The sequence below is a fragment of the Pituophis catenifer genome, unplaced genomic scaffold, assembly GCF_029215685.1.
Source record: "Pituophis catenifer annectens isolate HBS135680 unplaced genomic scaffold, rPitCat1.0.hap2 SCAF_1, whole genome shotgun sequence".
Taxonomy (NCBI): Eukaryota; Metazoa; Chordata; class Lepidosauria; order Squamata; family Colubridae; genus Pituophis; species Pituophis catenifer.
Window position 1 is genome coordinate 314,123,353 of NW_027256881.1, and position 142,220 is coordinate 314,265,572.

General features: G+C 40.0%; 1 protein-coding gene across 1 annotated transcript; it reads left to right on the top strand.

Annotated features, from left to right (window-relative positions):
* Nucleotides 1–10,165: 10,165 nt before the first annotated feature.
* AMN (amnion associated transmembrane protein) lies at nucleotides 10,166–120,295 on the top strand. The gene is made up of 13 exons (XM_070936180.1): nucleotides 10,166–10,311; nucleotides 11,037–11,101; nucleotides 31,952–32,070; nucleotides 32,155–32,199; nucleotides 87,818–87,905; nucleotides 90,739–90,971; nucleotides 92,184–92,321; nucleotides 93,573–93,681; nucleotides 101,546–101,628; nucleotides 103,142–103,328; nucleotides 104,962–105,136; nucleotides 113,468–113,588; nucleotides 120,185–120,295. The coding sequence occupies exons 1-13, from the start codon at nucleotides 10,166–10,168 to the stop codon at nucleotides 120,293–120,295; spliced, it is 1,620 nt and encodes a 539-aa protein (XP_070792281.1).
* The last annotated feature ends 21,925 nt before the right edge of the window (nucleotides 120,296–142,220 follow it).

The following is a 142,220-nucleotide window of genomic DNA, read 5'->3' on the forward strand; positions in this document are numbered from 1 at the left end:
AAGAAGGCCAAAAAGTTGGGAAATTGCTTTTCATAAAGTCTTTGAATGTAGGTGGGGCAAGGATGGTGCCACTATTAAAACCCACCCACTCCATTTCATGCAATATATTGATGAAATAATAGGAAAATATGTGGTTGGAAGGACTGAAATTTACATTACTTAAAACAGATTTTTTTATAACATGAATGCACTGTTGGTTTCTGAATTCAGAAAAATTATCTAAAATGTATAAAGGTTCTTCAAATTTAAAATGGAAATATAAACAACATGAAAGTTCATTTTATCATGCTTGGTGGATTTGTAAAAAAGCCAGGAAATGTTAGGTTCAGTATAACAATTTTTTTTTAAAAAAAATCAACATTATGGATTAAACTGAAACCAGATTTTTCTTTCGCTGGGACTAAGGGAGAGACAATTAGAAGATATGGGACATTGTTTCTGTATATGATAATTTTTGTATGTGATAAAAATGGAAAGACCCTGAAATACCCTTAGAAGGATGGCTGGTAAAAATTACAGAATTAGCAGAGATGGCAAAATTGACTTGTTTGGTTAGAAAAAGAACAATAACTCCTTAGTTTTAAAGTACAAACCCAGGAACTGTGGTGTGGTATATGGATTTTCAAACATATATTTATTAACACTGCATGTTATCTATGTATGTGAAGGTGTATGTTTGCACTTTTTCAAATCATGTATTGCATCAAAAAAAATATCAAGAAGATAATTTAAAATGAAACATATATACAAAGAGCAGGCGGAAAAGAAGATATAATATTCAGTTAACTTAATGGAACCCCTTAAAATATATGACCCAGATAACAGGGTTAATGAAATGTTAAATCTTGGTGCAAACAGATTCATTGGTAAAAGCAGGAGTTAGAAAGGAACTGTGATACTGTGATAATGTAATCAATGCTTAAGAGGATTTCCAAGAAATTGTCACTTTGGTATTTACTGGCTTCCATTTTGAGAGAGAGAGAGAGGGGAGGGGGGAGACTCCAGCCAACAAAGTCATATAATTAATGGATAAAGCTACAAGAGTCTCTCTCTCTCTCTCTCTCTCCCTCCCTCCCTCCCTCTCACTTTCTCATTTGTAAATAAAAACTTGGGGAAAAGGTTTCTGCTTACATTCCTGAACACATCACCTTATGCCCAAACTTAAGTAAATAAAAATAGCTATGAAATACTTATTTTATATATTGTGTAGTTCCACCCTCAATTAATCAACCACACTGACATTGAGCTGCCTATAAGGGTAGTTTTCTACCTGCTCAAAAGATGTTGTTCAGCTCATAATAAAAACATAATGATGAAATTAATTCTCAGGAACATTTTACATATTACAAAAAACCCTACAGTATCTCCCATTTATATTCTGATCCAGTTAGAAGTGTTTGTTTTCATCTTTAATACTTGATTTTGTTTATGACCAAGGTCTCTGGCAAATTGCCTTCTCTCAGGTGAGGGGTTTACTATCTTGTATACATTGTGTTGCATAGGTGGGGCTCCCAACCCTGGCCTGCAACCACATTCGCATTGTGTGTGTAGAACAGCAAACAGCTTAATTGCTTTCTCTCCAATCTCTCTGCTTTGCAAGGGGGAAAAAAACAACAAAAAGCCAGCGGTCAGGCACAGGGCAACACATACTGACTGTAATGACAATCATAGGATTGAGGGATACTACAAAGGTTGTAGTTATTTTTGGGCCACAGTTATTTTTCAGGACCATTATAATTTCTAACCATCACTAAACAAATAGCTAGTAAGTGAGGACTATCTTGTTATAAACAACAAGAGCTCTGAGATTACTTAGTTTGTTTGACCTCCATCTTTGTCGAAGGATATTCTCAATCACCCAGGTCATAGTTCACATTCTGGGCAGAGAGGATCACTGGTTTGAAAAAGGAGTGAAAGAAGCTTTCTACCCTGTTTTCCCCAAAATAAGACACCCCCTGATAATAAGCCCAATCGGCCTTTTGAGCACATGGCAATAAGGCCAAGTGCTTATTTCAGGGTTCAAAAAAATATAAGACAGGGTCTTATTTTCAGGGAAACATGGTATGTTAAAACTGAACAGCCCTCCCTCAACATAGAGTGGGTGGGATATGACACCATCTGTCTCTTGCTTATAACATATCCTTTCAGCGGTTCCAAGAAGGTTCCACACCCATTTGCATTCTGATTCAGGTGACTTTGAGGATTCAAATAAACCCCCAAGTAGCCTCAATGACTCTCAGAGAGCTAACAACCAATCCTCAGAGTGCTAACAAGCAGATGACTGCAAAAAATATAAATCTTTCCAGTCCTTCCAGGAAGGAAGGAAGGAAAAGAAAGAAAGAAAGAAAGAAAGAAAGAAAGAAAGAAAGAAAGAAAGAAAGAAAGAAAGAAAGAAAGTCCAGTTTACTTTTGGAAAAAACATCTTTGGGACATCCACCCACCACATTTATTTTTTATCAGTGGTGTTTATTATTATTATTATTATTATTATTATTATTATTATTATTATTATTATTAATTAAATTTCTTAGAAATTTCTTCTCCACAAGTCTCAAAAAATATCATTCAGTCATCAATAATGGAACTATATCACTAATGGAAATAATGCTTTATCTCATCAGAACAACTGCTAATGAGGAAATACACTAAATCACCTTATAGTAAAATTATATTTTAGAAGTGATTGTATATCTATCTATCTATCTATCTATCTATCTATCTATCTATCTATCTATCTATCTATCTATCTATCTATTTCTGGCTAGCTGACTGGCTGGCTGGCTTGTATTTATATCCCATCTTTCCTTCAAAAGTTCAAAGGTGGTTTCATTTTATCCCCCATGACAATATATGACTTTTGTCATGGAGACTGCTGGGAGAAAGTGAATCGCCCAAAGTCCCCCCCACCATGACTTTTCGTGACTGAAATTGGCTTTTCCCTAATTTCACATTTTAACCATGCAGATGTTCTACAAATAGGATCAGCAAGATGATCAATAAGACAAAAGAATGTGAAAAATCACAAAGAAATGAAGACCTTTGTCATTTCTGTTTAATTTTTATGATAAATTGGATTTAGTACTTTTTTTCTAATAAAGGTAATTTGGCTGAAGTATACTTTGCGTGAATAGTTCTGACTTTACTCCTTAATTTAGGGGTAAATACTTATCCAAATGATAACATCAAGCTGTTTCACTAACTTAATCAGTCATTTCTACCTAGTTAAATTCCCTGACAAACCATGCAATTTATTAGACATATTACACTAGTGAAAATGCAGCTTTGCAATATAATATTTGACATACATCAACTCAGCAAATGGCCTAGTTGGGGTGGAGAGCGTAGGAATTTGTTAAGTTACAATCCCTCTTTGCCTTCCGGTGATTTGAATACATGAGATGATTTGGCAATGTTTCTCATGGATAAACTACATGCATTTTCAAAGGCACAGCCTCTCTTTCTTCAGCAAAAGCATCCAAGTTAGGACTGTGATATACATTCTGTCATTACTCATTGATCCTCCCAGCTCCTGCTGGCCTAATTCCATTTGTTAAAGGACTATGTAAATGTAAAAGGAGGATGGAATTTAATCCTTGTGCAGGATTACATTTTAATATATGATCAATCTGCCAATATAATCCCGATATATTCAAGTGAATAAACTACGGTTTGAAAAAATACCCCACAAATATCTTTAGGGTAAGTCTCTATTTCATTCCATTCCATGGGGGCCCTTCTGCTGTCTATCTGGAAAATGATGGTATGTTTAAACAATTAATGCCCAATTTTGTCTTAATATTAGGGACTACAGGGTTGTAAAAAGGTGGAAATGGAGTATGTATTATCTCATGTATTTGGTTTTATTTCTGTATTTAGAAACCAGAATATTATGATAAAGTGAAATATTTACCTCAACTTCAAGGCAGTCAAGAGACTCCGAAGTTGTCATTTCTGTGTTCTCTAATAGGTTGTAATGAATGAAAATACTCATTTGCTCTTAATGAAATTCTCACAGTGTTCTTCAAGCGAGCATTCATTCCCTTTCATTGGATCCTGAAGCATGATGTGGCTATGCTGAACATTTATCCTGGATCAATTTGGGCCTGAGAATTGCATGTTGGGGTTCTAAATTCCAAATGTAGGAAAGTTGCATTTACACTCTCCAGTAAATGCAACTATGCTCAGGGCTATGGAAATACCTGAGGACTAAGGGAAACTACACTGAACCCCATAGTTCTCTTATATTTTGGTCTTGTATCTGTCACCAAGACTAAAAATGGATGCTGATATTGGGAGTGGCACATCTGGAACTAACATTTGGCTGCTGTGAAGGTCATTTCCCTGAAGTAATGATCCTCTGAGATATGGTGAGGGTCAGAGATTTAGAAGTAGATTGTGATGCAGATTTTTTAAAAAGGGGGGCAGGGCTTCAATTGCATGGTTATGGAAACCATCTTGACTTTTATGCAGTGGTGAAATCCATTTTTTTTTACTACTGGTTCTGTGGGCATGGCTTGGTGGGCATGGCTTGGTGGGCATGGCTTGGTGGGTCTGGCAGGGGAAGGATACTGCAAAATCCCCATTCCCTCCCCACTCCTGGGGGAAGGATATTGCAAAATAAAATTCCCCAAATCTTTAACCTTAAACTGTCTACTGTTGACCTCACCCCATTCCTAAGAGGTCTGTAAAGGGCGTGCATATGTGCACCAGCGTACCTACCGTCCCTGTCCTAATATTCCTTCATACTTACTCTTTTCATGTATTCAAATTATGTTTAAACTTTTACCTGTTATCTTATATATGCTTGACAAAATAAATAAATAAATAAATAAAAATAAATAAATAAAATCTCCATTCCCACTCCACTCTGGGGCCAGCCAGAGGTGGTATTTGCCGGTTCTCCGAACTGCTCAAAATTTCTGCTACTAATTCTCCAGAACCTGTCAGAACCTGCTGGATTTCACCCCTGCTTTTATGCTCCCCTCTGTTGCAAAGAACATGTCTTGTGGCAGCTGGAAGCTTAAAGACAAATATGTATCTTTGTTCTATCAAAAGTCCTTGGCAGTCAAAATTACGAAATATATTAGTAGTTACTGCTTAGGCAAGGAGACCTGGTCCTCTCAGAGTCTACAGTGGTGGCAGCAGCAGCAACTGCCATTTTCTTTAAAAGCCCCTGTACTCTAGTGATTAAGAATAGACATCGCAGAGTATGATATCTGTTGGAAAACTATGCCTTTTTGCCCCGGCTAATAATTTTTGTTGCAGAAGTATTGTTAGTAGGAGAGATACATAAATTATTATATTTATTTTATATTTGTAACATTAACATATGTTAAGAAAACTATACAGCTGTGCTTGGGGACAATTAGTCCAGTAATTGTTTTTGCCTTCTGTATTTGGTTTGACTTTCATCTTTTCTCTATGTCCGCACAACCAGATTGTGAGAGAATTGTCTTTCTCTTTTAATTACTGTATTGGTGTTGCCTGTTGCCAAATTCCAGGCAAGATCTTCAGGTGAACTTTCCTCAGCTTTTTCTCTCACAAAGATTTACTGTTCAGTTCAAAATGCCACTTACTTCTATTGTAGTTCTTGTGGTCACAGAGGAGATCCCCATTTCTATTTGGCAAACATGATCTTTAAACTTAGCCTTATGCTTGTTTGGCTTTTCAATTGCAGTGAGAAATGGGGACACACAAGAGGGCTGGTTCTCTATTGTAGTATATATATCTGCTGAATTCCTATTTCATTCTTTCACTCTCACTATATTTAGCACATTTCTGCTTGTCACTATATAGGTGCAAATAACAGCTTTTATGTGCTCAAGAGTTTGACTGATAAAATATATTTTGCTTTCTAAAACTGTACCATGATGGGTGCTCTCTCCCCCAGGTGAATAAATTAAATAAATTAAAATAAATAAAATTGTTTTTTGAACATAAGGCAGAAAAAACATAAAATTCTCTGCTTGGGAATGACTAATTAAAATAACTAAAAATGTGTGACTCTTTCAATCATTTGCCTGAGGAAACTTCTTCACGATGTTTCTGCCTCAGAGCAAAGCCTGGCAGATATGGGAAGACTGTAATTCTCAAAATTCTCAAGTTATTAAATCAGAATTTCGGTATGCATCTGGGGCTTCATGCAAAGTGAGAATAAGTGCACAATTATTTTATTCATTACTAGAATTTTATTACTGAGGGGAAAGGATTTGGAGTTTCTGCTTTTTGAATCAAACCTACTTTGCCATTCTTCTCAAGCAGAGGTATCTTTAGGATGTAGTAAAAAAAAAAGTCAAGACGGTGACTACAACTAGGATCAAAGCTCTGCCTATTTGTTATGTGACACACATAAGAAAACAGATTGAGCTTCAATTGCACTTCTATTGCCACCATCTTAATTTTTTCAACCATATCCTACAGATAACCCCATCTCACTTGATACCTGAGGACTTCAAATGAGAACCAAGAAAAGCAGCCTGCTGCATTAGACAGCCTTAATGATTTTACTGTGGAGATTGCTACATTAATAAAAATGCTGCTATTTATTTCTCAAATGGCTATTCATAGCATACAATCCATCAGCTGAAGCCATCTTTTGGGTTTGCATTTGATTTTTCACTCACAACCCTCTGCTGGATCAAAGTCTTGTCACTGGCTTTTATTTATTAAGATGTATTGAGATTTTGTAGGTTTCTGACTAATGCTCAACTGCATACCAGCTGTTTAACTGAATGATAAAATTTGCTATAAACTCAAACGCCAGTGCTGTACAGTTATTATTGCTTTATATTATAGTGTGTCATTCTTCTTTCCTGAAGTTTTTATGAATAAGCCTTGTTTTCAGTTTCAGTTATAACCCTCAATTTATTAAGGCCCAGGAGAAGATGTTACTATTATGTACAATCACTGATTTATTCCCTTACAAATTTTTTTTTCTATCAATGTCATCTTTCACATCCTGTTTCCCAGTTTGTGCACAAGAAATGTTTTTTTGGAATTATCTACCATTTATATGCTAATGAACTAAAGCTTGATCTAGCCTAGAAAGAGTTTTGTACAGTTTTATAAGCCTGAAGATTATGGTTCAATCCCTTCTGGAGCCTATGAAATAAAATCCAAAGTTTCTGGGTTTTCCACCGGCAACTGTTGGGAAGTGTAGGAAAAGATATATAACTGGGTTATACTGTATTAACCTGTGACATCATCTGCTATGGTTCTCATCAGACACTCAGAAACTACAATTGGTACAAAGTACAGCAACATAATTGGTGATATATCAATCCCGTCAATATAGGGTGATACCAAATGTGAAGTTCTAACATTGTCTATTAGTAGATTTCAAGGATCAATTCAAGCTGTTGGTCATCACCTTTAAAACTTTATATGATGCAACACTGGGATACTTCAGATAAAACCTCATCAAAATAAAATCTACCATTTAATTTAATTTAATAATTTAATTTAATTTAATTTAATTTAATTTAATTTAATTTAATTTAATTTAATTTAATTTAATTTAATTTAATTTAATTTAATTTAATTTAATTTAATTTAATTATTTAATTTAATTTAATTTAATTTAATTATTTAATTTAATTTAATTTAATTTAATTTAATTTAATTTAATTTAATTTAATTTAATTTAATATTTAAATTTATATACCGCCCTTCTCCTGGAGGACTCAGGGCGGTGAACAGCCAGAAGTAAAAAACATCAAATACAAATTTAAAAACAATCTAAAAATAAATTAAACATTTTGGCCCGACAGTTAAAATCCCCCATTAAAAATCCAATTAAAATACACAATTGGAGAGATTAGGCCAGCCCGACTTGATGAAATAAAAAGGTTTTGAGGGCCCAACAGAAAGTACGTAAGTCCGGAATTGTCCGTATCTCCGGGGGGAGCTCGTTCCAGAGGGCAGGTGCTCCCAAGGAGAAAGCTCTCCCCCTGGGGGCCACCAGTCGGCATTGTTTGGCCGATGGCACCCGGAGGAGCCCCTCTCTGTGGGAGCGTACTGGTCGGTGGGAGGCTCTCGGTGGCAGAAGGCGGTCCCGTAAATATCTAGGCCCTAAGCCATGGAGCGCTCTAAAGGTGGTCACCAACACCTTGAATCGCACCTGGAGGACCACCAGGAGCCAGTGCAGCTCACGCAGGAGAGGTGTTACATAGGAGCGCCATGACGCTCCCATAATCACCCACGCAGCCGCATTCTGGACCAGTTGGAACCTCCGGGTGTTCTTCAAGGGGAGCCCCATGTAGAGAGCATTGCAGTAGTCCAGGCGGGAAGTGACGAGGGCATGAGTGACTGTGTGTAAGGAGTCCCGGTCCAGAAAGGAACGCAACTGGCGAATCAGGTGAATCTGATAAAAAGCCCCCCTGGCCACAGCTGTCACATGCTCTTCTAAAGACAGCCGTGCATCCAGGAGGACACCCAAGTTGCGAGCCCTCTCTGTGGGGGCCAACGACTCGCCCCCAATAGTCAGAGATGGCACCAACTGACTATATCGGGACGCCGGAAGCCACAGCCACTCGGTCTTGGATGGGTTGAGCTTGAGCCTGTTTCTCCCCATCCAGATCTGTACGGCCTCCAGACACGGGGACATCACATCAAGGGCATCATTGGGATGGTCTGGGGTGGAGATGTACAGCTGAGTGTCATCAGCGTACTGATGGTACTTCACCCCGAAACCACGGATGATCTCACCCAGCGGCTTCACATCAATGTTGAACAGAAGGGGCAAGAGGACCGACCCCTGTGGCACCCCACATACAAGGCACCTCGGGGTCGACCTCTGGCCCCCCGTCAACACAAACTGCGACTGGTCAGAGAGGAAGGAGGAGAACCACTGCAACACAGTGCCCCCCTCCCCTAACCCCTCCAACCGGTGCAGCATGATACCATGGTCAATGGTATCAAAAGCCGCTGAGAGATCTAACAGGACCAGGACAGAGGAACAGCCCCTGTCCCAAGCCCTCCAGAGATCATCAACCAATGCGACCAATGCTGTTTCTGTGCTGTGCCTAGGCCTGAAGCCCGCCTGGAATGGATCAAGATAGACCCCTTCATCCAGGTACTGGGGAAACTGTCGTGCCACCACACTCTCAGCAACCTTCACCAGAAAGCGAAGGTTGGAGACTGGACAATAATTTACTAAAACAGCTGGGTCCAGGGAGGGCTTCTTGAGGAGGGGCCTCACCACTGCCTCTTTCAAGGTGGCGGGAAAGTAGCCATCTCTCAAAGAAGCGTTAACAACCCCCTGGAGCCAGCCTCGTGTAACCTCCCAGGAAGCCAGTACCAACCAGGAGGACACGGGTCCAATAAACAAGTGGCCGCGCTAAGTCTACCCAGAATCCCTGTCCATGTCTTCAGGGGTCACTGGGTCAAACTCCTCCCAGATAACGCTCTCAAGACCTGTTTCCGTCACCCCGCCTGTATCTACCCAATCAGAGTCCAGGCCTTCCTGAATTTGAGCAACTTTGTCATGCAGATACTGCACAAAATCCTCAGCCCTGCCCTCCAAGGGGTCCTCCCGCACTCCCGGATGGAGCAGGGAGTGGGTCACCTTGAACAGGGCGGCTGGGCGGTTATCTGCAGATGCAATAAGAACGGAAAAATAATTAAACTTTGCTGTTTTTATCGCCACTAGGTAGGTCTTAATATGAGACCTTACCAGTGTTCCGTCGGATTTGGAAAGGCTAGCCCTCCAACTGCTCTCTAGGCATCTTTTCCGGCACTTCATCTCCCTCAGCTCCTTGGAGAACCAGGGAGCTAAGTGAGATCGGTGGCGGGTCAGAGGCCGCAAAGGCACGACACGGTCCAAAGCTCCAGCGGCTGCCCTATCCCAGGCGGCCACTAGGTCTTCAGTCGGGTCGTGAGCCAGAGCCTCAGGGAAAGGCCCAAGCTCCGACTGGAACTTATCAGGATCCATCAGGTGCCTGGGGTGGAACCACCTAGTCAGTTCCCCCTCCCTGCAGCGGGGTGTAGTGGTTTGAAGGTCAAGTTGAAGGAGAGAATAGTCAGACCATGACAAGGGTTTAATCACTACATCCCCTATATCTAAACCATTCACCACTGGCCAGAGATGAAAACCAAGTCCAGAGTGTGTCCCCTTATGTGTGTAGGGCCATGAACTAACTGGGTCAGGTCCATGGCCTTGGAAGCCATGAACTCCCAAGCCACCTCAGACGTTTCACAGACGGATGGCAGGTTGAAATCCCCCATAACCATAAGTCTGGGAGTATCAACCGCCATCCTGGCTATCACGCTGAGGAGTTCAGGCAGGACTGCCACCACGTGGCAGGGAGCCAGGTACGTGATCAGCAGGCCCACCTGCACCCCATGACACCACTTCACAAAGAGGGACTCACATCCGGTTATCTGAGGCACAGTGGCCTCCTTCGGACCAAGACCTTCCTTTATAACAACCGCTACCCCCCCTCCCCTCCCCTGAACCCTCGGCTTTAGAGCGGTCCTATTGAAGGTCTCCCCTCCTTGTGAGTACACTGGGGATAGACCAGGAAACAAATCTTCTCACTGGTTGCCTGCATCTTATGGAATATTGTTTCCTTGGAAATAGAGTGATTCTTAATTCTCTATGCATTTTGTAAGCAAGCTAAAGCGATATTATTTTGCTATACTCTTGGCCTCTAGCTGATTCTGGGCATCACTTACAGTACGTATTTTGTTTACTGCCATGTTTTTTAAAATTGTTTTGAACTAAGTTATTCACTGCCCAAAGTCTATGTGAATTGGGACAAGCTATAAATATTAATGAATGAATGAATAATGAATAAAGTTGCCTAGCCCTAAATTAGCCACTGGGGTGTAACCTCTGACTCATCTCCTTGGCATTAATTAGCCAACATTCCCACTTTTCAAATAATAATGAAATTATTTATAACTAATTTGCTGCAATGTATGTGTATGAGCTTGAGACAATTTCTTTCTGCGTTTGTCTCTTTATGTTTTATGGTGAAATAAAACACCATTTATATGTTATTTTTTTAATTATGTACATTTGCTTTTTGCTTAAGGAAAGAAGCTAAAAAACTATGGCTGAAGGGATTTTGCATTGCTGTTATTCGTAAATCAGCTTCAGGTATATGTTTATCTTCTTAGCATTCAGGTCAGAAAGGGCACCCATAAGGAACTTGATTCTATTCTGGGTGTTGGCTTAGACAATTTTTGATATAGTCCCTGAACTTGGAAATAGGAATGCTATACAAACAACCTCTTACCTCTAATGGCACCCATTGAGTGACTTTCCCTGGGAAGCATAACTTGCCAGCCATTAACCAAAATATGTTTATCAAAAATACATCTATATTTCAATGGATAAGAGATTTTTTTAAAGTGCTGCTGTCTGATTGTAGCAAATTATGCATGTCAATCAGTGCTTAAAGAGCGGTATCAGTAGTTGTTACTAGATATAATTCAAAGTGTTTCTTCTTTAAAACGATGGGCTTTACATTTACTGAACATTGTTCTGTGCGATCCGTAGTCAAAAATACTAACTATCTGGTGATGCCTGTTTTTGTGAATTGCCCAGAGTTATTCACTTAAGATAGGCAACCAAGCAAAATTTATAAATAAATAATCAAAAAGAAAAGAAGATCAGCAGTATACAAGGGCTGTAATTCCTATCCCTCTGAAGGAGTTCCCCTGAAGGAGTTCCCCTTCTGTGCATTCACTGAGAGCGGAACTCCTTCAGCTGGCAGCTCTTTCAGCCAACCCCTGGAGGTGACAGGGAGCTAAAATCCAAACAGAGAGTCAGTAAAATAAGGTAAGGGGTGTGGGATGCCTCAGGTAGATGGGGGTGGTTCTGGGAGGCCCGGTGCAGGCCACACACAAGCTTTTCTTTGTTCAGGAGTTGAAAATCCTGCTTGGGTATTGGCACAGAAGATTGTCAGTTCCTGAGCAGAGCTTCCCAAGGTCTCCCACTTGCTTAATGATCTCAGTTGGAGTGCTGGGATTGTGAACATTGAGTGAAGCAGTCAGATGACATCCCACTTAACAACTGGTTTGCTCAATGATCAATAATCCAATCTCAATTGTGGTCCTAACTTGAGGATTACCGGTACCAGGGGTGGGTTCTACTTAACTTTACTACCGGTTCGCAACGGGAGCGTGCGCATGCACAGATTATCCATTATGATGTCCGGGCGGGTGGGTGGAGCCTCCCGCCACTTTTACTACAAGTTCATAAGAACTGGACATAACCGGGAGCAACCCACCACTGACTGGTACCCTATTCCCACTGTACTCAATTCAGCTCACTTTCATATACAACAATTTACACATTATTTGACATTCTATAACAGACCATATACTATCCATTACCAGTATGCCCATGTGTTACCACTGCTACACAATCTGCTTTGTCTGTCAATTGTAATTCAACGTGCTGGTTGTTATCTATGAAATTCATTTGTAGCATAGGGCCTTCATAACTGAGAGTCTGCCTATTTCCAACTGTTTATGTTTACCCGGTACATTCCAAGCAGAGTTTGTATGCTTTAAGGCCCTTCTGCTAAATATTAGGGTTGCCAGGTGTCCACTATTTGAGGGGACGGTCTGCTTTTTTCACATTATGTTCACTATTTTTTTTCACAAAATAGTGGACATTTTTTTTATTCAAAAGCTTTATGATGAAATGGTACGTAAGTTTTACGAGTCAGAATTCCATGAAGTTTTGCGCCATGTTCCAACACGTTGGTTAAGTTTGTTTAAAGCGGTCAAAAGACTTCTTTTAAACTAGATACCTCTAAAATCATATTTTATTTCTCTTGGATCTGATGAGTGCCATAAGGTTATCTGGAACCTTATTTCAGATCAGGAAAATGAACTCGCAAAGGATGATGAACCAACAATTTCAGAATTGTATTTATATTTCACACACTTCTTCATGTCAATAATGCAAGACACCCTACTGAAGCTGGAAAACAAGAAAATTCTTGCATGCAAAAAAAAAAATACGATGAGCAGGTTTTTGGAATGAAAGTTTTATTTGCCTTACATAAAAAACATTTGCCTGAGAATGCAGCGCAAAAGTTCAAGAAAGAAGCCATCAACGTGTATCAAAGAGCCATTGCGTACCTAGAAAAGTGGTATAATTTCACCAATTCAGTATATGAGATGCTAAATTGTTTCAATCTAATTGATCGCAATAATCCTCCAACTTTAGAAGAAATGATGAACATCTGGTTATTATCACCATGGCGAGAAGAACTTCCACCCAACACTCTCTTCGATGAAATTTCTGCCTTAGAAGAAGTTTATGTTCATCTGCAGGGCGATTCATCCCTTGATAAGTGGACATACTTTTTCAAGAAAGAGCCAGCTCTGAGTTTACTGAAACTGTTCCAGTATTGTGCATCAATTCCGGTATCAAATGCAAAAGTTGAACGAATTTTCAGCGTCATGGGAAATTTGTGGACTGACGAACGTAACCGACTGCTTGTACCATCAGTTCGAAGTGAACTTTGTATATTTTTTAATATTTCTCAACGTTGTACTGAAATTAAAGAATTATTCCTTAAACACAAAGAATTGATCAAAGCTGCGCAGTCAAATAAAAAATACACATGACAGCAAAGTAAAATGTAATTTAATATTTTACATATTATTATAATATATTTGATGTTTTGAATTTTAAGTAAAGTTTTGAAGTGATTATTTTAATACGTGTTAAAATGTTTGTAAGAAAATATATAATTTAATTGTAAATTTTTTTTTATTTTTTTACTACTTAAACCCCCCCCCCGCTTGTCCGCTATTTTTTGGAAGCAGACCTGGCAACCCTAAATGTTATCATCTTATGGGATCAAGAAAGTGTGTCTTCTCTGTTGCATAATTAAATTCTATTCACTGTATCATCTTCCTTCCTTCCTTCCTTCCTTCCTTCCTTCCTTCCTTCCTTCCTTCCTTCCTTCCTTTCTTCTTTCCTTCCTAATTGCTGCCTATGTACTTCTGCATTCACAACACTGAACTTTCCCAATTTTTCTCACTGTCACTGTCTGAACATTTTCAGTCAGAATTTACCCAAAACCTTCTGAGGCACAGTTAATCAACACATACACCTTAGTGAATTTTTTATATTCCCTCTTACTATGTACATGGAAACAGCAACATCATTCGTCTAATCATCAGGCACCGATGCAATCTTCCCATACATATTAAATAAGTCAAACAGCCACTCCATAAACAAAATGTATCATTTCTGCCTGTCACATCATTATGTTTCTACCAGCCCTTTAACTCCTATCTGTCCAATTTCTTCAGTTCTATCATCCACACTTGCAACTTCACTATATTTAATATTCTCACAGCATTTATTACTTCTTTTTCGTCCATTTTACTTGGACTCTTACAAAACTCACTTCAATTCCACTTTTTTGACATCACCATTGTTTCCATATGAATCTCTAAAATATTCCTTTCCACAAATATTCCTCATTTCAAATCAGTCTGAAATTATTTCATCACTTTTATTTTTTACTAGCTGATAACCTGGCGTTGCCCAATATTTATTTATCCCAATCCTGTGTTAGACAAGAAAAGGAATGAAGAGGCGATGGCAAGAGCAACTTCTCCCTGAGCCCTGATTTCGGTGAGAATTAAATTAGTTGAAAATGTTTTCCTTGTGCCCCCAGAAGCATCAAGTAAAATGATACCACCTTGTTGTTTTGCTAGCTGATCCATGATCATTTGGTATGCTTTTTTTAAATCTTCTTGTCTGTGATATATACACTAAGCTGTTTGACATTGTATTTCTTTTCTCATATGTAATGTTTGTGAAGTACGTTGTATCAGTCTCATAGTGGTGCAGGCAGGCCGAGTTGCAGTAATGTTTTATTGATCATGGCCATACATTTGTCCTCAAGAATAATCAAAGCCTTGTTGAAAATGTCTGGACCAAACGTAATTTCTAATGTTGGATTTTCTCACTTACCAGAGGGAGCCCCCTTGTGGAGTACTGTGAAGCCATTACCATGGCAACTCCACTGTGCTGTACAGTAGAAGCCATTTTAAGGCAGTACAGTAGAAGCTATTTTAAGCCACAACAGGCTGTATCTTAACAGAACATACACCCCAAGGAGTGTTAAGGGTGTCTTGCCCCCACAGTATTTTTTTCTAGAGAGTAAGTCATCTGTGTATCAAGTTTGGTTGAAATTGCTCAAGGTGTCCAGAACACACACACACACACACACACACACACACACACACACACACACAGAGAGAGAGAGAGAGAGAGAGAGAGAGAGAGAGAGAGAGAGAGAGAGAGAGAGCCATTTATATATAGAGAGAGATAGATTCAGTTCCATCGAGTACAAGTTTCTTGTTTGCCTGTTTTACCTATATGCCAAACAGCTTTTTATTTCTATCAAAATTGCTCTACATATTTTATTAATCCTTGCCCTTTTAGACTGTTTTCTTTGTAGATGTCTCTTTCTCTATATGCGCGCTGTATGGTATTTTTATCATTCTCATTTTTGCATGAATTATTCTTCTACATGAATTTTTTCCCCCCACCTATAGCCTTTTTTACTTAATTTCACCACATTTTCCACACTTCTCAGCATATTCCAAGCAGCTTTAACATTCCAATAGGAGAGAACATCTGTACCTCAGAATTCAATTGCAGAGTTCTTGGGGCTCTCTGAGATTAGCTGTTTGTCTGCAGACATTTCATTACCCAACTAGGTGACATTATCAGTTCTACCTGTTCTCCAATTCCATATGTCCAGTCTGTTTTTGAACTCTAAGGAGCAATGCCAGATTCCAAGGGCTTCTCATACAATATCACCTCCTCCAATCCCAAACATCCAATACTCAGTTAACACTCAGTAGACTCCTAGACTCATTTGCCAACAAAGAGAGCTTTAAAAAATAATCATTTATATGCACACTTAAAGGTCAATTTCCATGTCTTTTCCACACTATGGCCCATTTTTATTTGGTCCACAGATGGCAAACTCCAAGGAGATAAGCCAGTGGTGAAATCCAAATTTTTTTACCACCAGTTCTGTGGGCGTGGCTTCGTGAGTGTGGCAGGGGAAGGATACTGGTGCCAGCCAGAGGTGGTATTTGCCGGATCTCCAAACTACTCAAGATTTCCACTACCGGTTCTCCGAACTGCTCAAAATTTCCACTACTGGTTCTCCAGAACCTGTCAGAACCTGCTGGATTTCACCCCTGAGATAAGCCTATGCTGTCTCTTCCCTAGAGAGGAAACAGTCATTCTCCTGCCATCCAGGCCAGAAACAAATTGTTTTGAATGTCATAATCCACATACAATAGTTTGGGATCCATCCAGCAAACAAATTTTGTAGATGTCATAAAATCTAGGTTCTTCCACAACAAGTAATCCAATTGGCTAGAAATAATCTTCTCTCCATTTGACTGTGAGTATGGATGTTTTACTTCTTCCATCAGTACAGTTGCAGGGCTCAGGTCAGAATTTGGCTTGTTGTCTAGTCTGATTTTGTTCCTGCTACCCATACTCCACAAAATCAGAGCACTACAGCTCTCCCCTTTCAGCCCTCCCAATATGCCAGATCAGCTGTCACTTCTATTTAGATTAAGCCATAGAATTGTCACCAGTTCCACACATACCACAGACCATGATTTCTACTTCTGATAGGTGCTTGCCAAAGCTTCTTGCCAGCACCACTATCCAAGCCACAGGCTCTTCATAGTCAGCAATCACTGATGGTTATCATCCAGCAATAGGCTACCAAACTAGCTCTAGAACATAAAAACATAAAAGCATAAGCAGTGCCTCCTAGATCAGATCCCTGGTCCATCTAGTTCAGCTGTTCTCATACTAGCCAACCAAGTGCACAAGGAAGCTCACTAGACTCCCAGCAGATGGTCTTCAGAGGCAGTCACATGCCCATCAAGGCTAATTGCCATTGATCCCCAGGATTTTCATGACTCACTCCAACCCATTTTGAAGCCAACCAAGCTGATAGAGAATGCTGATAGCTGAGATTTCAGTTTCTCCACTATATACTGTGGCAGTAAATTCCAAAGTTCAATTATGCATTGTATAAAAATGCTTTAGTCTGCCTTGACTCTTCCTAGATTCCATTTCATTGGGTGATCTCTGATTCTAGTATCTAGGGGAGAGAAAATAGCTTCCCCTTGTTTACTTTATCAACACCATGTATCTCAATCATGCCCCCTCTTATTTGCCTTCTCTCTAGACTAAAAAGCACCAAATATCATAGTTTCCACTTAGAGAAGCTGTTCCAGTGCTTGATCATCTTAGTTATCCTCTCTGAACCTTCTCTAACTCCACTATATTCTTTTTGGACAATGGCTTATTCCAGTTTCACACTTAATTAATTGACACTTTGCTTTGGGAATACTACTCAGGATTCCATCTATTACTTTAGTCACATTTTGGCTCTCACACCTATTGTAGTCAACAAACCTGACTTAACTCCTTTCTCTGTCCCCACAAAATCAACCTTTTTCTAAAGCCATATTAGGAGGGGGGAAAGCCAAATGCCAAAATCTTTCATTATGATGACGTATATATGACGTATACCACCAATTACTATGACATATATATACTATGTCATTTTTTCCATATCAACAATTAATCATGCTTTCAGAATGATTCCTTTGCCATGAATACACCTGAATAGACCTACCTCTATTAGTCTCTCTTAACCCAAATATTTGAAATAGATCTTTATCTATTTCTTTATCTAAGCATATCAGTTTTGTTCTTTTGAGTTGCCCATGGCAAAACCATTTTCCTTGCTCTCTTGCCTCATTTTCACTCACTTATCCATGTCACTTAACAGAATAACATGATCTTTGGATCATATGTATAAATTTTGCAACATTTTCCAAAACTCGCCCTTGGTTCTTTCATTATAAGCATATTGGAGTACCCCGTTTTCCCCAAAATAAGACATCCCCTGTTAATAAGCCCAGTCGGGCTTTTGAACGCATGGCAATAAGCTTAAGTGCTTATTTCAGGGTTCAAAAAAATATAAGACAGGGTCTTACTTTCGAGGAAACATGGTATTAACACAAAAGTATTACCAAACTACCAATTTGTGTTTTCATACAAATCCTAACAATCTCGATGAATCCCATTCATGCTTTCTAACATACATTGCAGCCCTTTAATTTATAATTGCATCAAGACTTTACTTCCATATTCATTGTCTATATTCCAGAAGAGAACACATTCATTTAGATGCTATTAAATTCTTCTCTTTTAGTTTCAGGAGTACACAATGTATCTATTTTTCTTCATTTTTTCCCCTCTTCCATTAATTAATGACCTTTACTGAATCTTTCTTGTGAGCTCCAACTCTTTTTGCTTTTAGCAAGAAAAATGCTATTATGTAAATATGTTTCACTTTCTTCTCAGTTCCTTCTTCTGCACTGTCTTCCCTTCTCTGATGATCATCATCACCGTCATCCAATTTCCAAATTTTAATAAAATTATTTTTATTCACTGATGTCTTCAGGAAGTTTAATTGCAAAAGCTACCAATTTGACACTATTATTAGTAATTATTAGATAATGGATCTTTTAGAGTGGGAATGAGCATAATAGCATAATGAATAGTAGCTCTATAAAATGTTAACATTTTACAAACAGTGAATGAAATTCAATTAATGAAAGCTAATGATAATTCCTAAACCAATGTCAGAGAAGGAAACTGATAGCTCTAATCTACAACTCCACTTGCTTTGGAAAAGTTCTATTAGCTTTAACAGGACTACTTTGGAATTAATAAATTAAATTTACAGCGCAACATTCTATTTTTCTGCCTGCCTTCATAAGCAAATAGTTTCCCTGAGATGAGACATTTTGATAATTGCACCTCTCCAATTGTATGCATTTATTCATATTTTTTCTTCATTCCCCTTTTATATTTGGTGGTACGATATGCTGCAATTACTTATGGCTTTGCTTCATGTTTGGACATAGTACCAGTGTAATATAATAGCCTGGGTATTAAATGTTGTCATCAAAAGCAGGGATCTCCAACCTTGGCATCTTTACGACTTGTGGACTTCAACTCCGAGAATTCCTCAGTCAGCATGCGCTAAAGTTGCCAACGTTGGAGACCCCTGCTCAAAAGCGACTTTTGAAGTATGCCTTCTCTGTTCTCTGTGACCCCCACTCTGTAATAGCATCTCCCCAGAGATAAGGACAGCACCTGTTTCCTAGAGTTCCAGAAAATTGTTAAAACCTGGCTTTGTTTCCAAGTCAGGAGTTGATGTATTACTGTGTAGTTGTAATTGTAACTATGAAGGGAAAGTTTTGTTTGATTTGCCTTGTTTGATCATTTTCAACTGGATTGTTTGGTTTGATGTTTTATCTGCTTTTATGCATTTTCAACTTTTGTATGCCACTCAGAGTTGGACAGCTAATAAATTTGAATAAATAAATGACAGAAAATATAAAGGGATACCCCTGGCTGAACGACTCTGTCCCTGTGATTCTGGAGAGGTGGAAACCTCTGGACACATCCTTCTTTGCTGCTCTTTTTACAGACACATTCAAACAAAATTTACTTTCACGACAGTTAATAGATTTCCTGACCATTCCAATGTTCAGCGGTTGCTTAAAGCCAAATGGATCATAGTCATAGCGCAGGTAGCTAGATTCTGTGCAGCAGCACTAAAAATTCCCCAGACCTTGATGAATAATCCATTATAACCATTTTATATAATTCATGCTCCAAATCTTATGATATTATCACCCTGTTGTATTTTAGTATCTAATAACTATAGGCCATCACAATAGTACATCATAGCTTAGGCCATGCTCTTGTTTACGTACAACCAATAGATAGACTGCCAAATTATGATTTCAATATTGATTTTATTTGTTATTATTTTATTCTAGAACTTTTAACTAGATACTCTTTGAACATTTTAAATTGTGCTGGTCCTTGATTGTAATAAAATATTAAATTTGATTTGATATGAATAAATGAATATTAGACTAAGAATGAGGTTGTTTCAGCCATGTCCACCAAGTCAGCCATGGAAACACTTTGGACAAGTTGCTTGTTCTCACCCAAACATTATTCATAGGGTTAGTTTTCTGAGGATAAAACAAAGGCAGATCCCCAGTAAGGTAGCCTGAGCACCTAGGAAAGAGAGGATAAAGGGGGAGGAACAATCCTCTGTAAATAATGCTGTGTTTAATGGAGACTTCCAAAATTTATTGGAACTCTACTTACTGCTGGTTGAGGATGGTGGCATTTGAACAAAGAATTCTTGTGAGAATGAAGTCAGGGTAGGTTGATAATAGTTAATAACAGTAACTGTGAGAGGGATCTTGGAATCTTAGTGGCCAACCAATTAAATATGAGTCAACAGTGCAAAAAAGCCAACACGAGTTGCATTAACAGAGGGATAAAATCAAAATCAAGTGAGGTACTAATACCATTCTATAAAGCCTTAGTAAGACCACACCTAGAATATTGCATCCAGTTTTGTTCACCACACTATAAAAAAAGATGTTGAGACTCTAGAAAGAGTGCAGAGAAGAGCAACCAAGATGATTAAGGGACTGGAGGCTAAAATATACGATGGTTGGAGGAACTGGGCAGGGCTAGTCTAGTGAAGAGAAGAACAAGGGGAGACATGATAGCAGTGCTTCAATGTTTGAGGGGCTGCCACAGAGAGGAGGGGGTCAAGCTATTTTCTAAAGCACCTGAAGGCCAGACAAGGAATAATGGATGGAAACTGAGCAAGGATAGATTCAACCTGGAAATAAGGAGATATTTTCTGACAGTGAGAGCAATCAACCAATGGAACAACTTGTCTTCAGAAGTTGTGAGAGCTTCATCACTGGAAGTTTTCAAGAAGAGACTGGACTGCCATCTATGAGAAATGATGTAGGGTCTGCTTGGGCAGAGGGTTGGACTAGATGACACACAAGGTCCCTTCCAACTCTATTAATCTGTAATCTGATTTTAAAGGGTCACATATTGTAGACTTGAAGTTATACTGAGATTACTTTTTCATATGCCCTACTCTTTTTGCATAGCATTAAAAAAAAAAAATGAGATACTGCTTTGGGGGAAGGGCTATGGTTCAGATCATGCTCCAGCAGCAATATACAAAAGACAGGTATTGTGCCTAAACCAAAAGGGAAGAACTCTCTTAACCCCACAATCATCTCACAGTCCTGCGGAGTTTCCTTAAATTACAAAGTGTCGTATGATAAGAAGTGTCCAAAGTTCATAAGGAGACTGAGGAGACAAAGTAGAACCAAGAGGCTGCAAAATGAAGACGTTCCTTTCCTCCTTTGTTTTGCTAGAGGTTTTTGGTAAGTAAAGAAAGTACGATCTAAGATTGGGGGGATGCAGATCAAATCATTTTCTATGTAGCATAAGTGTTGTGCAAAAGAATCAAGAATTTGATCATTTGTGATTTATTTGTAATTCAGCCAGAAAAAGGTAATTTCCATGTAGGTAAGTTTTGGGGTGATTTGCAGAGCCAGCATACTCATAGAAATTCTGCAGCTTGGATTTTTCCATTCCTTTCCTTCTATCTAAGCTTCTCCCTCCATCCTGCAGCCCCCCTATGTATAAAGCCTGAAGCTACTACTGTGAGATAACTTCTGTTAAATATGCATTGCTATTTAAGATTCAAAGACCAAGCTCCCTTAATGCAAGAACTGATTAAAGCAGAAGTCACAATTTATTTATAGAAATTAAACACAGCAACAGTACCATAACTGTTGAGAACTGAAAATATTTTACTGCAATTTGCAACATTTTATTATATAAAATACCACAGTAATTACATTAGAAAATAGAGATTGAATGTTTCTCTGGCAGTGTAATGAAAAGAATACTTAGGACTATGCAGTTGATTTCAAAACTATGATCTAATGTTTAATATAATCCTATCAAGTTTTACAACAACATTGTAAAGTAGGCTGGTATTATAATCTTTAAATTACAAATAACTGAGATGAAAAGAAAATATGGTCTACATAAACTGAGATTTCATTTTCCTCACTGTATATTTCCATGATCATATCTGTGATGTTTTACAAATTTGTATTTTGCTTGCATATTAATTGTAAAATCTTAGAAAGAAACAAAATTATTGATAGACACTTTTCTAAGAGTTGTTTAGACATATGTGTAAAATTTTAATTCATGATAATGATTGTCATGGTGTTTTATTTTGTTTTATTCAGTGAGCATTGCTGTACTATCGGTCTTACTGTAACTTTTCTGTTTGACAAGGAAATTAATACTTTTAATTGCAGATAGGAGTTTGCCCGGCTGAATTTCTTTCAAATAAAAAAACCAAACACTATCTCCACAAGAAGTATAGACAACATCTGCTTTATGCAGCCATTTTTTTAACACATTGGAAATCTTTCAATCCCATGATTCTTTCACCTGCATTTAGAAGTGACATAATCCAGTGACATCATTTAAAAGTGACATAATCCAGTGACATTGTAGCGTCCTCTGCCTGTTGCCGTCAGCAACCAGGAGTAGCCTCTGATTGACCACCAATTGACAGCTCTTTTGGCGGGAGGTGTAAGCGTTAACCATTGGCTACATCTCTGACAGCTGATGGTATAAATAGCAGTTCTGTCGCAAGTTGCTCTTGTTGCGTTCTGGTTACTTGTTGTTAAGCAATTGGATATTTCTATGATTTAAAGAGGCAGAAGATTTTATAATGGCTCTTGGGTTTTTTTATTATCCAATGTCTTATACAGAATTAGTGTTGAATGAAGTGGAAGCTGCTACTAAGTTTTCCAATACTGAGGCCATGCATCATTGAAGATTTGTTTCTATTTGAAATCCCATCTAGTTCAAAGATTCTGAGTGAACAGAAGTCATCATCACCAAAGAGATGTTGCACACAAATCACCAATATTTATGTATTTATTTAAAATATTTATATAGCTGCCCACCTTATAATAAACTTCAGACAGCTCCCAGGCAAAAAGTAAAACAATATAAAAACCATATTAAAATTACAAAAAATAAACACATTAAAAACAAAGTATGTTCCTGCTTTGGCTGATTGTCTCTGATAACAGTAGCAAGTTAACTGACATTCTGTCAATGAACTAACCAGTTCAAGCCCTAGGCAGATTGTGAGGCGGTTGGAAAGGGTCTGCTCATTTTCTCTGCAGGACATGAATACAAGCAAGCAAATGATTGAGTTGAGGTGTTGCTGTTGTTGTTTTGAGCTCGGTGATGTTAGTTAATTATCCCTTTCTGAGATCTAAGAGATGCAGGAAGCAGCTTCTGTTTCTGTTATGTTTTACTCTGAGTCTGCCTTGTTTTCATGCAACTATTTCTCTCTTATGATTCATTGCCAAGGATCAGAGCTTTCTGGATCCCTTTGTTGCCATCATTGGCTCATCTGGACATTTGCAATCCGGATCTTGCTCTCATCCTCACCCAGACTGTTTGTTACTCTGTGTGAACAGAAATTGAAGAAAAAGCCATTGATGGTTGCCTAGCAACTAGCAGACATATTTACAGTTTAAGAGTTGATGAGAAAAACATAGGCAGGGAATATCAAATATTTACTTCCTTTCTTGTAATACCACCCACGAAAGTAGAAAATCCATGCTGGCTTTAAGCATACCAGCATTGGAATTTAACCTCAAAGCTTCCTCACAGCTCAGGAATGATGTGAGATGAAGGATCTGTGACTGCTTGTTTGCTGAGGGCCTTTGTTGAAAGTGTGAGAGGTGAAGTCAGGTTGCCCAACATGCCCCGAAGCTGAAGTGCACTTTGGCCATGTATGATAGCGATCATGCATTAAATGATAGGCTGAAAAGAGAGCTAAGTGTGAAGTGATATATGCTGGCTGTGTTTCTTTGTGCAAGTGGTTAATTGGAATATCTACATTTGTCACATCATCCTGGTTGTGAAGGGATTGGAACAACAATTATGTTGACATTGGGGATGCCACAGGGAAGAACAATTCCACTGAAGGGGCTTGTGGTATATTTGTTATGTTTATCATAAAGCAGGGTTGGGATTAATTTTTGTTAATTTTTGTTAAAAGTTGTAGTGGGGACAAACTTCATCTGTGCATATAAATACTGCCAAAGCTACTGGCTTACAATTGACTCAACACTGGGAAGAAATGTACAATATCAAGCTAAACACATTTTGTCACTAAATCACATAGTATTAATAGAAACTTCAAGAACAAATTAGATAAGGAAAGTGTATGTGTGTGTGTAATGTGTAATGTGTGTGTGATGGAGAAGTGTTAAATATATTTTCAAGTATTGCCATTTGAACCAATATTAGAATTTGACTGATATTTTTAATTACCTAAAGCTAAAAAAAAAGCCCAAGAATTTTGGCCATCAGTAGATTCAAACATAAGCATATTATATTATATCCACTCCAGCCTAGACAATTCTTAATTTTTCTTACTTTTACATTCAGAAATAGAATCAGAGAGATGAAACAAGCTATTTAGGTCATCAAATCCAACCTGTTGTTCAATCCAGTAATCCAAAATGAAGCATATCCAATAGATAATTTTCCAGTTTCTGACTGAAAGTAAATTTTCCCCACTAGCAAGTCACAATGCTATTCTCCTATCCTAGAAATGGCACAAAACTGTTCCAGCATGAAATGTCACGTCTTCATTGCCAATTTGTACTTAACTTTTGTTGCTCCTGTTACATATCATTGCAGTGACCCGATTTCAAGATAATGAATGACAAACGCTAATACATTTTATAAAACTTAAATCTATCCTTAAATAATAGCTTGAATAAGGAGGAAAAATACCAGGGGTGAAATTCAGCAGGTTCTGACAGGTTCTGGAGAACTGGTAGTGGAAATTTTGAGCAGTTTGGAGAACCGGCAAATACCACCTCTGGCTGGCCCCACAGTGGGGTGGGAATGGATATTTTGCAATATCCTTCCCCCAGGAGTGGGGTAGGAATGGGGATTTTGCAGTATCCTTCCCCTGCCATGCCCACCAAGCCACACTATGCCCACCAAGCCACGCCCACAGAACCGGTAGTAAAAAAAATTTGGATTTCACTACTGAAAAATACTATTCTAACACTGATATCAAGTATGGTTAAGTTAAAAGGTAAAGGTAAAGTTTCCCCTCACACATACATGCTAGTCCTTCCCAACTCTAGCGGGTGGTGCTCATCTCCATTTCTAAGCTGAAGAGCCAGCACTGTTTGATGACGATTCAGTGGTCATGTGGCCGGCATGACTAAAATCGAAGGCACACGGAACGCTGTTACCTTTCCACCAACGCGGTCCCTATTTTTCTACTTGCATTTTTTACATGCTTTCGAACTGCTAGGTTGGCAGAAGCTGGGGCAAGTAATGGGAACTCACTCTGTTATGTGGCGCTAGGGATTCGAACCGCTGAATTGCCGACCTTTCTAATTGACAAGCTCAGCATCTTAGCCACTGAACCACCCTGTCCCCTTATGGTTAAGTTAAATTTGCATAAATCATGGACTAATGAAATGAAGACAATATCACAGAGTCTTGGGAGGAAAAGGATTGTGCCATGATATTGTTAGGTATAGGTGGGGCATGACTTTCATCCCAGGGAGGGATTTTACACTTTCCTCAGTATTAAATCGGTTTCACTATCCAAACACCTGGGGTTCCCCCCTCCTCTAATTTTCAACAACATCAAGTTTTCCTATAATTTAGGTCAATCCCTCTTCTGCAGTTAAAAAAAATGATATTGACCTTCTGTGTGATACTGATTTAGAGACTTGAAAACTTTTATCCATTCTGTCAGTTTTACCTTTTTTAATTGATCCAATTTCTCTGATTTTTTCTTAAGGTAATGCAGAGAACTGAAGGTAGGAAGGGTTCAAAATGGGACTGACTAATGCAGAATAAGGTGGACCTATTATTTCTTGTGATTTGGATGTTAACAGTTTTTTTTGATGCAACCTAAAATTGCATTTGCTTTTTTGGTGCTATGTCACACCACTGAGTAATGCAGTGGCTGATCAAATACAGTTCCAGTTCACACATACAATTACTATCTGCAGTCATGGCTTTTTATTTTCACTTCTGTTTTTAAGGCACCATCAATAAAAAAAAATACTTTTTATTTCTTCTCTTCCTCTCTGTCCACACTGTCATCTAAAAGGGATGATTTGTTACATTTTTGCTCCTTAAACACCACAAACTCCTGTTAAGTCTCCCTGATTGGATCTGCCAGGAAGTGAACAGATTTATTTTTAAGTTGTTAAGAATAATTTTAAACTGCCTATGATATTAAAAATGTATCTACCATTTTTTTCCTTCTAAATCAAATCACATGAGTTGGTGAGGAGAAATTAGGATTGAAATTGTAGCATCTGAGGGAGAGTTTTTCTAACCCCTTCCTCTATTCAACATAGAAACATCCACTCTGAAGTTGCTATTACTTTGGGGAGAAGTTTCCATTGATGCTATAATATATCAATAAAGGAGGATATTTGTAGCTCAGGATTGGAATGAGGGATCCTTGTTGCTCTCTGAGCTTGCTTGTTTTCATTAGTTGACTAGCACTGATTATGTTCTCTATGATAGTGTTTCAGAATTAGAAGAATGCATCATAACTCATCTTTTTTGAAGGTTACACATACTCAATTTCTTCAGTGTCTCTTTGCAGAGATTAGATTCTAGTTCCTTGATCATCTTTGTTGCCTGTTTCTAATTTAATTTCTTTGGTGTTTTTTTTTAATTAAAACTATGATTCTTAGTATTACAAAAAGTGCTAATGTTGAGGGGTCAAGCCAAATAGAATAGATCACAAATCACAGGAAATGTGATTTGTAAATTATACTTATGTTAATACATCCTAAAATTGTGTTTGTTTGTTTTTTTGCAGTCACATCACTTTGTTGACTTATATTCAGTTTGCAATTCCAATTCCAAGATCTTTTTCATAAACACTGTAACCAAGCCAGGGGTCTGAAATGTCTGCAATTTGATGATTCCCCTCCCCCCTTTCTTTGAAGCTTCCCTCTAGTCATCTGGTGCTTCACCAGCATTTCTCAGAGGTAATACATAAGAACTGGTCTGATTAACACCTAACTTTTTCAATATACTACAGCAGGAGTCCCCAACCCCTGGTCCGTGATCTGTGGCATACCAGAAAATGGTCCACACAAGCAAGCAAAGCCCCATCTGTGGGATGCAGGCAGCACATGAAACCATGACCTCTCCGGTCTGCGGAAAAACCTCTCTCTGTGGAACTGGTTCCTGGTGCTCAAAAGGTTGGGGGCTGCTGTACTACAGTATAATTAATTTGTCCAGGAGATTTAAACTCATCCAAAATACACAATTATTCTCTGACCAACCCTGCATCAGTCACAGGCTTCAATCCTGCCCTGTCATCTTCTTCACAATTTCCAGGTGAAGCAATATTTTTAGTACCCCAAAGCATTGTACCTTCTAAGAAGCTGATATACTGATTCCTTTCCTTTCCTTTCCTTTCCTTTCCTTTCCTTTCCTTTCCTTTCCTTTCCTTTCCTTTCCTTTCCTTTTTCCTCCCCCTCCCCTCCCCTCCCCTGCCTTGCCCTGCCCTGCTCTCCCCTCCTTTCCTTTCCTTTCCTTTCCTTTCCTTTCCTTTCCTTTCCTTTCCTTTCCTTTCCTTTCCTTTCCTTTCCTTTCCTTTCCTTTTTCCTTCCCTCCCCTCCCCTCCCCTCCCCTCCCTTCCCTTCCCTTCCTTTCCTTTCCTTTCCTTTCCTTTTTCCTTCCCTTCCCTTTTCTTTCCTTTCCTTTACTTCCCTCCCCTCCCCTCCCCCTCCCCTCCCTTCCCTTCCTTTCCTTTCCTTTCCTTTCCTTTCCTTTCCTTTCCTTTCCTTTCCTTTCCTTTCCTTTCCTTTCCTTTCCTTTCCTTTCCTTTCCTTTTTTGCTAGTGAGCTTTGTACCTCAGCTTCATCTGAGCTTTTAATTCCTAGCACCAGCTCTAACCCTAACCATTCGTAACCTGGTCAGCAACACAAGTCAGAAATTTTTCAGAATAACTGTACTTGCAAGAGGGAGAAAAATATATTTTAAAGAGATAAAGTTGTCAACAGATTTTGAAACTTCCCTTTCTTAGAACAAAGGGTGATATAGGAGAAAGATAGTTCATTCAAGATGATTACCTCTGCTGAACTGACATCCCCAAAGTAGACGATGTTAAAGGTAGCCAATTACTGGCCAGAGATTGTTATTTCTGGAGCAGATACATTTACAGATAAAGTGCAGAGAATTAAACAAGAAATCTATTTCTACATGATTTGGTTACTTCTGTATAGATGAAACCTTACAATTTATATTGACTGTTTCCTAATATGATTTGATTGCTTGTTTGTACCCTATGACTATCATTAAGTGTTGTACCTTATGATTCTTGACAAATTCCTTGTGTGTCCAATCACACTTGGCCAATAAAGAATTCTATGAATGATACCAATAATGAAAGATTCTGTATCTAGGAATATTTGCTGTGAGAATGGGTGAATGCAATAAAAATTTACAACTGTTTGTTATAGTCAGACTCAGGGAGTTATAGACTCCACAGACCAGTGGTGGGTTGCTACCAGTTCTCCCTGGTTCAGGAGAACCAGTAGTGGAAATCTTCATAAGAGAGCAAACCGGTTCGCTCTGAATTTCATTTGGGCACTCCCCCCCGCCCCCCGCGTTATACCTACCTTTATTTCATTTGTTTTTTGGTCAGCTGTAAGGCACAGTAGAAGCGATTGCCATGCCTCAGCTGTTTTTTTTTTCCAAAGCGCTTGCACAAAGTGCAAGTTCGGCACGCGCAAAGCTGGTGCGCGATGCGAACCGGTGGTAAAACTTATTAAAACCCACCACTGCCACAGACCATGTCTTCTCAATAACATTATATTTGTTTTCTTGGTTCTATCAACAAATCAACTTATTTGTGGGTGTGTATGTGAAGATCCTTAAATAATCTCACATTTATTGTTGCCCAAAGAGGATATTTTCTTCCTTTCTGCTTGACTGATGAATGTTACTAGGGTCTATAGAATGAACTCAGCTATGTGATTTTTTATTTATTTTTTTAGGGAAAGGCTGCAATAATTTAATACTTGGCTTAACAATAATGTTGGTTTCTAATTTAATGAAATATACAATTTCTAATTGTGTTGAAGCCCCTTCATCACATAATGGCATTAGAAAAAGACACTGTTCCAAATAATCTAACTTGCATTTTCTAACAAGAGTAAATTGAACATATGAGAATTTTTCAGACATTGGCTTGAGTGACTTGCTATGGAAGAAAAGCTCATGCTTCTTAATTTGTTCTACTTTGCTCCATAGGTTATATGTGTGTGTGTGTTTTGGAGAATCTGACAAAGATTAAATGAGTATAAACTATACGTGCATGTTGCTCACAGCATTATAGTCCTTGAATAGGCAAAATCTTTTATTATAAAAGGCAAACATTAATTTCAATCTTTCTGCATGTGCATTCAGACAGTACAGAAGGAGCTGTGCAGGATCTATGCATGAGCAGAAGAATGAGAGAAGCATTACTTGGATAGCGAGTGATCATCATGAGATGCTTCACCCACTGTCTAAGAGTGTGCACAACATTAACCAAGGGCATTTTCATGCCACCACCATTTAGATCAGGGGTGAAATCCAGCAGGTTCTGACAGGTTCTGGAGAACCGGTAGCGGAAATTTTGAGTAGTTCGGAGAACTGGCAAATACCACCTCTGGATGGCCCCAGAGTGGGGTGGGAATGGGATTTTGCAGTATCCTTCCCCTGGAGTGGGGTGGGAATGGAGATTTTGCAGTATCCTTCCCCTGCCACACCCACCAAGCCACGCCCACCAAGCCACACCATGCCCATCAAGCCACGCCCACAGAATTGGTAGTAAAAAAAAAATGGATTTCACCACTGCTTTAGATGCAATAGAAAGCTATGTATGATTACTGGATCCTCACTTTTAATGATCTGAAATGCTGAGTACAAGGGGCAGTGTCCAAGCCAGTCCAATTTCTTTAGAAACAAAATCAATTGACCACAACTTCATATCAAAGGGCAGGCACGTAGGGCAGAGGAGGAAAAGGGGAGGGAGGGAGGAAGGAAGGAAGGAGTTCTTCCATGTCAAGGAAAAGGGGGAAATTAACAAATAGTAATAATTAATTAGTAATTTCACCTTACTTTTTTTTTTTTTTTGCGTGTTTGCCTACAGCACTGACAAGCCATCATTTCCCTTATAAGACCACAAGTTCAGGATTTAGGAGGAGAAGTGGTAATTTATTTATTTAATGTATGGCATATCATACATGGACTAGCAATATAAATTAACATTTCAACTAGATTAGTAGAACCTAATAAAATATAAATATTTAAAATATCTATGTTCAAATATTAATGTCAAACCAGGGGTGTCAAACCCAATTGCATCACGGGCTGTATCGTGACATATCGGGCCGTATCGGGCCATATCGGGATGTTTTTTGCCTTTGCAGATCCGGGGTGGGTGTGGCCTGCACTGGTCATATCTGGCCCAGCCAGTTCAACAGGTCTGGTCTAGGCCGTTGAAGTGCAGCATCGTTTACAATAAATAAATCAGATACTGCACTGGTATATGCCCTCAGTTTACAGCCAGTCACAATGTGGAAATAATTCCCTCCAATGGGAAAATGAAACCTCAGCAAAGGAGGGGAAACTAATATCATAGCAATTTCATTTACTCCAAGCCAGTGTCCTCCCAACATGGCTGACATTCTGGGAACGCAGATCTGTGGACCTTCTTTCAGAATCCTTCTGTGGAAGGGCCCGTGAAAGGCCTCTAATGGTGGATCCTAATAACTAGGAGCCAGAAATCTTCCTTACTTGATCTCATCTATGGCAATTCCATCTTCCAGGACAAAATTCATCCTCTGAGAAGACCAGATATGTGAGAAAGTATTTTACAAATAATAGGAATTGACAGCTCTTCATCATAATGAGTACAAAACACTGCAAGGGTCTTCCAGGGCAGGAATTAATTCACAATCCATTTGCTATGTTTGCTTAGATCTCAATTACTTCAGATGTGACAGAAAATCAGGCTCTCCAATATGTGTGTATGATTATTTTCTTTGAATGTTGCAGGAAAAGCATGAATTGTGTGGGTAGCTGCTTACTATAGTGCTTGCTGGAGTTTGTCATATTTAAAGCCCTTCTGGAAATTCTCTAGAAATCATTGTCTGAAGCAAGTAGCAACATTTAAGTAGAAAATAAACAACAATAATAGGAGGAGGAGACCAGTTTGGCTAAATAACAAATGTGTCCCTACCCAATTATTCTGTCCTTAAAATGAACCTTCAACATTGGCTAGTGCATGCATGCCAAAGTATACTGAGCAGAAGTACTTATAAATCCAATTGAACATAGCAATACCAGCAATAAGCAATCTGCCATAAAGCAAAACTGCTGTTGAAAATATAATGAAGCACAACACATAGGGTTGTTAAGTCTTTGTACTGTCATCAAGGACATCAATCAGTCTGACCAGGGTGTAGCAAGTGGCATTTTAATACCTGTGGTGATATCTGAAATATATAGCTACTTCATTTTTTTAGTGGCTTAGTAAATACGCACGCACGCACACACAATTTATTAAAATATATTTGTGTGTTTGTATAAATGTGTAAATGGTAAACACACACATACACACACACCATTTACTAAAGTGTGTGTGTGTGTGTGTGTGTGTGTGTGTGTGTGTGTGTGTGTGTGTAAAGGAAAAGGCCAAACTTCAATTTTGTAATGTTCCTTTAATCATACAGTGAATGGAGTAAGAAAAATCAGACATCCCATTTTGCTCTCGTCATATCTCCCCAATCAAAGCTTGTGGATATTGTTGTTGTTGTTGTTGTTGTTGTTGTTGTTGTTGTTGTTGTTGTTATTATTATTATTATTATTATTATTATTATTATTATTATTATTGGTCTTTCTCAGGCTCTTCAGTTGCTGTGTACAAACAATGGATTCCAAATACAAATTTTGAAAATGCTGCTAATTGGGATCAAAACCGAATCCCATGTGCCAAGGATACCGTTCTTTTTGGAAGTAATAAGGTGCTTAATTTTTGAATCAAAACCAAATTTACCACAGCTGGTCTTTTCAGGAATGTGGTCTTTACATGTCTTTATTCCTTCCAGATTGTATCAGTTTTTGTCCAGGCATCCCACTCTTTAACAGATATGGTAAGTATACTCATTATTGTGACATGTTGAAGCAGAGTAATGCCTAAATATATTACATACTTAAAATTATACTGCAGGTAAGTGAGAGATTATTATTATTATTATTTTAATTTGATTTATATGCCGCCCTTCTCCGGAGACTCAGGGCGGCTTACAATGCGTTAAACAACAGCCTTCATACTTTTGTATATTTATACAAAGTCAGCTTATTGCCCCCACAAACTGGGTCCTCAATTTACCTACCTTAGAAAGAATGGAAGGCTGAATCAACCTTGAGCCTGGTGAGATTCAGACTTACAATAATTGCAGACAGCTAGTGTTAATCAAAATGCTTTTAGTCTGCTGAGCCACCAGGCCCTGGTGTGGTATGTGACACACACACACACACACACACACAAATATATATATATATATATATGTATGTATGTATGTATGTATATGTATATGTGTGTGTGTGTGTCTTCTTAAGTTTTCGCGGGTGTGTATATGCAAAAAATTAAAATCTCGGGTGTTTTCCCACGTCATGTTAAATTAATTAGTTAAAATGTTTAAAATTCTGGTTAAAATCCTAGCTTAAAATCTTCCAAAAATCCTTACAGAGCACTCTGCAAAGTCCTTTAAAACCTTAGCTAAAATCCTACCAGTACCTTAAAAGTTTTTCTTTCTAGCAACGTTTCGACAGGCTCACAACCCTGTCATCTTCAGGCTCTTATCTAGTTTAGAAGCTATGGGTGTGTTGCGAGGTCGGAGCTGTCGCTTTTCTATGTTTGCTGCTGCTGACGTATGCTGGTTAGCCTGTAACTCTGTGTTGTGATTGGAGGACAGCAGTTTTTCTTCCTGCTTCCTCATCCTGGCTGTTTGGCTACGTGTTACAGGCCCAGCTTTCTCAGGTTCTCTATTATTATCTGTCTGCTGTAGAGGGGAAAGGATTCTGGTAGGCATCACAGCACCCTTGATTGTTAGTTGAGATCTCAGCCTGTCTTCTGACTCGATTCTTCACCAAATTGATCACAACTCAGGGTAACTACATGGATGCAGCCATATTGTTTTTTTCTTTGGCAAAATGGAATTGGTCGGAACTTCCTTATTCTAGGACTCTAAAAGAGATATTATTATTGTTGTTATTGTTGTTATTATTATTATTATTTAGATAATAATCTAAAAATTATTTTCTAGTAAAGTCTACAGCCTTAAACTTTATATTCACTTATTAATCAGAACCAACTATGCTTAGATTTAAATCAATTTAGTTGAGCTTTGCCATTTGTTTTGACTTTTAAGTCAGTACCTTGTCCTTTTACTTTTATGTAAGAGCAACTTGCTTCTGCTTAGTGACACATGTCAGAATTGCCACTGCTTACTTAAGATTCTTGAAAAAATAATGTTGGTCAACCTGGATGGACTCAATATTAGCCAGAATTGAATTCAGGAACTGCAGGTCTTCTGTGTTTAAAGATGTACATATTGCCATCCCAATTTGGAAGGAGAACCCTAGAGACTGATAGCATTTTTATGGCAGATTGTTTATTGGGGTATGTATGCAGGAATAAAGTGAGGATTCATAGGTTCTCATAATCAATACTCCACACAATTCTTGTTCTTAATCTGTTTCAAAGGGAACCACAGCATCATCAAATTTCTTGCAGCAAAAAAGTCAGCTCTTTACCTCCTTTTCAAGCCTATTTTCACAACAGATGGCTTAAAAATATATGGATAAGATTTGCCCTCTCCACTTGGTCTAGTATAATGCAAAATTGAGTCATCTTTCTTCTATAACTTATGATTTCTTGGGACTAATCTAACTTCTGCTGAAAAAAAAACCATTTCCTTTGTCACATCTGAAAATGTATTGGCTCAGGAAATCCAGACAAACATTCTGCTCATAGAAAGCATAGTCAAAATTACGGTACATTTTGACTCTACCAACATCTTGATCAACTCACAAGCCTCGACTCACATTACTTTATTGAGCTAGTTCCTGAGATACTCAAACCAAATATTGAATAATAAATATTCTTCTGGTTTGTTTGAATAAATATGGTTGTATATTTATTCTCCACAGTGCTCCTGTCATTGCATGCTTCCCTTTCCTACAAAGTAAGAACTATTCTTGGAGCAGCATTTTTATGTTCATTTTTCTTTTTGTAGGTTGGGTACATGAGCTTTGGAGGGGGAGAGTTGGGTGCCACAAGTTTATAATTCTTTGTAATATTTATAACTGTATCTTGAAACAGCAAGTAACAAATCTGAAGTAGGCAACTTGTTGCTGAACTACAATTCCCATCCTTGTTCCCTTACCTGCTGGGGCTTCTGGGAATTAGTTCATTACCACTTGGACTACCACAGGTTCTGTGCTTCTCCAATTATACCACATAGATTCCACATTAAAAAGTACGGTTTTGGGCCAACATAGATTATTTCTCTCTATTTTCCTTCTCCTCAGCTATCTCATTTACAATACTCTTGTTATTCCTCAGTTATTCATATCTCCTCTCCACTCAGAATATTATTCTTCCCAAATTATGATGGGACTCTTATTCAGAAACAAAGAGTTGCCAGGAAACTGGCAACTAACCATTAGTTCCAACTGATGGAATCTTAATGAACCTTCTGAACTGTTGACTAGCAATCAACTAAAGAAAAGAATGGAATAGCACCTTACAGCTAGAATTGTCTTATCTCTTTTCAATCTGTACACGCTCTTAAGAAACCTAAAGCATTGAATAGGAACAATTCTACATTTGGAAAGAGCCAGGCTATGTAACTAAGTGCCTTCCCCTGCTTGTGTTTTCTTGTTAACACATTTCTTCTTGTTTCAAATGCTTGAGCTTTTAAGAATGGGTTGTGCCCTAAAATGACCCTTTCCCTCTAATAGCTTCATTTCACTATTGCACACTTGGGCATTCTTAAAGCATTTAATAGCCTAGTCAACATGCGCAAGTGAAGCGAAATTATTTTGAAGCACACAGCCTTTTGGTTGCTGCTGTAAACAATGACTCTGTCAACATATCTGCTTTTTCATTTACCCCCCTCAAACAGCATTCGTCCTAGGAACCTCAGGTTGCTACGGTGATTTGATTTCCCAGCGAGAGAGTTATCAACCATTAAATAGCCACATTCAAAACTGCATAATGCAACAACATGCAGTCGTCTTTTTCCATATGACTATAGCTCCTTGCTTCAGTTGTGACTGGAAGCATTAATTCCATCTCCTGCCACCACTTGAAGGAGCAGGAGAAGAGTCTTTTTAGCTGCAACCCTCAGATTGTGTGACCTGGTGATGCTAAACTCTTGATTTTTATATTGGTGTGTTATATTCCATGGGCTGTTTTAAATAGATATATTGCTATTCATTTTGATGGCTTGTTTTCTTTCTTCCTTTGAATTTCATATTAAGGCTGTTCTTCTTATAGAAAGTCTTTTTTTTTTTTAGAAGTTGTGATAAAATTTTAATTAAGAACCTGGTTGCTTTGGAACCTTTTTGATTATCTGCCTTGACAGTCCTTAAATGGTCAAAATTCAGAAGGCAAATGTTTTAGTTAAATAAGTAAATTTTGGAATATGAAAAGTGTTGGTAGCTGTTCAGTGTCAAAAAATGGAATCAAGAGTTGCTACAAAATGAGTGGCATATAAATTTAACAAATAAATAAAATTATACCATTGATTATTATATGCCATCAAGTTGGTTTCAACTCTTCAAGTGACCACATACATTGCTCCATAATGATCTACCCCAACCTGCTCCTAGAATATAAAGAATTTAATGTAATCTGCCATTTGCAAATTACTGATCACCCAATAATTCTTCAGTAAGATTTCCAGGAATGAAGAATGGTTTAGTCACATTTTTATTGCTTTCTTGTAATACTTATCTAATTTATTTGTTTCCTTCACTTCTTATCTATCGCAGGGGTGTCAAACTGGCAGCCCGCAGGCTTGATGCGTCACACACAGGCCAAGCCCACCCCAGCTCTGCAAATAGGAAAAATGTCACAGAACATCACATGACGGCAACATGATGCAGCGAGTTTGACACCCGTGTATTAGATCAATATATTTGGTTTCCTTATCACAGGATGTCTGAAAGGAGGGGGTAAAAAAAAATCAAGATGGCAGCCACAACCATGTGATTGATGCCTTGCTTCTTTATGTTCAGGCACATAAAAAAAGGAGCTGGGATTTTGATTGTACTGTTGGAAGAAGTATTTTCGTTGCCATCTTGATTTTTAACATCTCTACCTCCAGATCAGTTAACTCTAGCCCTATGCCAAATGCTCAGAGGTGGGTTTCAACAGGTTCTGACCAGTTCTGGAGAACTGGTAGCGGAAATTTTGAGTAGTTCGGAGAACCGGTAGATACCACCTCTGACTGGCCCCGCCCCCATTTATTCTCTGCCTCCCAAGTCCCAGCTGATCGGGAGGAAATGAGGATTTTGCAGTATCCTTCCCCTGGAGTGGGGAGGGAATGGAGATTTTACAATATCCCTCCCCTGCCATGCCCATCAAGTCATGCCACGCTCACCAAGCCACACCCACAGAACCGGTAGTAAAAAACTTTGAAACCCACCACTGCAAATGCTGTATGGAGAGCTAATTCTGATTCTTTAAGTCATAGGGTTGGTAGGAGGAATATCACAGTAGTGTTTGGCTGGGACAAAAAAGGATTCCTAAAGCAAGAATCAGCTCATTCCTCCACATACTTTCTCTCAGACAGCTCCTTTTAAAGGAAAGAAACTGGCTAAAATCAAAAAACAACACATACTCTAGTGTATAGTAGGTGACAGCATCTTACAAGAGTCCTGCAAGTCTGATATCCCACAGAGGTAAGAAAGAATCATTGGCATTCTCGTCTATAACCTAAGGCAGAGGTCTTCAAACTTGGCAGCTTTAAGACTTGTGGACTTCAACTCCCAGAATTCTCCAGCCAGCTATGCTGCCAAGTTTGAAGACCTCTGATCTAAGGAATGTATCAAATGAGTAAGGCTATCTTAGAAAAAGTAGGTTATGGGTTGGCTGATGTGAAAACTCTGCAATGGAAAAGTCCACCCAGAGAAACATTTTCATGCTTTCCAATTGTGAAAATTACTGTGTAAGGGATGTACTCTGCTCCTAGTCCAGTACACAATCCTCTGGGGTTTTTTTTTCCCCCTTTCCAAATATCTGTTCTCTGGCAGTAAGGAACTGAGCCAACACGGCAGAAAGGGATTTAAAAACAAATGGATGTTGAGGGAAATCATCCAGTTTCTTCTAGTTAATATGGTTGATTCTTAGTCTATCTTGCGCCTCTTTTCTTTATTTATGTGTAGGTTTCTTTTCATTTTCTAAGAGTCATGCATGATTTCATCTGTCCAAATAACCCATATAATTTTATTTGTGATAATTTATTCAGGCTGTTTAAATTGCTAATTACTTGACTGTTTAATAGGATAACATGCTGTGTTTAACTGGTCTGTAAGCATCCACATGAGAATTGTACTTCACTGTGTATAATTATTTTAAACTTCTGGTATTTTAAGAGGCTATATAAGAGGTAAAATGGTGGGATGTCAAAGCTAAAACCAATTGTATTTCTGCCTATTATGTTATAGGTTTTTTTAAAAAAAGTAATGTAAACCATGAAAAAGAAATACAAATAACTGATTACAGGTCGTCCTCAAATTACACTTCATTTAGTGACCGTTCGAAGTTACAAGGTCACTGAAAAAAGTGACTTATGACCGTTTTTCACACTTATGACTATTGCAGCATCTCCATGGTCAGGTGATCAAAATTCAGGTGCTTGGCAACTGATTCATATTTATGACGTTTGCAGTGTTCCAGGGTCACCTGATCAGCTATTGTGACCTTCTGACAAGCAAAGTCAATGGGAAAGCCAGTTTCACTTAACAACCATGTTACTAACAACTGCAGCGATTCACTTAACAACTGTGGCAAGAAAGGTTGTAAAATGGGGCAAAATTCACTTAACAACTCTCTCACTTAGCAACAGAAATTTTGGGGTCAATTGTGGTTGTAAGTCTACCTGTAGTCCTCGACTTACGTATTATACCAGGACAACATTTTCCCACTGCCTGTCTTCTTCAACATTCTGATTTTTCCTGAATTACTTATTGTTATTATTATGGGACAGAGCATCCCATCTAGCAACATTACATCAGGGAAGAAGTATAGGATAGGGATGGTAAGCATTTGCTGCTCTTTTTATTTATTTTTCTTCAAAACAAATAAGGTGTCCATTTTGTTCAATGGCAAGGAAATATACTTAGTGAGATATGGAGGTAGAAAGATGTGTTTGTTTAGGAGAGCTTGACCATAAAGTTTTCCACATCCTTTTTTCTAATTCTCAGTCATTCCTTTTTTTGGTCTTCCCACTATTAGAGTTTCTGACTTTGGGAAGACCAATTTTTGCCTAGTAAAAGAGCTTATCCAGTATAATGTCAATTCAGGCTGTACCTCTGATGATGGAGAAGGAAACTCAGGTATCCTATAGACCAGTGGTGGCTTTCAAAATTTTTTACTACTGGTTCTATGGGTGTGGCTTGGTGGGCATGGCATGGCTTGGTAGGCGTGGCTTGGTGGGCGTGGCAGGGGAAGGATACTGCAAAATCTCCATTCCCTCCCCAATCCAGGGGAAGGTTACTGCAAAATCCCCATTTCCTCCCGATCAGCTGGGACTTGGGAGGCAGAGAATAGATGGGCGCAAGGCCAGTCAGAATTTTTATTACCGATTTTCCGAACTACTCAAAATTTCCGCTACTGGTTCTCCAGAACTGGTCAGAACCTGCTGAAACCCACCTCTGCTATAGACATTCCTCAGCAGCCATGGTCTTACATGGTGTTCAGCATTATTCTCCAGAATAGTTCCACTCAAATGACCTTAGAGGCCAAGCAATGGAAGGCACTCATGAATGAGAAAGCCATTTTAAGAATGTTTCCTCTGGCTTTAGAAAGACATCACTAAAGAACATTCCCAGAGTTCAATCTGATATCCTATTTATGTTCATAAAACATTTTGTTGTATGAATCTTTTAATCTTAAAAATCACAAGAATAAAAGATTGTGTGTGACAGTGCTATTATTACAAATGATTTTAACTCTGTAAAAGGTATTGCTTTGGCTTTCTGTATTTATTGATTATTTCTATAATGTTATCTAGTGCTCTGCTTTATTTTGTTCTTACAGCTTGTTTCTTAACAATTCTTCTAGTTTGTTGCTTGATAAATTTTTGTTTAACTGAAGTTGATCTTTTTCATCACATTTATTTTGTGTATTGGTCAAAGAGCTAGTTTTTATTGAGTTAATGAATGAAGCTATTGATCTTATCAATGATACCATAATACCAATGATATTCTTTTAGAGAAAGACAAATATGGGAAACCCTACCTTGGGTTTCCAGTGCCTGTTTTTATTCAAGTGGCTTGGTGTTGAGTTATTTAAGTTACTGACAACAGAATCAGCAGAAAAGGATGTGGTTGAGAAATAGTCCCAGAGTTTTAAGATTTGCAGGTTAAATATAAGTAGCAGGTTCGGAGGATTGGGAATGATATAATGATATTATGAATAATAAAGGTAAATGGATTAGGATATATGTTAAAAAATTCATATTTTGTGGCTAAAAGGATATAATACTAGGTTGTTGCTTATATTATTCCAGTATCTGACTACTCTTAGACAGAGGCTTTTATGATGTTCTCATCCAAATCCTGCTACTGTTAATTGTCCTGAATTAGATGACAGGTTACATGGAAAGAACTTCTGGCTCTTAAGTAGAACATTTGTCCCACAGAGCCCGTTCTTGAAGCCTGGTGATCCTGTCTCTTTGTTCTTTGACAATCAACCTGATGCTACCTTTGTTCGCAAATGTATGAATGGCATGTAATTTTCTCAAGATCATTATCCAGAGTTAGAGGGTCACAGGAGTGGGAGTCTTTTCCTGGGGTATAGAGACAAAATGATTCTTATTTGTATTTGGCAGCAAGCAAAGGAAGCAGGCTGTTGGTGTGTGCATGTATGTGTGGAATGACATGAATAAGAGGCCACTGAACAACACTGGCTTGTAGGTTCCCATATCTAAATTGTGGTTCATAATGCTAAAGATTGGAGTATAATCTAGCTTCTTCCATACTAGCCACTATATTTTGCCGAACCTCCAGGATGCCACCAAATGTTGGTATAAGAGTATAAGTCCTTTTTTTTTTTTACACACTAGAGCTGCAGAACTGTGAATGCTTACGCTGTTTGCCCTTATCTCTTCAGACTGCCCATACTATGTCACATGCATCACTTCCAAGTAATGGCATCAGCTCTTCTTCTTCTTCCCACCATCTTCCATGAACTTGCTGCCTCTAGTCATCCATCTGTCCCAAGCCATACCAGCCTATTTTACTATTAGTAGACTTACCTCACCACTTCTTTATTATCCAGTTTGAGACAATATGCACGTACAGATCATCTGTTCACCAATTTTTGATATCAGGATGGTGTGTGTGTGTGAGAGAGAGAGAGAGAAAGAGAGAGTGTGAGTGAGTGTATGAATATGTGTATCCATTTATCCATTTTATTGCTATAGGATGTATAGCCCCAGTCCCAAAATTTCTGTATCCCTGGTTTTAGAGTTATAGATAGTATGACATACCATATTTTCCCAAAAAATAAGACCCGGTCTTATTTTTTTCTCTCCAAAAGATACATTAGGCCTTATTTTTTAGGACCAGCCCCCACCACCCCAGCTTAGCCAAGCTAAGTGCCCCACCCCTCCGGTGTGCACAAAAGAGGCAGTGAGCACATGGGAGCCAATGGTGTCTGGACTCTGGCAGCGGGGGGCCAGAACCGGTTTGGTGACATCATATCGTCACCACTATCGGCTCGGCGGAACCGGGCCGAACCGGAAGGAACCCACCACTGGACTGGCAGCAGTTGCAGCCTGCTGCCCCTTGGCCATCACACAATGTGGCTGTACAGCCTATGCAACACAGGTGAGTCCAAGCACAACAACTGCTGGGCTGGCCCTGCAAGCAGCAGGCAGAGGCAGAGGTGTGGGGGGAGAGGCATGCAAACTGGCCTGCCAGACATGCTGCATGGCTGCCCACCTACTCCATCCCACTGCCTGTCTTTGCTTGCCCACAGTCATGATGGGGTAAGTGGCTGCTCGGTGTGTTTGGCAGGTGAGATCATATGCCTCCCCCTGCACCTCTGCCTGTGCCTGCTGCTTGGAGGGCTGGTCCAGCAGTCATAGCGGTTGGACTCATCCCCAGAGTGCGCCAGCTCCTTGATTGCCAGGCTGCAGCTGCTGTCAGACATCATTGGCCCCTGTGCACTCATCACCTCCTATGCTGGCCACACCAACCCGAGGGCTGATGATCATAACTGAGGCTTATTTTGGGGGTATATTATGAGCATCCTGAAAAAAAATCATAAAACCTTATTTTCTGGTTCGGTCTTATTTTGGGGGAAACATTGTAGGAATTACTGTTTGCTTTTACCTTATTTTTGTCTTTGATATTGCTTCACAACCTGTTTGATCAGAAGAGACAGTTGTCTAAAATCAACTGTAGCTTATTGTGGAATTTATAGTTTCTGTGGGAAAAATTGAGGTCCATTTTTTTATCCTCTCCAAGAAAGTCTGGGACAGATTATAACTGAATATATCAAAGAAGATTCTCAAGTAGTTGAGTAATGGCAATTGGGCTTTCTTTTCTTGTTGGTTCAAATCGTGGTTTTATGTTTTGCATGTATATGATTACAATTATTTACAGAATAAGATATCTCAGCTGCTCCCAATCTGGAGTGACCCCAGTGGCATATAAGCCCAATAAACAAACAACAACTTCCTATAGTGACATTCAGTATTGAGCAAGACAGACCAATTATATGATTTCTGTATTTTGTAAATAATGTGCACATTCATATTAAATGAACTGCCTTTAATTGGTGCAGTTGGTTTTTTGAATTAAAACTATTAGTTAGAAAAATTAAGATTTTTTTCTCTCATCAAGTATTGTTGCATGTTCTAGAGTGCTAGAATTTTATACCATACTATTACATTTTGTTGTATTCTCTTTGGCATTGTGTTGAATAAGATTACATAGTGAATTCACACATTGAATTAAGAATTCATTCATCATATTAATTCGCATCCATTCATCACACTCATTTACACAAGATATAATGACTGAGTTGACAGAATAAGCTAAGGCAGTGATCCCCAACCTTTGTGGATTGGCGCCCCAACTGGAAGGGGGAGAAGGGAACTGGGCCACCTGAGTGGCAGTTTGGTGGATGTGCATGCAGCTCAACTTGCGTGAGGGGCGGGCTGGCATGTACACACGTGATTGCTCACCCACTCCCTGGTCGTGCAAGTTGAGCTGCGAGTGTGTGTGCAAGCTTAGTGCTAAACAGAAAATCATGTGACTGCAACATGACAACATCACTTCCATTCAGTCATTAAGTGAATCATGTCATTAAGCAAGATATCACATGACCACAACTTGCGATTTTACTTCTGCATTCTCCTTAATAATTTAATAACTCTGCTTATTAAAAGCTGGTTGTAAAGCACACAAATGGCAATGGCTGTGGGAGGCTGCAACAAGTGAAAATGTGAAGACCTGGTGTAAAGCTTTTTTTTTTACTTTCAAAGTTGTGTATTTGAATGGTCACTAAACAAGGCAGTCAATAAGTGAGGATTACCTTTAGTTTTAAAAAAAAGGACTTAAATGTTGCCTGTGTATTAGAATGTGAAGCTTCTTTCCCATACTTGTCCCATCAGTGACTAGCATCTTGAGAACCTGGTCTTCCATATCCTCATTGCTATTTATGGTGGAAAGGAGATGATTGCTGTGGAGGAAAATGCAGAAGGTATTTGTAACACAAAACTAGGGTGCCTATGCACTTGCTTTAGAGTTTCTGTGACTAGAAGAGAGGTTGGTCCTGAAATGCCAACCAGACTCCAGAGGAGCAGTTCCACTGAACTGAATGCCTTGCTCAGCTCCTAAGACGAGCAGAATGCTTCTCTTGGCTTTTAAAATACGGCAAACTCTGGTTTCAAAAGCAGAGTTTAGACGGACAATAGGATCATTTGCATTAGGTTAACATGGAGTTCAGAGGAAGGAACTTTAAGGTAGGGTGAGGGAATATTTATTCACCTGTTTGTATAGTTCAGCATTTATTTTTCATCATAATAAATAAGAAAAAAAAATACAAGCTCAATGAGATACAGGTAGCTTTTGATTTATGACCATTTGTTCAGTGACTGTTCAAAGTTACGGTGGCACTAAATGGACTTTCAAACCATGGCCAAATTTACAGCTGTAAAAGTGCCCATGTAATGATTAAAATAAGAGCCTTGATGGTACAGTGGTTAATGCACCCTGTTATTAACACAGCTGCCTGCAATTTCTGCTGGTTCGAATCTCTCCAAGGCTCAAGGTTGACTCAGCCTTCCATCCTTTTTAAGGTAGGTGAAATGAGGACCCAGTTTGTGGGGGCAATAAGCTGACTTTGTATAAAAAAAATATACAAAAGAATGAAGGCTATTGCTTAACACATTGTAAGCCGCCCTGAGTCTCCGGAGAAGGGCGGCATATAAATCAAATTAAAAAAAAAAAATAAAAAAATTAATGGGCACTCACTTAACAACTCGTGATTCTCAGATAAAGATGGCCACTGGGATTGCCATTGCTAAGTGATGTGCTCACACAATGTTTCACTTTACGATTGCATCACTTAGCAATGAACTGAAATTCTGGTCCTCATTGTGGTCAGAAGTTGATGATTACCTGTATAAGCAAGAGAAATTCAATACAAATCATAAATGAATAAATGAGATTTCAGGTGGTGCTGAAAAGCTATAAAACTCAACACCAACTCTAGTTGAATGTGGAGGTGGATTTTTCACTTGGTCGGGTCTCAGGTTTCTTAATCATGACACAAATTTGCATCAGGAAACACCCAAAGTAGACTTTAATAATTGGATGGGGCATAAGGAATTCCTTTTCTTTAAATCAATTAAATCATTAAAAAATAAAAATAGAATACTAATCAATTTACTGATTAGGAGTTGCAATAATTTTCTATAAATTTATAGTAATGAAAATAGTAGTAAAGCAGTGAGGTTCTAAAAAATAATATCAACATTATTTTTAAAGAACTTAGAAGTATAAAAAACATAACAAATGTTATACCCAGATGATACATGAATTGATTAAAATTGTACAGGAATACTAGAGGAATAATAGTAAAGTAAAAAATGAAATTGGAAATGAAGACGTATGTAAATAGAAATCGGGTCTGCTCGAATACTATATCAGATTTAATTAGAAAAGGAAACAACAAAGGAATGGAAAAGAGGGGAGGAGTAGAGAGGGGAAAGTAGGGGAATTGGGAGGTGAGAAGAAGAGAAAAGAAGAATGGGAAAAGGAGAGGAAGAAGGAAGGGGAAAGAACAGCAGGAGAGAGGGTAAGAAGGGGAGGAAGAAGAGAGGAGAGGGGAAAGAGGAAAGGAAGTAGGAAAGGAAAGGAGAGGAGGAATGAGGAAAGAAGAAAGAAAGAACGAGAAAGAAGGGAAAAGGAAAGGTTGCAGTAAAATAAAAGAAGGAAATGGTAAAAGAGCAGACCCGAACAAATAATTAATTAATTACCTAATGAAAGTTAAAGAAGAAGATGAACGAACAATGTATAAGTATGGATAAAAGACTGTACATTTAAACATGTTGATGAAAAATAAAAATAAAAAACTTTTTTCAAAAAAAAAAGAAGTATAAAAAAACCTTTCGTTGACAATAACAACAACAAAATAAAACTAAAATGGTTCTAGGCAAGTTTTTTTGAGCAGGATTCCACAAACAAGGCACCACTATGAGAAAGCCCCCCCCCTTTTTTTTTTTTTATTAAAGATCGCTATTCCCTTCTTTATGCAGTGGCTCTGATTAATGTCTTAGGATTTAAGTAGGTAAAAAGGAAAGGAGACATATCTTCAGGTAAGCTAGCTCCAGAGAGTTTAGGGCTACCAGAGACAGAGACGGAGACGGAGACGGAGACAGAGATGGAGAGAGGGACAAAGGGAGGGGGGGAGGGATACCAGATATGGTAGCCTTAACCTCTCTGGAGCTAGCTTACCTGAAGACATGTCACCTTTCCTTTTTACCTACTTAAATACACACACACACACACACCATGAATCAGATCCTAAAGGACATTTAGCAAAACACACATGCAAAGAAACTCCCAACAGCCAACCAATTCTTCCATTTTGAATTAACTGAAGTTTCTGAATTTGTTTTCAAAAGCAATTCTATGTTTGCTGCATGCATAATCCAAATAAAAGTGAGCAGAGTGGAAATGATTGTTGTAAGGCTATCTTGGACCTGGGGAGTGGGGGGGGGAATAAAGCCACTTGGATTTCCAGTGAAATCCTTAATCCAAAAATATCCCCAAAGTGATTATTTAAAGTGATCATTTAAAGAAAGTGCAACAGAAAGAAAATCACATAACCAGGCAGGTAAACTATTCATCAACATTATCTTTGGCTGGGGACTTCAGGATGGAGAAAATGGCAATCTGACACATCTCTAGAGTGATGATGCTGTGATAGAGAACTGCAAATGGGTGGTGAGCTTGGAGGGATGGGGTTTCTCTGGATGAGGAGAAGCCAAAGCATTTGCCCATGAGTGCTTGGGAAAACAGCACTTTCCAAAGAAGCCTGCAGGCAGTGGTGGGTTGCTCCCGGTCCGGTCCGGTTCTATAGAACCGATAGTAAAACTGGTGGGATGCTCTGTCCACTCGCCATGACGTCATCATGGGTGATCTGCGCATGTGAAGAAGCTTCTGCACATGCCCATGTGAAGCGAGTGTGCACGCGTGCTCCCGCTACAAACCGGTAATAAAGGTAAGTGGAACCCACCCCTGCCTGCAGGTGAATTTCAACTAAGGAGTACCAAAAGTTGAGAAAGAACAATTGTGCTTGCAGCCTCAGCGGAGCCTATAATGGACATAACTCCACTTTTCAAAACACATTTGCATTATAATTAAAAGTTACAGAGATCTTTGGAGCAGCAGAGTAATTAGACCTCTTGGTTAATGTTCCTACAATCCAGAGCATGAATAAAAAGAAACAGAAATAAACAAGTACACAGATATAAAAATAATCTATATACCATAAATCTAAGAGTTTGGACTACGAGAATTTAAAACAGATAAAGGATTTGGGTGATTTTGGATTTTGCTTATTTTTGAAATAATTAAACAAATAAATAAATGGTATAGAATTTTGTAGGAAAGTGGATTCAAGGGCCGGTCTGTAGACCATGTTAAATGGGACTAAAGAGTTAAGAAAATAGAGGAAGTGAAAAGGAAGAGAGAGAGTCTCCTTTCTAGCTGTTGCTTTCTCTTGTTGGATAAATCCAGAGGTGGGTTTCAAAGATTTTTACCACCGGTTCGTGGTGCACTTACATGCTCACTTCACGTGCGTGGGTGCTTTCCATGCATGCACCCGGCATTCCATGCATGCACTTTGCCTTCGTGTGCACCTTACGCACATGTGCCTGGCCTCAAAAACAGGACAAAATAGCTCCAGGGCGGGTGGGCAGGCAGGCCCACCCACAATCTCCACTACCAATTTGCCTGAACTGGTACCAACTGGCTGAATACCACCACTGGATAAATCCAAAGAGCGGGAGAGAAAAATGGCTATTATCACTAACACAGTTAGAGAATCATTAACATAGTAAAGACCAAGAAAAGGCATTACAATAGAGATGTTACCAAGGATTTTGAAGAATGGGGAAGAATGTCATAATGTCGGTGGCAATTTTACTGGTTGAAAGATTTGCAAATATGGAAGAGAGATTGGATTTTTTTTTTAAAAAAGGAAGAATCCGCAATATAAATGGTTGGAGGAGTTAAACAAACTGAGGAAAAAGTAGAAGTCCCAGGAAATAAGGTAGAAGTGATCATCAGAAAAAATAATGAAGGACTGGATGTGGCATTATTGGAATTAAGAGAGGAAGAAATTTGTCTGAAATTGAGAGTATGTTTGGAACAACCTGGGGAAGGCATTAAGGAGATGGTTGTTGAGGTTTTAACAGAATGGGAGGAGGAAGTTGAGGTTATAGAAGCAGACAGGTTGTGCATAATTAACACAAAATATGTAAATGCAACAGTACTTCAACACCAAGTTACATTTGCCCAAAAAAACATCTGTTAAAAGATTCCCTACAAGGAAGGAATACAAAATAGATTTCTCTAGTCAGAGATAAAATAATAAGTACTTCCATATAAGATTGAAATCTCTTTTGATTTCTGACTTGGATTATTTTTGCTTTTGTTAATTAAAAAGGGTTGAATATGAGGGAAGAGGAAATATGTATTAAATTTTAAAGGGAGGGAGGAATAAGCTTGCAAGCTTCTATTTTCTAATATAACTTCCTATTTTCTTTCCTGTACTTTTTCTTAACTTTGTTTTACATTTATTCATGGGGAAAAAATGTATATGCAAACACACACACACAAGCACACGCACACTCTTTGTTCCTAGTCTGAATGCATGTTAGTTTAAAAGCCTTTATTCAGTCTATTTCTCTGTCCAAGGTAGAAGCTAATATGTTAGTACAGTTCTGTTGAGTGTATGTTAGGAGCATATTGGCCTCCAGTGTAACTCCTTCAAAACAGGTATAATTTTGGTGGTAGACCATCTTAACAATGGCATCTTGCCTTAGCTACAGCCATCTTAAAGATAATACCACGTAAAATCTCCCAACTCACATGAACATTTTCACCTAGTAAGTGCTAACTAGAGAGCCAGTTTGATGTAAGTTTAATCAGTTTGTAATTAAGTCATCAGACTAGACTAGGGACCATGCATTCTAGTCCTGCCTGAAGCACAAAGCCAGCTAGGTGACCTTGAGCCAGTCACTGTCTCCAAGCCATAGGAAGGATGCAATGACAAAACACTTCTGAAAACTTGCCAAGAAAACTGCAGGAGCTTGCCTAGACAGTCACAGGAGTCAACACTGACTCAATGGCACACACATGCAAAATGCTGGTAAATGGTGATGGCAAGGGACAACAAAATTAATTTGAACTTACAGTTTTTGTTTTTGTTTTTTTAATTGCAGAGATCATTCAGAGTGCAGCCTAATTAGGAGCCTTGTTTCTCCATTGCCTAGCAACTGCATGGAGTTAAAAGAATTTGAGCTGGGTATTTTGTGTGCAGTAAAAAAAGGCAGGCATGTTCCGTCTTCATACACATGTATATGTGTATTTGTGTGAGACTCTGTGTGTGTGTGTGTGTGTGTGTGTGTGTGTGTGTATCTCTCTCTCTCTCTCTCTCTCTCTCTCTCTAGTATCTCTTATCTATCTATGATCTATCTATCTATCTATCTATCTATCATCTATCTATCTCGCTATCTCTCTATCTATCATCTCTCTCTTTCTCTCTCTATCTATCCAGTGGTGGGATTCAATTTTTTTAACAACCAGTTCTGTGGGTGTGGCTTAGTTGGGGTGCGTGGCTAGCTGGTCATGTGACCAAGTGGGTGTAGCTAGCTGGTCATGTGACTGGGTGGGCGTGACTATGTGCATAGGGACTACTCAGAGGGCTGAAAAAAGTCATTTCTGACTGGTTCTCGCACTTTTGACCGGTCCTCATACTTTATGCCCATTGCAGTATCCTTAACAACCGTGTCAGTCATTTCACAACTTCTACTCTACACCACGGTGACAAGATAGGGTGCAAAACATAAAATGTGAGGACAGTCGTAAGTGCAAGGACTGGTCAAAAGTGTGAGGACCTGTCAAAAATAACTTTTTCAGCCCTCTGAGTAGTCCATATGCACATAGGGACTATCCAGAGGGTTGAAAAAAGTTATTTCTGACAGGTCCTCGCACTTTTGACCGGTCATCATTTATGCCCATTGCAGCATTCTTAATTAAATTAATTAAATAAAAATGACTTGCTGGAGCAGTCGGAGGCAGTCCAAGGCGGGCATTCAGGCTGACTGCAGGGCAAGGTGATACAACCAGGGTAGGTAGGCCACTGCTGCCCAGGTGGGAGGCGGGCGCAGGCCTACAGGGCTGGCTGCAGGCTGAAGCGATCGGATGGGGTAGGTCAGCGGTCTGCAACCTTAAACACTCAACCTTAAAAACATGTAAACACTTAAACACAACCTTAAACCTGGGTGGGCATTGCCAACTCCATATCATTTACTCCCACCCAGGTTTTGTGGCTCCCAGTATTTTCTTTTAAACAGGTATCTCTGTGTGTCTCTTTCATCTCTCTTATCTCTTTCTTTCTCCCTCCCTCTCTTTCTCTCCTTCATCTCTTTCTCTCCAAATCTCTTTCTCCGCCCTCTTTCTCTCCTTCATCTCTCTTTCTCTCCATCTCTTTCTCCACCCTCTCTTTCTCTCCTTCATCTCTCTTTCTCCATCTCTTTCTCCCCCCTTCTTTCTCTCCTTCATCTCTCTCTCTCCATCTTTCTCCCCCTTCTATCTCTCCATCTCTTTCTCTCCTTTCTCTCTCTTTCTCCCCCATCTTTCTCTCCTTCATCTCTCTCTCCATCTTTCTCCCCCCTCTTTCTCTCCTTCATCTCTCTTTTTCTCCATCTCTTTCTCCCCCCTTTCTCTCCTTCATCTCTCCTTCTCCCTCCCTCCATCTCTCCTTCATCTTTCTCTCCATCTCTCTTTCTCCCCCCTCTTTCTCCCCTTCTCTTTCTCCCCCTCCCTTTCCCTCCATCTCTCTTTCTCTCCATCTCTCTTTCTCCTCACCTACCACATCATCGGGTCGCCCCTTGGCCTGGAGGTGGCACCTTAAGCCTGCGTACCACTGGGCATGCGCCCCCCTGGCTGCACCTGCAGCTGGCTCTGGTTGCTCTTACTGAGCTTCGCAATGGGGCAGACAGCACCCCTCCTCCTCCTGGAGCCCATTACGATGCGGAGCATCGGCTGCAGCCTGGGCAGCCAGTGTTCTGGGGTGGAGATAAGTCGCCCATCTCCCCCAGCGACTGGATGGGGTAGGGTAGGCTGGTGCCACGTGGGTGGGAGGTGGCCGCAAGACAGTGCTGTTGCAGGTCGACCACCTTTCCCAGCCCCGCTTCCCTGAGGGCAGCACTCGGCTGTACTTGCCTGTTCTACTGCTGGAGCGGTCGGGAGCAATCTGAGGTGGTCGTTCGGGAACAGTGGGAGGCTACCGCGGGTGAAGTTAGGAAAGCAGGGTGGGCCATGTGGTCGAGGAGCCAAAGAATAATTGCAGGCAAGCTGTGCAACACTGCAAGCGAGGCCAATAAATAGTAGTGGGTGGGGTGGAGTGAAGGGCAGGCGAGCCAGCAATTTAACAAACAGTTCGGTGTGCTGCGACGCCAATAAATTACAAAAAACCACTGAACTGTTTGTTAAATTGTTGACTCGCCCACCCGCCCCTCGCCCCGCCCAGCCCACCACTATTTATTGGCAATAAATAGTGGTGGGGAGGGGCGAGCAAGCCAGCAATTTAACAAATGGTTCATGTGCTGCAAGGACCGAGGCCAATAAATAGTGGTGTGGAGGGGCGGGCAGGGGACAGGGCAAGCCAACAATTTAACAAACAGTTCGGCCGAACCGCCTAGAACCAGTAGAATCCCACCACTGTATCTATCTATCTATCTATCTATCTATCTATCTATCTATCTATCTATCATTTATCTCTCGATGATCTATCTATCTATGTATCTATATGATCTATCTATCATCTATCTATCATCTATCTATATCTATATCTATCATCTATCTATTTATCTATCTATCATCTATCTATCTATCCATCTATCTATCATCTATCTATCTATCATCTATCTATCTATCTATCTATCTATCTATCTATCTATCTATCTATCTAATTATCATCTATCTATCTATATGATCTAGCTAGCTAGCTATATGATCTATTTATCTATCTATCATCATCTATCTCTATAATCTATCTATCTATCTAGCTATCTATTTATCATTTATCTATCTATGATAGATAGATAGATGATAGATACATAGATACATAGACGATAGAGAGATCATAGAGAGATAGATGATAGATAGATAGATAGATAGATGATAGATAGATCATATCTATCTATCTGTCATCTATCTCTCTATGATCTCTCTTTCATCTATCTATGATCTATCATCTATCTATCTATCATCTATCATCTATCTATATCTATCTTTCTATCTGTCAGCTATCTATCTATATCTATCATCTATCATCTATCTATCTATATCTATCTATATCTATCTATCTATCATCTATTTATATCTATCTATCTATCATCTATCTATCTATCTATATCTATCTATATCTATCTATATATATGATCTATCAATCAATCTATCTATCTATATCTATCTATCTATCAATCTATCTATCTATCTATCTATCTAATCTATCTATATCTATCCATCATCTATCTATCTATCTATCTATCTATCTATCTATCTATCTATCTATCTATATGATTTAGCTAGCTAGCTAGCTATATGATCTATCTATCTATCTATCTATCTATCTATCTATCTATCTATCTATCTATCCTATCTATCATCTATCATTATGATCTATCTATCTATCTGTCTATCTATCTATTTATCATTTATCTATGATAGATAGACAGATAGAAGATAGATAGATAGATAGATAGATAGATAGATAGATGATAGATCATATCTATCTATCATATATCTCTCTATGATCTCTCTATCATCTATCTATCTATGATCTATGATCTATCTATCTATGATCTATGATCTATCTATCTATATTTATATATCTTTCTATCTGTCATCTATCTATATCCATCTATCATCTATCTATCTATCTATCTATCTATCTATCTATCTATCTATCTATCTATCTATCTCTATCTATCAAATATTTATATCTATCTATCATCTATCTATCTATCATCTATCTATTTATCTAGCTATATGATCTATCTATATGACCTATCATCTATCTATCATCTATCTATATCTATACGATCTATCTATACGATCTATATCTATCATCTATCTATTTATCTATCTATCATCTATCTATCATCTATCTATCTATCCATCTATCATCTATCTATCATCTATCTATCTATCTATCTATCTATCTATCTATCTATCTATCTATCTAATTATCATCTACCTATCTATATGATCTAGCTAGCTAGCTATATGATCTATTTATCTATCTATCTATCATCTATCTATCTATCTACATCTATCTCTATAATCTATCTATCTATCTATCTAGCTATCTAGCTATCTATTTATCATTTATCTATCTATGATACATAGACGATAGAGAGATCATAGAGAGATAGATGATAGAAAGATAGATAGATAGATGATAGATAGATCATATCTATCTATCTGTCATCTATCTCTCTATGATCTCTCTATCATCTATCTATCTATCATCTATCATCTATCTATATCTATCTTTCTATCTGTCAGCTATCTATCTATATCTATCATCTATCATCTATCTATCTATATCTATCTATCTATATCTATCTATCTATCATCTATTTATATCTATCTATCTATCTATCTATCTATCTATCTATCTATATCTATCTATCTATCTATATATATGATCTATCAATCAATCTATCTATATCTATCTATCTATCTATCTATCTATCTATCTGATCTATCTATCTATCTATCTATCCATCATCTATCTATCTATCTATCTATCTATCTATCTATCTATCTATCTAATTATCATCTATCTATCATCTATCTATCTATCTATATGATCTAGCTAGCTAGCTATATGATCTATTTATCTATCTATCTATCTCTATCTATCTATCTATCATCTATCTATCATCTATCATTATGATCTATCTATCTATTTATCATTTATCTATGATAGATAGACAGATAGATAATAGATAGATAGATAGATGATAGAGAGATCATAGGGAGATAGATGATAGATAGATAGATAGATAGATAGATAGATAGATAGATAGATAGATAGATAGATCATATTTATCTATCTATCTATCATCTATCTATCTATCTACATCTATCTCTATAATCTATCTATCTATCTATCTATCTATCTATCTATCTATCTATCTATCTATCTATATCTATATATCTTTCTATCTGTCATCTATCTATCTATATCTATCATCTATCATCTATCTATCTATATCTATCTATCATCTATCTATCTATCATCTATCTAGTTAGCTAGCTATATGATCTATCTATCTATCTATCTATCTATCTATCTATCTATCTATCTATCTATCTATCTATCTATCTATCTATCTCTGTCCATCATCTATCTATCTATCTATCTATCTATCTATCTATCTATCTATCTATCTATCTATCTATCATCTATCTATCTATCTATCATCTATCTATCTATGAGCTATCTAACTATCTACTATCTATCTATCTATCTCTATCCATCCATCCATCTATCTATCTATCTATCTATCTATCTATCTATCTATCTATCCATCCATCCATCCATCCATCAGCTATGTATCTATCTATCTATCTATCATCTGTTGCTTTTAAGCTTATTCCAATCTGAAAATAATTTGCAGCTTTGGAATTCTTTTATCTGTTTTATTTTTATACTATGTAAAAGAAATTCTTTGTAAAATCTGTAAAATAGGTTTTATTAATTAAAAGCAGTCTATGAAGACAATCATCTAATGAGAATTCAGATTTATGGGATAACTGTTTAGCAAAAGAATAAATGAATGCTGAGGAGCCAAATGAATTTCTTCTGCTCATCTAGTACAGGAAAAATTAGAAAGGCACAAAGCATCCTCATAAATATCATAGTGAGAGAACACCGGAGAAGGAGAAGGATGCTTTCAGTGCTCAACTTAAATAAACAGTCTTACATTTCAGTGTAAATTTCCAATTCAACTGGGAGGACAATTTCTCATTTGGTGAGTCATGAGGATTTCTTCCCATCTAGAAAGTCCTGCGAGGTTTGTCCAAAAATTGAGCTTTGTCCAGAGACTGCAATTAGCTCAGCTCAACTTGGGGGTTGGCAGTCCTCCCCCATCATTTCCCTTGAGCCACCTCCTGTCCTATTTAAAGTCCTATCCTTCTTAGAGAGCTTCCTGCAAATGATGCTTCCTGGTTATTAGCCTGGAAACTAACATAAATGTGACAACTCTACACCCACACACAAAAAATTCACTGATTTCGTTTCTTGCCCTTTGAGGGGAAAGAAACCAAGTTTCTTTCTATATGACTGAATGCTGGCTGCATGGACATGCCTATGTAGTCTCCAACAGTGGTGTTCAGTTTTGATGGCCGGTCTTGTTTTTAATGTTTGAAAAATGCCAAAGAAGAATTCTTTACAGCATTGGAATGGGACAACTCACTACTGCCAATTTGCATGGTCAATGGCCAACTCACCACAGCCAACTCACCATAGTACAACTTGCCATGGCCAACTAGCCATAGGACAACGCGCCACGGGACAGTTCAACATATAAAAAAGTTAAATTAATTTCAATGGAACCATGGCTAATAATAATAAAATAAAAAAGTCAATACGGAAATATAAGAATTATAATAATTTCAAGAAAAACGTGGTCACCAACAATAAAAATAACAATGAAACAGTTAATATAATGTTGAATTGTCCCACGGGGAGTTGGCTATGGTAAGTTAGCTGCAGCGAGTTGGCTATGGCTGTGACAAGTTGTCCTAGATTGTGATGGAGAACCTATGGCACACATGCCATAGGTGGCACGCGGATCCATAGCTGCGGACACACGAGCCTTTGCTCTAGCTTCAGTTTCAGCATGCATGCGCGCACTGGCCACCTGATTTTCAGCTGGCCCCGCCCAAGCCATCTCTCCCCTCCCAGGAGTCTCCATACATCCATGTGGATGTCAGGTAAGTGCAGGGCTTGCAGGGAGGCTCTGGAAGGACATTTTCAGCCTCCGGAGTGCCTCCGATGTGGGGAGAGGCTATTTTCGCCCTCACCAGGCTCCAGGAAAGCATCTTCAGCCTGGGGAGGGCAAAAAAATGGGCCTACGAGGCCTACCCAAAGTCTGGAAACAGGCCGTTTCTGGCCTCCGGAGGCTTCAGGGAGGCCTGCTAGGCCCAAAATGGGGCACATGGGGGGGGAGTAAACGCACATGCATGGCGGAGCACAGGGGGGTCACGGGTGCATGCGCAGGGGGCAGGGCACGGGGGGCATTGAATTATGGGTGTGGGCACATGTGCACACGACCCCCCCCCCCCGCTCCCTTTGCTTTTTGGCACACGACGTCAAAAAGGTTAGCCATCACTGTCCTAGACCTTTACAGCACTAATCTGAATATCAGTGGAAAAGTCTCACTTTAGTTTTGGAAGCCAGCAGCTTGTGCTCTGTCCATTCATATAGCTATTGGAATTTCTAATGATAGAAAGAGGCTGGGGGCGAGGGAGGACCTACATTTTTGGAGTCTGATGAAAGGGAGAGCCTGCGCCATGAAAGAGGCCCATACTTCATCCTTTAGGGAGCAGCTACAATTCATCTACTTCTCTTCTGCTCTTCTCTGAAGTGCAGTCCTGCCAATAACGTTTGTACCATTTTATAACATAGAGTTTTAAAATCATACTGCTTGTACTATGGCAAAAAAGTGGTTTTATCACTGCAAGGGGTAGGCTTGTATATATGAAAGGTGGGACTTCGGGACTGCTTCCTCCTGAGTGAAAAAGAAAAGAAAGAGATGACGGTCATATAAATAGGGAGTATTTCTGCTCTAAAACTTCTCTCCTCCAAGCTTGATCAATATGTCATTTAGCAATAGCAATGCTCCCAGGAAAATGAACATCAGTTTCACTACTGGCAATAACCCAGTGGCAAGAAGATTGTTCCATCAGGTTGAGTAAAAATAAATGGGAGCCAAAACCAGAATCAAGCTGCCTAATGGTATACATTTCCAAAAGCACTTTTGTGAAAATGCAGAAATTTTTCACTGGCATTCAATGCAAAGGAAAGCAAAAGTCTTTGCATAAAAAAATAAATAAACTGAAGCAACCTAATTTGGGGAAAATTGGTTCTGGGGACTGGGCTGCCATTGAATAAGGGATGGAGTCAGGCCGTAATATGTGATGTCAGGCATTGTTATGGAAAGCATGGATGACCTTGGTGAAAGAGGAGAAGAGATGCTGCCTAGGAAATAATCAGACAAGAGAGGCAGGAGCTCCCAGTAATTTAAATGATCAGAAAAAGAAACTTTCTTTCTTAATGACCTGCCCTAAAGGACCAAGCAATTAAAATGGTGGTGAGAAGTTTGTACTTTCAGACTTGCAAGATTCTGCTAATATAGTCTTACAATAAGATAGAATTAGTCACATTTCCTGTCTGGGGCACGGGGAGACATGGTGGATGACAGGGAGTGGGCCACCCTCAGGGGATATGGAACTGTTGGCTCATATGAGTTTTGTATTCCAGCTACTTGGTCTCAACCTCAGTATCCTGTCAGCAGATCTTCAATAGCCCTGGACTCTGGCTGCTGGTACTGAATGCCAGATCAGTCTGAAATAAGGCCTCCAGTGATGTAATAATTGATGAGATGGCTGGACTGGCATGTATTACTTGACACCTGGCTAGGTTGGGAAGGCGAGCTTATTCTTTCCAAATATGCCCAGCTGGGTTTCGAGTGTGAAATCAGCTAAGACTCCAGGGCAAAGATAGGAATGTGGTGATTGTCATCAAGGGTCTCTTGTAGCTTTCAGGGGCACTGCATTACAGGTCAGTGGTGTGAGACCCTGTTCATTAAGTTGTGTTCTAGGGATCAGTTGGAATTGTTGCTACTGGACCAACCTTCCCTGCTGCATTGTGACCTCCTTGTCTGAGCTCCTTGACTTTGTCTCAAGTTGGCAGTGGAATTCCTCAAGCTCATGGCCATGGGAGATTTCAGCTGCCTTCCCTGGCAGGGTGGTCTCAGAAATTGATGGCCACTGTGACAGTCATGGTCTTAGCACAGGTCATCCAGATCCTGATGTAGAACAGTGGTTGCACTCCAAATCTGGTATTCCTGTCAAGGCCCTGGCTATGTGATCTGAAATTGGGGGAGATGTCCTGTTCTCGGCCCCTGCTATGTAGGGTGTGGCCTTCTCTCCTTTCCTCTTTAACATCTCTATGAGGTCGCTGGGTGAGTCCATCGTCACCATGACATAAGGTGTCATCAGTATACCGATGTTACCTAATTATATATATCTGCCCCTGGTGAATTAAATAATACTGTGAACTTATTCCAGTGCCTGGACACTGTTAGGGTCTGAATGGGGAACAACAGCCTTCAGCTGAACCCTGGGCAAGACTGAGTGGCTCTAGATTTGGGGGCATGCTGTTCCAGGACTATGCCATCTTTGTTGCTGGATGGGTCTGCACTACTCCAGACAGGCTCAGTGCACAATCTGGGGGTCCTCAAGACTCCTGCTTGATGAGCAGGTGGCAGTCATGGCTCGGGGTTGGGGGGGGGAACACTTTGCATAACTTTCTGTTGTGTTTTTGTTGTGCCCATACTTGGATTGACAGGCTCTTCTCACAGTCGCTCATGTCCTAATCAACTCCAGATTGGACTGTTGTAATGCATTCTACATGGGGCTGCCCTTGAAAGATATCTGGAAATGTCAACTGGTACAGAATGCAGCAGTGTGAGCAATTATGTGTACTCTTAAAACAGCACATGTCCCATCTCTGCTCTGCAAGCTTGTCTGGCTCCAAAAACCAATAAAGACACATTGAATTTCTTCTAAGCAGTTTATTTATTTTATATTTATATTTCATGTTTCTAAACTGCTCATATCCCTCAAGAAGAGTTTCCTTTATTGTTTTCAGGACCTTAAATTTAGTGAGTCCTGGGCAGCAGAACTTTTCTTCTACAATGCCCAGTTGTCCCCCCACCCCCCGAAATCAGGTTAGCTCCATCCCACTTGATGTTCTGGAAGCCCCCCCAACCTGGTTATGCCTCTAGACTTGGGACTTCCAAGTCCAGTGACCCCCAAACCAGTGATGGGTTGCCCCCGGTTCGGACCGGTTCTATAGAACCAGTAGTAAAACTGGCGGGACGCTCCGCCCACTGACCCTGACGTCATAAGAAGCGATCTGTGCATAAGCAGAAGCAAGGTGCATGCGCGAGCGAAGTGAGTGCACGAGTGCAATCCCATTGCGAACCAGTAGTAAAGATAAGTAGAACCCACCCCTGCCCCAAACCTACAGCCCCCAAACCTGGAGCCACTCAGTCTTCCCAGGGTTCAGCTGAAGCCTGTTGTTCCCCATCCAGACCAGGGAACCCAAGACATATATAGATGGTTCCTCTACTGAGATGGCTTTCTCCGAGGTTTATATATCTTGTCTTAATAATATTTAACCTTTAATGCCAATTTTATATATTTTTTTAAATCCTGATTGTTTTTTATATGCCTTGTTTTATCTGACTGTTGTAGGTCTCCCAGAATAACTTTTGCATGATATTGGCAGCCATATAAATTTAATAATAAATAAAAATTAATGAACCCCAGTATAGTCTCAGAGGCACAATTGGCATCACTTTTGTAGCATTCATCTGTGCCTCGGTACATGTCAGTCATATATAAAAAACAGAGAGCTTGAATTGCAGGACTCAGGCACAGTAAAGGAATACAGAAAACCACATGATTTCGATAGTTATGAGCTGCATTTTAATCTACAGTGTTCATCTTAATTGTGTGCACACACACACACACACACACTTACAACTCTGCATAGCCTTCTACCAAATTTATTGGAACCAGTGTGCATGCAATTGCGTGCAGAGTTACTATCTATAGCCTCCATTAAACATAATGATGTTTACTGCCAACTGCATAGCCTTCATTTGTGAAATGTGTTGTTCTTTTTTTATACAAACTCTTTTTGTCAATGAAGTGTTACTATATAAAATGCTTCTCTATCTAAGACAGAGGAACAATTAACCACTTTCCTGCTTAATTATTTACCTTAGTCATTGATATCCTCCATGCTGATGGGAGAAGGAACAAAAATAAAATCTGATTTTAGAGTAGATGAGTCTTGTTATAGTCACACCTACAATCTGGCAGCCAGTTGATTCTTGGATGCAGATCTTGGTTTAGGGATTCTAAGGGGTCCATATGTATGATCTATGGTTGCGTAACCTGACTGATCATATGGCATCAAGTCAGTGCTGACCAGAGGTGGGATTCACTTACCTTCCCTACTGGTTCACAAATGTGATCATGCGCCACCTCTGCGCATGCACACGGCCTTCTGCACATGCGCAGTAGTCACACATTGCATCTGGGTGGGTGGGCGGAGCCTCCCTGCTACTGGTTTGTGCGACGCGGAGAGAACCGGCTGAATCCCACCACTGGTCCTGTCCTTTAGCAACCACATAGATTTTCTCCAGGACAATCTATCCCTAACTGTTGTGATCTAGGCTTCCTGAGTCATTAAAACACACTAGTCGTCTCAAAAACCTCTTTTATTGCAACAGCTGTGAATTACTTTCATTCACAGCTGAGTCCCAATTAGTTGCAAAAAGTCCTTCGGGAGAAGTCCTTTGGGATAATCACCAACCTTATCTCCCTTGACATGCTGCCAAAGACCTACTTGACAAAACCACACAGAGTCCAGAATCAAACAGAGACCCTGATTGGGAACAGAATTAACAACGTTGCTTTCCTGCAAAGGGCCCACGTGCCTTTGCTCCTCTTTTAAGCCTTATGGGAGGGGCCAATCATTTCCAGGCCTTACTCCTGAGTCGTCCCTTTAGTTTTAACTGTTCTTGCTTTCTGGCAGCTCTGTGCATGCGCGCACTAGGAACAGGATCCTCCTGTTCTGCTGCCTCTCTGATGTCCGACTCTGGAGGCTCCAGAGTCCACACATAACTCCCAGATGGCCCTGGCCCCATCTCTGCCTCCGATGCAGAGCCCTCGTCTGAACCTTCCCCAGACTCCAGAACTGGCCCATGTTCCTTCCCAGCTCCTCACTGTCTGACTCGGCTGCCAGCTCTGTAGGCTGCTGGTGGACCACAACAGTAACCTATTCTTTCAAATCTCCCAATGCACTCATCTCAACTCTAACCAGATTCATCTACCTTGCTGATAGGTGTCTTTTTCCTCTTTCCTTTCACCTTTCCCAGCATTAAAGCCATCTCCAGAGAGTTAAGGATAATTTTAGTTGTCATTTATTCTTTGAATGAGAAATCTGGGTTGATTTGTTTGTTGATCCATTTGTTTCTTTGGTATTCCCAGAAGTCTTCTCCAATTCCAAAGTTCAGATGTGTCAAAAAACCAGATAGAGCAACCAGCCTTAGAACTGAGAATGAAGGTACCATACTCCTAGTTTAGAAATAGGAAATATACTGTAAAGATAGATAAACAAACAAATACATTGAAGTGGTATTTCCTTTTGTGAAATACAAAAGGTTTTGCCTTTATTGTGATGACTTTACCTGTTAGCAAAGCACACTCTGAAGGAAGAGAAACAAAGGCAGAGAAATTAAAGAATTGCTTTCTTTTTAACTTCTCTGCAATTACAGCTATAAAGAGAGGACCATTTCAAGCCTTGATATTGAAGCAGAACAGGCAATCCAAACAACAAATATCTGCAGGTATTAGAGCAACCTTTACTCAATATAGTTATAAGAGAAAGTAGTCACAAACAATTTTAAAAGATAGGTGCCGGGAACAGATACAGGGACTAGTTGAAATAAAATTGTTTTAAGACCCTTCACGAATGCAAGGGAAGTAGAAGCTAATTGCATCTCTGGAGAAGAATGTTCCATAAAAAGAGGACTCTTGCAAAGAAAGCTGTCATCTGTTCCAAGTCCCCTTAATCTCCTTGGGGAGGGGAGAGAGACCTTCCCTTGAACCTTTGAAGCATATGGGCAGAATCATGCTTGGCAATGTGTCCGGTGCCAGTCTATGTAGACCATTATAGGTGAGAATCAGCCCTCAGAATTGGGCCTGGAAACCTCCTGAAGGAAGGGCTGTATACGCCAAAAGTAACAGGCCTTCCTGACTAATAATGTGGTCATGAACTGTACTAACTGCAGCATCCCGGTCATCTTCAAAGGTGAAGGATTACCACAAGGTAATCAGAATGACTTTTGCTGGGATATGAGGGGTGCTTGGTGCTCTCTGAGTTTATTTAATATATTTAATATATATTTATTTATTTGTCAAGCATGTATAAGACAACAGGTAGATTATGCAGACGTTTCATTACCCAAATTAGATAACATCATCGGTACTAGTGACTAGCACCGATGATGTTACCTAGTTTGGATAATGAAAGAACAGTAAGAAAACAAGCAAGCTCAGAGAGCACCAAGGGCTCCTCATGTCAACCCTGAGCTACAAATATTCTCCTTTATTAGTGTTACTGGGATACAGTAGTCTGGGCGGGCCCCAACTAGTATAACAGCAGCAGCTGTATAAAGGTCCCTCTGCTCAATTCGCAGGAGCCATGAGTTCAGAAGGACCTCCTGTTGCTTCTAGGGGAGCAAAACCTCACAAAAGAACAAATGGGATAAAAGTTAATAGATAAGCTTGATATTTATGGATTCATTCATTCATTCATTCATTCATTCATTCATTCATTCATTCCGCCTAAACACAATGTAATCTGAGCTTTTTCCTCCTTATCTTAAGGCTGTAGGTTTATGTGTCTGCAGCATTTCCACTGATCCAGGATAATGGTCTAAAACTAAGTGTTCCATGTTTGACCTAGAGCAGGGGTGTCAAACTTGGGGCAGCATGGCGGCATCACATGATGTATCGGGACTTTCCCCCCCTTGCTAAACAGGGCATGGGTGTGGCCAGCGTGTGACGCATCCGACCCATGGGCCGTGAGTTTGACAGCCGTGACCTAGGCTGACAATGTATAGATTGAATATCATCATTGTATTGATAATCCTTGCCACAAATTGATGCATGACTTCTTCCAGTTGTTTCAAATATATGTTTAAATAGTATGGGTTAAAGAGCAGTGACTATAGTACCCCACACTGGAACATCTAAGGCAGTGTTTCTCAACCTTGGAAGCTTGAAGATGGGTGGACTTCAACTCCCAGAATCCCCCAGCCAGCAGCGCTGGCTGGGGGATTCTGGGAGTTGAAGTCCACCCATCTTCAAGCTTCCAAGGTTGAGAAACACTGATCTAAGGGCTCAGCTATTGTTTCCATGACCAACACTTGCTCAGGAGTGGAACCACTTTAAAACAATGCCAATTCTCAAATCCTGCAGGATGATGGTACTGAAAGGCTTTAAAAGGTCCAAGAGGTCTGACCTCCCTTCATCCAGTTCTGATGACAGTTAATTGCTAGAGCAGCTAGTGCTGCTTTTGCCCAATGGTCCAAATAATCTACTTCCTCTAGAATATTCCACAACTGAATCTCCATCATGTTCTCAATAGTTTCCTTAAAGGGGAGGTTGGAGACAAAATGAAAGTTACCAAGGAACTAAGTAAAGTTAAGTATAACCTGTTCTGTGAAATTTTGAAGTCCGAAAAATAGCCAAAAAGTGCTTCTGGATCAGTCAAACTTCCATCAAATTTAGCTTCTAGTGTCCCGCTCACATGATGAATGCAGCAGTTCCCCCTGCTGGTAGCAACTAGTATTTAAAGTTGTGTCACCTGTAAACATGCACTTTCAACCTTTTAGTGTGCTTTTAATCAAACGTGTTTTTGCGTGAAATGAAAGTATGTATGCTACTGTGTTGTTGGTTGTGTTGCTTTTATATCTTTTTCAGATAACCCACTTTACATGGTTAGTAGCACGAGGTAATAGAAATAAGTAGAAGAGCTACAAAGATGATTAGGGGGCTGGAGGCTAAAACATATGATGAACAGTTGCAAGAACTGGGTATGTCTAGTCTAACAAAGAGAGGGGCTAGCGGTTACATAATTGTAGTCTTCCAATTTCTGAGGGGCTGTCACAGAGAAAAGGGAGGTCAACCTATTCTCCAAAACACCTAATTCTCATTAGAAGTGGGAAATCTGTAGCTCTTCGGAGATTATTGAATTCCAACTTCCACCAAACCTATTCAGCATGGTCAATGAACAGATATCACAAGTGTTATAATGTAACAACACAATTTATTAACTTCTGGCACACATTGAATACTTATTTAAAAATTGTTCTCCTCTGTCTTTGAGGGAGATTCATGCCACCATTTGTAAAGTGGAATGTGACTTTCCTGCTTATTTTTCATCAGCGCTGGGTAAAAACTATTCACAAGGAGGACCAAGATAAGCCCATTGTTTGGATATAGTGATTAATCAGAATTACAGAAGATTCTGGTTGTTGTTTCACAACTGGCATGTTTGTGAATGTTTTCTGTTCACTGTCGTTTGACTCTTTTTTTTTGGATGGGAGCAACTTAATCAACCACAAATGAAATAAGAGGCAGCAATACTATGTCAAATCCAGGCTAAATCACAAATGGAAAACAAACTTTGCATTTAGGCCAAACAAACGAGGACTCCAAAATGTAAAGCAACAAGAAATGGTGGTTTCTTCCCTTTATATTTTTAGTTGCTCAAATAGCATGGCCAAACAGACTGTACCAGTTTGTAAAGAAATAAGTTTGAATTTTCAACAAGTCTGATTCATCGTTTATATTTAAAGGCAACTACTAGAATGGCCATGTGCATAGTAATTTGAATTTTAGCCATGTGAAGGGGTGTTTGTAACATCTGGCTTTATCTGGTGATGTCTCATCTATCTCATAAACATATGTGTGAATGGGTTTTTCCAAGGAGAATTTAGCTTTTGTCTTTATCACTGATAAAATCTGCATTATTTGGCTTCACTGAGTATCAATTTAGTGAGATAATTCTAAAAAAGCTTCCAGGCCAAGTGCATATATTATATTTAACTCCTTCCCCAGATATGAACTTGAGTTTAACAACTAAGAATAGACAGAAAAATGGTGTAAACGCAAAAATTCTATACTGAGTCCTGCTTTTGTCCTTCATCAATCAAGGGTTGCATCATAACCCAAACCTGTAATTCTGGAATTTCACCTGCCCATTACATATATACATTAGGCATATTCAGTGGTGGGATTCAATTTTTTTAACAACAGGTTCTGTGGGCGTGGCTTAGTTGGGGGTGTGGCTTGGCAATCATGTGACTGGGTGGGCGTGGCTAGCTGGTCACGTGACTGCATAGGCATGGCTAGCTCGTCATGTGACCGGGTGGGCGTGGCTATGTGCATAGGGACTACTCAGAGGGCTGAAAAAAGTCATTTCTGACTGGGCCTCGCACTTTTGACCGGTCCTCACACTTATGACCATCCTCACATTTATGCCCGTGCAGCTTTCTTAACAACCATGTCACTCATTTCACAACTGCTTCTCTTCACCATGGTGACAAGATAGGGCAAAAACGTAAAATGTGAGGACAGTCGTAAGTTCGAGGACTGGTCAAAAGTGCGAGGACCAGTCAAAAATAACTTTTTTAGCCCTCTGAGTAGTCCATATGCACAAAAGGACTACCCAGAGGGCTGAAAAAAGTGATTTCTGACAGGTCCTCGCACTTTTGACCGGTCTTCGCACTTATGACTGGTTATCATTTATGCCCATTGTAGCATTCTTAACAACCATGTCACTCATTTCACAACTGCTTCTCTTCACCATGGTGACAAGATAGGGCAAAAACGTAAAATGTGAGGACAGTCGTAAGTTCGAGGACTGGTCAAAAGTGCAAGGACCAGTCAGAAATAACTTTTTCAGCCCTCTGAGTAGTCCATATGCATAAAAGCATACAGCAATAGAGAGGGATGAAGGAAGGGAAGGGAAATTAGAGTAGGAGGGAGGGTAAGAGAGGGAGGAAGAGAGGAGGAGAAGGAGAAAGGAAGAGGAAGTAGGGAGGAGAAGAAGAGGGGGAGGAAGAGAAAGTGAGAAGGAAAGAAAAAAGAGAGGTGGTAGGTTTGAGGAGAAAGATTGCTGTACAATAAAAAAGATGAAAGGGAAGAAAACCAACCCCAAACAAATATAAAGATATTAAGATAAAGAATGAATTGTTAAACTTTAAAGAATAAAAGAGAACAAATATGAATAAATAACAATAATTAGAAACACACATACAAACATACAATGTATTTTCTTTGAACAGAGTATTTGGCCGGTTCACAAATTTAAACAGTGTTTAGTCATTTCAATTAAATTTACAATTTCTATATTTCCTTTTTGCCATATTTATTCCTCATCTATTTTTTAAAAAAACTAATATTACCCTTCATCCTCATCTCTAATCTTAATCAAATTCAATTTTTCCCTTCTATTCTATATTATACCCCTTCCCATTGTCATCTATTTTTATATCCATCCTCACATTGTTTAATTATGTAATTATGTAATACAGTTGTTTAATACAAATTCAACATTTTAATATAAATCAATTAGTTATAAAACTATCTTTTTTGTATATTAATCAATATGAACATGAATATTCCAATTATTTCCATGCAATCCAATTTCTTACAAATCAATTAATTATATTTACCAATAATAATAAACCAAATAATTTCCCCCATATATTCCTCCAAACCACAACTTAACCATTTCTGCTTTCAGAAATATACAATTAATAGTATCTCAATTACTACAATTCCCTAGTTAAATAGAGCTTTTTTTCTTTTGTGTTTTAAAATCCTGAACTCTCCTCTTTTTCCCTAAATTTCCCATTGTTTGCACCTACCTTTTTTGGTGAGGAAAAAGAAAAGAATTCTGCCTGCCTAATTTTCCAACCTTGCAGCAACAGCATACCAGTTTCAGTTTCGTGTTTCAGCAGAGCTAAGGGAAAAAAAATCTGCTCCAGGACTCTTTGCAAGGAAGCAGCAGAGCCCTGAGCAAAACAGCTGAGACAAATCAGCTGAGAGCCGGGAGGCCGACAGAATCAAGGGGCTAATTAGCCTATGCTGAAGCTCCGTGGGCCAATAAAATTACAAAAAAACACCGAACCGTTTGTTAAATTGCTGGCTCGCCGCCCCTCGCCCATCACTATTTATTGGCAATAAATAGTGGTGCGGAGGGGCGGGGCAAGCCAGCAATTTAACAAACGTTTCGGCTGCACCACTGGCTATAGGGCGGCCCTTTAAAGCCCCGCGGCAAGAATTTGAAGTTTTTTTTCCTCTAGCCATCAACTGGACTCCGGAGGCAGCAATAGATTGGGAGTGGGCGGGGTAAGCGAACGGCCAGCGATCCAACAGAGCAGAGAGTGAGGGTGAGTGAAGGCATGGAAGCTGCTTTCTCCATCCTGCTCTCTTGCATCCGGAGCCGGTGGGGAACCATGTGGCAGCCCACGTGGATCCCAGGCAGCGGAACTCAGGCTAGGGAGGGGGTGGGCAATTGTGGCTCTTTTACAACCTGTGGCCTTCAACTCCCAGAATTCCTGAGACAGCCAAACTGTATCAGGAATTCTGGAAGTTGAAGTCCACAGGTTGTAAAAGAGCCACAATTGCCTACCCCTGGCTACGGTAGGCTGGCACCGCGCGGGTGGGAGGCGGGGCAGGGCGAGGGGCGGGCGAGCTAGCAATTTAACAAATGGTTCGGTGTGCTGCGGGGCCAATAAATTACAAAAAAACACTGAACCGTTTGTTAAATTGCTGGCTTGCTCGCCCCATTTATTGGGAATAAATAGTAGTGCGGAGGGGCGGGGCAAGGGGCGGGGCGAGCCAGCAATTTAACAAAGGGTTCAGTGTTTTTTTGTAATTTATTGGCCCCTAGAACTCCCAGAATCCCACCACTGGGCATATTTATATATCTATGTCAATCTATATCTATCTATCTATCTATCTATCTATCTATCTATCTATCTATCTATCTATCTATCTAACCATCTATCTATGTAACTATCTATCATCTATTTACCTATTAGAAACCACACTCCACCAAAACGTGGGTCGAGATAAAAATAAATAATTCAATTAAACACTTCTAATTAAAATGAAGTGTTATGAAATAAGAAATTACATTATAGCAAACATTAATTCTCCTCACCCCACATACAGTATGTTAACCATGCTCTCTCATATATTACACACATGCCAATACACATTCCCCTCCTGCCTTCTAAGAAACCAACAACGAAGAAACCAAGGATAGAAATGTAGCAAGGAGGTGATGGAGCTGTACTGGGAAAAAATGGGAAGAGAAAAGCTATAGAAAATGCAGATTGAATTGAATTGAATTAAGTATATGATCCAGAAGGAAAAGAAAGAAGCCTTGTTTTCCTTAAGAGGTTTAATTCACTAGATGAGCAACTTCTCTCAAGTAACAGTGAACGTTTTAAGGCTACTTTAAAAGTCATTTATTCTTTGCAACGACTGGACCTATTGTCCTTTGCATCTTCTAGACATTTCTTTGTTTTAAATAATTAGAATGGAATGGAATGGAATAGAACAATAGAATAGAATAGAATAGAATAGAATAGAATAGAATAGAATAGAATAGAATAGAATAGAATAGAATAGAATAGAATAACAGAGTTGGAAGGGACTTTGGAGGTCTTCTAGTTCAGGGGTCGGCAATCTTAAACACTCAAAGAGCCACAAAGGTCCTAACCGGAAGCTCCCCATTCAATTCTGGAGCCGACCAGAAGTCCGGTTCCCCCACCATAGAGTCTCCTCCTAGCACGGCATCCTTTTTCCTCTACCTGTCCTAACTGAAAGCTCTATCAATTGTGGAGCCGACCAGCAACAGGGAGCCACAGCAGAGGGATGAAAGAGCCACATGCGGCTCCAATGCCGTGGGTTGCTAACCTCTGTTCTAGTCCAATCCCCTGTTTAGGCAGGAAACCCTACACCTAATAATATCAGATGAAAGAGACCTTCCCTCTGCCCCCCCCCCAATATCTAACCATTTTATATAGTAATTCAAGGGAGCCCAATCATTAGAATTGCTGTGGGATTACTGTGGAAGAGAACAGTGTTTAGATAAATTAATATTTTTCCTTATACACATACCTGCAAAAACAACACATTCATTTAAATCATTGCAAAGTATGTAACAAAATTGCATGTTTAAAGTAAAGACATAAAATATTTATACATGGCAATTGCATCTATTCATATCTACCACATTGCAATTAACTCCAATTAATAATACTCATTACTGTTCATCATAACTGTGAGTCTGTGTTAAAAATAGAGATATCTGTAGAATCTCACTTTGGAATGGAACATTATTTTTAAGCTGTCTATTTTTATTCTTATAAGGTATGCACAATTTAAACCAATGTAAAAGCTATACTGACTTTGCTACAGGTTCACTGAATTTAACTTTTGCTAGCATATGTCTAATAAAAACAAACAAAGGAAAGGATACTCCTGCAAAAAAAAAAAAAAAAAGTGAAGATATCAGCCTGGGGAGTAAGATTCATTCATGATCCTGGTTTTGCATCTTGATGAGGACATATTAAACATTATCTGCAAAAATGACAGTGTTTTTCCTCTATGTTTTGATCAGAAGAAAATAATAGTTTCAAGGGAGATTGATTGCAGTCTCATCTCCAGGATTTTGCCAGAACATCTGTACTCAAAGGATAGGTCTACTGATTTCTACAGAATTTATCCCCTCTCAAATTGGGATTATAAACTTGGTCCTACAATACAGCAATATTTTTTCACTTTACTTTCTGTCCCTAATTGGTCCTTCAAGTCTTCCATCAGAGTACCCATTATGACTATAACCGAGTCCATCCATCTTGCTGCTGGTAGTCCTCTATTTCTCTTCCACCTTTCCTAGCATTAGAGTCTCTTCAGAGAGTTAGGTTTTCACATAATGTGTCTCAAGTGACAATTGACAAGTGTCAGTGAAACTTGGTTGAATTGTTCAGTAATCCATTAGTTTGCTTTCTTAGCTACCCATGGCATTCCCAGGAGTCTTCTCCAACATTAAGATGCAAAAATGTTAATACTGTTTTGATCCTGCTTCTTCAAATCCAACTTTTGCTTCCATAGATTGCGAAAATCATTGCTTTCATTTACTAATCTTTGTAGCTATAGACGCATCGTAGCATCCAAGTATCTTTTTCAAAACTCTCATGGATATCCCATGAACTGTTCATCTGCAAGATATTACCTCTTAATAGTTATTCCTACAGTTCAACTCTGAGCTATGTATATTCTTTTCTATTAAAATCCTAATCAAAGAATTACTGAGGAGAAAGCCACATCCCCACCAAAATAGCAGACAAGCTCCTGTATATAAACAGGGAGCAAACACCCCCCCCCAATACTCACTAGCATTGATGAAGTTACTTAGTTGGATAATGAAATCTCTGCAAACAAACAACCAAGTTCAAAGAGCACCAAGTACTGCACAAAATTCTATAGGTCTATCACATTCAAGAAAAACTCTGGATTTTCTCTTGGACATATATCTGGCACCACCAGGTATAATCTCCAGAGATGGGATTTACAGGGCCGGATTTAGATGAAAAGAGGCCCTAGGCTATTCCACTTATGAGGCCCTTTCACCTATAGTGAAAGTGTAATTTTAATTTTGCTAACAATTTGAATGTAGGCCCCTCTTGATCTTGAGGCCCTAGGCTGAAGCCTAGTTAGCCTATAGGAAAATCCGGCCCTGGGGATTTAGTTTCCAGAGCAGAAGGGATTCCTTGTTACCCTGAGGCATTGGGGTTTTACGTAGTTCAAGCACTGCTGAAAATGTCTTCCTCTAAGTTAATTTGCCACATCACCCAGCCCTTGGCCTGTTTTTTTCAATAAGCCCCACCCCAATAAAATAGTTGAGTTATAGAAAATTGGAGGTGAGGAAAATGAACATCAAGTTGTCTGACTCTACCCTGAATAAGGACTAAAGGTAAAGGTTCCCCCGCACATGCATGCTAGTCATTTCTGGCTTTAGAGGCGGTGCTCATCTCCATTTCTAAGCTGAAGAGTCAGCACTGTCTGAAGATGTCTCCGTGGTCATATGGCCGGCATGACTAAATGTGAAGGTGCACGGAGCACTGTTACCTTCCCACCAATGTGATCCCTATTTTTCTACTTGCATTTTTTAACGTGCTTTTGAACTGCTAGGTTGGCAGAAGCTGGGACCAGTAATGGGAGCTCACTCCGTTACACAGCGCTAGGGATTCAAACTGCTGACCTTCTGATTGACAAGCTCAGCATCTTAGCCACTGAGCCATCACATCCCTGGATAAGGACTACAGGGTGGTAAAAAAGGGAGTATTTATGCTAAAGACAATAGTGATGTTAGTATATGATATTCTATTCTTTGAAAAGCTAAATTGGTGAAAAGAATGATACTTTCTGTTTCTGCTTAGATGTTTTCTTTTCTTTTTCTTGTTGCATGTCTTTCATACTTGATCTCATGGACCAGAAATTTTTTTTATAAATTAAAGTGCAAACCTTTCCTTTAAACTGGGGTCCCCAACCCTCGGGCCATGGACCGGCACTGATCCGTGGCACACCAGAAATCCAGGCTACACAAACAAGCGAAGTCCCATCCATGCACACGAGTGGGATGCAGGCAGCACACAAAACCACGCCCCTGCTGGTCCGTGGAAAAACCTCTTTTCCATGGAACCGGTCTCTGGCACCCAAAATTTGGGGACTGCTGCTTTAAAGCCAGTGCTAATGTACTGATAATGTTGCAAAATTATCCATGTTACATTTGGACCTCAAAGTAAGAATTAAGATTAAAATACAGGCATCTGGCAGAAGCCACAATTACAACATGCAAATCACATAATCTAAGTCACTTGTGCAGGAGTATCATGATGCATATGAGATCACTTGTTTCCCTTCTCCCAGTAGCTACCTAGGGGCAAAAGTATAATATTTGTATTTAGTACTATGTAGTCTTCAGGGCATTTCCTGTAGGGGTGGGTTCTACTTACCTTTACTACAGGTTCACAATGGGATCGCATGTGCAGATCACTGATGACGAACATCCAGGGTGGTGGGCGGAGCCTCGCACCAGTTTTACTACCGGTTCTTGCGAACCGGTCCAAACCAGGGGCAACCCACCACTGATTTCATGTATATGATCTTGAAGTGCAGCCTAATTATTGGTGGGTGCTTCAGGCTCTACAATCATTACCAATAAGTGCCAACTGTTATTTTTAACCTATACCTGCAGGGCTGCATTCACCTACATGACTCAGCCCATCTACAGTAGCATGTTCTTCCTGGGAAAAACTTTTGATTATACTCCATTTGCCTTGAGGTAAGTGGAATGGAAGCCAGGAGGCGCTGTTTCTCAATTGCTGGTTCCACCTTGTCTCATCATTTTTATCATCACAGGAGTTGCTTAAGACTAAAATTTTATGTAGAACATTTGGAAATGAGTTTGACTGTGGCCATCATTTTTATTTTGAAATTAATTTATCTGCTAGGTTTTGCTTTTGTACCTTGGTTGTATACTTTTACCTATTGGTTGTTGCTGTTGTTTTATATTGTTTGTGATTATTGATTTTTTAATTGTTTTGCCATGAGCATTTTAAATGAATGGTTATTTATCTGTATGGATGTAAACCACTGCAAGTTTTTTTATTGATTGGTGAAAACAGTAGAATAGGTAATGCAATCTTAATTCTTGCAATCATCTATAATAGAGTTCTATGTGGGCTTGGGGAAAGGAAAGAAATAATGTTTGTTTAGAGCAGTGATGCCAAAAGCGGGGGAAGCACGGGGAGGTTGCACACATGCGTGCCCACACCCATAATTCAATGAGACCCCCGCATGACCCTCGCTTTTGGCATGCGATAGCACCGTGGGCCCAGTAGGCCTGTTTTTTTGCCCTCCCCAGGCTCCAGAGCCTTTCTAGGAGCATGGGGAGAGCGAAAACAGCCTTCCCCACTCCCCCTAAGGCCCTCTGGAGGCCGGAAATGGCCCGTTTCCTGACTTCTGGTAGGACCGGAAGGCCTGTTATTTGCCCTCCCCAGCTCCAGAGGCTTTCTAGGAGCTGGGGAGGGCGAAAATGGCCTTCCCCACCCCTGGAGCCCTCCAGAGGCTGGAAACAGCCCATTTCCTGACTTCCGGTGGATGTGGAAGGGCCGAAAATCAGCTGACAGGTGCGTGCATGCGTGCTGGAGCTGAGCTAGGGCAACACTCATGTGCCCATAGATATGGCCATAGGTTCGCCATCACGGTCCTACCCTAACACGCTGCACATAAGGCTGCTCTTCAACAATATCTAGAAGCTTTTTCTGGTGCAAAATGCAGTGGTGTGAGCAGTTATGCATTAGCTTGCCAGTTTGCTTCTGGATACAGTTCAATGGGTTGATTTTGACTTTTAAAGGGGGCCATCTTATTTGAGGGACCACCTCTCCCTGATTACATTTATCTGATCCATCAGTTTCAACAGAAGTGGCATGTTGTGGATCCCATCTACTAATGAGTTTCTTCCGATGGGACCAAGGGTGGGTTCTACTTACCTTTACTACCAGTTCACAATGGGAGCGTGCGTGCTTCTGCGCATGTGCAGATCGTCCATGGTGATGTCCGGGCGGGTGGGCGGAGCCTCCCGTCCCTTTTAATACCGGTTTGCAAGAACTGGACTGAACCGGGAGCAACCCACCACTGGATGGGACCCAGGAAATGGGCCTTTTGTGCTGAGCCACATGCCCTCTGGAACATCATCCCCGCTGGGGTGAAATTAGCCCCACCCTTGTGACATTTTTGAAAGTGCTCAAAACATGATTCTTTTCATCAGGCTGAAGATTTTCTGAGGGAAGTGAACCCATGCATTGGCTGAACCTCTTAATCTTAATTTAACCCTCTCATAGTCTTGTTTTTACTTATGTTAATTATTTAATTGTTTTAACTGGTTTTTTTATTCTAATTTTTGGTTTTATTGTCTGTTACCAAAATCACCTTGTATGAGACAGGCAGCTATATAAATTTTATAAAAAAATAAGCAAATAAATAAAATTGGGAATATTCCACTGAAGAATAAAGAGAAAATACAAGTGCTGCTAAAATGCTTAACTCCTTTCCTCTTCCAAATGAAAACTATTCTATGCTTGAACATTGTTGTAAGCATTGCTCTTCCAATCTTGCCATTTTGAAAACCGGAAAAAGCCCAAAAAACTAATTTTCACACTTTACACACACAAAATTCCACATACAGCTTTGTGAGATTTTGTGTGTTTATGTAGTTAGAGTGAAACACTACAGAAACACACTAAATCTCAGAAAGCTGCACAAATATTATTTTATTTTATTTTATTTTTATTTTTTATATAAAAGCAGCTAAATTTAAAACTTCCTAAACTTTAAATGACTAGGTCTAAAAAAAGAACAACTAAAAAAAACCTCAATTAACTATTTTTTTTAAAGCTCCCAAAGGGGAAAAAAACTTACCCACTAGAACAGGGGTCTCCAACCTTGGCAACTTTAAGACTTGTGGACTTCAACTCCCAGAATTCCTCAGCCAGCTTTGCTGGGAGTTGAAGTTCACAAGTCTAGGCAGGAAGGCAGGCAGGCAGAAAGAGCTGCTCACCGATGAGTTTGATTGCAGGCAGGGAGATTCAGTTGCTTGCTGATGCATGGATTGCGATCATCATGCGATCAGCAGCTAAGGTAAGCAAGCTGGAGGCTGGGAGAGGGGGAGGGGAGAAAAAAAGAAACTTTTTTTCTTTTACATGGCTCTGGCGATCCAAGCTGAGTTGCCTGATTATCAGGCAACTCAGCTGGGGTCATCAGAGCTTGGCTGGTTAGAGCCATTTAAAAGGAAAAAAAGGCTCTGATGATCGTGGGGCTCAGCTGGGCATGGGGGGCGGGGGCAGGGATTTTTGCTACTGGTTCTCTGAACTGCCTGCCGCCATCACTACCTACTCACCCGAGCCGGTCCGAACCGGGAGCATTTCACCCCTGCATTGCATTATTTGCTGGTCTCGAAGCCCTGCACTGAGCCATAACATGGTTTTGCTTCATGAATCTTGTGCAACTTGCAGTGATTTAGAGATACATAGTAAGTCTTTACTTTTTTTGAACAATTTTTTTTTATTTTTAAAAACACATAAACATACAAAATATCTTTTCAGAATGAGCCATTGATCTGGTCATAAGTAGGTACAATTACTAATTCCTCTTTAACAAAAGCTTTTCCCAAATCCCCACTAAGTCTTTACAAGCCCTTTCAGATTGATTGATGTCAATCTTTGATTCTTGTGTCGGAAACAACCCCCAAGCAGGTCAAGACAAAAAAAGAAACAACTTCATTTTAGTTACGCTGCAATTTGATAAAAAATCAAATGTAATTTAAATGACTAATTTCCAGTCCTAACTTTAATAATTGTACTTTAGTGTTATTTTTGATAACAACTTTTAGAAGTGTATCGAGACTTTCAGTCCTGGCTTCCTGAGGCTGGAGGTATCTCAGTTTATACATGCCTACTTTATGGTGTGGTGTGCTTTACAAAACCCAACCAATTCCATAAACCAAGATTAAACTGATTATTTGTTAACCCAATTGGGAATTCAGTAAGAAGCAGAGAAAGGAAAAGACAGTCTCATGATGGACTTAGTCCAGAGGTAGGTTGCTACCGGTTCGCCCCGGATTGGGCGAACTGATAGTGGCGGCAGCAGGAGGCTCCACCCACCTGCCCAGACACTCCTGCGCATGCGCAGAAGCATCGCGCACACACACGTGAGCACGTGTGCACCCACGAGCAAACTGGTAGTGACTGGATTTGAAACCTACTACTGCCTTAGTCACGGTCAGTTCACAACACCAACTGGAGACCTTCCCTTTGGGCAGCATTATTGTGTATAAGGATAGGTTTCCCAAAGTCTGTCCAGGGAAAGGGGCTCTTCTGAACGATTTCCTATTGTATAAGGTACCAGAAAACCAAGTTCTCTCTTTGCCTTTGCTCCGTGGAGTTTTTGGTATAAATCTCAAGGAGGCAGAATTTTCTGCAATGTTGGATCAATGTCAACATGTCCTAAACAGAGTTTTATAAGGCAGCTAAGGAGAGAAAACAGAAAGATGCTGACAGCTCAGCATATTTTAAGACTTCTGGGGAGAGGAGAAAATAAAAAGTATAGCTGTAGTAACATACATCAATCAGTGTGCTGAAAAATGGATGTATGAGAAAGTGATCCCGCCAGCCACGGCGTTATCCATCTTTTCCCCCTACCATACACAAACATTAACTGTGAAATTTCCTGTGCCTGAAAGAGAAAGTAAAGCTGTGGAAATCTAATAACATGGGATGAAATTTGGAGAAGAAAATGTATCTATTTAAAGGGCCACTGCGTCAGCTTAGATAGTAGCAGGCCACAGCTGTGTTCTCTAAATTAGAACAATTCAGTGGATTTAACAAATCCACCTGACTCTAGCTAGATTGTGTGACTTATTACAATATTTTTAAATTGCTTTGGCTGAAGAAGGTCTCTAGAAACAATACAAGGAACAAGGCACTACACTATCATAACAAACCCAGATTAAAAACAAAATTAATTTGGAAACAGAGAATAAAATTGTTAATTTGTAAAATGGACGGGTTATAAATGATTTATCTACTGATGCAGAGGTGGGAAAGGTGGTATTTAAGACAATGTCTGAAAATACATAGGATACATTCAAAAGTTAATTAGGAAAAAATGGAAGCTTGTATCAGCTTTTCTTGTAAAAGTGAAGAATGATGGGAACAATCCAAGGGAATGTTGGAATTGTAATGTCACCTCCAGATTAGGCCGTATCTTGTGTTCATTCCAAACTACCATAGGTTGGCGATAGATTATACAGAAATCTAGGCATTCACATGTTACACAAGTAATTTAATCATGGTTTGTTGAAAAAGATGTAGCTACTAAATTCATATATATTCCTGAACTCTAAAACTCTTTTATAAATTACAGTGGCTAAATTCACATATTGTCCTAATCAACTCAAACAATTCATGTTGTTGCTTAGGCCAAAAACAGTGTGAGAGAGAGCAACTTCCTGTTGGCTTCCCTATTGAATTTCCTTGTGGAAAGCTGGCAGTGAGTCCCAGCTGTCTGTAAATTATTTGGGGTATGTTGGTTGAAAATGTTTTTGCCATGCTGCACATTTCACCCACTTAAAGGTTACAGGTACAAGAGTTTAGTAGCATATAGATCAGTGGTGGGTTGCTCCCAGTTCTGTCCGGTTCTTCCGAACCGGTAGTAAAAGTGGTGGGAGGCTTTGCCCACCCACCCGGACGTCATAATAGACAAACTGCACATGCGCAGAAGCTTCCCATTGTGAACTGGTAGTAAAGGTAAGTAGAACCCACCCCTGGTATAGATGTCAGCTTCTATGGATAGACTTTGTCTAAAAAATATGAACAAAGGAATGACAAATATGGAACAAATTTCACCTGGTGTAAAAATATCAAGAAATACTGGATAATAACAAAAGGGTAGATTATAAAATGGAGAAGTCAGCTAAAGTGAATTGATGACAGAATGACCCTGATAAGGACTTTTTACTGAATTTACAAAAGAGCCTCAATAAAGTTTTTGCAGAAAACTGAGAAAAAGAAAAGAAAAATTAAAATTAAAGAGAGATCAAATTTATTTAATTATTTGTTTGTTTGTTTAGACTTATATGCCGCCCTTTCTCCGAGAGGACTCAGGGCGGCTCATAACAATAAACAGAAAAATAAAACAAAAACTCCGAGTTAAAAGTTACACATAAAATCCCTAAAATCAATTAAAATCCATTTAAAAAACCCCCATCAGTCCAGGCCGGACAGGTGAAATAGCCACATTTTTAGTTCGCGGCAGAAAGAGCGAAGGTCGGGGACAATCTGGAGCTCCAGGGGGAGCTGATTCCAGAGGGTAGGTGCGCCCACAGAGAAGGCCCACTCCCTAGGGATCGCCAGCTGACACTGTCTGTCCGACGGCACCCCGAGTAGGCCCTCTCTGTCGGAACGCACCGGGCAATGGGGAGCTGTTGCTGGCCCCAGAAGGTCCGCCAAATACCCCGGTCCTAAGCCATGAAGGGCTTTATAGGTAAACACCAACACCTTGAATCTCACACGGAGGGCAACCAGTAACCAATGCAGGTCGCGCAGGAGGGGTGTAACATGAGAGCGTCGGGACACTCCCATCACTACCAGCGCGGCCGCATTCTGCACCAACTGAAGCCTCCGAATGGTCTTCAGGGGCAGCCCCATGTAGAGAGCATTGCAGTAGTCAATCCGGGAGGTGACCAGCGCATGAGTGACCGTGCGTAGGGCATCTCGGTCCAGGTAGGGGCGCAACTGGCACACCAGACAAATCTGGGCAAATGCCCCCCTGGTCACGGTCGTAACATGATCTTCCAGAGACAACCGTGAATCCAGGAGGACGCCGAAGTTGCACGCCCTGTCAATAGGGGGCAACACCTCACCCCCTATAACCAATGGTGGAGCATCCCCATAGAACCGAGATGCCGGTACCCACAGCCACTCCGACTTGGCAGGGTTGAGCCGAAGCCTGTTCCTCCCCAAATGAGCAGGAACAAATGCTATGACATCTGAATGAATTAAAGAGCAAAACTGTAGAAGTAAAAGGAAAAACTATGAAGTTGACTTGTTTGATTAAACCATGTTTTCATAAAGTTCTAGTAACCCTTTATGGATTTTTTCCTGACACAAAGAGTGAAAAGTTGAAGATGAATAGAATAGAATAGAATAGAATAGAATAGAATAGAATAGAATAGAATAGAATAGAATAGAATAGAATAGAATAGAATAGAATAGAATAGAATTCTTTATTGGCCAAGTGTGACTGGACACACAAGGAATTTGTCTTAGGTGTATATGCTCTCGGTGTACAGTACATAAGGAGAATAAAATACATTCATCAAGAATAAAAAGATACAATGCTTAGTGATAGTCAAGGTTACTGATAAGCTATAATATCATACTAGGAAACAAATAAAAACAATATAATTGAAAGATACAAGCAACATGGTTATAGTAATAAGTGGAAAGAGAAAGATACAAGTAAGGAAGAGAAGAATAATAGTAATACAGTCTTAGTAAATTATTTGACAGCGTTGTGGGAATTAGTTGTTAAGCAGAATAATGGTAATCGGGGAAAAATTGTCCTTGTGTCTAGTTGTATGGATTTGCATATAGATAAGGGATGAGTTATGGAAAGAAAAAAAAATTTAATGTTACCTTAGGGGATAAAGAGTTATCAAATTTGTTTTTACTTATTACGATGAAGATTGGACATAACTTCACATATATTTCTTACTATCTTTTGCTTTTTTCTCTTTATTTCTTTGCACTTTTTATTCTTTCTATTTCTTCTTTTTTAACTTTAGCTTGTATGTGCTTTTACTATCATATTTTTTTAATAAAGATCATGAAACAAAAATAACATAGACTAAATCCAAATCCAGGAGAAACCATTAGCTATTGGAGACAGGAATCAGCCATGAATTTTGCAGAACTTGGTTTTATACTAGGGTTGATAAATAAGCTTATCAAACTTGTTAATGCTTTGGAATTGCAGTAGCAATAGCAAAATTGCATTTAGGCTTATGTACCGCTTCATAGTGCTTTACAGCCCTCTCTAAGTGGTTTACAAATGTCTGCATATTGCCCCCAACAATCTGGGTCCTCATTTTACTGACCTCAGAAGGATGGAAGGCTGAGTCAACCTTGAGTCAGTCAGGATCGAACTCCTGGAGTGAGCAGTGAGTTAGCCTGCAGTAGTGCATTCTAACCACTGCACCACTACAGTATGTGGAATGAAGGACTGAAGGGAGATATTTCCAAACTAATCCAAACTACAGGGTGGGAAATGTCCAATTACATAAATAAGAATGGAAGCCAAATTGCATTTTATTTTTGAATGTCTTTTTAATGCAGAAAGGCAATATTTGTAGATAAAGAAAGCTTGACATGTACATAGGCTTGTTAAGTAGTTTTTATATTTTTATATCTGTGTAGACTGCATTCTTTTAAGCTAATAATTTATACCCTCTTGTCAATCTTATTCATGCAAATCTGAAACAAATAGTTTTGAAGTGTCAGCAGTTTCTGATAAATAAGGCTTATTTATTATGATAAATAGGGTGGATGTGATTCAGCCCAAGTATTAAATTTATCAAAATAGGCTCTGTTTAGAACTGTCAAGAGTCACAGTATCACATGAGGATATCTCCTGATTTGGATGTACAATATCATATTTATTTGAAAGAAGCCAACTTTGAATTTAGGATACAAACAAACAGGCCCACAAAGGAAGATGAAGCAAAAAAAAAAAATCTAAACTCCATACATTACAATATTCTTAATAAATCTAAAATGATCCATCTAGTTCAGAAATGACTTGAAGAAAATATTTTTTTCAGATAAATACAGTATGAATTTTGGCTATGGCAATCCATCAGCCCATGTCAGAAAGTTCTTCTTGTGTTGGAAAGAAATACTTGTAGAACAATTTCACCTGGTTAAAAAAGAAAAAGATATACTATTTCATTATTTTATTAATGAAAATATGTAAAAATAAGTCCAATATTTTACCTGTTCCTCAGACAAACAAACAAATCATTCATTCCCTAGTCCCCTTTAGAAGGAGCAGGTAGCTTGATCCCAGGGCAAAAACATGATGGAAGTCAGTGATTGGAGGAGAGATGACATTCTTGACAGTATAGAGTGCCTTCCAGGTCACAGTTAGCCTGGAATATCAGGCTGTTCACCTTTGGCGTAAACAGTCTCATCCATTTTTTTTTTTTTTGTAGTGCCTTGTGCAACGGATCATTTATTGGTAACTAAGCTGTATTTTGGAAGAATGATTATTCTTATTTTAAATAAGAAGCCAGTAATTATTTCCAGGCCATGGCAAAGATGAATATCAATTTATCTGGTCAATATCTGGCATGAATTTTGTCCACTCAACATAAATCACCCCAAACTTTTGCAATAGATCAGAGTTCTAAGCAAATAGGTCAATTTCCTGAAAATCTGAAAACCAAGGCAGCTACCATTCCACAGCGTTTTGGAATAAAGCAGCAGAAACATCCAATATAGTTTAGGGATTAAGTACTAATTATTATGAAAAGGATGTGGTAGCTCAGTGGCTAAGATGCTGAGTTTGTCGATCAAAAGGTTGGCAGTTCAGCGGTTCGAATCCCTAGTGCCGCGTAACGGGGTGAGCTCCCGTTACCAGCTTCTGCCAAACTAGCAGTTCGAAAGCACATAAAAAATGCAAGTAGAAAAACAGGGATCACCTTTGGTGGGAAGGTAACAGCGTTCCGTGCGCCTTTGGTGTTTAGTCATGCCGGCCACATGACCACAGAGACGTCTTTGGACAGCGCTGACTCTTTGGCTTTGAAACAGAGATGAGCACCGCCCTCTAGAGTCGGGAACGAATAGCACATATGTGCGAGGGGGACATTTACCTTTACCTTACGAATTATTATAACACTGTCTTGAATATTTAGAGCAATACTTAGAGCATATCCACATTTCCAAGTTATTCTGTCACAAATCTAGGCCTCCAACCATTTCTTGAAGGTAGGAATGAACATTGCCTTCTACTTCCCATGCAGAATGTGACCTCTGCCGTTACTTCCCTTTTCCAAAGTAGAAAGAGTATTTTCTAGCTTGTGCTGGCTCAAGAGTTGCTATCTCATTTGTCAGTTAGACTTTGCTTTCTACTAGATATCCACCCTCCTGCACTTTGATAAAAGGCAGACACATTCTCTCACTTCATATTCCCTGCTCTGTCTCAATAAGTTGATGCACTTCTGAGGGCTTTCTCAGTTATATAATAGTTATAACACTCCCTCAATTCAAAAACCACTAAAAATCTTTTTTTACTACTTTTGAGAGCTACCCACTTTTCCAATGGGCTTGATGTACCACTAAACTAATTAAAGTTTAACAGCTATAAGCAAGAAAGCTCAGGGGAAAAAAAATAGTAATTTTAAAAAAAAATCTTGTTAGAGCTACAAACTGGTGAAGTACTACATGTCGGTAAATGTTGTAATTACTGTGCTATTCAGAAACTTGAGAGTGAAAATCAGCCCAAGAATTGTCCATGTGTTTTGCACGGCATATAGTAAAAGATATGCAGTTGTAGTTAGACCAGTGCCAGATTAACAGAAACACTTTTTTTTAGCTTTCTCCTTAACTATATTTGTATATGTAAACTACAATAAAGGGCTGTATAACACTGGTATTCAGTAAATCACAATTGGCAGATTTCGCATTGTTGGAAGAAATGTCCATCTGGGTTCAGTTCCAAGTGGGGGAAAAGACACTGGAAACATGGAGACTGCTTGGAAAGATGGTTTAATGGTGGACACGATCACATGGTTTGAGTTCCTGAGCCGAAATGGCAAAGATGCTGAGAGTCCCTGGGTTTTATACCCCCTCTCTGGCTTTGAACTTCCTGGGGCACAGGAAGAGTATCCTGATTGGTTGTCAGACTCTCAGGGGGTGGGGGTCTTAGCTGGCCTTGCTGGCTGATGTAATCTTCCCAGGTGCCATGTGGTGAGTTTCTGTTGCTAGATGGGTCCTTTGTGTTGCAGATGGGATGCTGAGGCCTTAATGGCCCATTGACAAAGGTGGGGGGAAATGAGTTTCTGCCTCCCTTTTAGGGGGAAATATTCTGCCTTTTTAGTATATTCTAAAATATTTCATTTTTCTAGGGGAGGGGTGGGTTTCCAACAGCACAATATACTAGAATAAAAACTGAACTAATCATATTATGGCTTAGTGCAATAGTATACTTAATATAATGAAGCCACCAATGGCAGACCACCATTGCCTTAAAATGGAGTATATAATACTTTCCCCAAGTACTGTGACTAAAATATGTCTTGTTGCCAATAAGATAACTGCAATGCAACTTTGGTTAATGCAGCAGTGATGCTACTATTCATTAAACATTCAAATAAGGGCTGGTAGAGTTGAGAATAGAAAAATGTGCCTCCTGAAAAGCTACTATGGAGCATTGCAAAAGCATCTGGAGCATCATGACAGGGGTCCCCTTTGCTCTTTTCTCAGTGAGGAGCCTCCATTGAGTGCTTCCTTCCATGAATGGAAAAGGTCTTCTATTCCTGAAACAGCCAATCAAAATCCAATCTCCAATTTTATTCATCCTTCAAAGAATGCCATATGAGCTTGCTGCTGGGGTAGACTGTTCTCTTAGCAAACACATTCTGTGCAAAATCCAGTTCGGTCTTTTTTTCTGAAACAACTTGACAGTCTCCTCAAATCTGAAGACAGCCTAGTCAGGACCAATTTTCTCTTTGTATGAAAAGGTCAGGTATATGTTTGCTTTGGGTTTTGATTTTTTTTTTCTCCTCTGAGCATAGATTCAGTAGCCAGCAATTATTGGCAAACCTCTTATCCTTAGATTCCCTTTCCTCTTCCTCATTTCACCTCAACTGAACACAGAAATAATGTTTTATTCCATGTAAGCTTTATAAGATAGGTCTGACAATCTGCTGCCACCTTCTGGTAAGAACTGGCAAACACATGAAAAGAGAAGAGTAGACCATGAACAGATGGAAAGTAATAACTGGGAAATGTTAGAATCTGCCTCTCTCTCTCTCCACTCTTTCCTATTTCCAATTTTAATCTCAGAGGTATGCATTAATGTAAAGAGCCTTGCAGGAAGCTTCTATATTAAAAAGCTGTATACATCTCAGAGACATCAATCAGTGCTAGGGTAGCTAAAAGGTACTCAGCCTCGGTTTATGGCAGGAGAAGAAATTCAAAGTCGAGCGTTACCTCCAATCAGCAACACCGCGCAGGCTTGATTGCGAACAAGCCCTTTTGCAGCACTCCCAAGTGGTTCCAGCACTGCAGAACAGCATGCTCTGATGATGCAGTCGGTGACATGCGAGCAGGACAACGCTGGCACGATGCAGGCAGAGCGAAATGAAAATGGTTTTCATTTCTGAGAGGAATGAAATTAAAATCACAGCATAACAGATGACATCTAATAGAATTGTTCCACTTTAAGAACACGTAATACTTCCCGTCTCTGACAGCTGTGGAACAGTGACTAAAAGAATTGGCTTTTGAACATGGGTAAACCTAGACATGAGCCCCACAATACATTTAGCATTATTTGTGAGGAAGAAATTATTGCTGCACCCCCTTCCCCCATGTAGGCTGCTCTGAGCTTATCAGAGACAGAGGCACATCTGAAATGTTGGTCAACTACTTCAAATGTTGCCCTCCGGAGATCCTAAAAATGTTCATGTCAAATGGAAGTAGAGGCCCATTTTGGCCATAATCCGAGTCCTTTGGCGATTGGTTGATGTTATAACTAGGAACCTGCCTTGACAAACAATTCCAGTGTGTCTCGGTTATTTCTTTGAATGAAAAGTTGTCATTTCAAGGCATTGAATAGGGGGGAGAAAGATGCTCACACTTCTATCTAGGTTAAAGTGGTGTCATAGCAATATGCTTTTGTCCTTAAAACACCTGGAAATCCACAAAACAGCTTGGATATTAGAGATATGGGAGTAAAGGGAAAATCCCAGATGCAGAGAAGCTGGTAGGGACCTCTTGAAATTGCCCCAAAGCTGGTAACTCTTTATCTTGCTGTTCTTCTTCCTACTATTCTTTTACCCCCAAGACAGAAGGGAAAATGTCTGCAGGGGCAGGATCTCCTATCTGTAGAGAAATAATAATCTTCAATTCTAATTTAGAAATAAGCAAAAATAAAGCACAATCAGTTTCAGTTTCCTTTGAAAATGGATCCAAGAAGACTGGAGATGGGACATCTACTGGTAGTCCTTGATTTATGACCACAATTGAGCCCAACATTTATATTGCTAAGTGAGAAATTTGTTAGGTGAGTTTTTCCCCCATTTTACGACTTTTCTTGCCACATGTGTTAAGTGAATCACTGCAGTTGTTCAATTAATAACACAGTTGTTAAGTGAATCTGGGTTTCCCATTGACTTTGCTTGTCAGAAGATCACAAAACTAGATCACATGACCCCGGAACACAGCAAGAGTCATAAATATGAACCAATTGTCAAGTATCCGAAAATAAATCACATGACCATGGGGATGCTGCAATGGTCATAAGTGTGAAAATGGTCATAAGCAGTGGTGGAATTCAACTGGTTCGGGCCGGTTCAGGCGAACACGTTGTTAAATTGCTGGCTGGCCCCTCCCCTTTCCTCCCTGCCCTTTCCAGGAATCCCCATGTGCCCCGTTTTGGCTCCCAGGTAAGTGCAGGGAGGCCTACTAGGCCCAAAATGGGGTGCGGGGGTGAGTGCGGTGCCCACCCGGTGGCCCATTTTTGCTCCCAGGAGGATGCAGGGAGGCCTACTAGGTCCAAAATGGAGTGCAGGGGGGTGCAGTGCACCCTCCCTCGTGGCCCTTTTTTGCTCCCAGAGGTGTGCAGGAGGTCAAGAGCTGCCTGTCACACACCCCTGGACATGGCCACCATGGCCACGCCCACCCAGCCAGTCATTAGGGCAGAGAACCAGTTGTTAAATTATTTGAATCCCACCACTGGTCATAAGTCACTTTTTTCAGTGCCATTGTAACTTCATACGGTCACTAAATGAACTGTTGTAAGTCGAGGACAACCTGTACTCATCTGGAAGTGCCAAAATGCTTCAACCCAATGCTCTCTAAGCAGACAGTGAAGGTTTCAAAAACTATGCCCACATTCCAGTTACAGAGTTCCCAGTCATACATGAGTCATTACTGCCACTTTTAGGCCTTCCAGGACATCATAAGTTTTAAGTACAGAAAAATGATGGCAAAGTTGGCACCCTTTCCTCCTGCTGTAATGGGTATTTTGAACACCTGAAAAAGGCGAATGTGATGGTGCAAACATTAGTTTTAGCATGGACAAATAATGGCTGCTCTTAAATAAAATATCAAATTATAATTTCTAGCTGCTTAATAAACCTGGTATTTATATCTTCTCTTCTCTATCATATTCTGCTTAGTAGCTTGCTTCACGATAAGGTAGGCTGTTTGCCCATCTAGCAATAAGTCTCTGATGTCTGGGTCTCTTTTTCTTTCAAATGCATAGGTAGATGCATCCTTATGCAAAGCATGTGGATGTGGTTGCCAGACTAATCTATCACTTCTTGGTTCAGAAGCATCAAGCAAGCATTGATTTGCTCTGTACCATAATGAGAGGGAATTTCTCTGCAACAAGTCTCTTGTGTAAGCGCCTAGCTATGATTTGGCATTATGTCTGCAGAGTACCGGTGTTTATGAATAGGGACTATTCCATTTCCACCCTTTAAAAAGGTATCATTAGACAGCTAGCTTGAGAAAGACCATGTAACCTTCCTGGTGTTAAATGCTTTAAAAACTTGTCTAAACAGCACATTGTGACTCCCTAAAGCAGGGGCGTCAAACTCGATTTCATTGAAGGCCGCATCAGGGTTGTGTTTGACCTCGGGGGGCTGGGGTGGATGTGGCCGGGGTGGGCATGGCCAGCTCGACATCACTCGTGTCGTGGGTGCCTGTGGTGGCCCGAGCACTCTGCTAGCAAAAATGGGCTCCTGAGCTCCATTTCCGGCTGCATCAGCCTCCTGCAACCCTCTGCCAGCGAAAACAGAGCTTGCGAGGGCCATGCACGACCCTCCTGAGCTCCGTTTTCTCTGGCAGAGGCACCATGGGCAAGTCCCTCTCTATTTCCAGGGTGGTCCCATGGGCCAGATATAAGCACCCCATGGGCCGGATCCAGCCTTGAGTTTGGCACCCCTGACCTAGAGGGATGTGTTTTTGATTTGCTCTGTCCGAATGGCTTAGGAGACCTTTTCTGTGATTGCCTCAGTCTGTGATATTCTATTCTCTTTGGGGCTAAGATGGCTGCTCCTCACTTTTATTTAGGAAACGAAGAAAGATCATCTTCTTTAGTTGCAGTTTGGAAAGATATATTGATATTACAGTACTTACAGCTGTTTGTTAACACTGGTGCTTATATTTCTTGCAGTTGCGTGTGATGCATTATGCATTTTTTATGATTTATGAAGTTGGTAAATGGCTATGCAGTAAACGACCTTCTCCCTGAGAATCTAACTTTCTAGAGACACTAAAAAAAAACCCAGAGTTTTGAATATGAATAAATGTTGAAATGCTTAGGAAAGGAAGGGCAGATTATGAAAAAATTCTGTAGACGTAATTATATCAAAGCCCTTTGATTATTAGGAACCCAGATCCAACTGATCTTTACTTCTCCAGGCTGTGCTGCCATCCTTGAGTTCAAACTCAAATTGAGTTTGAGTATTGGTTGCATTCCATCTGTTGGCTTGGAAAAGAAGAGAAGATTGGATAAAAGGACAGAAGGAGAAAAGTTCAGAGAAAAATCAGCTCTTGATGTTTGGGTTGATAAGTCAACCCAAACGCAACCTTTTAGAACATTGTAAGCCAGGTGATGGTGGGGCCATCCCTACCATTAAAGGTAAAGGTTTCCCTGTCCAGTTGTGTCCAACTCTATGGCATAGTGCTCATCTCTGTTTCTTGGCCAAGGAAGTCAGCCTTGTCCGAAGACATTTTCTGTGATCGTGGCCAGTATGACTATATGCCAAAGGTGCACATAACACTGTTACCTTCCCACCAAAGTGGTACCTATTAATCCACTCACATTTGCATGCTTTCAAACTGCTAAGTGGACAGGAGTTTGGGGCAGGAACGAGAGCTCACCCCGTTGCATGGCGCTTGGGTTTCAAACCTGGCTGTCTGCTTTCCAGCTAACAAGCTCAGCATCTTTAACAGCTGAGCCATCGCGCCTCCTGCCCTACCATTAGAAAGAACAAAATAAAGACCAAATGCCTCCAGCATTAGAGCTCACGGCACTAACATTGTGAATGGGAGCCACTGATAGTCACATCCTCCTGAATATTTCTATTCCTGTTAATGGTAAGCTAGCATGGCTACCACAGTTGTGCTATGGAAAAGGGCACTTGCAGAAGATGCTCTTCACATGCTGTCTCCTTGCTTTAAAAGCTAGCAGATCTTTCCAGTAGATTTGGAAGTAGGGATGTAGCATCTTAAATATTTGAGGGCCATCTGTAATCTCCGAGTTGCCATTATGTAGATCATCAAATACAAAAAAGAAAACCAGACCTGTTCCTTTTTGCCCACAATTTTGAGACTTGGTTTGGCTTGTACTACATAATGTACTGTTTTTTTAAAAAAATCATATTTCCATTTGAAATGAAAAGGCCCCTGTAATTATAGTTCATCTGCTTCTTTCTGACCCTGAAGAATGGCATCCTGTATCTGAGTAGACCTTTGGATTTTACAGCATTTCTTTTCTTATTAAAATGAATTATGGGCAATGATAGAAAATTTCAAGGGGAGCTCTGCAACTTTCAGGTTAAGAATTCTCTGAATGTTATATTATATTCCACCTATCCACACTCTCCCAGGTCACACTGAATTGTGCAGCCTAAGAGAAAAAAGTCACCTTCCCTTATATCAAAATAGTGGTTGTCAGAATAATTAAGACTGGCTGCCTTTAATTTCAAATGGAAATATTGTATAAATAATAAATGAGTCAATATTGCCATTACTGATGATGTTTGGAGAGTGCTTCTGAATAATACAAACTGGGGAAGATTGTAGTTAATGGTACATTATGGGCATAGCTGGTCTTCAGCAGTTCAGCCCAGAGAGAAATTGCAAAATTTATGCCTTTTGTTTATTCTGTTTTGCTGCTTAGTACCTTCCACTGAATGGAGAATTCATTATGGCCCCCGCTGCTGGGTTTGCAGCTTTCAACGGCAATTACAGTCCAGGATGTGAGACAGGTATTGTGCTCAGCCAACCATTAATTAGTCATGCAAAATAAGCACTATGAGATGATTATTCCTCAGTTGTGCCTCTGTTCATTTGAGTCACTTTTCTAGTTATAATAAACTTTCCCCTGGAGCTCTCCAAAGTTTTTGGAATTATTATCAGAGCTTTCTTTTCCGTAGTGGGAGGAAGATGAAGGAAATTATCAACACTGGCCAGGTATATATTTTGAGACTTTTTCTGGTGGAGGTGTTATGGGCAAGAGGTTTGTTCTTGCTACCACTGCATTTGCTGTAGGGCAACTCACATAGAGGATACACCAGCTTATTGAATTTTTTTAAATTTCTACTGGTGATATTGAAATCTGCATTTTTAAGCTTCAAGGCTTTTCTTTAAAGAAATATATTGGTTTTGATTTGGTGCCAAGTCTTGGAATCTTTTTGGACTGTTGAATAATAAAGTTAATAGCCTTTGTGGGTTCTTGCACATTAAGTTGTATCCATCTAACCAAATTGATTGCAGTGGATTTAAGCATACCATAACCCTGTTACACGCAATATAATTCTGTCCGTTTCTTCAATGATTTTAGCTAGGTCTCACAACTTAAAGTTGACATGGCTGAGAAACACTGAGGAAGCAACATCTCATACAGTGAAGTTGCAAATTAGTTGCAAAGGTGCTTACATCATGTGTTGCATAAGCAAGCTTAGAATATAGTATATTTGACTTTTGAGTAGGAGGACATGGTGATTGAATATGGGATTCAACTAATTCTAATCAATTAGGAATTTGTGGTGAGATGTGGGGCATAGAGAAAGATATCACAGAGAAATAGTTCCTTGTGTTGAGTAAATGGGGAAGTCAATTGCCTGCAATCTATATACTGTAGTTCAGTGGTCCCCAACCCCCGGTCCGCGGACCGGTGCCGGGCCGTGGAGTACCTGGCACCGGGCCGCGCAGCGGCCGGGGGACATGAACGCTGCAGCGCAAAGGCTCCTGGGCCGTGCGCAAAAGCTCCTGGGCCGTGCGCAAAAGCTCCTGGGCCGTGCGCAAAGGCTCCAGGGAAGAGAGCCCCGCGCAGGTACGCACGTGTGGCCCAAAGCCTCCACCCCTGCGCGCGCTCAGCGGGCCACGGTAAAATTATCAAAGGCTGATTGGTCCGCGGCGATAAAAAGGTTGGGGACCACTGCTGTAGTTGATATTCCTCTGAAGGAAGAGGATGTGGAAGCTTTATCTGTAAAAGAAAATCCCATGTCCTATGCAGTTCGGGAATATTAAGCCCCATAGGAAGGACTTTGGGTTCTTGTGAGTATACTGGTTCATGCGTAGATGCACGACAGCTTCATAAATATTAAATAGAAAGTTGTTAATGAATTAAATATGAATTTCAGTAATATACTGTGTATAATAGCCCTCATGCACTATAATTCCCTAGCAGAGGAATTATGATATTCAGTTATAGTTGGCATGTTTGTAAAAAAGTGATGGCTGTGGAAAAAATGGTTAATATATTACTAATAAAATTGTCATGCTTACTGTCATCTTAGCTTCCCACAGGCCTATTCACATATCATATTTATGGAAAATTCTCTCCAGCAGCTCCAGTCAAGTTCTAGGTAGTGTTCTATTAAACCGTCTGAGGCAATAAACCAAATATTGCCATACTACAGTATGATGACTCTAATCTTTTGTCACCAGCAGGGCTTGCTTGCTCTAAAAAAAAATAATGCAGTAATCCAACAACTGCATCTTGTTCAAAGCTACAGCTCAACTTTTACCAATCTGGTATCCAAGGTTGGATATTTTCCACCTAGAAAGCATGGACAATGGCCAAGAAAGTCAAAATGCTGGGAAATACATGTCATAAGAAAAATGTTAGTTCTGCATAACATGGAGAGGTTCAATTTTTGGTAAAGACAACTTTCTCAGAATCCTCATTCCCTTGCCTTACACATCATAAATTGGCCCAGGAAAGTCAAAGGGAGTTTGGGTGTTTCTCCTGCTTATTTTACTTCTTATTAATTTAGCAGTGGCAACTGGTGGCAGAAAGGAAGAAGAAGTAATGGCCATGCATGAGGGAGACTGCCAGACTGTTGCTGCTTCTCAGTTAGCCTCAGCAATGATTCCTGTTATGCAGTAACTGAACAATTACAAATACATTCATTCTGAAAAATAAGGTTTTCACTACACATAAAACACAAACTCTAATAAATCCAGTTGCACATCTATGGGATACCTGTTCATGAAAAGTAGGGTAAATTCAGAGAGATTAGATAAATTGAATTTTTCCTCAATTTTATTATTAGGCTAAATAACAATAGATGTAATGACAGATTTCTATGGGAGGAAAAAAATCAGTGAAAATTTTGGAATGCTTTAGATAAAATGTGCTGTATGTTACAATTTATAAGAAGTCTTCTCATCGAGGTGACATCCAGATCTCAGCTCTCTCAACTCCCAGAATTCCAAGCTGCCATGGCCAATGGCTATGCTTTAAAAAATTGTATAATCGACATATCTGAAAAGTATCAAATTTCACAGGACAGAACCATATTATTAGAAGTTCAGGTTAACAATAAACTTTGGCATTTGAAAACTAATACTGGGATGCCTAATGACGATATCACTAGACTAATTTCTAGATTACTTTCAGTTATTCTTCATTATGAAAACAAATCTTATGAGTCAAATTGCCATGTAGATTGAACAACATATTCTACAGGTTTCTTAGACATTAAAAAAATAAACTCAGAGTTCATTCCTCAGATTTATGAGCAATTTTTAAAAACCAGCGAAGGCAAATGGACTTCATCTATGGCTCTTACTTTCTGTCATTTTCATTATTAGCTTCAGAAATCACATTTAAAAGTACAGACAATTACGAATGGTATGATCCTACTTTATGGCATGCTGCAGCCTCTTTGGAAAACTTAGATCTGGGCAAATACATTTTCCTTGTTGATGAAGAACGGGTTCCGTGCCAGTATGATGATGTTATTTTTCAGCCTGAAACCTCCTTCCGAGTGAACATCACCTCTGAGCCAACGATACAGCTTAAGAGCATTTCAATTATGGGCCAGGTAAAATAGAAGCTGCGATTTCATCACCTTACACTGTGTCTCCCTCCCCCCCCCCGAAAAGCTCACAACTAGTAATATCAACTTTTTCCAAATTTATATTGAATTGTCGTGGAAAAGAAACTGAATTACTTTCAAATATTTATCCCCACTTTATTAACTCAGTCAATTCAACACATACACAGAGCATTCATTCCAGATGAGAGAAACACAATGGGTATGTATGTGTGCAATTAAAAAAAGAAGAAGAAGGGCTAAAGATATCTAAAGAATCGGATCAGATCATTGCACAGCACATAGCCCTGCAAAACATTCAGAATTTATATTCCAAAATATAAAAATATTGGCCCAGTGAGCAGACTTAGGAAGAAAGATCACCGCATCTGTTATAAAATTGCTAAAATGTTTACAGGATCTAAAGAGACTCATTTAAGGAGTAGTAATAAAAGATGTATTGGTGCAGTGCAGATCTACACTTTATGCTTGGCCCATTGCCAGGAAATACTGCTCACTATTTCCTAAATATAAGCATGGATGATGAGGTTGCAAATGCACTGCTCACGTGAGTTTTCCAGTTTTGATTGAAAAAGCTGCCGTTTCCAACCAGACCACCTTAAGCCCTTCAATGGTGATAGAAAACATGGAAAGTTACTTCTAGTCTGAAGCATTAATATAATCTTCCCAATTTTATACCTTCCATCATTCTATTGTTGTGCTGGATGGCTATTATGGAATTGATTTCCTATACATCCAGAGGGCACCAAGCTGCTTTAATAGCAGTCAATTGTCTGTCTAGAGTAACACAACCCTGTGTATTTCCTAGGTTAGTGTGTGTGAGAGAGAGGGGGGGGAGGGAGACGGGGGAGGGAGATTTCTGGAATCCATACCAAACACGAATGGTAAGATCAGTGAAACCTAGCAAACTGAATTCCTGCAATATTGACACCAGTAGTACACAGATTTTGGTATAATGCAAACACAATTTAGGAAAACCAAATCACAGCTCTCATATGTATGACATATGTATGATTGGTTGTCCTACTCACTGCATTCACACCCTCTCTCCGAAACATTCGTCCTTGGTTGCAATGCAGTTAATGTTTTGAGGGGAGGATGAGGGCATAGGTTTAATTAAACTACTTTAATGGTGATTTGCTCTAGAAGGAAATGATTTGCTGATTTTGTGTTGTCCTTTCTTTCCTGAATTGGAATTAGAACTTCACCAATGATAGTACCCTGACAGAATACATGCAGAGCTCTTCTGCAAAACTTCAGTTCCATGGGCAAGGGACACTCCAGTTATCACATACCAGATGTCCAGACAAATCTGGCTGTGAATGTGGAAACTCAGCAGTAAGTCTTTGTGTTCAGACTTGATACCAGGGTGGGGATCTTTGCTTTCTGCCCAGGTCACACCCCCAGGAGATGCATCATCAGGCTAAAGTACTTTTCATTCTCTCTCCTCCAAAGAAATAGCGAATTTCTGTTCCTTTCAGTTAGAAGGAATTTCTGACAGAAGGCTTTTGAAATGAAGCCATGGGCAACATTAGAGCTACAGATAGGCTCTCTCTAGTTTAGTTTCTGCTATTATGAGGCTACTACTAATGAAAGGATTGAAGGAAATGGAGTGACCTATTAGAAACCTTATGTGCATAATGATATATTACTGAATTAATTCAGTGGATTGACTGAGTCATAAACATCCATTCAGGCAGAAAGGATTGTTGATCCTTTAAACTAAGAAAGGAAACTGGGCAGTGGCATTCCTGACTACACAAGCATAATAGCCTAAAACCTGAACCCCTGATCAGGTATTCCTCTTTCTGTAGGAACAACAATGTGCCTTCCTGTAGGAACAACAATGTGCCAACAATGTGTGTATATGGGGGAAATATTTTAGAACCTACTAAAATTACAATAATGCATTGCAATAGTTCTGCTTCAAAGTATTGATCTCTGTTATGGATTATGCCCATCTGTCAGACCTGCCTCAGCTCTAAGTAAGAATGATCCTTTACTCCATTTATCGAGAAAGATATGGTTTACTAGAAGTCAAGTGAATTACAGTAATGCATAGCCAGAACTGAAAAATCACGTGTCAAAATCCCCAAGTCTAACTTTTTCCTCCTTTAGTTGCCTCCCATCAATGTCCAATCTAATTCAAACAAGATGTTTCAAGAATGGTCACGTCAGGCCTAGGTTTGGTATGCAGTTGCCTTTCCATTCCCAGCCGATTGTCCTTGAAGCCCATCTCGGAGAGATACAGTGAAGTTTCCCTAGAAGCATCTCCCCTCTCCCATCCAGCCCCCCTAGAGTTCATGGCAGCTGATGCTGAATGGTTGCAAACCACAAGTGTGAGGTGGCAGCTGACACCAACATTTATCTGGTTTCCTATAGTTTCTGTTGTGTGGTTCCATCTCTGAAAGGGATGAAGGAGGGAGAGAGGTTAACTTGGTCCCAAAATCTAGTTTTCATCCTTTACCAATGGTTTGATAATGACAATGTAGTAACAGTTTTTCTTATGGAACCTCTTGATAGGTTATGTTGGAATTATCAGAAGTCAATTACGTAGTTTCTTTTCAATTAATTTTTTTTAAATTAAAGACCCATGAGAGAATCTGTGCTGCCTTGCTCCAGAATTCCAGGAATCAATGTCCAATGGTTACATGCAACGATGCAATAAAGCCTACTGGTCACTGCTGTGAAATATGTGGTGAGTGATTATTGTTGCAACTGTATTGTGACTTTATGTGTTGTCATTATGACAGAACAAATTCCTCTAACCCCCTGTACATCATCAGCCCATGATGATCACCCTATTCCCTTACTCTGGCCACTCACCTCATTGGGAAACTCCATGGTAGAACTTTGTATGGGGACAAAAAAGATTGTATATGTATATGTATAAGCTTTCTGAGAATCTAATTCTAGGAATCTAACCTAGATAATGATTAATGAAGTAAACTTTATAATTGTACCAGAAAAGAAATGTATTTAAGGAACAACATGATGGGGATTGGATAGGCAAAGCTAACTATAATAGAACCTCTGGTCACGAACGCTTCTGACCATGACCAAATCGGGTTCCGACCAAAAAATTCACATTTTTTTTTGCAGCCTATTTCCCCTTCTGTGCCATTTTTTTTAAAAAATAAAACTTGAATTTGATGCAAATGTTAGAAACCAGAGACGTTGAGCAATGTCCATGCCATTTTTTTTTTTTGTAAGCGCCAAATTTCCAAAATTAGGTTCGGGTCAAAACCAAATCGGCTTGTGACCAAAGTCATGGAACGAATTATGGTTGTGATCAGAGGTTCTACTGTACTTCCTTAAAAAGGAGAGCCAAGACCAAGTGCTCTGTGTGTGCAGGCCTGGGAGCATAAGCAGAAGGAAATGATCTGAGATCTCAATCTCAAAGAGCAGATAAAGTGATACATCAAAAAAATGACACAAAGTAAACTTTAAGTATGTACACCCCACTGTTCCTTGTGGTGAGTAGATTGTGAAGTGCTGAAAAGCTAGTGCCACTGAAATCACACTTCTGTTGTCCTATCTATTATCTATTATCTATCTATCTATCTATCTATCTATCTATCTATCTATCTATCTATCCATCCATCCATCCATCCATCCATCCACACACACATACACACATTAAACTCTAATTCCATAACTAATTCTCACAACTAATTAGACAAAATGGTGCCTCATAGGGCAACACTTTTTGAAGCAAATATCTCTATTGGGCTAATTTACAGAATGTGTCCAAAATTCAGGATTCATGACTCTTGTGGGATTGAAAATTGAAAACATTTATAAAACATTTTATGACACAAAATTATCATAAAACAATTTATTACATAAAATAAAATATCATAAAACATTTCCTGTGCTGATGTTTGACTTGGCTATAAGCTTAACATGGGCTATTTTCAAAACAGATGCATCTCTGAACGTATCCCAACTTTTCCAGTGGAGTTCTGTCATTGTTGTAGGCACTGAGGACTTTGGTAAAGGAATCTCTGAAAGGATCACCCACTGGGTCACAATTTGTCAATTATTAAAGATCATAGGAGACAATGTGGACTCATAGGAGACATGTGGACTTGGACTTCATTGTCCACCCATTTAAGAGCAGAACCAATAGAGAACAATATCCTTTTGTCCCCAGCCCTCAGACATAGTTCAGAAGGATAATATGGTTAATAGTAACAGAAACTGCTGAAAGGTCTAATAGGGAAAGAGGGATACATTTCCCTATACAGTTCTGGAAAAACGGTCATTCACCAGAATAACGAATTCTGTGTCTATCCCATGACCAGATCAGTATTTTATCTAAAAAAGAATTAATCGTCTTCTAGAATCCTTAACTAAAATCCTCTCAATAACCTTTCTTAAAAAGAGAAGATTGGAGACAGGATGGAAGCTGACTGAGAGGTCTTTTTTGAATAGGTAGTAGTTCACTTTTCCTCAGAGAGATATTCCCCATCTCCCAATTTAGCGTGCACCTCCCATGCACGCTATAGATGCTAGATGGGGCATAAATCCAACCCCAGGCAGCAGTACTCATACTATAATCCACTTCCTTTGGTTTTACAAATTCAAAAGATTCTCCAATAATGTTGTTACCGGTAGATGTTACCTTAACTCACCTCACACCAGTGGTGGGTTTCTACCAGTTTGCCCCACTTTGGGCAAATCAGTGGCAGTGGCGGGAGGCTCTGTCCACACACCCAAACATCATCATGGACGCTCTGTGCATGTGCAGAAGTGTCGCACGCGAGCGCTCCCAGTTCCAAACCGGTAGCGAAGGTAATACCTCTGGGTATTTCGTTGTGCACTCAAGACCCTGTTGTTCCGCCAGGCTGGGCTATCAACATAACAATCTTAAATTGGGTTTTAAATTCCTGGGGTTTCAAATTGAGTCGAATTCATTTAATAATTTAAACTATTTTAACTGAGGTTGTCTTGTGTTTTTAATAGGCTGCACACCGCCCTGAGTCCTTCGGGAGAAGGGCGGTATAGAAATAAAATTATTCTACTCTATTCTATTCTAATTGAAAACCACTACCGCCTCATGCGGCTCTGCCCAAACAAAATGAAGACATAGTCAAATGTGTGCAATTACCTGCAAAAAACATTCAGAATCTTTCAGACAGACCGCAGAAGCTTTGCTCTTTAATCAATCCCTAATTCAAGTCTACTTAACCACACCCATCCAGAATATGGATCAGAAGACAGGATCTCCTTATAAATCACTAAGGAGTTCAGCTTATCAGGCAGAGATGTTGAAGAAGAAAAAATTAAGACACCCATGTAAGCTACCTTGATGTTTCAGAGAAGCAGTAGGATATGAATGCAAATCCGAAACAGCAATACCTAAAGACAATACCATCCAAACCAATATTTAAGTGCAATTTAAAATGAAATATCTGTCAAACAGGTTTGATTATTGAGTTTACTTTACTTTTGTATTTAATTCACATGTGTGATTTGCCAGATACCAAATATAGAATTTTCCTGTATCGTTTTTAAAAAGTGTTGCGAAAACTGAATGCTTGAGGGCAGGGGTGACAAACTCAAGGCTCGGGGACTGGATCTGGCCCGTGGGGGGCTTAGATCTGGCCCAGGGGGGCCGCCCTGGAAACAATGAAGGTCTGGCCCATGGTGCCTCTGCCAGCAAAAAATGGAGTTTGGGAGAGTCACGTGCAGCCTTCCTGAGCTCCATTTTTTCTGGCAGAGGGTTGCAGGAGGCTGTCGCAGCCGAAAATGGAGCTGTTTTCACTGGCAGAGTGCTCAGGCCACCACTGGCACCCCCGACACAAGTGATGTCGAGCTGGTCACACCTACCCTGGCACACCCCCTGGCCTCCCCGAGGTCAAACACAACCCTGATGCGGCCCTCAATGAAATCAAGTTTGACGCCCCTGCTTTAGGGAGTCACAATGTGCTGTTCAGACAAATTTTTAAAGCTTTTAACACCACATTTTCTGGAAAGCCTTTGTTCACCTCTTCTGCATGCTGAGAACCCTCCTCATTAAACCAGTAAAAATCCAAAAGTATAAATGAAACTCATGGATATGCAATTTTAATGCCTCATGAGTAAAGACAGGACTGTTGTATCTTGGATCTCCATTATACTCTGCCAAACTGTTTTTAAAAAGCCATGTTTTTTACTGTATGGGCTCATTTTCACTAAATCTACTTTATTTGATTGTGTTATTTTAAACAATGATTTTGCTTTTACAGAATTTAGAATTTAGAATATGTAATGGTAGATAGAAGAAATATCAATCAATTAATTTTATTTTGGTCATATACCAGCATAAAACTAATAACATAACAATTACAATAACATAGAAATAAACATAAAAAGTCATATTGATAGAATAAAATAAGATAAAGTTAAAATTATTAATGTAAAATTACAGAGTACAGCTATTTGAAAGCAAAAGAATCTTTACAACAAATAATCTAAATACTATAAATGGCTAGGATAGATAACTAAAAAAAAAGAGATAAAAGTAATACTATAATTTATAAAATGCTATGTGTATAAGTAAAGCCATGATAACTTATATTAAGCCCTGAGAAAGATTGTTTGGATTAAGTCCATTTGTGGTCTAATTTATTATAAAAAAGAAATAGCAAAATAAAAGATAAAATGATATGTATATATTTAAAAGGAAAAATAGAAAAAAGAGGGTTGAGAAGAAGGGGGGAGAAGGAAGAAAAAAAGATATTGAATTTCAGAAGCTTAGTTAAGGAACAGAAGCACCTCATTTCAAGAGAAACTATCACATTAGAAGAAATGTAGCAATGAACATTAGTTAGAATTAGTAATGATCTTAAAGTGGTTTATTGTGACCTGAGGATGTGAGAAAAAAGAGACGCCATAAAAGGAACAAATGTTCCATGGTATTAATAGAGCTTCATACAACAGCATATATAATGAGTCTAAAATCCAGTAAACTAAAATGATTCTAGCAGTGCCCTCATTATTGTCGTCATATAGGAAACTGAGTTAAATGGACTAATCCATTTAATATTGGCAGACAATTTCGAATATTCTTGGGAAACAGCCTAAAACATTTTTGCTGCACCGCAAAAGATTCAGAATACCCAACACAATCAAATTAATTTGTCACATTTATCTGGCATATTACAAGTGCTCCTTGAGAGAAAATTATCATAGTAACAAGTACAAATTAAAATGTATATTTTTATTTATTTATTTTATTTATGTATTTCGAATTTATATACCACACCTTCTCCCGAGGGACTCAGGGCGGTGTATAGCCAGATAAAAACATACAATACAAACATTAAAAACAATTAAAAGGATATATATTAATTTGGCCCCAATTTAAAATAACAAACCAATTAAAAATATTTAAAAATATGTTAAAAAATATGTTAAGCCAGCCCGGCTTGCTGAAAAAAGAAAGTTTTAAGGCCACGGTGGAAGGCACCAAGGTCTTGGATTCTCCTTATCTCTGGGGGCAGTTGATTCCAGAGGGTAGTTGCCCCCACAGAGAAGGCCCTCCCCCTGGGGGTCACCAGCCTACATTGTTTGGCTGATGGCACCCCGAGGAGGCCCTCTCTGTGGGAGCACACAGGTCGGTGGGAGGTCATTGGTAGCAGCAGGCGGTCTCGAAGATAACTAGGTCCTATGCCATGGAGCGCTTTCAAGGTGGTAACCAACACCTTGAAGCGCACCCGGAAGACCACTGGGAGCCAGTGCAGCTCACGCAGGAGTGGTGTTATGTGGGAGCGCCAGGCGGCTCCCGTGATTACCTGCGCGGCCGCATTCTGGACCAGTTGGAGCCTCTGGATGGTCCTCAAGGGGAGCCCCATGTAGAGAGTGTTGCAGTAGTCCAGGCGTGAGGTGTCGAGGGCGTGGGTGACTGTGCACAGGGAATCCTGATCAAGAAAGGGCCGCAACTGTGGATCAGGTGAACCTGACAGAAGGTCCCCCTGGCTACAGCCGTCAGATGTTCCACCAAGGACAGCTGCATATCCAGGAGGACTCCCAGATTGCGTGCCCTCTCCACGGGGACCAAAGACTCGCCCCCGATAGTCAGTGATGGAGTCAACTGACTATATCGGGATGCCGGGAACCACAGCCACTCAGTCTTGGAAGGGTTGAGCTTGAGCCTGTTCCTCCCCATCCAGATCCGCATAGCCTCCAGGCACTGGGACATCACTTCAAGGGCATCGTTGGGGTGGCCTGGGGTGGAGATGTACAGCTGGGTGTCATCAGCGTATTGATGGTACTTCACCCCAAAGCCACGGATGGTCTCACCCAGTGGCTTCACATAAATGTTGAACAGAAGGGGCAAGAGGACCGACCCCTGAGGCACTCCACAAATGAGAGGCCTCAAGGTCGACCTCTGCCCCCCTGCCAACACGAACTGTGACTGGTCTGAGAGAAAGAAGGAGAACCACCGTAATAAGGTGCCCCCCATCCCCAACTCCTCCAACCGGTGCAGCATGATGCCATGGTCGATGGTATCAAAAGCCACTGATTGATCTAACAGGGCTAGGACAGAGGAGCAACCCTTGTCCTGCGCCCTCCAGAGATCATCTACCAATGCGACCAATGCTGTTTCCGTGCTGTGCCCAGACCTGAAACCCGACTGGAACAGATCTAGATAAGATGTTTCCTCCAGGAATTGTGGAAACTGTCGCGCGACCACACTCTCAACAACCTTCGCCACAAAGCGAAGGTTGGAAACAGGACAGTAGTTGGCTAATACTGCCGGGTCCAGGGAAGGCTTCTTGAGGAGAGGCTTCACCACCACCTCTTTCAAGGCAGTGGGGAAGTAACCCTCACTCAACGAAGCGTTCATAATTCCCTGGAGCCAGCCTCGTGTAACCTCCCGGGAAGCCAGTACTAACCAGGAGGGACACGGGTCCAGTAAACATGTGGTCCCCCCAGAATCCTGTCCACGTCATCAGGAGTCACAGAGTCAAATTCTTCCCAGATAACGTTCTCAGGACTGTTCCTCGTCACCCTGCCTGAATCTACCCAGTCAGAGTCCAAATCCCCCCAGATCTGAGTGATTTTGTCATACAAGTATCATCCGAAATCCTCCGCCATGCCCTCCAGGGGGTCCTCCCGCGCTCCCGGGTGGAGGAGGGAGCGGGTCACCCTGAACAGGGCGGCCGGACGATTCTCTGATGACGCAATAAGAGCGGAAAAGTAATTAAACTTTGCCGCTTTGCCGCTTTTATCGCCACTAAGTAGGTCTTAATATGCGACTTTACCAGTGTTCGATCAGATTCAGCGAGACTGGCCCTCCAACCGCTCTCTAGGCGTCTTTTCTGGCATTTCATCTCCCTCAGCTCCGTAAACCAAGGAGCTGCGAGGGATCAGCACCGGGTCAGAGGCTGCAAAGGCACAACTCGATCCAAGGCTCCACCAGCCGTCCGGTCCCAGGTGGCCACCAGGTCCTCAGCCGAGTCATGCGCCAGATCCTCAGGAAGTGGCCCAAGCTCCATCTGGAACCTATCAGGATCCATCAGGCGCCTGGGGCGGACGCATCCCAGACAAATAAATGTCCAATCTTTTTTTTAAAAAAAGCTCCAATGATAGCATCTGGGATCTTACAACTCCCACAGTTTCAGGAAGCAAGCTATTCTACTGATTACTGTATTTTTCGGACTATAAGATGCCCTCCCCCCCCCCAAAGTGGGTGGAAATGTCTGTGTGTCTTATAGAGCAAATGTTGCCAAAGCCTCACCCACCCTCCGCCCCCCACCCTTTGGCCTCTGCCTCCCAGCAATTTGCCTCCTTGCAGCAAACAGCAAACAGCTTGGTCAGCTTCAGCACAGCCGATTGGTGGTTGGATCAGCCTCCTGGATTGGCCTATCCCCACCGCCTGGAACGGGCTGAAAATGGGATGCGTGGAGGCAGAAAATGGGGTATGCGAAGGTGCTGATGGGCGGCGGTGATCCCCGCAGCCTGGAGCAGCTGATCGGTGGTATTCTAGGAGGCCGATCCAACCGCCAATCACCTGCTCGTGCTAAATCAGGCTGTGCTGAAGCTAACCAGGGTGTTTGCTGTTTGCTGCAAGGAGACAAATTGCTGGAAGGCAGAGGCAGATTTTTTCCCCTTGCTTTCCTCCCCAAAAGCTAGATGTGTCTTATAGTCCAGAGCATTTTATAGTCCGAAAAATACAGTAATAGCTTTCACTGTCTTCCTAGTTCCAGGTAGTATCTCTCTTTAACAAGTTTCCACCCATTGTTTCTTGTCCTGCCCCCAAGTGCTTTGGAGAAGAAATCAAGCCCTTCATCTGTGTGAATGCCCCTCAAGCTATCCTGTCATCCCTAATCCTTCTCTTCATTAGACCAGACATACCTAATTCCTTAACCATTCATTGTACAACTTAGTCTCTAGACATTTTATCATTTGTTGCTCCTCTCTGCATTTCTTCTAGGGTCTCAGCATCGCAGAACCAGATACAGTATTATAAGTATGCCTTCACTAGTACAGTATAAAGTGGTACAATCACAGACTGACCATCATCAATTGTAGAATATTTTATATTATCTTATTCTGTATTTTAACTACAGGGGCCATCATTACCTTAACATACTCTGCTGATTTTGACATTGAACTCTATCGAGACAGAATATTCCATACTTTTCTGAATCTGGTATGTGTATTCTAAGCTTGTACATGATGGAAGTGAGCATGAAGACAATCAACTAGTCTGGAATATTTACTATTACAGAATATTTATTTGAGACAGAACAGCCCATAGTCAAAAAAGCCAAGATGGTGACCATGATGGTGCAATTGACTGCACTTTAAAAATAGGCAGAGCTTTAGTTACCCCATCGTGGCTGCAATGTTGACATTTTTTTTTTACTATACCATGTGGACACCTCTGGAAAGGGAAGTTTTAGGGGACAGATAAATGAAGCAGACAACATCCCTTCAGGGACTCAGATGGATGGATTAGCAGCTCTTTGCTCACTGTCTCTTTAAAAAAAAAAACACTTTATTAAACTTTTGTTACATTAAAAACATAAAAAAATATTTCACTCAACAATGGAAGCTGCCCAAGACTGAATCTGAGACTTTTAGCAGGCAGGTATGTGCTCTGCCACTGTGTTATGGCCCTTCCATAATTATCAGTTCCATAATTATCTGTATTGTTTGTTGAAAAAGAAGAGCACAAAAGGTTTTGGAAAACCATGTATTTGTGGTTTTTTCCTCTGGTCACTTTTTTTCTTTAGGAGAGAAAGCAAGAAAAATACAGTCTTTTATCATTTTTGTTTTGCCCAAAAGTGAAATGTATATAGATCATTAAACTGTTGCCCTAGAGCGAAATCATCTTGTCAGTGTGCTGCTGGCACAGCAGTTATACCGTTATCATTCTGAATAGCTTATTTAGATAAGTTTTAGATATAACTCTTAATACAACATTCATTGTAGCCAAGAAGGATGTGACCTAGAAGATAACTGTGGTATCCATGCCAAAGTATCTGCTAAAATACTAAATGAGATTATTGTGAAATTTAGGTTTTCATCTGAACTTGGACTATTTATCAAATTGCAGTTAAAATATAACTACTTAACCATCATTGCTGACCAGGTTTTTGCATGGGTTACATAGCTCTTTGTATTATGCAGAATCAGACAAAAGGATTAATCTGTCAATCGATTAACTCCTCCTTCAAAACTCCTACAGAGAGATGGGAAACTAGCGTAGCCCAACAATGGAGTAGTTCTAGCCACATATCTCCTATGCATGTCTCTGGGCATTCTCTGTGGATGCCCAGAGGGGATGGGAGGAAATTAATAAATAAAAGAGACTAGGGTATCAGGCTATTCCAGTTTTAGTTTAATTTTATTTTTAATGAAACAGTTTCCAAAACAACCAGGGAGTATCTAGTGGCCAATCAGTGTAAAGGTAGTTGGGATACCAGTGAAAATAATATTAAATCAGAAAATTAGAGCTGGACCATTGGATAAATAGATTCCAATGTTTACTGTTAGGAAAAGACTTGAATGAATCTTTATCTAGTCGAAAAAAGACAGTTAATTGGTCATTGTCCTGACTAGTCTAAAATTAAAAATTTCTTAATATTTCTAGAAATGTTGCTTAATACGTTGGATTGGCTTAAATAGACGTATTTCTTTCTTTTTTTTTTTCTGCAAAGCCCTGGAATAAAGGTGTTCAGATGGCCATGTCCAAGATGAAAAAATTGCAGACTCCTTTGAGAATTGTGCCACGTGGCTTAGACTCAATCATCCAGATTGTGCTAATTGACAATAAAACAGGACCCTATGCTGGCACTCATGCTGAACAGCTGGCTAATGACATCCTGAAGGATATAGCTGACCATGGTAAGTCTTTCGATTATATTGCTGTAGTATGTCCTTATTCTAGAGGTCCAGCTCCAGGGAGTAAGCAGTGTGCTTTGCCTGTACAAGAGTCTTCCTTGAGTAAAAGGGCATGGGAGAATGGCTTTGCATGCCAAATGTCCTTGCAATGAAAATTAAAGGATCGTATTACCAGACACAGAGAAATTATCTGTCCAAAACCATAAAGAACCATTGGTTGTTAGAATAGGCATTAATGTCTAGATAAAGTGTCTCATCCAATAGCTTCCTCAGTGCCTGCTTTGTGACAAGCATATGAGTCGAGGAGAGAGAGAGAGAGAGAGAGGGAGGGAGGGAGGGAGGGAGGGAGAGAGGGAGAGAGAGAGAGAGAGAGAGAGAGAGAGAGAGAGAGAGAGAGAGAGATTCCCTGGCTCTGGATGTCTAAAGCTAAATGTGCTAGAAGCCATTAATAAAGCATTAAGACATTGGAAGATTCACTAAATATTATTTCTGTTTGCCCTGCCAGGGTTTCATTAATGTACTGCTAGGAATAATTTAGCTGCTTTGGTTAACGTGCTTTAAACAAGCATTTCTCTGTATGCGTGTGAAGATGCTTTTATTTTGTTGTAGCATTTTATAGTAGTATAATTACAGCCCTTGCTGGAATGCTGTATTTTTTTTCAAAATAAAATATCATGCATCATTTTGATATGTACAATGATTAGAATAGTGACATATAATAGTGACATATAATACTTATGATTATCACCATAACCGATAATGACAGTAGCAATAACAGTGTGTATGTATCTCCTAAATAAAAAATGCCCAACCTTTACAGCTCCGAGGACTGGCAGTGGTGGTGGCAGGAAGGGTTGGTTCATGTATGTTCACACCACTTGTGCAAATGGAGCTTCCTGCTCTCAGCCACCCCTTGCGCCCCAATTATTAACATGCTACGGATTGGTAGTAGTCCATGGACTGGGGGTTGGGGACCCCTGTCCTAAAGGACTATGCTTTATTCCAAGTCAGACTTTTTTTAACCTTTAAGTCCAATATTGTTTGCTCTGAATGAAAGGAAGCTTTCAAAATCCTAGATCAAGGTCTCTTCTATTATTTGTTACCTCATCCATCCAGCATCAGATGCCACAGTTTGAATTTGAGTCTCTTCTCTTGCCAACTGTATACTCTACCATGGTGGTTCCTTCCTCAAACGTTGCTAAGATCTTCAAAAAGGTCTTACTATGCATACCGTCGTATTATTTCTACTGTTTTAATTTATAAGTTATATTGTAGTATATTCATTGGCTTTTATAATTCTGTATTTTATACACTATATAGACTTACATACTTTCCGAAACTATTGGACACAAATGTCATTATTTCTGAATAAACATGGGATTGTTAACAATCCCACAGTGTTTCTTCTTACCAAATCTGGGGAAAGTGCATTGCAACAGTAAAAATGGAAACAGAGAAAGATGAAGAGGTCGGCTTCTGCTTTCGTGGGAATAATTGTTACTTGCTGGTGGCCACAATGCTTTCCTCAATGAGGAAATCAGCTAGAGAACCATGTTGGAAGAAGAGCTATGTCCTCCCTAACAGAAAATGGATTACTTCCTGCAATTACAATATGTAACATTTGATTATTTTCCAGGAAAATTCTTTGGCATTGTGACAGCCAACCTACAAGTGGCCACTGGTAGCAACTGGAATGCTCAAGGAATCAGCATCCATCTTGGGCCTACGATCACTGGGATTGCCATAGGAATCCTCCTTGCTCTGCTTTTTCTGGGAATTACTCTTCTTCTTTATAAAAATGATGCCTTAAGGTAATAGATACATGACATGCTGTAGTATGTTTTCTTGAGTAAGTATGGTGTGAATAAATATGTGTAATCATTTTCCTATGTTTAAAAACCCTGAATACAGAACATGATTGTTAGAGAAAACCAGACTGGAATACTGTCCATTAACATTTTGTTTGTTTGTTTGTTTATTCATTAAATGTGTATGCCACCCATCTCACCATTGAGCAACTCTGGATGAGTTATAATATCATAAAAACAAAATACACAATTACAATAGAAACATTACAATATGAAGTTTAAAATTGGAAGTTAACATTATCAAATCTTAAAATTGAAAGTTAACATTAACCAGAAGTTAAATAAAGAATGAGTGTGTAAGGTGGGATTTTATCTTATTAAACTACTAGCCACCTCTAGAATGGGACACCCCAAGCCAGTTGGCACAGCCAAGGTTTTATCCACCACTTATCCAGTGGTGGGTTTCAAAATTTTTTACTACCAGTTCTGTGGGCATGGTTTGGTGGCCATGGTGTGGCTTGGTGAGCATGGCTTGGTGGGCGTGGCAGGGGAAGGATACTGTAAAATCTCCATTCACTCCTGATCAGCTGGGACTTGGGAGGCAGAGAATAGATGGGGGCAGGGCCAGTCAGAATTTTTAGTATCAGTTTTCCGAACTACTCAAAATTTCCGCTACCGGTTCTCCAGAACTGGTCAGAACTTGATGAAACCCACCTCTGCCCTTATCAAAGGCCAAGAGGATGGGGGCAGATCTCACTTCTAGGAGAATGATGTTCCAAGTGGCAGGATCCATAGCAGAAAAGGCTCTTTTCTTGGGCGTCATCACCTGTAATTCCTTAGCTAATGAAATTGTACCTATAATCACTCAATCTTGTCAGGGTTCAGTTGAAGCATGTTGTCCTCCCGTCCAGACTCCCCACAGCCTCCAGACACTGGGAAATAGCACTAACAGCCGCACTGCATCTGGGATGGAGATACTGTAAGTTGAGTATCATTGATGTACTAATGATACCTCATCCCATTGTATCAGAAGATCTCACTTTGCAACTTCATGTAGGTGTTAAAACAGAATGGAGAGAGTCCTGAGTCCTGTGGCACAGCACAAATAAGTGGTGAAGACTGGAACTCTCGCTCTTCGGTTTTCCTAGGTTTATCATCTCCTAATGCAAAATTCCTTACAAGTGTTGCCTGGAGTTCTGCAGCTACATCAAAGTAGTGTTTCTCAATTTTACTTAGTATGATACCGTCCACCTCAAAAAAGATGACACAAGATAGTTGGTCCATGAAAGTATTTAATGATGCTACTTCACCTCTATTTGAGCATTCTTTGAAGATTCAGAACTATAGCCTGTTTCCTCGTATACATTTATTATATTTTGATTATGGGTCGTCAAGGGGCTATTGACTTTTAGCAATCAAATAGATATATTTTCTCCATGACAATCTATCCTTAACTTCATCTTTCAGATTTTCTGGTAGTGACTTTATGAGTCCAACCATTTTACTGCTGGTCATCTTCCTCTTCTCTCTCCTTGTACCTTTCCCAATATTAGAGGCTTCTCCAAAGAGCTAGATCTTTGCATCATGTTATTAAGTAGGATAATTTGAGCCTGTCCATTTATGTTTCAAGTGAAGATTTTGAGGTGATATGTTTGATGATCCATTGGTTTGTTTTCTTGGCTGTCCATGATATTCACCAAAGTTCAAAAACATCGACATTCTTCCTTTTTCTGCTTCTTAAAAGTTCAGTTTTCACTTCCGTAGAATGTCACAAGCATACTATGGCTTGAACAATTATGATTGCACAGATACATAGCATTTGAATATCTTTTCCAGGACCTTCGTAGCTGCTGTACCAAGTGCTAGGCTGCATCGTATTTCTTGAATGCTTGTTCCTTTACTATTGCAGCTCTGACATGGTCTGGCAATATAACATGATATCAGTTTAGATCTGTACAGATAGCTGTTTTAACATTAGAAGGCTTACTGCAGAGATCTGGGTGATAAGTGAATTGGTATGACTCTCCTGGTTCATGTCACTCTTGTATTTGAGGTAGCCGGATGAAGCATTAATAGGTCTTTTCTCAAGGAACCCTACTGGTAGGCTAAGTACCAGGCAGAACTTGAAACCTGGTCACCTGCATCAAAGGCAGTGTTCTAACCAGAGGTTTTCCCCCTTGTAAATGACCTATTCTATGTCATTTTTGAAAATCAAAACCTGAGGTGGTACTTTTTACCTTTTTCAAACTGCTCTAGTTTCTTTGTTATGGTACCTGACCAGGATTTTATACTATTTGTGTTAGCATTTATCAGTCCTCAAAACATGGATTAATTAATTATAGAAATAAATAGACTGATTCAACCCACAAAGCACTATAAATAAAAATAGTAGAATCTTATAGCATTTAAATACTTAAAACAAATTGATTAGATTGTAATACAACTTTGTATATTTATAAGATCCTAAAATTAGAAGAGTATTTTCCTCCATAAAGCAATAGCAGCTGAAAGACCATCTACAACTCTTCTGAAGATGTCAAGATTCTGGTCTGACAGTGAAAGGAAAATGAAATCATACTCAGAACAGATGTAGCTTCTTTTGTAGGTGGAGTTATCAGGGCAGGGCCTAAACTGATGTAGAAGGGAATTGATGGAATACATGGACTAAAGTCTCAGGTTCCTTCAAGCCATAGGGATAAAAAGAGCATTGTTATGTCATCCCTCCAAAATCATGGAAAGGAAGACATTCAGGTGGGCTAAGGAGAGAGTTTTGCATTGTGTTGGATAACTAATAGTGAATAGGTAATTTGCTAATGTTAATGGTTTTCTATTTATATTCTGCCAGTATTTTTAAGTATTTTTTTATTTATAAAGATATTACAATAACTATAAAAAGTACAATACATACATACATATATACACATATGTATAAGGGTTAAAAAGGAAGACAAGAAAAGCAAGTCATAAAATCACATATTAATAGTTCTTTAATATTCCTCCCATATTAAGCTGATATGAAACAACTATAGTCCTCATGGATAGCATAAAATGTAGAACCAGACCATATACTTGCAAAGGCTTTAACTGTAGGTTGACTAAAGCACAGTTGAGGAAAGTAGGTCAATTTCTCAGCTATAGTTATATGCCAAACATTCTGGTACCAGCGCTCCAATGTCATAATTTTATCTTTCCAGTTTTTAGCTATGGACATTCTAGCTGAAAGATCCCATCAGGATCATCCCAATTACTAAATGGAGTGCTGAATCTGAAATACAGTAAGGTAATCAGAATAGCATTTTAGGAATCTGAACTGGGAGTTTTATAACATTTGAGACAGGTTTTAAAGAGTTTTATGATACTAGGTTTGGTCAACCTGCTCTTGAATGTGGTCATGGCATGAGTCAGCCAATTAGTTCAACAATAGAAATGTTTTTCTGCTGATGTCACTCTCATCCCAGGATAAAAATGATAAAGAATAATCTAAGAATGGGCTCTTTGGGCAAGTAGCACAAAAGGAAGATCGCTGTTACAAGTGTACACTGATTGGAAGGATTCTGGAATTAAACTTCAGAGGAATCATGTGGGATTCCAGGAAAGATGGACTGAAAATCTCCGCTAAACTATCTTTTTAAAATATTTTACTATGCTTACTATTGATGCAAAAATACAATATTACACCTTTAGAAGAAATTTTTTGGACTTTTGGAAATTTTAGGAAGAAAGCTCAAGAAAATAAATGGAGAATTCCAAACCTAGAAACAAAAATTAGACATTGATCAAGAGTTGCTTTAGAGGTCTGTCAGGTTAAACTAAGACCTTGGAATTGACTTGTAACATAGGCAGCATTAGTGAAATAGAAAAATAGATTCAAAGTCATTATGGGATTTAAAACAGCACAAAGAATGGCTTTGAGATGATAATGAGAATGGACCAATTTTCAGTCTTCTCTAACTAGGTGACTTTCAGACAAGCTGGGGCCTTAGCTTTTACAGTTCCTAATCAAAAGACATCCTGGCTAGAGACAAACAATACCAGAACATCTGGAGGTAAAAGACTCAGGAGAATGGAATAAACTAATTTACTGGAATGAAGGAAAACCTCAAGGAACCCCTTCAGACAACCTGAGTTTAAATTGCATACTTACATTATTAATATACAGTAGAAGACATATAGAAGAGGGTATACTATAAGCATCATGTAGTGCTGCTATATAAAATGACATTTCTATTTACTTGGTTGGCCTTTGTTTGATTTTAAAACAAAAATTATAATTTATAAATTCAGTACATTAATTTTTTATAAACAAAACCTTTCCTTCCCCAAAATAGAGCTTACAGCAGCTGTTAGTAACAAGAAAAGTAAAATCAAAAGGAAAAACCTTCAAACTCAGCTGGCTCAGCAGTCAAAGCAGCTCATATGCCAAAGGGCCTGTCTGAATAAAAATATCTTTGCTTGCTGGTACAAGGAGAACTGAGATGGCTGGAATTGCCAGACCCATCAGTCAACATTTTGACCAATTCATCCCTCTCAAAAGGAGGAAAGCTTTAAGACCGAATGACTTTTTCCCAGTTAAGCTTAGGAAAATACATCTTAAAGACGCTGGATACGACATTTATTCTTTGGGAGCACTTTTGTTCAGTCTAACTCAGTGTTTCTCAACCCTGACAGCTTTAAATCTGTGGACGTCAACTCCCAGAATTCCCCAGCTGGAATGCAAATTGAGGAATTCTGGGTGTTCGTCCACATATCGTAAAGTTGCCAAGGTTGACAAATACTAGACTCAACCAGTAGAGGAAAAATAACACCTTCTCAATGTTAATCAGGAGCAATGTTCCATGTATAAATACTGTAAGCTCTGACAGTGTGCCATCCTTTGGGAACATGATTCTACTTCCCAGCAGTCTACTAAACGTCTGGCTTCCTAGTTATTCCAGGACAAAATAGAAGCCTACAAGAAAAATCCATAGTGTAACTACACACGGAATAAGAGCTAGCACATCTAACTTCTTGGTATAATGTGAGAAGTAATAACATCAGCACTGAAATTCCATGGCTTGGCACACCATTATTTTCATGGGGGTTCACATTTGGAGATCCAAGGGAGCATTGGCCTGGTTGCCTAGGCAACAGAGATGTTCCTTCTCCTCATCCCCATCCCCCAATTGGCAGCCACACTGAGAAAAACAACAATGCCCTCCATGAAGGGTGGAAATTGGAGGGGGGGTGATTCGTGGTGCTTTTTTAAAAACCCCTGAGACTGCCAAGATCAAATTGAACAAAAATATCGTTCAGTATAATAACAGATACATTTTTAAAAAGCCAATGTGGTGTAATACTTTTTTTTATTTAATAATATGAACATTTGTCTCCTGCCTGTCTAATGCATATGCAGCGCTCAAGATGGGCAACAGCATTTATATCAGTATAAAATTAAAATAACTTAGACCAAATGATTTTAGCCATCGTCTAAAAACAAAGACCAATAAAACACTGAAAAGAATGACTAACAAAAGTGGGCAGGGAAAATAGATAACATCTTCAAGTCAAAACGCTCCTGGGGAAAAATGCCTTCCTAAAGAGGAAAGCTTTGAGCAAATAATCTGGATGCCCATAAGCAATATTATGACTCTGGAGACGAGCCTCCTTGGAATACTTTCCACAGCTCAGAACAAAAAAATTAAATTCTGCAAATATGCATGGGCATGATTTGTAGCTCCCTCTGCTACCAGAAGGACATGTCAAAAAGTCACTTGCTTCTTCCTTCATATATTAAGAAGAAATAGCCCAACAAGACATGGGAAATAGATATATGTATAGGAATTTCAAGAGAGCAGCTCTTCTGAGAGCTAAATTTCAGAATCCCATTTGAAATGGAACCATTACAAACAGATGGTTTTGATTACATCTGTTTCATGTGGTGCTTGTTATAAATATGAGGGCTGTACTAATCCATCATAAGAGGGTTTGAAATATGCAGAGAAAGCTCCTTTTTTGAATGCAGAGACAGCCAGGAGCAGCTTCCTGAACAGCCACACAAACTTATAATGAGAGTTTAAAGATGGGATCAAATTTATTATGCACCTTGCAGGGTGACTGAGGTCATCTTAAAAGGAATAACAGCGATTCTATGCAGCTGTAGGGAATAAAAGGAGTTCAGCTTCTTATATCACCATCAAACATGATTTTCTGAGGATTTCTGCTCAGGTTCTCTCTCACCCAGCCCCCCCCTCCCCACCAGGTGAGGAGGTTAACAATCAAAGAGACAACTTCCTTAATTACACTGCCACATTGGTGGACTATTTTGTGTGGCGGTTGTGAATCTTCATTTGCTCAGGTGTTTAATGACTGACATTTTTGATGGGTGATTGTGATGAGGAGGAGGAGGAGGAGGAGGAGGAGGAGGAGGAGGAGGGGGGGGAGGAAATAATTTAGTCACAGACCAAAGTAAACAAAAAATCAACATTCAAATACCTGAGATTAAAAAAAGGCTTATTCACACTAGGAGTTACATGTATTATAGCTATATTGCAGTGGTGAAATCCAATTTTTTAAATTACCGATTCTGTGGGCGTAGTTTGGTGGGCGTGATGTGGCTTGGTGGGCATGGCAGAGGAAGGATATTGCAAAATCTCTATTCCCACCCCACTCCAGGGGAAGGATACTGCAAAATCCCCATTCCATCCCCACTCCTGGGGGAAGGATATTGCAAAATCTCCATTCCTACCCCACTCTGGGGCCAGCCAGAGGTGGTATTTGCCAGTTCTCCGAACTGCTCAAAATTTCTGCTACTGGTTCTCCAGAACCTGCTGGATTTCACACCTGCTATATTGTCTTCTCACTTTCTTGCTTTATGATCTTGGTTATTTAATAAGAAACACCCAATTGCCTGTTGAGATCAGGGCTGATAATTTGTGATTAGAAGAATGATTAAGTCTGTCATCCAAGAATGATAGATAGGACTCATTTATATACACATGTATTCTGGATAGGAGATATTGAATCTTCTGGTCAATAGCATTGAAGGCAAAGCATCTATGTATTCCCTTCTGGGTGAGGGTGCAAGGATATAATAGAAGTATTTGGGATTGGTAAAAGGTAGATACTATACATGAGTTCCTTCTGAGGTATTAAATTGCTTTGTGCATCAAGATTAAAAATATGCTTTGCTTAATCTTGCTCCAAGCTTTGTCACCTCTTCTGTTTCTTTACTTGTGTGATTTATTGCAAAAAGTATATGTATAAATGCAAAAATAAATGAATAAACAAATCTGCAATGTTTCCATTGACTGCTTTATAGGCAGCCATTATAATTGTTACCTCAGGGACAACCCAATTATATTGCCTTGGGTAAAGAACAATATGGAACCAGCATTCAGTTCCAGTTCCAAAAGTTATCTAGAAATTGATACTGATAGGCCTGCATATTCCACAGCATTGGCGATGGCAGGCTAAATAAATTTGTTTGTTAGTTTAGGCAATGTATATATGGCCACTCAAGGGAAATTGAATGGCTAACTTAGAATTAAAAACACAAAACAAAATAGCCAAACAGCATAAACATCATAGAAATGCACTGCCATTCAACACAACCAAGGCCATATCACAGCGTGTTCTCATTCCAAAATCATTTCCCAGATGGGCTCCTCCAATAATCCAGCCAAGTGACTGGAGGGAAAAAAAAAACAGGTTTTGAAAGCCAACTTTATCTGTTTCAAAAGACGTGCTGTGTATGACAAAAAAAAGGCACACCTACAGGGTCACATTAGGTGACATTGTTTCATGGCAGCTACCCAAAACATGCCATTTTCCAGAGGATGAAGCAGTCAAATCAAAGAGAGGCTATTTTGCAAAAAGTTATGGTCATAAGGAAGACAATACACTATCAAATCAACTATGTCTCTCACATGTCGATTTCACTGTGTCTTGAAAACCTATTACTAGTCTTTTCCTTTCCCCTAAATGGGTGGGTTTGAGAAATCACTCAGTATCTTTATATAGTCGAATATATGCTCTTATTAATTCAGCCTAAACTGCAGCTCTGAAATAAATTTAGATCACAGTGACATCAATTCTTGTGCAGCATAAATGTCCTGAAAATACCAAAGTATACTTTGGGAGTTTATTTTACTTTTCTTGTATATTATTATGTGAGCTCATACATCTGCTACAAAGACTGCTGATATGAGGGTAGCTTCTCTTTTTGGCCAGTTTTCACTGATGGTACACAGATTTTAAATTCTGATAACTTACTAAATTCAATAGACTTCAGTGACGCTTCTTAAGAAATCAAATACAATTGTCTTTGTTGATGTTCTGTCATTTCTATTTTCACAGATCTCTTTCCTCTCTCAATCTTTCCTCTTTGTGGAAACAAAAAAGGGATCAAGAAGATTTCGGTGGAACAATTGTAGAAGGATTTGATAATCCCATGTTTGACACACCATGTAACCCAAGTGTAAGGGCTCAATTTTCTATTTATTTATGTATGTATGAACAATGCACCTCCATCAATGTGACAGGGACTACCAGAGCTAAAAAAACAACAACACCCCACCTGCATTATCCTGCTGTATTTGCACTGACAAAGCTAAATGTGGATGAGCAACATTTTTTCCAATTTTATTTTACTCTGACAGTTTCCCTCTTGCACTGAAATCAGTGGGAGAAAAAACATATGCAGTATACAAGTGCAAAGGCTGGAATACATTCCCAATCAATCTACGCCTTGATAAGCACTGTATTTCAAAGTAATAAAAGCCTCAGAGGTGTATCCGTAGGAATGGGATAAGAATATCAAATATGAAATCTCTTCTTGGAATAGGGTGCCAAAATTACCTACTTGTTCCTGGATCCAACTCCCTCCCAGAACTGCAATTTTAAAATATTTTAAAATTATTGTTTAAGGCAAAAAGCCTCTGAAGTTAATAATTATTGTTGCTATTTAATTAATAAAAAGGAAAGAAAAAAGAGCAGAATACAAAAATAATAGTGATACAAACATTATTAAAAACACATAAAAAGTACTATAACAAAAGTGGAAAATACAACAAAAACGATACGTTTATAATGATAAACAGTTACAATTCTATATATACTTGTCTAATACAAATATTGGTCAAGACATATACATTTCTGATACATTTATAAAGCTATTTTTAACCTACTGTATATTCTGTATAAATGAGTCCCATATTTCATTATACCTGTGCATAAAAATCCACATCTATAGGTAATCCGCTGATAGATTATAAATGCAATAGGTCTTCAATCCACTGAGTGATAAGAGCCATACATTTATCTTTCTAATGCTCCAATACTCTTTTGGCATAGTAAGGGGAAAGAGAATCTATTCATGTGGTTTGCACCATTTAGTAGGTATGTAGTTCAAGAGTATATTATCCTCTGAGAAGTTTAGCTTTTCTTTGACAATTGTAATAAAGTCCACTACTTTTTCCCAAAACTTGGTAAGTATAGGACATTGTAAAAAATGTATTTTTTTAAAAAAAAATTACCCTTATTTAATCTCCAACAAAATGCTTTTTTTGACAGTCCTTTTCTATACAAGTGGAATAGAATCCAATAATTTATAAATATTTTTGTTGTATAAATCATAATTTGAGTTCAATTGACAGTCTTGCTATAGAAGTTAATATACTCTTTCATTGTCTAGATGAGTAGATAGAGATTACGAATCTCTGATTCTTTATTCTACTCATATCTTAACATCTGCATATCAGATTGATTTATTGATAACAAATTATAAAAATTAATAGTGGGTTTTAACAAATTGTTCTAGTATTTCAGGTATCTCCAAAACTGAAAAAGTTATTGTTTGATGGTCCAAACAATCTTGTTAGCAAATGTAACTGTAAATATTGCCATTGGGCTATATCTTATAGATGATATTTATGTTTTACATGGAATAAGACAAAACAGAGTTGGAAGGATCCTTGGAGGTCTTCTAGTCCAACCCCCTGCTCAAGCAGGAGACCCTATATCTGTGATGGTAAACTTATGGCAATTGTGCCAGAGGTGGCACGCGAGCCGTCGCCCCAGTTCAGCTCCGCCGCACATGTGCCTGTGCCTCCCGCCGGCCAGCTGGTCTTCGAGTCTCTGCCATGCATGTGCAGAGGGCTTCATGCATGCGGGGAGCTGCGAGTGCATGCATGGGGGCGTGTGCAGGGGGCTACGTGTGCATGCATGAGGGTGCATGCGGGAGGCTGCATGTGTATGTGGGGAGCTGCAGGTGCTTGCAGGAGGCATGCGCCTGTGCGCAGGGGGCAGGGGGATGCAGGGGGCACGTGTATGCACAAGGGGCGGGGCGCGTGCAGGGGACATTTGTGGGTTCGGTCGTGCATTTGTGCGCACACACACATTTGGGCACTCGGTCCAGAAAAGGTTAGCCATCACTGCCCTATATCATTCTGGAGAAGTGGCTGTCCAATCTCTTCTTTAAAATCTCCAGCGATGGAGCAGTATGCTAAAATTTCATCTTCATTTATCAGTTGGTCCTAAGTCAATATGCCTGCTACCATCCATTATTTTCATATTACCATGTTTTTTCCAATTTTCAAATTTGGATTTCCCCTAAACTCAATTTGGCATGGGAAAAAAGGTAAACCCTTTTTAAAAAATTAAACATTAAATCTCATAGCTTTCTAATGAGCATAATTTTTTCCAGAGATATAGAGTTTTAGTATATTTAATCCCTAAGGCTGTCCATCCATCAAAGATGTGAAATTAAAAATAGAAAAAAATATATTTGTACATTGTTTTACATCATAAATCTGATACCAAGCCTGCTGATATTGATTTAAAGCCTGCTGATGTTATTTAGATACTAAAAAACAATAAGAGTTAACATTTTAGTTTATGATATAGATTGACATTATTATTTAAGAGTAAATTAGAACATTTAGGTTTATAATCTTGGTTTCAACTTGATGAAGAAGAAATATTGTAGCTCTCCCATGAAGAGGTATGCCATAAAATAGAAGTGTTTGGATATATGCTTTTGCAAGAGATCACTTCCCTTTCATTAATCCCTTAGAATAGGACCAAATGACTCCACTTTCATTAAGCCAATGATACTACCAATATGGTAGACATAGTCTGGAGTGGAGTTCTTTATTGTAAGGGAAAACTAAAGCTGAAGATGATTGTGGATTTTTTTTTATTTTAAGAAAGTTGATTTTAATAATAAAAGAGAATATTTGTAGCTCAGGGTTGAACTCTCTGAGCGTTTCTTACAGACATTTCATTACCAAGCTAGGTAACATTATCAGTACTAGTAGGGAGTGGGGTTTGCTCTTGTTTTATATACTAATAGCATGGCCTGTACAGAGAGCAAACCCTCACTTCCTACTAGCACTGGTGTGGCCCCTCTTCCTGTGTCCCAAGCAATACGCTAAGGTAGGACAAGAATGTTAAAAACAACAAAAGGAACTTTTTCAGATGTGTTCAAAATAAAAGCGAGATCAAAATGCCATAAAGTTACAAAACATTAATGAATAATAAAGAAAAATAGAACTACTCAATTCACCTTTTGACTTAGTCTTTTCTGAAAAAATGATGTGAGTTCCAACAAGCAATTCTGAAGAGCAGGATGAAATGGCAAGATGGAAACTTAACTTTGATAGAAACATGGTCAATGAATATGTTACAAAGTCAGACAAACTGCATACTAGGGTACTGAAAATTCATGCAGGTGATCTACCAAACCTTTATGTATTATTTGAGACAAATTCTGGAAAAATTATGAATGATTAATTTTCAGAAAAAGGAAAAATAAGGATCCATTATCCAGTCTGAACAGTTCTACAATTTAAAAAGATTGAGTTGTAAACAACTTGAAACAAGGTGTTAAATACTAGATGTCAGGTTACTGTATGTATTTCTCCAGAACAAGTCTTCCAAAACTAATCTTATCTCATGCTTTGATCAGGCAACTTCCTTGGTTAGATTGTGAAATGCTGTGAGCATAATATATCTTGATTTCAACAAAGCATTTGACAAAGGACAACCATGACATTCCAATTAGTAAGTTAGTTAAGTGTGGGGTGGATGGCATAATAATTATATAAACACGTACTTGGGTCAAAACGGCACAAAGAATATTTATCAACATTAAACTAGAAGGGAGACCTTAAATGGACTGCCACAATATTTGGCTCTGAGCTCTGCATGTTATATATATTAATGGCTTCTATGTGGTGGGAATGCTTTACAAATTTCCAGATGACACAAGATTGGGCAGGTTAGTTAATACCATAGAAAATGGAAATATAATTTAAATGCGAGTCAGTAGCGTGATGTAGCTGGAAAAAAGGCTAAGTAGTATCAATATCACACGAAATAATTATTCCACTTAATTCTGGGCAGTACATCTTAAGAATGATTCAGACAAACTGACACAAGTGCAAAGAAGAAAGAGAGACCAGGAAACTATAAATTAAGCTGTCTGCAAAGATTCAAGGACATTGTTAGGCTTCAGAAGATGGGGTTGATATGCTAGAACTCCTCTTCAAATACCTGAAAAAATGTGACATAGAAGTAGGTGAAGAATTACTCTCAGAGTGCAGGACATTAAATAATGGGTTGATGTTATAGGAAGGTAGAGTTTGATTGATATCAAAGAAGTTTGTCAATGGAACAAATTGTCCATATAGTGGTAGGTTCCATGTCACTAATGTGTTTGAACAAGGCAAAATAGCCATTCTTAAATCTGGATTCCTGCATTGACTAAGTCCGTGATGGCGAACCTATGGCACGCGTGCCACAGGTGGCACGCGGAGCCATATTAGTGGGCACGCCAGCTCAGCTCTGGGGCGCATGCGTGCGCCGGCCAGCTGATTTTCGGGCCTTCTGGGCCCACCAGAAGTAGGGAAACAGGCTGTTTCCTGCCTCTGGAGGGCCTGGGGGCAGGGTGGGGAAGGCCTGTTTTTCTTTCTTACCTGGCTCCAGATCCTCTCTGTGTATCTGGGAACGGTGAAAACAGCCTTTCCCACTCCCTTGGAGGCCCTACGGAGGCTGAAAGGGCCCATTCCCCACTCCCGGTGGGACAGGAAGTGACGTTTTTTCCTGTCCCCAGCCTCCAGAGACTCCTAGAGAGGCTCCTACAGACTCCTAGAGAGGCTCCTACAGACTCCTAGAGAGGTTCTGGAGGCTGGGGACAGCAAAAAATGTCACTTCCTGTCCAACCGGGAGTTGGGAAATGGGCCATTTCAGCCTCCATAGGGCCTCCAAGGGAGTGGGAAAGGCTGTTTTCGCCGTTCCCAGATACACAGAGAGGATCTGGAACCAGGTAAGAAAGAAAAACGGGCCTACCAGGCCATCATGTTCCAGGAGCGGGGGGGAGGAGGAGGGGGTTGCGCACAAATGCACGTGGGCACGTGCGTGCGCGACCCTCCCCTGCCCCCCCTCTCCTGGCACGCGATGGCAAAAAGGTTAGCCATCACTGGACTAGGTGGTTGGACTTGATGGCCTAAGTAGACCCTTACAACTAGCTAATAAGTGAGAATTGAGTACACGGGATGGGGATGGGTGGGTAGGGAAGTTACCCATTACCCCATTGTAATCCTAATCTGGTTCAAACCTCCAAACCAAAAAAACCCAACCCACCTTTAAAAGTATTACATCTTAGCATATTTGGTTGTTTGTTACCTAGAGTACACTTCTGTAAAAATAAAGGAGAGGTTTTATGTCACCCAAGCAACTTTGCCTCTATATTATACATTTAAATATAAAGTTCAAGTTTTCTGAATGCAGAAATGACATCATGTGCACAGCAAATGAACAATCTAAGTGTTACAGGTAGGCCTTGAATTATTACCATAATTGAGCCTGGCATTCAGCTGTAAGTCATGATGGTCATACTGAGGTAACCTATATGACCGGATCTGATTTTATGACCTTTTTCATGGTAGTCATTAAGGAACACAGTGATGATTAAGGGAATATAGCAGGGTTAAGCAAATGCAATAGTTGTTAAGTAGACGTGGTGGTTATTAAGTGAACCATCTGTTCACTATGGGGTGATTTTTGTTGGAAACCAGAAGTAAATGTTGGTTTCTGGCAAAATTGTAAATTGCAGTCACATGACCAGGGGCTCTGCATACAGCCACAAATGCAGGCCGGTTGCTGAGCTCCCAAAATGTGGTCATGTAACTGCAGGGATGTGTGATGTCAGAACTTTGAAGCCAGGTCATAAGTAGCATTTTAACATCTTTCGTAGGTTCAAATGGTCACTAAGTGTCTTGTTGTTTAGTTTAGTTTAGTTTATTTATACTTATATTCCACCCTTCTCCCGAAGGACTCGGGGCGGCTCACAAAGATAAAACAATAAAACAATAAAATTATGACTAAAATACTCAATTAAAATCCCCAAAGAATTAAAGGTAAAAGCTCCCATCAGATCAGCAAATTTGTTGGAAAAGCCATGTCTTCAGGTCACCGCGGAAAGAGCGGAGGTTGGGGGCCATCTGGAGCTCAGTGGGTAAACCATTCCAGAGGGTCGGTGCGCCCACAGAGAACGCCCTCATCCTGGGCGTCATCAGCCGACATTGTCTGGCCGATGGCACCCGGAGGAGGGCAGTCCTATGTGAGCACACTGGGCGGTTGGAGGCAGGCAGAAGGTGATCCTGCAAGTACCCCAGGCCCATGCCATGAAGGGCTTTATAGGTAAGTACCAGCACCTTGAAGCGGATCCGAAGGACCACCGGTAACCAGTGCAGCTCACACAGGAGAGGTGTAACACGGGAGTAACGGGAAGCTCCCGTAACAACCCGCGCGGCTGCATTCTGGACCAGTTGGAGCCTCCGGGTGCACCACAAGGGCAGCCCCATGTAGAGGGCATTGCAGTAATCCATGTAGAGGGCATTGCAGCAAGTTGTAAATCAAGGGTTACCTTTATTTTGTCAACTATAAATACTGGACGGATAGCATGAATTCATCATACCTTACAAGAGCTCTTTTCTGTTCAAAGCATCTAGGTTCCCAAATTAGTTTTCAAGAATTGCGTTAATATGTACGTTTTCTCCTTTTTTCTTCTAGGTTTTAGCCAATAGACATTCTGTGGAGGAAACTCAAGAGGAGATGGCAAACAGAAATAGCAGACTTTATTACATTAACCCTTTATATGATGAAATAGACCTTAATGTTTAAGTCGTGCATTGCAAGCAGTCAAAAGATTCACTCACTGATTATTCTTAGATACAGATTTCATTTGTGCAGTTGTGTGCATTATACCAAGATCAGTGTGATGTGGCCTGAATTAAATTGTGGGTAATAAAATAATGAATGGAGCTCATCATAGGGAAATTTATTTCTAATCATTTATAGTTGTATTCCCTCATTTGGTGTCCTCCATTTCCTGTGAAATTGCAACCCTTTTCAAGCAACCTTTTCCAATGATTCTGAAAAATTGGGGGGAACGCTGATTTGCAGAAATATTCATCAGATTTCTACAAGAAATCCCTGGCATAATTAAACAGTTACAGCAAATTGCATATTCATTCCCAGTTCTTCCATGGAGATATTGCAATCCAGTCAAACCTTATGATCTTTGCCTCATTTAAGAAATCCTCTGCAAGTGAAGCAATCAGACCTTTACTGGGTTTAAGGTGTTAAATCTGTTAGTGTCTGCTGGCCACAAGAAAAAGAAATGGAGAGCTTTTGCTGTTCAAGGAAGCACATCAAGTTCTGAGCACAATTGTATAGAAATATCTTCTTAAACCAAATGGAACACATCCATTTGGTTTAAGAAGTAATAACTACATAATTAATTAATAACTACATCTCTACAGAAATAGAGCACAACAATGATGAAAACTGCCTGGAATGCATTTGGGCCAATGTAAAAGGGGGGAAATGACATTGCCATAGGTGTATACTATAGGCCACTCAACCAAACAGAGGAAATAGATGAACTTTTTGCTAGTCAGTTAACTAAGGTATGTAGGAAGCACACCACAATAGTAATGGGGGATTTTAACTACCCTGACATCAACTGGGAGACAAACTCTGCACCAAGTGGAAGATTAAACAGGTTCCTGACAAACTTAGCAGACAACTTTGTTTCCCAAAAAGTAGAGAAGGGAACAAGGGGATCAGCCATATTGGACTTAATTCTCACTAACAGAGATGAAATGATAGAAGGTGTTGAAGCTACAGGAACCTTGGGAGGGAGTGATCATGCAATATTGGAATTCAACATTATACAAGCACAAGCAATAGAACAAAGTCTAGATTCTTGGAGCTAATTTCAATAAACTTAGAGAGAGCTTGGGAAAGATTCCATGGATGAGAATCCACAAGGGGAAAACAACTCAAGAAGCTTGGGAAATTTTGAAAAGTGAGATAATAAAAGCCCAGTCTAGCATAATACCAATGAAGAAGAAGAAAAAACAGCTCTCAAAAGAAACCAGCATGGCTGCATAAAGAACTCTCTGACAAATTGAATGACAAAAAGGACAAGTATAAAAAGTGGAAAGAGGGGCACATAACTAAGGCAGGATATCAGCAAATAACCCAAGCCTGCAAGATGAATGAGGAAAACTAAGGCTCACAATGAACAAAGGCTTGTGATAAAAGTAAAAAATAACAAAAAAAAGCTTCTTCCAATATGTTAAAAACAAGAAAAAAGTCAAGGAAACAATTGGTCCATTGCTGGGAGAAAGTGGCAAGAAGGTGACAAGCAACAGGGAGCTCGCAGAACTACTTAACTCATTTTTTGCATCTGTCTTTAAACAAAGGGAAAAAGCAGTCCAACTTATCAAAAACAGTACCACAAAAAACAGATTAGGAACACAAGTTAAAATAGGGAAGAAAATGGTAAGTGAGCACCTGTCTACCCTAGACGAGTTCAAATCATCAGGACCAGATGAATTACAGGTTCTGAAGGAACTGGCAGATGTGATCTCAGAACAACTGAATTATATCTTTCAAAGATCCTGGAGCACCGGGGAACTGCCAGAGGACTAGAAAAGAGCTGATGTAGTTCCCATATTCAAAAAAGGAAAAAAAATATCCAGTAGATCAGGAAACTACAGACCTATCAGCCTGACCTGAATATCAAGGAAGATTCTGGAAAAGATAATCAAGCAACGAATCAGCTAACACCTAGAAGCAAACAAAGTAATAATCAAAAGCCAACATGGGTTTGTCAAAAACAGATCATGCCAAACTAATCTTATTGCATTCCTTGACAAAGTGACAAAATTAGTGGACCATAGGAAAGCTGTCAATATAATTACTTGGACTTCAGTAAGGCATTTGACAAAGTAGACTATAACCTACTACTTGATAAAATAGAAAAATGTGGATTAGACAGCATCACCACCAGATGGATTCATAACTGAGTGACCAACCACACTCAATGTGTAATCCTCAATGGAACTGCACCTACATGTATGCAGTGGGATACCCCAGGGCTCTGTTTTAGGCCCAGTACTCTTCAACATATTCATCAATGATTTGGATGAGGGGATAGATGGGGAACTCATCAAAACTGCAGACAACACCAAGCTAGCAGGAATAGTCAACACTTCAGAAGATAGGCTTAAGATACAGAAGGATCTTGACAGACTTGAACATTGGGTGCTATCTAACTAAATGAAAATTCAATAGGGAAAAAAGTAAGATTCTACATTTAGGCAAGGAAAACAAAATGCACAGGTACAGTATATGTGGTACCTTGCTCAATAGTGGTAACTGTGAGAGGGATCTTGGAATCCTAGTGGACAATCACTTAAATATGAGCCAGCAATGTGCTGCAGCTGCCAAAAAAGACAGCATGGTTCTAGGTTGCATAAATAGAGAGATAGAATCAAGATCACGTGAAGTGTTAATACCACTTTATAATGCCTTGGTAAGGCCACATTTGGAATACTGCATTCAATTTTGGTCATCACGATGTAAAAAAGATGTTGAGACTCTAGATAGAGTGCAAAGAAGAGCAACAAAGATGATTTAGGGCAGTGGTCCCCAACCTTTTTATCGCCGCGGACCAATCAGCCTTTGATAATTTTACCGTGGCCCGCTGAGCGCGCGCAGGGGTGGGGGCTTTGGGCCACACGTGCGTACCTGCGCGGGGCTCTCTTCCCTGGAGCCTTTGCGCACGGCCCAGGAGCTTTTGCGCACGGCCCAGGAGCTTTTGCGCACGGCCCAGGAGCCTTTGCGCTGCAGCGTTCATGTCCCCCGGCCGCTGCGCGGCCCGGTGCCAGGTACTCCACGGCCCGGCACCGGTCCGCGGACCGGGGGTTGGGGACCACTGATTTAGGGGACTCGAGGATAAAATATATAAAGAACAGTTGCTGGAAATGGATATGTCTAGTCTTATGAAAAGAAAGACTAGGGGTGACATGATAGCTGTCGATATCTCAGGGGTTGCCACAAAGAAGGGGGAGTCAAGCTATTCTCCAAAGCACCTGAGGACAGGACAAGAAGCAATGTGTGGAAATTAATCAAGGAGAGAAGCAACTTAGAACTAAGGAGAAATTTCCTGGCAGTTAGAACAGTGGAACAACTTGCCTCCAGAAGTTGTAAATGCTCCAGTACTGGAAGTTTTAAAGAAGAGATTGGATAACCATTTGTCTGAAGCGTTGTAGGGTTTCCTGCCTAAGCAGGGGGGTGGACTAGAAGACCTCCAAGGTCTCTTCCAACTCTGCTATTCTATTCTATTCTATTCTATTCTATTCTATTCTATTCTATTATATTCTATTCTATTCTATTCTATTATCCTATCCTATCCTATCCTATCCTATCCTATCCTATCCTATCCTATCCTATCCTATCCTATCCTATCCACCCTAGGCAGCACAGGGGATAATGGGGCTTGAAGGCATGCCCTATGTCAGAAGTAGGCAACTTAGGACCTTCTAAAGTTTTTGGCCTTTCATTTCCTCCATCTTGGAGAGGATGCCTGAAGATGGGCAGACAAAGAAAGAATTAATTCAAAGTTGGCCTCAAAGCACCAATGACCAAACCCAAATTATCCGACTTGGACACTTCATGCAAAGGTGTCTTGGCTCTCTGGAGAAAGCTCTAATGCTGGGAAAGGTGGAAAGAAAGAGAAGAGAATGACTAACAGCAAATTGAATAGACTCAGTTACAGTACAGGTGGGTGCGTCATTGGAAGAACTGAAGGACCAGGTTAAGAAAAAAAAGTTGCTGACATGTAATCATTCCCACCAATTCCAGCCAACCTAAGCAATGACAAAGGACTAGAAATTGTAGTTGAACACATCTGGATATCGGGTTGTCTAATCCTGAACTTATGAGGAAAAATTGACAGAGCTGGGTTTGCTTAGCTTGGAGAAAAGTGTCCCTTTCCCTCACTCCTATTTATGATAGTAAAGCTTTGGAAAGAGAAAGGAAGTACATTTAATCTGAGCAGGAAACATATTAGAAAAAAAATGCAATTTCCATCTGAGCATCTCCAGTGAGCCATTATCTGGGAGACAGACTGTAATGCTTTTAAATGCTATAGAGTAGCTGTCATATTTTGGCAGCACTGGTAATGTATGTCAAAAGAGTTCCAAAGTCTCTGAATAACGGAGAGGGATTCTAGTCCTGCTAAGCAGGAGGGGAGCATCAATTTGCCATGACTTCTTGTATTTCATTGATGGCCCCATCAATTAAATGCAAATATGTAAATTCTTCACCTTTGCTACATTCTGAGGGTTTTGCTTTGTTTACTTTACTGTTTATTGACTGGAACTAGAAAAATAAAAATGTTGGGTTTGCACCAGTGGTGGGTTTCAAATTTTTTTTACTACCGGTTCTGTGGGTGTGGCTTGGTGGGCGTGGCATGACTTGGTGGGTGTGGCATGGGAAGGATACTGCAAAATCTCCATTCCCACCCCACTCCAGGGGAAGATTACTGCAAAATCCCCGATCAGCTGGGACTTGGGAGGCAGAGAATAGATGGGGGCGGGGCCAGTCAGAAGTTTTACTACTGGTTCTCCAAACTACTCAGAATTTCCGCTACCAGTTCTCCAAAACTGGTCAGAACCTGCTGAAACCCACCTCTGGTTTGCACAGTACACTAAGTTATGATACGGTTTGCTCAGGCCTAGTTTATTGTCTGAACCCATCCAGCGTGATTTGTAAATCATTATTCCTACCTTGGAATCTCACTAATGAGATGCTATTAAATAATTTCAGTTCAATGTTTTCTTACAATCCAATTTAAGTTTAAGAACAATATAAAGGAATTAATTCACAAGGCAGTAGGAATGCAAATGGAGATCCTGTTGATTTGCTGACTGCCGAGAAATATTAAATGGAGAAATAAAGGGTGGATCATAGGAAACAAAGAAGGGGCAAGTTAAAAGATATTGTAATCTTTGACAACATCATACTATGATATGTTCTGCTATTATAAATAGCCGTGGTGGCACAGTGGTTAGAAAGCAGTATTGCAGGCTAATTCTGCCAATTGCCAGTAGTTCAATCCTGACTGGCTCAAGGTTGACTCAGCCTTCTATCCTTCTGAGGTCGGTAAAATGAGGAGCCAGTTTGTTGGGGGAACTATAGAAAGCACTTTGAAGCTGTATATAAATCTAAGCGCTTTTACTATTAGAAAAAAAACATCATTTTCCACACTCTCAATATAGAGTCATATTTTGACTGAGATGAATGAATGAATGAATGAATGAATGAATGAATGAATGAATGAATGAATGTCAATGGTTGCATTTTGGCTTATTAATGAAATTCTCAGAGTTTTGACATATGTGTTTCAGAATTAATCTTATTGTTCCCAGGCAAAGAGTAGATTTGGAGAAGTAAAGAGATGGTCAGACTCTAGTCTGATTAGGCAATTAATATCATCTTTTCCAAGCCTTCCTTAGTACAGTTGTTATTAGTAGGCCAGCCAGTCAACATTTCCCAGTTGAGTGGCCTGCAAATGTGTTGGAGAATAACTGTGATCTATATTCATAGATGCTTATTTGCATAAAAATGAGGGGTACACGTGTGACTCTACCCTGTAAGTTAATTTAAATTCTTTTTTTATGTTTATCCTCTTATTATGCTAGCACAGGTTGTTCCAATCTCATGTTCTTCCTATAAGTAGGAATAGAGCTCTCATAATATAATTGTCAGGCTGGTGGAGGAGAAGGAGGAAGACTATGATCCATCACATCTGAAGAATACAAGTTGGGGAAGGTTATGTTAACATATTTATTTTTCTGGAAACCAACTTGGAGAAATCTAAAGTAGCAGCAAGTCAACAAATTGTGTGACTTGCATCCATGCATGCCGATTACATTATATCCTCTTGGGATAAGAAGTGTTATGCAAAGTGCCAAAAAGGATAACGAACAATAAGCCAAGGTAATTAAAAGCACGAGATGGGGTATGTGGGTATGTTAAATAAATTCACTGTACACTATTCATGTTAGTAGATCCACTTCTTCTATTCTCACTTCTACCAAATCTATATATCATTTCATTCATTACTTTTTGTTCTTTAATCTGGCACGTCCAGATATCTAAATAATATTTATTTATTTTATTTATTGGTTCGATTTATATGCCGCCCTTCTCCAGAGACTCAGGGCAGCTTATAATGCGTTAAGCAATAGCCTTCATACTTTTGTATATACCTGCTTAGTAGGGCTTTCGGGCCTCCCTAAGTGGTGTTCTTTTTTATACAAAGTCAGTTTATTGCCCCCACAATCCGGGTCCTCATTTTACCTACCTCGAAAGGATGGAAGGCTGAGTCAACCTTGAGCCTGGTGAGATTTGAACTTGCAGTAATTGCAGGCAGCTGGTGTTATTTAACAGAGCTTTAGTCTGCTGCGCCACCAAGGCTCTTATGTTGAAAGAAAGGGAATAGTTACTTAACATTCTGCCTACAGGATCTAGATAATCTCAAAAAGGGCAGCTAGGAGAGCAGCAAATGTCACTGAAATATATTTGTGCCGAGCCTACTTTTCAATGCATACAAATCATGGTCTGATTGTATTTGTAGCCCTATGATGGAAAGTCAAGCACAACAAAAGAAAATATGTGCATTCTGAAACTCTCAGAGATAAAGTGGGTAGATTTTCAAGAACTTCATCTTTCAAGGTGCCTTTGAACAATACAGAACCATGGCAGAAAATATATTTAGTAAAGTGAATGATTCCAAACTTCCCTTAAATTTTAATTCTGTGTAATTGCTGAAACTGCTATTTAATTTTATGTGTGGGCTGAGTATTTCTGTGCATCTCAACAAAAGTAAGACGATATTAAAAAATATCTATATATGCAGACTGATTTCTGACGTTAGTTCTCAGTAGAACCAGTTCACAGATACAGTTAAACAAATGTGTGAGAAAAATGCAACATCAGCATTTAAAAACAAAACCAAAAACTACCAAACAAAACATATAATTGTTATTTCTAATGAGAAATATTTTCTTTCTGATTTCTTTATCTTTATCTTTATTCAAATTTCTATACCGCCCTTCTCCTTTCGGACTCAGGGCCAAAAAATAAAACATTTTATATACAAAAGTTAAAATAAATTTAAAATAATTAAATAAATTTGGCCCATTAATTTAAAACATTCCAATTAAAACCATATCAAAATTATTTAAAACCAATCATAAAATCAGGACAGCCCGGCTAACTGAAAAAAATAGGTTTTGAGAGCCCAACGAAAAGTCCGGAGGTCTGGGATCACTCGTATCTCTGGGGGTAGATTGTTCCAGAGGGTGGGTGCTACCACAGAGAAGGCTCTCCCCCTGGGGGTCGCCAGCCGACATTGCCTGGCTGACGGCACCCTGAGGAGGCCCTCTCTGTGGGAGTGAACTGCCCGGTGGGAGGCAATTGGTGGCAGGAGGCGGTCCCGTAGATACCCCGGCCCTAAGCCATGGAGCGCTTTAAAGGTGATCACCAACACCTTGAAGCGCACCCGGAAGTCCACCGGGAGCCAATGTAGCTCGCACATGAGCTACATATTTCAATGTAGCTCGCGCAGGAGCTACATATATTTCAAGCTATAATCAGGTCCAAATGAATTTAGTCTGAGAGTTCCATAATGTTTCTTTAACATTCTTTTCCATCATAATTATGTGTGTCTCTCTGTGTGTAAACATTAAAAAATAGATACAGAAGTGTTGGGAAAATACAGATGGAATATGGCAATGTTTCAACTTTCTTAAAATAGAGATAGAACTGTTGCAAAATAAAAGCTTTGCTTGGAAGCATCTGTAGACCAAGATTTAAATTCTGTTAATTCTATTGGTTTGTTGTGAGGGTTACAGCTTGATAATATACATACTTTGCAGATACTATTTACAAGATTTTAATGGTTTTTCCTCCTTTCGTTCAAAAAACTTCTAACCTTACCTTTTTCTTTATGAAAATAAAGGCTGCCAATCTGCAGAGAGGTGATAGACTACCAAAAATGTTTTGCGTGATAATCAAAACCCATTTATTACGGTGACTGGGCTTATAAGATTTAGCCTCTAATATAATGCAGAAGGCAGTTTGCTTATCTCTGAGCATTATCTAGTGGTCAAAGAGAACCTAGATTATTAATTATTCCTTTAAAAAGCTCCATCCATATTTTTCATACTCTTCCCACCTTCCATTCTGGAGTTTAAACTGATTTCCTTCTGACTGTTCTATTTGCATCTCATTGATGGAGGCAATTAATTCATATAATTCCAGTGTTTATTGTTTCACAACAAGAACAAGCTAACGGGATGACTGACTCATGTTATAGTAGAAAAGCAAATGAAGAGCCTTTCAGGTTCAAAGAGATGCTGGTTGCTTGAAACAAGAGTTAGAAATAGTAAGAACAGGAAAAGGTAAAAGGATCGTGATTTTTAGCTGCTCTAATAGGCTGCAGATGCCTGGCAAACATATCTAATGGAAGTTTCCTAAGGTGACTCATCCCTGCAGAGAACTTTGGGTTCTCTTTAGATCAGTTTGCACGCTGGCTAAGTGTCAGGGGATTTTAGGATAGATTGAAGATGCCGTGAAGTGAATGCTTTCAGCCATTAATACAAAGAAGGCAATTGATGCGATGCCTGGGAAAATGAGAGTAAAAGGGCTGAAGTGACATAGATGGGCTATCACAAGATACTCGGGGCAGAACACCCTCACAGTTACTGGTGTCAGTGTTTGAAAAGAACACTGTCTTCTGAAGCTGCCCAGGGAAAGGCAGTAATTATTGGGATCGTTGACTAGCTCTGCAGCAAAACATGATTTTTCAGGCAGCTTGAGTAACTCAGATGTCATACAAATATATCCGTACAGAATCAAGTCTGAGTCATAGGAGGATTGGATGTCAAAAGAGAGGATGTCAGAGTAAACAGTAACATGCAGCGTGACAAGAAGCAGCGGCTTCGGAAGGCATGATATCAACCTAGGTTCGTCCCTTCCTATTGGGGAGTCAGGATTCCCTCTGCTAGCAAGGATTCATTTGTGATGCATTAGTATCAGTGTGAGAGCTTAAGGTCACTCACTGAAAAGATTTTAATTAAAGCGGTGATCAATTCTGTCAGCCTGCTAACAAAGCACATTCTGTTCTTTTCCTGTGGAAGACACGTTCCATCACCCAAGAAGAAAACTCTGCAGAGACTCCAAACTTTTCAAAGAAGTAACTAGGATGGGGATGGGAGAGGCATGTGGACTGAGTAGATTCAACAGGGATGCTTTGATCCTCTTAGTCTCTTCACACACACACACACACACACACACACACACTACAGGAGGAAAATGCTAATTGATATTCCTGCACTGTGTAGGTGGCGACTGTAGCCCAATCTAAAGAAGCTGTTCTGGAACTGACCAATTGCTTTCATAGACTCCCCCTGAAAGAAAATATGCAGTCACCCATAAAAGAGCATTCACCAACAGTTTCTAAAAAGAGGTACAACCCAGCATTCCTGCGAAAGGAAGAAAAGTATCCCAGACTTCCCTAAGGAGTAAAAGGCAAATATTGGTGATAGGAGATTCAATTCTTAGGGGTACAGAAACTATAGTCTGCAGACCAAGCAGTCAGTCTAGGGCAGGGGTTCCCAATCCCCGTCTACGGACTGGCAACAATATGCGGCATGCCAGCAACTGGGCCACGCAAATAAGTGAAGCCCCAAGAAGAGACTGGACTGTCATCTGTCAGAAATGGTGTAGGGTTTGCTTGGGAGGGGGATTGGACTAGATGACCTACAAGGTCCCTTCCATCTCTGTTAATCTGTTAATTGTATGCAGTTAGTTTTCTTCTGCATTGGAAAGATTGCTCTCATTTATTTATTTATTTATTTATTTATTTATTTATTTATTTATTTATTTATTTATTTATTTATTTATTTATTTTGTTGCATTTCTATGCCGCCCAACTCCCAAGGGACTCTGGGCGGCTTACAACAAAGAATAAAAAAATGCGAACAATCCCATAAAAAAAAGTTAAAAAGAAAAACATTAAAACATTAAAAACTTTAAAACCGTTAAAACACATGCACTCCAATTCGTGGTCAGGTCTCGCAAGATCATTATAACGAGAGCAACGGCCCCAGGCCTGCCAGAAGAGCCAGGTCTTCACCGCTTTGTGGAAGGCCAATAGGGTGGGGGCGGTCCGGACCTCAGGAGGTAATTGGTTCCAGAGAGCCGGGGCAGCCACAGAGAAGGCCCTCCCCCACGGGCCTGCCAGATGACATTGTTTAGCTGACGGGACCCGGAGGAGACCGACTCTGTGGGACCTTACCGGTCGCTGGGAGCTATGTGGTAGAAGGCGGTCTCGAAGATAGCCTGGCCCTGAGCCATATGGCAATGATGGGATGACAATGATCACAGATCTTGAATGTACCTTGGGGGGAAAAAAGAAACTTAAAAGTGGGTTATGTAGTACCAGCTCCAACCCACCTGAATTTAAATCATCCTCATTCTCATCTATGAGGCAAAGCAAAGGACCAGCCTCTAGCTTCTATATCCAAAGATATATTTGGCTTCACAAAGGCCCTACTGAAACGGTAGACGGCATCCTGGGGTGCAAGTTCATCTTCTGACAAGCAGGTATTTTGTGATTAACCTTCTAAAACAGATACTGTAGCAATTTGGCTGAGGCATCATGCTAGCACAATCTTTCTGTAGGAAGTGAACCAAGATGGGGGAGGTGATTGAAGTGATTCTCTCAAATCAGCTGACATTACCCACGCAGCAGCATGGGGGAATTGAGGTATGTTGGTGAGGGACAGAGGATCACAATGAACGGAGATTGTCAAAAAGTGGACACAATCATTAAAAACACAAGAGGGGGCTTGAGAATTGGGTTTTCTCCTATCAATTTAGGGAGTAGTTTAAGGCCCTTTGTATTTGTTTTTGAAATTAGGCCTAATTGTGGCCTTCTGCTATGATTGCCAGTATTTCTTACTGTAGTACATCACAGGAGAGGATGTACTACTCTTCCACAAATGTGATTACACAGGCTTTTTGGAGCTAGATTAAAAAAAGGTTCAAAGGCTACCCGCAGCTCTGTGCCCTCAGGATGTCCACTCAGGGAACAGCAGCATTGCACAGGCAAGATTCTTTTGGCTCAGTGGTGTCAATTTTCCCTACAGGCTGATAGGGCCTGTTTCCAGAGAGAGCTTGGGCTTTTCCCAGAGGATTTAGTGAATGGTTTGGCTGAGCCTTAGTTGCTCTTGTGAAACTGAGGGGGAGAGGTGGTCTGGAAGCAAACAAACAAACAAACAAACAAATAATTAACTTTAAATGGCCTTGGGAGAGACCAAGTGAAAAGATGCTACCTAGGGAACAATCAGATAGGAGGGAACATTGTTTAACAGTAACAGAGTTGGAAATGGACCTTTGAGGACATCTAGTCCAACCCCCTGCTCACGCAGGAGACCTATACTTTACAATAAAGTAGAATTAGTTTCTCCATCTGCATTTCCTGTCTGGTCTACTTGGTAAGACTGACAACAATCTAGCAAGTATAAAAGTGAAAGTAGAAGAGGTGCGTCCTCCCTTGGACCCAACAATCCTTGAGAACTATTGTCTTGGAAACTTAAAGATAAGAACGAATCAAGCATTGCAGCGAGACAGTCGTGGAATTAGTGGGCTCTGATGAGCTCCGCAAAACCCCGGACTGATGAACCACCGCCAAGGGGTCTTCGGATCGGAACCGTCCTGTAGGGACGGGGATAAAGGAGAGGCACCTCGGAAGACCAAGAGGAACAGGCAAGTTCCTTGAAGGTCAGAGGAAACTCTCTATGACATGGCGACAGGGTGCAGCAGCCATTGCGGTTGTCACGAAGCTGAGGCAACCGGAATAAGCATTGAGCAGGAGCGGTGAATGGAACTGAGTTTTTTGAAGCCAGGTGAGTGACAGCCAACCCACAGGCGAACAACAATAAGGAAAAAACTTTTAAACCTGAAGACCCCTAATGACAAAATGGCAGCTAATGAGCACGGGGGGAAGAAAAGAGGATGTTGAAGCGTAATTTTAAAGAGACAAAAATCTGAATAGAAAATTGACTTTTGAACAAAATTATTTGGAAAATAATTTGGAAAAATTTAAAAACTAGAGAAATTACCCCAAGATTGGTTAAAGGATCGGAAAGAAATAAATAGATCCGTTTTTCCCCCTTTCTTTTTCGAATCTTAAGAAAAACAAAAGAGAATGGACAATAAGCCCTGTAACAGAAGTGTTGTATAAACAAAAGAAAAAAGGAAAAAAGAAGTGAAAAGAGCTGTTTAAATTCGGACTGGACTATAAAACTGATTTGATATATTTAAAGCTAAAAAGAAAAAGAGAAGCCAGTTAAGATTGTTAATGTAGATTGAAACAAAATGGATACTTGTTAGATAATCGGAAATTGTGGATTGCAGAGAGACACCTTCAGGAGTAAAAAGGAGTATTGCAACTTGGGTCTTTGTTTTGGAAAATTCTGAACTTTACAGATAACAGCCGTGATAACTTTTGGGGAGGATTTCTTTGTCTGCAAACGGCTTGACTTTGGGGGTGGGGGAGAGGAAGGAATACAATGAACTTTTAAAATTGGAGTAATACTAACTCAAAAAGAATAAAATGGCGCAGGAAATTAGAGAAATGATTAAATCAATGTACTTGTCATGGACAATGGAAATAAGAGAAATAACTACAATGCTACACAGAGAATTAAAATCTGAGGACACAAAAATTGAGATAGAGCATACACAAGCTGACAAGGAAATAAAGATGGAGAAGCAAAACACAGAGGCTGAAACTAAAGAAGATAAAGACAATGTGATTAAATATGAAAAAGTAATTGAACATGTGGATAGCAATAATAAAAAGGAGGTTTTTAGAGATTACATTGGGATTAACAATGAAATAAATAAAGAGGATGGAAAGAGACAAATAAGGAAAGAAGGGTGGAACAGAAAGAATATAAAGAACTTAAATGATTACACTGGGATTTACAGTGAAAAGATAAAAAAGAGAGAGAAAAGGTGGAAAACAACAGGAAATATAGGGCAAAATAGAAGAATCCAGGACTTTGAAATATAAAATGATAATACTGGGCTAAACAGTGGTGAAATTAAAAAAAGAGAAAAGAGAGGGGGAACAATGGGAAATATAGGACAAAACAGGAGAGATCACAAAAGGAAAAAAGGGGAAAGAAAAAGGTAAAAATAAAAATGAAAAGGGAGAAAAGGAAAGAAATGAAAGAGGAATATGATGTATAGAACTAGAATTGAAATATGAATTGTAGTAAGAAATAATGTTAAATCATATAATGGTGAAAATGAATTGAAAAATAATTGGAATAATAATTGAAATATTTTTAATGGTTTATGGTGGTGTGTGTAGAAATGATTAAGTGATGATTTGGAACAATATTTGGGGAAAGCTATATGATTAGAGGGTAACAGCTAGAATATTTTTAAATTTAACTAAGGAAACTGTAATAAATGAAATTTCTTTAATTGCATATTGTGGTGAAAGTAGAAATGATTAAGATGTGGTTTGGAGGAACGTATGGGGAAAATTGTTTGCTTTGAACAGCCAATAAATAAACACATACATTTTGATTGTGAAAATATTGGTGGTGGAATACCTGGATTCCAAAAATATTATAAAATTATAAACTCTTCAGGTCTTCAAGATGGGTCCAAGCCATCCAATATAATTGTCTGAGGTCTATATTTTTAGGGTTCTTTAAATGTGGGATGTGAGAAGATCAGGGATCCAAGGGCAATGCTTTTTTCCTGTGGTCCCAACCTTCTGGAATACTTCCTTCAGAATTTTTGACTAGCAGAAAGCTATCATTATGTTCAGAAAATAGAACAAGAAGCAATGGGTGGAAACTAATCAAGGAGAGAAGCAATTTAGAACTAAGGAGAAATTTCCTGACAGTTAGAACAATTAATAAATGGAACAACTTGCCTCCAGAAGTTGTGAATCCTACAACACTGGAAATTTTTAAGAAGATGTTGGATAACCATTTGTCTGAAGTGGTGTAGGTTTCCTGCCTGGGCAGGGTGTTGGACTAGAAGACCTCCAAGGTCCCTTCCAACTCTGTTATTCTAAGTATTTTCAACAGGATTTTTGAGAAAAATAGGTTGGTTCCACAGTATTTGTAGTTTATTAATAACTGTTTTATTGTTTTTCTTTCACTGTAAATCACAGCAAATTAATCCTGATTCCATTACATAGTATTTCCATTCAACAGAGTTCAAATAATAAACCCCCTACCCCTTTCTTTTTTAACTAATCAGGGGTCATTTAATCAATGAAAAGCTTGACGAAAGTCTCCTGCAGGCTTCAAAATACAACCACTTAGAACAGGGGTGTCAAACTCGATTTCATTGAGGACCACATCAGGGTTACGTTTGATCACAGGGGGCCAGGGTGGGCATGGCCAGCTCAACGTCATTTGTGGTGGCCAAGTGCTAAGGCAGGACTTCCTTCAGATCCTCCCTCCTACTCATTATAATCTCCTTCCTTCCTTCCTTCCTTCCTTCCTTCCTTCCTTCCTTCCTTCCTTCCTTCCCTCCCTCCCTCCCTCCCTCCCTCCTTCCTTCCTTCCTTCCTTCCTTCCTCCCTCCCTCCCTCCCTCCCTCTTCCTTCTCCTTTCTTCTTCCTTCCCATCTTTCCTTCTTTTTCTTTGTCTTTCCTTTTTCCCTTTCTCCTTTCCTGTCCCTTCTTGGATGCTCAAATGCAAAAGGGGAAACATTTCTCCTTTTCTTTTGTTTTGCATTTAGCTTTTGTTAGCCCTCTGCCAGCAAAATTGGAGCTTGGGGGGCCCGCATGTGGCTCTCCTGGGCCCTTTTCAGCTGCGAAGGCCTTCTGCAGCCCTCTGCCAGTGAAAAGGGAGCCTGTTTTTGCTAGCAGAGGGATGCAGGCGGCCGTTGCACCACATGCAGCCCTCCCAAGCTCCATTTTTGCTGGTAGAGGCACCATGGGCCAGTCCTTCGCTGTTTCCAGGGATGCCCTGTGGGCCAGATCTAAGCATCTCACGGGTCAGATGTGGTCTGCGGGCCTTGTGTTTGACACCCCTGACTTAGAATGATCCTCGGGCAAGAAGTACTAGGCCAGTATCAGGAATTGAATTAATTAATTAATTAATTAATTAATTAATTAATTAAGCTTATATGCCGCCCTCTCTCCGGAAAGGACTCAGGGTGGCTCACAGCAATAAAAACAGATAAAATCAATATTAAGTGTTACAAACCATTAAAACTTCCCTTAAAAACCCCTTCAGTCCAATCCGGCCTGGCAAAATAACCATGTCTTAAGGTCATGGTGGAAAGAGCACAGGTCAGGGGCCACCCGGAGCTCCAGGGGGAGTTGATTCCATAAGGTAGGTGCGCCCACAGAGAAAGCCCGTTCCCTAGGAGTTGCCAGATGACACTGCCTGGCTGATGGCACTCCAAGGAGGCCCTCCCTGTGGGAACGCACCGGGCGATGGGGAGCTGTCTCTGGCCGCAGATGGTCTGTCAGGTACCCCGGGCCTAGGCCATGTAGGGCTTTATAGGTAATAACCAGCACCTTGAATCTCACATGGAGGGCAACCGGTAGCCAATGCAGGTCGTGCAGGAAGGGTGTAACATGAGAGTGTCGGGACACTCCCATCATTACCCGTGCGGCCGCATTCTGCACCAGCTGATGCCTCCGAGTGGGCTTCATGGACAGCCCCATGTAGAGACCATTGCAGTAGTCGATCCGGGAGGTCACGAGCACATGAGTGACTGTGCGGAGGTCATCACGGTCCAGGTAGGGGTGCAATTGGTGCACCAGATGAATCTGTGCAAATGCCCCCCTAGTCATGGTCGCAACATGATCTTCCAAAGTCAACCGTGAATCCAAGAGGACACCTAAATTGCGTGCCCTTTCAACAGGGGGCAACACCTCACCCCCTCACCCTCACCTCCAATGATGGAATATTCCCTTGGAACCGAGATGCCGGTACCCACAGCCACTCCGTCTTGATGGGGTTGAGCTGAAGCCTGTTCCTTCCCATCCAGAGCCGCACCACTTCCAGGCACCAGGACATAACATCGAAGGCATCACTGGGCTGGTTCGGGGTGGATATAAAAAGTTGGGTATCATCAGCTGATGATACCTCACCCCGAAACCACGGATGATCTCCCCCAGTGGCTTCATATAGATGTTGAACAAAAGGGGAGGACCGACCCCTGAGGTACCCCACATGTGAGGGACCTTGAAGCCGATCTCTGTCCCCCTGCCAACACTGCTTGCGCATGCCCCGAGAGGCAGGAGGTGAACCACCGAAGAATGGTGCCTCCCACTCCCAACCCCTCAAGGCGCCGCAGTAGGATACCATGGTCGATGGTATTGAAAGCCGCCGAAAGGTCTAATAGGTCCAGGACAGAGGAATATCCCTTGTCCCGAGCCCTCCAGAGGTCATCCACCGGCGTGACCAATGCCGTCTCTGTGCTGTACCCGGGCCTGAAACCCGACTGGTATGGGTCCAGATATAATGTTTCATCCAGGACCAATGGGAGCTGATGTGCCACCACATTCTCAACAATCTTCGCCATAAAGCGAAGGTTGGAGACAGGACGAAAGTTATTCAAAGTAGCCGGATCCAGGGTAGGCTTCTTGAGGAGAGGTCTCACCACCGCCTTCTTCAAGGCAGCCGGAAAGTGCCCCTCACCCAAAGAAACTGTAATCACGACCTGGATCCAGCCGCGTGTAACCTCCCGGGCCGAATAAACGAGCCAGAAGGGACACGGGTCCAGCACACACGTGGTGGCGCTCAGCTTCCCCAGAATGACCTTTTTAGTTTGGAACTGTCTTCTTAAAATTTGTTTTCTTTATTGGGTTTTGGAGTATCATATGTTAAAAAACACCTAGACTCAGAAAAATAAAAGCAACAAGCCAAACAATAATAACAAGAAACCATGGAAGGGACAGCTAGGGTAAAATATGAGGATTTTGTTACAGATGCAGGCAGTTTGTAAGAATCTCCCCAATACATCCAACTTGAGAAGAGAAACAACCACAAAAGAAAAACAGTGTGAGTGCTGTGAAGGAGAACTATCAAAGACGATGGATTGGAGAAACACTGCCTCAGTTGTGTATATATATATGTCTGACTCTGAAAAGACCCAACAGGTATAAAATAAACCCCCAAAAAGAAAAGGTCCTTCAATCCCAGAGTGTGGACTGCAGTGCTGAATATAAAAGATGAGGCAGCTAGGAGGCAATCAAGAAGCTTTGGAATCCAACTTCTCCCAACACTCTAGACTTTGTCTGGCCAACATAGCTATCAGGATATGATAAGTATCTAATAGAATAACAGAATTGGAAGGGACCTTGGAGGTCTTCTAGTCCAAACCTCTGCTTAGGCAGGAAACCCTACACCAGTTCAGACAAATGGTTATCTAATCTCTTCTTTAAAATGTTCAATGTCAGAGCATTTACAACTTCTGGAGGCAAGTTGTTCCACTGATTAATTGTTCTAACTGTCAGAAAATTTCTCCTTAGTTTTCAGTTGCTTTTCTCCTTGATTAATTTCCACCCATTGCTTCTTGTTCTACACTCAGGTACTTTGAAGAATAGTTTGACTGCCTCTTCTTTGTGGCAACCCCTGAGAACACTATCATGTCACCCCTAGTCCTTCTTTTTTTCTTTTCTTTCCTTCTTTTCTTTCTTTTCATAAGACTAGACATATCCAATTCCAGCAACCTTCTTTGTTTTATCCTTGAGTCCCCTAATCATCTTTGTTGCTCTTCTCTGCACTCTATCTAGAGTCTCATCTTTTTTACATCATGGCGACCAAAATTGGATGCAGTATTCCAAGTGTGGCCTTACCAAGGCATTATAAAGTGGTATTAACACTTCACATGATCTTGATTCTATCCTTGTTTATGCAGCCTAGAACTGTGTTGGCTTTTTTGGCAGCTGCAGCACACTGCTGGCTCATATTTAAACGATTGTCCACTAGGACTCCAAGATCCCTCTCATAATCACCACTATTGAGCAAGGTACCACATATCCTGTACCTGTGCATTTTGTTTTTCTTGCCTAAATGTAGAGCCTTACTTTTTTCACCATTGAATTTTCATTTTGTTAGATAGCACTCAATGTTCAAGTCTGTCAAGATCCTTCTGTATCTTGAGCTTATCTTTTGGAATGTTGGCTATTCCTGCTAGCTTGGTGTTGCCTGCAAATTTATGAATTCCTCATCTATCCCCTCATATGATGCATGTGTTTGAGGAGCATAAATTTGCTTTGCTTTCATAAAGAAGCTCTTAAGTTACTGGGAAAGCATCTCAGCATCTGTTGGCAACTTTAATTCCAAGGGAGAATTTTATACAAAAGCTTATGAGTACATTGAATTTGAGAATGTTTTCCAATAAATAAATTCACCATACACCAGGGATAGGCATAATTTCTCTCTATACTCTTTAGCTAGGGAAAATCCTCTCTTACTCTAAAGTCAAAATAATGGCATAAAAAAAGCAAGGAGAAAAAGAAGGTCCCTAGAGGCAGTGAATCGAGTATGTATCTCTAGGAGCAGAGAAACACATGAGGACTATTTTATTCAAATCAGCTTTTGGATAATCTTAGGCAGGGATGTGAAACTCGATTTCATTGAGGGCTGCATCATGGTTGTGTTTGACCTTTGGGGGCCAGGGTGGGCGAGCCCAGGGTGAGTGAGGTCAGTTTGACATCACTCGTGTTGGGGGGGCGCCTGTGGTGGCCTGAGGGCTCTGCCAGTGAAAACAGGCTCCCAAGCCCTTGTTTCGGCTGGGACGGCCTCCTACAACCCTCTGCCAGCGAAAACGGAGCTTGCGAGGGCCGCACGGAGCCTCCCAAGCTCAGTTTTTGCTGGCAGTGGCACCGCGGGCCAGTCCTTGGCTGTTTCCAGGGTGGCCCTGTGGGCCAGATCTAAGTACCCTGCAGACCGGATCTGGCCTGTGGGCTTTGAGTTTGACACCCCTGATCTTAGGGTTCATTTTATAATTTATCAACTAGAGCTATTCTATATGATTGCAGATTAATTCTGCTCTAGGATTTTAATTGGTAGCCATTATATTAGGTTCTATAAATTGGTATCCTAAAGTTCTAAATATTTTGTGCTGCTGATGAAAGAGAAATAATGTTACTGAGAAAGGAGAAAATTTGTAGCTCAAGGTTGAGGGGTCCTTGGTGCCCTCTGACCTTGGTTGGTTTTTTTGCAGATGTTTCATTACCAAACTAGGTGACATCCTCACCCACATCAGTGCACTGATGATGTTACCTATTTGGTAATGAAATATCTGTAAGAAAACAACCAAACTCAGAGAAATAGTATGTCACAAGACACTCCCCTCCAAACATCATCTAGAAGGTAGAACAGCCATTGATGCTAGGAAGAAGTTGGTTGTTTATTTTGTCTGCCACACGTTCCTGAAAGTTCTGGGTAGCTAAGTATTAATGTTAGCATAAAATTAAAAAAAAAAAAAACCCTCTCAAAAATAATGAACTCACCTATAATAATAATTAGGTTACACAAAAATATAGGAAGTCATACATCTGCCGGATTCCAACCTTCACTGACAACATGCTCTCCCCCTGCATTAGACAGAGCCAGGTCTTGTTCCAGTTTGCTCTTAGGGGGGAAAGAAGACTGGATCTCCTTGGGAGGCAATTCCAGTGCATGTGAATGGCCCTCTTTTGAGCTTTCATCAGTTGACAATATTGTAAAGGTAGAAGAAAAGAGGCCTTCCTCTTTTCCCCTCACCCCCTTCAGCTCAGACCACACAATGCAAAGGAAAGGAAGATTTCCCAGCTGCCTGGCTTTTTCCTGAGTGTATCTTAAAGAACTGGCCGAGTCCACGATAGTCCACGAGATCTGGCCATGAATGGTGTGAATGAGTTTTAATGTTTTTAATTTTAAAATGTTTTTTATAATGATTTTAAATGTATTGTGAGCCGCCCTGAGTCTTCAGAGAGGGGCGGCATATAAATTGAATTAATAAATAATAAATAAATAGATAGATAGTTGCAACTAGGACTGGTAGAACTCTTGCTCAGGTTTACTACTCTGACTACTGGTTTCCATGTCTTTCTCTGTTAATTTGGCTTAATGAGTTTTCTGGCTTGTGGGGTCACGAAAGCCAAGGCAGAGGTGGGATTCCTCATTGCCTCAAGCCTGACTTCTCTCTAGATTTGGCTGTCTGGCTTTGTCACTCTGCCTAACAGTAAGCCACTCTTCTGGATAGGCCCTCAGCAGAAGAGGCATCAAAGCTTGTTTGTCTTGCAGCTAAGAAGCCATGTTTTTGTGCTGCATCTCTAGTTCCAGACCTTATTAAATAGGAAAAGTATCTGGGTAGATGGAGCATAAGGCCCCCAAAGATTGACAAGTTCATCAAAAAATGGGCCCTGTTGTTTGCACAGCAGCACTCTCAAGAATGCAGCAAGTAGGGCACAAACCTACAGCACTAGCATCATCCTGAGCGTGCTGACAAGAGGAAAAAATTTGATTTGGTAATGGTTGTGCATCAGGGGATTTAGAATTAGTATCCTGGCAACCGGTAGATAACACAAAATGGTTGGTGTCCTGAGCAATTTCATTTACTGTAGTCAATAGTCCCTCTACTGGTTGAATCTGTGAACTACAGTTAATCAATCACATTTAATAAGAGCCCAGCAATGAACTGCTTTAGTATTCGCATTTATATACGCAGTAAACAGATGATTTATCATACGGGGCATTCTTCAGGTTTCAAATCTTCCAGAATTTCGATTTTCTCTCCACCATGCTTGCTTTTTAAAAGTCTACTCCCTTTATGAACTTTCTTTCTTAGGTTAGTTTCTAGAACAGTGATAGCAAATCTTTTGAACTCGGCATGTTAGAAATTTGGAAAATGCCTAACTTGACTCTGCCGGCATGTCGCCATCCCCCTCCAAACAAAATAGAAACAATTATTTATGTGTTCATTTATTTAAAAATACAGTTCAATTATATGTAGTGCTATGTGTTATGTAAAGACATATCAAATAATTACAAAAATGAAATGCACGTAAACAAACTCATTTTCAGAGGGTCTGGAGGCTTCTGCAGCCTCTGAAAATTGTGCAAGAATAGGGCATGATTTCAAGGATATTGTCAGCTGTTGGTGAACAATGGTGTCATTCAAAATATCATGGTGTCTCATCTTGGACATGTAGTAAACAATATTTATATTTGCTCCATGATATACCACATAGAAATTAACAGATAACAGAATAACAATTGGAAGGGACTTTGGAGATCTTCTAATCCAATCCACTGCTCAAGCAGGAAGCCCTATACCCATGATGGCGAACCTATGGCACGCGTGCTGGAAATGGCACAGAGCCATCCCTCCAGGCACGCCAGCCATTACCCCTTGCTCTTCCAGGTTCTGGCATGCACATGCCAGCTGGTCTTCGCATGTGCAGCCCCTGTGCATGTGCCCCGCCCCCCTGTGCATGCGCCCCATCCCAAGTATGTGTGCACAGCGTCCCCACACCCCCTGCACATGCCTCGTCCCCCCACGCGTGCACGGCAGAGAACCAAAGACCAGCTGGCCGGTGGGAGGCGCATGTGCATGTGCAGCGGAGCTGAACTAGGGCGACGGCTCACAGGTGTAGTGCCATATGACTGATGAACAACCCATTAATTAATGCATT

Bases quoted from the DNA above. Each gene is read 5' to 3' on its own strand.
- AMN (XM_070936180.1), top strand. From the start codon at position 10,166: ATGAACTCCCAAGCCACCTCAGACGTTTCACAGACGGATGGCAGGTTG. The intron at 101,629-103,141 runs GTATGTGTATTC...TTTTCTGCAAAG, and splicing joins TCCATACTTTTCTGAATCTG to CCCTGGAATAAAGGTGTTCA. The intron at 105,137-113,467 runs GTAATAGATACA...CTATTTTCACAG, and splicing joins TATAAAAATGATGCCTTAAG to ATCTCTTTCCTCTCTCAATC.